This window comes from Salmo salar, chromosome ssa25 (assembly GCF_905237065.1).
Source record: "Salmo salar chromosome ssa25, Ssal_v3.1, whole genome shotgun sequence".
Taxonomy (NCBI): Eukaryota; Metazoa; Chordata; class Actinopteri; order Salmoniformes; family Salmonidae; genus Salmo; species Salmo salar.
This window is the reverse complement of record NC_059466.1, coordinates 15,078,206-15,221,279: the sequence shown is the minus strand read 5'-3', so window position 1 is coordinate 15,221,279 and position 143,074 is coordinate 15,078,206. Positions and strand designations below refer to the sequence as shown.

Here is a 143,074-nt window from a genome sequence, read left to right as displayed (position 1 = left end):
ATGCTTTTCCATGCCTTTCATTTAAACAGAGTGAAAGGACATTTCTACACTGCCATCAGTAACCCAATCTGAAAAGAAAGCAGTTATTTGAGGGGTTGAACTCACAGAGGGGGATAACTTCACATTCATCGCCTGCCCCTACACATTACATGCTGCAATCTTCAGTGTTGATTGTGCCTGTTGTGATTATAAACAGTCATTTATTATGTGCAACATGCAATTAATTAGGAGCAATCATAATATCTAATGAGAAAACCCCTAACGTGTACCAAGTCGAAACATGAATACTGAACAGATTCACCCTGAAGTGACTAAAGGTAACAGATTTTTTAGAACACTTGGTGTCATGTGTGAGAAGTTAGTAATAAAGTCCACTTGTCAAGGGATTAAGGTGTCTACTGGAGAGTTGAACTGAGAGGTCTGAGGAAACCGAGTGAATAGTGAAGCTGGTAGCTCTTCTCTCTTGGTGGTCAACCAATAATGTTAAAGCAGGTGAGCCCCCCCCCCCACCGTGCACAACAGAGTCATCAGCAATACCTTGAAGGTGGGGCCACCCTTGGTCAGCGCCGCTGTGACTCCTGACAATATGACAGATTAACGGCGACGAGTTGAGCCCTGCACTTTGGGCCGCCCACAATCTCAATTAGGTCTGTCTTAATGTACATTGAACAGCCACAATCGGAGGGGCCGTAGACGGGGTAAACACACTTGCAGGAAGCAGACTAGTGACAGGCTAATAAAGCACCATGATTGATTCGGCTTGCTCTGTGCCAGCTTGGTTTATTGTGTAGGAGGAGTGGGACCAGATTGTGTGGGTTTCCGTAGTAACTGATCTGGCTCCCAGTCGAAAGAGAGGCGTGGGGACAAGATGATGTTTATGTGTTGTACAGTAGGCTAATACAGGAATGTTTATATAAGCATGTGTAACGCACTTATATGTTGGGAGACAGACAGACAGTTCTCTTCAGTCCATGAATTTTTGTTATTACACCTTTTTTAGTGGTGGATGTTGTGAGCTTTTTGTGGGGAAAAACATTGCCGCTATGTCTCTAGGATTGTACTTTATTGTATGGCAGTTCCTTTTCATTTGCTTATGGATTCTTTAACATTTAATTTCCAGAGGGATGTATTTGTGAGAATACTACTGTGCCAGTTGTGGAGCTTTTCATTGTTGAGTCAATATCCTGGAATGTTCCTCATCCCTTTCTTTCTTTTTCTCATAACACGTGAGGGCGATGGCAGACCAGGACGTACATGAATGTGTGTTTCATGTGGTGGCCAATGCTTGGACTTTTATAGCCTTTTTCAAAATTGGCCTCATGCTGCCTTAATTAGGATTGTTGAAGAGTAGCTTTCCAGATGATTTCGTCATGGCCAAAACAACATGACTCGACCTCACTGAGAGAGTCATGTGTTATAAATAAATGCTGCCAGCTGTGGCTTTTTGCTTGCTCTCATATCTTGGGAAAGAAAGTTAATGCTTATTAATGGGGTCTATAAAAGCAACTCATTGAGCATTCCGGAACTTGCTGAGTTTGGCATCTGCTACTGACATTGTGCAGCTTCAGACCTCCACCAGACCACTTTTATTAGCTCTATGAACTGGGCTGTGGGTCAGCCCATTAAAGGCAGGAAGGGCTTGTTCACTACATTTTGAGAGAGCCTCATATATGACACCTGATCTGAGACCAGTACTTAGGAGACATTTGCAGGGATCTATGGTGAATATGTTTTCGTAAGGAAGCATTTGATAATGGAGGGTCCTTCAAAAGCTAATCCCAGTTTAAAACCATATAATTGAGCACAATAAATTCCGACCATATGCGCCTCTTAAAATCAGCTATGTTCTGAATGAGTGCCACTGCATGTTAAGAAAACCTCTGCTTATAAAGGAAAGCTCCAACTTGACTCGCTCACACTGAAAATGGCTCAAATGTGTATGTTCCTACTAACTACACCCTGATTGAATAAATACATTCAAGCCATGTTTGAGATCTATTTTGAGTACAGACTCTTTACAGTAATGCATGTTAACTACCCCCAAAAACTGCTAAGAAAGCGCATCTTTAAATGCAGCTTTCTTCAACCTGTACCACATATTGTCTGTCCATCAACACACTTCTCCATATGCCTGCAGTGTGCCTGCTCGAACCGTCTCCCTTCGTTCCGTCTGTTTGTGAAACTGCATGTGCAGAGCCTTTCTTAGATGTCATATGCAGATATGTTCAGGTACCACAAAGTGGTGAACAAAAAGGTTCAAGCACATTCCATTACGGTGGACAACTCCTGGCTTTTTAATCAGCTTCAGACGCCCGTTATTAAAGAGCCATAAGCGCTTTGATTGTAAATCTCAGTGACCTTGAAGACACCAGAGGAAGCGCACATCTGTAAACCAATCATCGCACGGCTGCCCCTGTCAGGCACGCTACCTCACATAAAGCCACTGACTGCCACTTGTGATGCTGAGCAGAACTCTTTTGATGGAGAGAGAAAGAGGGAGGAGAATGAGGGGAATGCTCGTTTTTAATCTTTATGAGAATATATCTATTGCTGTAGTTTTTTTCTTTACCTAAATTCTATTTGATATTGTTCAGAATATACTGTAGGTGATTACATAATTACAATTACATGCATGATTGCCCCACGACCTCTACATCTTTTACACTGCCGATCCACCCGCAACACTAAAAGTCTGCTCTGAAGAAAATCAAGCTAGGGGACTCCCGAGTGGCGCAGTGGTCTAAAGCACCGCATCTCAGTGCAAGAGGTGTCACTACAGTCCCTGGTTTGATTCCGGGCTGTATCACATCTGGCTGTGATTGGGTGGCACACAGTTGGCCGGGGTAGGCTGTCATTGTAAATAAGAATTTGTTCTTAGCTGACTTGCCAAGTTAAATTAAGGTTTTAAAAAAATAGTGATTTAATGAGAATTTGGAATGTTGAGCATTTTAATTCCCGCCACAATAGAATTTTGTATACATTAATCAATTGTAATGAAGTCTGTGGAAAACAGCAACCAAGTATTTTACAGCCACCCTTTTAGGGGCTCTAAGTGAGATTTGGTTGGAGGGCCCCCACCTCGTGGGCAAAACATTTTAGTGGCCCCCCTCTTGATGGCTGAGAGTTTGAAAGTTAATTTCCTGCAATTCTACACATTTTGCCATGGGATGAAGAGAAACATTTGTAAATTCATAACACATTTCATACAATTCTACAAATTTTTACCATGGAAGGAGAGAAGACCTTGCAGTTTTACAGCTAATATCCTGCAATTCTACACATGTGGCCATGGGGCGGAGAGAAACGTTTGCAGATTTATGAAATGTTGCACCTTTTGCCATGACTTATGCCATGCTAATATGATATCTGAGCTGCCGGGTGCTCTAAGCAACCGCTTATGCCCAGGGCCGGCCCTGAGCGACCCTTATGTCTCAATCTAATTTATATGGTGTGCAACTGAGGGCAGTGTGTGAAATTAAGACCTTTTGGTGCTTTTTATGTTTCACCTTTAAACACGTGTCCATGAAAAGTGGCTGTTTCTCTTGGCTCTGTCTTCAGCTTTGCCCATTTTATAGCTTCTCTGTTGATGTAGTTGGAGCAAATGCTTTCGGTGTCGAAATGTAGAACCTCCAAGCAGAATGAGGTTAAACCAGCCTTACCCTGCTCCCTCTCAGAACATATAGACACAGTACAAGAGGGTGCCTGCTTGTAGAGTTGTTACAGGCCTATAAAGTCAGGATCTATTAAGAATGATGATACTGCAAGCCTCAGCACTTCTTGCCTCACTCCAACGGCCCTGCTTACCAGCAGCACAAAGATCAGTGTTATTATGGATTTGTGGGAAAACATATATTTTGTGAATACTAATGTCCTTTAAATCCTTGCATTCTCTTTGAGAAAACGTGTCTATTGGATATTGTAGGATGATTTCCAGCTGTATCACTGAGCTGCCTGGCCCCTCCTACAGTGCCATGGATTATTGGACCAGCTGAAGGCCATCTAGGAAAAAACCTCCAAGTGATCAAGTAGATAGTAAACATGCCATTAAAGGTGAACATGAGTTTGATGGTACGGAAGATGACAGTAGCCAGTAAGGGTTTGTATTTAAACCACTGATAAACTCCAGTTCACTTTCTTCTTAGCCATGGCCTTGTCATAGATATCAGTGGGTCTATACAGTATATTTGTGCATCCAGAGCTAGAGATTAGCATGGAGCCATCACCAGCAGCGCTGCCTGCAGTCCTTCCTTCTTTGGCCTGCCTCCGCTGTCAGAGCGCCTCGCCTCCTCCCAGCTTGTCAGGAGCTCCGGCGAGGAGCTGTAAAAACCTTTTCCCCTCTCCTTAACAACTGCAAAACAACACGCACACACCCCTCGGCTGAGGTGCCCACATTTCTGAGACCTCTGACAGGACGTGCTGCAGGCACAAATTGTAATTCATAAAGGTTAAGGGGGTCAATGCCTTTTATTATGAGTCTGAGTGCATCCAGCTTGATGGGGCCGGCATGCAAATGGAATGTCTCTGAGTGTTATATGCAACACCACAGACAGGGAGAGCAGAGCGTGCATGCCTCAGTGAGCGAGGGAGGAGGCGGGAGTCAGGGGAGAGACTGGGCTGTGCTTTCTTCACCTTCCACAGCCGTGGACCCCCCCACCCACCCAGTACTGCAGTTCTGTTAATTAGACACTAAGACAGTGACCTCAGGTGGTTAACCACTTCTTTGATATGCTGTCTGTCTGGTTGTTGCAATTAATACATTGCTATATGCTCCTGCTTCAAAATACTATGATTTTGGCCGTAGAGCACACATAGTATGGTATGTATCATGTAGCCTATACATTGAAAATGATCTGCTAGCTAATAGGACTTTACAAAAAACAGACATAGTACCCTTATTGTATATTCATTCTGCTACCTTGTCAAGAAGAAACATACAGGTAACTACTAAAACAATGGAAACACTTGAGTAAATGTGGGATACAAAGTATATTGAACAAAAATATAAACGCAACATTTAAAGTGTAGGCCCCATGTTTCATGAGCTGAAATAAAAGATCCCAGAAATGTTCAATAAGCACAAAAAGATAATTTATGTCAAATGTTGTGCACAAATTTGTTTACATATCTGTTAGTGAGCATTTAATATTTGCCAAGATAATCAATCCACTTGACAGGTGTGGCATATCAAGAAGCTGATTAAACAGCATGATCATTTACACAGGTGCACCTTGTACGCGGGACAATAAAAGGCCACTCTAAAGTGTACAGTTTTGTCACACAACACAATGCCACAGATGTCTTAAGTTTTAAGGGAGCGTGCAATTGGAATGCAGACCGCAGAAATGTCCAACAGAGCTGTTGCCAGCGATTTGAATGTTAATTTCTCTACCATAAGCTCTACCAATGTTGTTTTAGAGAATTTGTGAGTACATCCAACCAGCATCACAACCACATGCCATGTGGTACCACAACTGCCCAGGACTGCCACATCCGGCTTCTTCACCTGCGGGATCGTCTGAGGAGGGGGAGGAGGAGTGTTGAGGAGTGTTTCTGTCTGTAATAAAGCCCTTTTGTGGGGAAAAACTAATTCTGATTGGCTGGACCTGGCTCCCCAGTGGGTGGGCATTGCTCCCAAGTGGGTGGGCCTATGCCCTCCCAGGCCCATCCATGGCTGTGCCCCTGCCCAGTCATGTGAAATACATAAATTAGGGCCTAATTAATTTATTTCAATTGACTGATTTCCTTCAATGAACTGTAACTCTGTAAAATCTTTGACATTTTAGCATGTTGCTTTTATATTTTTGTTCAGAATATATTGAAAGCAGGTGCTTCCACACAGGTGTGGTTCTTGAGTTAATTAAGCAATTAATGTCCCGTCATGCTGGGCAGGCCATTATTTTGGCTACCATGGCTATGCCCCCATAGGATGACAATGCCCCCATCCACAGGGCACTAGTGGTCACTGAGTGGTTAGATGAGCATGAAAACGATGTAATCCATATGCCATGGCCGTCTCAGTCACCAGATCTCAACCCAACTGAACGGTTGCCTGAGAAGGCAGTTTCCACCCCCACTGTTAACAAAACACTAAATTATGGAATTTATTGTGGAAGAATGGTGTCACATCCCTCCAATAGAGTTCCAGACACTGGTAGAATCTGTGCCAAGGGGCATTGAAGCTGATCAGGCTTGTGGTGGCCCAACTCCCTATTAAGACAGTTAATGTTGGTGTTTCCTTTATTTTGTCATTTACTTGTATATACCATATGTATCATTTAAGAATCAATTAAATACACTTGGAATATGGAAAATAAAATTCACTCAGTGGATATGGTCATGTCAAAAATAATGACTGCAAAACTGTGAGAAGAACAGTGGGCCTATGACGTTCCTGTAGTAAACCAAAGTCCTCGACCCTGCTGATAACAAAGGCGACGGTCACAGCCATCACATTAGCCTCAATTGCACCCTCTGCTGGACTTTAATCCCACTGACTACGCTCAGGAAAAGCACAGCGGACTGGCTATTTTGTGTAACCTGGGCCTAGTTTTTCAAAAGTTATCTAAATGTTGCCTATCGGATAGGATTAAATGCCTAAAAATAGAATGAATAGAGCAGGACTCCCCATTCAAGGCAATGATTAATCCATTCATTCTATTTATATATGTATTTAATCCTATCTGACAGGCGAAATCAAGAGAAAGTTTTATTTTTCCACTGGGCCCATAGGACATGGATTTTTTTATTAATATGTAACAATATGGTGCATGACACTGTGATAAATTCTGTAATAATGATGATGTAAAATCCCTATAAATAGAAATACTTGAAACTAGCTATAGACATAACATCTAACATGATATGATTATAATTGTTGGATGCAATTGATTGGAACAAAAAATGTACCTTATGTCCCATTACAGTTTCCATTATTCCACTACTTAAATTGTGTGTTAAATATACCAGTATGTATCTAAATGCAATTATAGAATTGTACCTTTGGTTGATCAAGATGCACTCCAACTCAGTGCTACTTACTGTACTCTGTATAAATACATGTATTCTTATTTAATCTGTGCTCTGCAGTGAGATGAAAAATGAAATGGATCCTTCAGTGACTGTTGATTCATTCATTTCCATAGGGCGTTGGAGGTTTATGTGCTACATTAGTAGGACTGATTCTACACTGTGCTCATGAGATCTAGAGGCTGTGACTTCAACCCCCTGTGCACCTGCAAAGATCATACCTGAGGAACCAGTGGGGGATTCCTCCCTTAGAGCAATCGTACGGCAGCAAAGAGGGGCTCGATCCCCATCCTCATTACCTTTACCTTCCAGCCCCAGCTGCTGGCGAGCCATTCATCAACATTACAAATCCTCCTGGTGTGCAGCTACACCTCCAAGCAGAGAGATGCCTAGACAGGGCTCTGGGACATCCCCTCTGGGTAGTGTTAAATTCACACCTCAACAGATGCACTGGAAAGAATAGGCCTAGATGAAATGTTGAAGGCACTGTCTACTCAATGAGTTGTATAACAGGGGAGAAATAGTATATGATTTTATATGTACATCAAAATATGTTTTTGATTTCATGATGAATTAATTACTTAATGAATTAATGGATGAATTAATGAATGAATACAATACATGCATTCCTGTATCACCTGGCCTATGAAGATGACGCTCAAGATGAGCAACTAGGCAGGCTATAATATGCACAACAACGTGTAGAATTGGTGCCAATTGGACTTGTTGCCTAATTCAGCATATACTGTAAAGCTAAATAAAAGTAGGCTTAAATAATCCAATCATTGATTGCCTAGTTCTGTCAATATCAACCATTCAATCATATTTTTGTCTAATGTTGATATTCTTTAAGCCAGACGTTCTGAAGAAAATAAGTTGATTCTTCCTCTGCTTGTTTGTGCTATTTCTTTAGAATGTATTGGTTTTGAGATAATATTGAAGACAATAGGCCTAACCTATTAAAAAGGGTATACATAAAAGTCCTACATACTGTACGTGTCATTCAGGGAGCTCTGATGGATTTCCATGGTCAATTATCTAGAAAAATCTTTGTCACTGAAAATTACTGTACAGGGGTTTTCATTCATGGTTTCTTTCGGTTTAATTCTAACGTTGAACTGGTTTAATAAAGTTATAGTGAAATGACCTTCCATTGTTCAAAAGCTTCATCCGGGAATCTATAAACACCGACATGCGCGTTCGCACTTCTCTACTGTGCTTCGACCTTCTGCAGTCGGTAAGAGGGATATGTTAGACATTGTCCATTGTAAATCCTGTTTCATCCTTCTTTAAAACAACACCTAGCACAATACAAGTGAGGGGTGCATGTTGTACGGATTATTGTGTGCATTGGACTGTCATTATTTTCAGCGTCGTGCATTTTAAAACCCATTGACCTTATATTTGTGTTGTCTTTGCAGAAAGACCCGGCTTCAATCAAATTTGACCGACCAGGTTAAAACAGACTAACTTGATAATGTACGCCTGTGCAAAGTTCGTCTCCACGCCGGCTCTGGTGAGTATTTTTATTTGTATGTTTTACTCAATCTGATTAAACCGATGTTTTATTACATCTGTACTCATATTCTCCATTGTATTCGTACGGGCCTGTTTTGAACTTGAATAGAGCTGCCTGACAAGGGTATTAGCTAGCTAATAAGCTAACGTTAGTTGCAATGAAATGCCATATCTCTCCAAGTTTTGCATGATATAAGTAGTTACTTTGATTAGGTGAGAGGCTCTTATTTTAGTTCCCTAACTAACGTTAGCGGTTTGTGCACTTCTGAGTCTAGACCCGGCCTAGGAGCTAGCTAGGTAGCCTGTTAGCTATAGCCTAGGTAGTTATGAATAAGGTCAACATGACACTTGGCTTTCTTCAGCACGCAAGTCTATCAGTAGCTACCTAACGCTAACTAGTGACATATTTTGTTGAGCTCTCGTATTCCCTATTGTGTGTGTTCGGGGATATTTGCCCAAGGTCATGTTTGGCCAGAAACATTGCAGGTTCAGGTGAAACCTAGCTACAACATGGTTAACAGGTTATAGCTAGTTTTACTAGTACGTTAACTGTTAAATGTATGACACTAGCTTGTGCTAAGTGCACTCAGCTGGTAAAAGGAGTGTTGTTTTTTTAGGCTTGTATCCAGTGGTGTTGAGGAAAGAATATTAAATTTATCCTGATTGAAAATGCATTTTGATGACTTAATGGGAATGCAGTTGTTGTAATTTGTTACTAGGTTATGCATGTCTTAGTACGGCTCTGACGTTTGACCACTTCAATGACAGTGGCTAGCTTTGTCAAGGTGCCTCCCACGGCCCATGGTGCACTTGTGCTGCCTTTGACAGAGGGGAAACATCCCTCGGGCCTCCACTTGTTGTACTTTGAACAGTTATGTTTGCACCTTAACATCTGTATTTTCTTTATTGCCTTCAAGATCACCTGTGTAGGCTCTCAGGCTAAATATTATTGCTTTTTTCACTGTTTTGTGCTTGTTCCTGGTGCAGGTCCGTGCTGGCTCCCGGGCTCTTTACAGACCCCTGTCTGCCTCTATGCTGTCCAGGCCTGAGGTCAATACAGAGGTGAAAAACATCTTCTTGTAGTGCAGGGCCTTATGCTCTTCCAAAGCTTGTCAATCCCTTTAATAGTTGTTGTTGGAGTTCTTTTCCCATCACTAAGGAGATGTTTGTTTTTCAGAGAAACGTAGCCCTCATGCCACAGAGCCCCTTCACCCAGGTAGCTCTCAGAGGCTTCCAGACCAGTGCTGTGAGCAGGGACATTGATACCGCTGCCAAATTCATTGGTGCTGGAGCCGCCACAGTCGGAGTGGCTGGGTCTGGTGCTGGAATTGGAACAGTGTTCGGCAGTCTCATCATTGGATATGCCAGGTAAGTCCACTGCTACAAGCTGAGTACTAGATCTGTGCTTGTCAATGTCAGCTTTTAGAAAAACTATGATTCAAACAGATTTAACATGAAATGGTCTGATAATGGTTTTGTCTTGTTCTGTTTTGCAGGAACCCATCATTGAAGCAGCAGCTCTTCTCCTACGCTATCCTGGGATTCGCCCTGTCTGAAGCCATGGGCCTATTCTGTTTGATGGTTGCTTTCTTAATCTTGTTTGCTATGTAAAAAAATCTGTCTATAGAAACTGTAATTACAGATGTGACTACATATTTTATCGTGGCTACCAAAATTGTTCCGTGTTGGTGTCATGGAAATGTACATTTTCAAGTCTGTCCAACACTCAAAATAACAAAAACATGTATTGTAAAAATGTAAGAAATTACATAATTAAAATGCATGTATTTGACTAGTTAACATATGGCAGTATGTTTTCTATGTAAGGAATCATGTTTCGCCACAATCAAGAAGACAACTAGCTTCTATTGAATATCAACATGGGATTATACAAAGGAACTGCTTAATGTAAATCAGTCTGGTGCATTTGCCATTTTCAGTGCATCATATGTTCGCTTCTGTGGGTCCACGTTGATGTTGGTTCAAGTGCAGGTCAATAGCATTCTGTAAGTAGGCAGCAAGTGGGCGCTTGCTCTTGTAAATGGCATTAAATAAATCTAGACCACAATTTGATTGTGCTAAATAGTGGTCAGTGGTCCAGATTATTTTGGACGTTCTCTGCATGAAAGTGTTTAGTCTGTCAAAAAGCCTGGAGATCATGACATGATTGCCCTAAACAACTATTACAGTTTGGTTCAAGCTAAGCTTGCATAAAGTTGGTTTATCCCTTAGTGATAGATTTTTAGAGCCTTTCAATGCGCCTAAGAACACTAGAGGTACATTGTCAAATTGGATGGGCCTGGAGGAAATTGGATCTGTAATGTATTTAACACGATGGTTACGTTCTCATAAAAATGCCATAAAAGATCACAAAGAAAATGTAAAAGGGATCTGCATGTATTTTCTGGAGATGGTCACCCTTCATACCCCAGCTCCCGGATGTCACATCCAGTTTAAGACACAGAAAACATTTAAAAACAGGATGGTACTACCTGAACTTGTACAGCAAGAATACACATTTTCAGTTTTTTTTATTTTTAGGTTTTACTATTTTGTGTGCTCTGAACAAGACCATGGTGTGTATACCTGCCTTCCAGTGGAGTTAATTTCTCCATCCTACAGATGGTAATACCATTCACTCGTCACCTGGCTTCCCCCACCCTTGGGGGTATGTAGGATGCTTCTTATCCCTTCTCTGTTCTGGTGGGCTCCACCTCCCACTGCTTTTGAGCAGCGTTGTAGTTTGTTCTACCAAAGAGAAGACCCTGCTCTCTTCACCTGTACTCCGTTATGGATTGTTCCCTTACTCAAGGACTTTATTCAAGATTGGATGCTGTAATATTCCGGACAATTTTGTCTGCTACTGTGCTTTTTTTTGTATTGGGGATGTGGCAATGTCCCAGCACATTTGTTGTATGCACCACATCTCTGTTGGCATTATAACAGCATCTCGTGACTAGCTTTGAAGGAAAATATATAATTTAAATAGTATATTGTAAATTGTATCGTGAACTGATTTCTCTGCACTTTTATATTGCTGGCGGTGGCAAAGACTACTTCTCTGTGGCTGTGGTGTGTAGGAAGTAAGTGACGTATACGGAAAATATGCTGCTCTCGCGAGACCTTTGTACAGACGTGGGATTTTGATATCAAGGGTTGAGCCCGTGGGTAAGTGTCTACAAACTGACAGTGATTGTACACGAAAATATCGCCCATGTAACGATTTCTTGGCATTCGTGGGGATGTAAGCTTGAATAAAAATTATTGGCCTGTGATAAATGCAGATCCTTTCTGTATTAGCAGTTATAAATAGAGCTAATATGGCGACGGTGATATGCTTGCAGATGCTACCCTGCCTAAATGGGCGGTGTGGATGGATAGGGCTTGGTAGCTTGATGATGGTGAGGGGCTGTGTAAACAAAACCACCCACATTGTTTTGTTAGCTCGTGCTGAATTTGTCAACATTTTAAATTGCAAGGTTTGTGTCTAATGTTGTGGCTAAATTGTTGCATTTCATCTGTTTGTCTTCAATATAAGGACAACGCTAGCTGAATAGTCTAGTCAGAAATGTTGTATTGTCAGTTTCATAATGGCTAGCTACTGCTGCTGTAGGTTACCCAACTAACGCTACCTAGCTAGCTAGTGATGCTGTAGCTATCTTGATAGTTAAATATACAGTTGTGTCATCTGTCATAATTCGAGTTTCCACTATTCATTTTGATAGATATTGCTGGTCATAGACAGAGGATATCTCTCACTCTTTCTTCTGACTCAGAGAAAGACCATGCATTTACAAGGGACAGTTGCCAACTTGCTATCAATAAGCTTTGTCCCCACACAAAGTCCTAAAGCAGATACAATATTTGACAGAGCCTTCTATATGGTGATGATCATTGATCTGGGACATTCTACTTACTACAGTGCAAATCATTACTTGTATTTTGCATTCCAGGGTATAAAAGGAATTCCTGAATATGAGTGATGACAAACCTTTCTTATGTACTGCTCCTGGGTGTGGTCAGGTATGTTTTTAAAGTCCATTTGGTTTGTCTTTGATGGTTATATATGAAAAGTGTTATCTGTAAATTATACATTTTCATCATTCCATAGCGATTTACAAACGAAGACCACTTGGCTGTCCACAAACACAAACATGAGATGACACTCAAGTTTGGTCCAGCAAGGGACAACAGTGTCATCGTTGCTGGTAAGCACTACAAGAGCCCACAATTAAATGACTAAATGTTAGTATTCATTCAAGTGGTATGAGAGAGAGAGAGAGACCCTGTCTTGTGTTGCAGACCAAACACCAACACCTACACGCTTTCTGAAGAACTGTGAGGAAGTGGGACTCTTCAATGAGCTTACCAGTCCATTTGAGCATGACTTCAAAAAAGCTGCTGAGGATGACCTCAAAAAGGTGAGTAGTTACTATTCAGTGATGCTATCAAAGCTAAGGCTCATTTGGTAGTACAGGTTGCTCCAGATCTGATCTGTTGATATTTGTTTCTGACATGCAGATGCCCTTGGATCTGTCACCTCTTGCCACACCAATGATCATACAAAATAAAATTGAGGACCACTCAGCTGTGGAGGCACATCGGGGCAGCCCTCTGCCCCATCCGGAATCTACAACAAGTGACGACAAAGTAAAGGATTTGGTATACTTCATACATTGATATCCTGGTGGATCAGTTGATATGTAGGGAAATTCTACATCTTTACTTTTGGACATGAACAACTATTGTCTCACCACTTGAACAGCCAGGGTTATATTCAACCCAAACAGTTTGATTTATTGTTGAAAAGGGTTCATTGAAGGTCGGACAATACCCTGATTGCTGAAAAAGCAATTGTATTTTCTACCATATAGACTAACTTTGCAGATGTGGTGTCATAATTGTGCTAATACAGTGTCCATGAACTCCAATGGATGGCTTATCAGAGATGTTGCTCAACAACATTGCAATAAGCTCAGAGTGAATTACCCTCAAATGACCACCCAATGTAACAGTTAAACTACTGTTTTGACTATTTTGCCATCTAAGGATAAGGTTTACCCTCATGCTCATTTGCAGCATCTTTTAATATTTTCATCATAGACTAAGAGCTCTTACTGGGATCACTGAAACACTGATTCCCTTCTGCAGTGCTTTGGTTGATAGTTTCACTGCTTCCCCAAAATAGTACACAGTAGTACCAGAACTGCAAAAAATTATTTGGATAAATAAATCCCTTTTATATTTTGTACATCAGATCCTTGTCTATTAGCAGTTATTAATCAATCCATCTTTTAATCTGTACTATAAGAATGACACACAACTAGGGCATTCATTCGTAGTTGAAATCTAGAGAAAGGTTGTCATTGAAGGTTTTAATGCAGCTAAGGTCTCGTATGGTGTTTTCAGGAGGTATCTTTGCAGCCGACCTCACTGCCAACCTCTACTATAGTCCATCCTGCATCCCTCCAAGTCCCAAATGTACTCCTAGCAACCTCAGACGCTAGTGTTGTTATACAGCAAGCTCTCCCATCGCCAACATCTAGCTCTGTAATTACCCAAGTCCCATCCTCTAATAGACCAATAGTGTAAGTAACTAAAACATGTTAATTATTTGATTTTTTTTGTATAACTTTTTTTTGGTGTGTTTTTGCTTAATTTGTTTTTTGTAATTATGTTTTGTGTCTTTTATAGTTTTGCATTTTGTGGTAAGATGGTTCATTGAAAAGTATGCTCTTTGGTTTGTTGTCAGTGACCAATACTGCTACCATATTGTATGAGTACAAATCCACAAAGTTCTGCTGTCCATTTTACGTTACCTTATGTTCCTTTGAGTGTCTGTTTTGTGTTTCTTTGTTGTAGTGTGAAGTGTATAACTTTCTTAAAGGAGAAATAATTTACGATGTAACATGACTAGATATTATTTTGCTGGTTGTTGTGTAACCCATAGTGTCTCCTCTCTCCCCTCCAGTCCAGTCTCTGGAACTTTTCCTGTACTCTTTCAGCTGCCTAATGGACAAACCATGCCCGTCGCAATCCCAGCAACCATCGCTTCTAGTGTACATATTCCAACCGCAATTCCTGTAAGTATCGCATGTCACGCTCAATGCTTTATGGAGTTCCAAGGTGTATTTTAAATGTATGGATTTAGTGTGCTGCACATTCGCTTAGGCCCATTTTAACTAGACCTAAATCCACGTTCCCGTGATTAGTTAATGCCATGTATTCAGCCCCTAGAACAGGCTCACTATTTACTACTTTGGCACTAGTGTCTTTGGCATACGTTGGACAGGCAGGGGATGATGGGGGAACTAATGGGCCTTAGAAGAGAGCAGCTGTATGTCACCTTGGCAAAGACAGTGAGTAGGCCAAACGGTTGTATGTTCCAGTCCAGGGTGCCTCACTGCCATTTGTCCTTGTACAATTTGAATCACCACACTTGACTTCTGGCAGACTGGATATGTTGCAATCAATTAATATGCCACCCCTGGATATTATGCTTCAGTGTCCGTTAAGGACATTAGCTAATCTAGCCATATCTTAGGCCCTATAGAAATCTCCCTGTCCCTAGTTCCCCCAGAGCGACGTGTGGCTGGTGACGATAGACAGACAGGGTCCCTGTCTTGTTCTCTCTGGCCCTGATTGTCTGTGTGGAACACTGAGCAGCAGATGATTATCTCCTGATGGCGGCGCAGCGGGGAAAAGACCTCCGTTCTCCCAGTCTGTGGGGAGCCACTGACGAGGAAAGGAAGAGATCCCACTGCTGGGTCTCCTCTCCCCTCCTCCCTTCATCCCCTTTCCTCTCCTCTCTCTCGTTTTCCATCCGTCTCGTTGTGCGGAGACGGTAGAGGAGACCCGGCTCTGGCCTTCCAGCTCGTCTCTCCCTCCATCCCTCTCCTGTGCTTAGCCCTTCTGTCCATATGCTTTCCACACAGGCAGGCAGGAGCTCATTAGCGTACATGGTGCATCTCCATGTGGCGCTGCCTCCACAAAATAACAGGCCATCCAGCCTAATGAGGCTGAGGTATGAGGAAAACTCTGAGCGTACGGCGCTGTGTGTGCGTATGTGTGTGTGTGTTTTGCACACATATTGGGAGGGGAGGGGGCTGCCTGCCTCTCACTGGGAGAGACTAATTCTCCTTGTGCTGGTCTCTGTGTGTGTCTGTGCTGTCAGCTTGTCAGACCCGTCACCGTAGTGCCTAACGTCCCTGGGATCCCTGGACCGCCCTCGCCTCAAGCCGTCCAATCAGAAGCTAAGCTGGTAATGTCTTTGTCTCATACACATCCCGTCAAGGGTTCTGTGCATATGTGCATGCCTGAAATTCCCCCAAACTATGTCAAATTGATCCACAAAGTAATTTTACATTTGGATTATGTACAATAGTAGTTCATGCCAATACTGTAGCTACTATGTCTGTACTGTAGTTCCTTACTTTAACCAGAAGAGGGAACTAGAAACAAGTGTTTTGCAATGATGTTAGCAGTTTGTATTTGATATAAATTGCCATTAAAGTTGAGTATGTGTTACAGATGCTAGTGAATGGTGTATGACCGTGACCTGGCTTAAAGAGATACTTTGGGATTTGGGCAATGACGCCCTTTATCTACTTCCCCAGAGTCTTGTGGATACCAGCATGTTAGTAGATACCCATAGACTTCCAGGCATTGCGCTAACGGTAGTTAGCATTGGCTCACAAAAAAACCTCTAACTTCCTTCAGACTAGACACAGAGACATGAAAAACGGTATCTATGAGTTCATCTGACTCAAAATACCCGAAGTATCCCTTTAATGCCTCAACCAGGGTGGATGAGCGGTGTCTCTAGCCTCTGGCCCTTTGTGTTAGTAGTGATGGTTGAAGGGCAGAGATATGGACCGTTGTTAGGTAGATCATTGGCACGGTGATGAAGCACGTATCACAGAACCTGTAAATGCTCACAGCACGCCGCACCTCTGAAAATTAACAGGTAAAGCTTTACAAGGAGGGCTGGGGGGGGGGGGACTTTAAGATGGGTGAGGGGTGGTTTATTGGGTTCGCGGGGCGCAGGGATGACAAACGCAGAGATAGCGTTGTGCTCAACACGCCGTCGCCGAGGCCAGCCGGAGGGGGGCTTCTGCCGAGAGCCAGCTGGGGGGCATCTTGGCATGGGCTCAGAGGCACATTAAGTCAGCCTCACCCTGCATGGAACCTTTTGTTCAGCAGAATCCTGGCTGACCTGCGAACCCCCCACCCCGGTGCCCCCCCCCTCCTTACCACCACCACACTCAGCTCATCAGCAAACACCTAATGAGCCCACGTCAAGAAAACAGCCCCCCGCCCAGCCAGCCCCCCACCCACCCTGCTCTCCGGGGGCGCGGAGACGGCGCTTTACAAGGACTGATGATGCTGCAAAGACCACAATAATGATAATTAACTTGCTGAATTTAGAAGATTATGCTGTTAATTAGTTGCAAAATAAAGATAAGTAATATAGCAGCAGATGGTTGAATAACACCCATGAGATGGAGGGTTATTACACTGATGAGGTTTCTGTGGCAGAAATGAAATATGAATCTGACTGGCTTCTCCCTCCTTCTATGGGCCATTCCAGGAGAATAATATCTTGTTTCTGCCAGAAGAGCTTCTGGAAGGGTATTACACGATAAACTAATTTGGTAGATAGATTGGTCTGGCAAAAGGTAGTTGTTAGAATAATGTGCTCCTCTGTTCTCCCATGTAAATGTATTCCCACTCACTTTGTTATGGGTTGAGATGGCTCATTCACCTTCAGCTTGTTTACTCACTGTTTGATGGTGGAGGATTTGGGCTTTAAATTACTGTCTGTCACCTTTATCGAGATGCAGGATGGGTGAAGTGTGTTGCGTAGATTTTCATGTAAAACATCAACAATTACAAATATGGATTTGGCATGCGATTAAATTCCCCAGTATGTCGTATGACTAGCTACATGTAGATTAGAAGGATGTAGTTGTATATCTATTTGTCTCTTTAACGCACTGTAGATGTCTGTGTTCCTGGTGACTTTGTTAGCTAGTTTTATGGCTTGTCTGACAGATGCCCAGGGACAGAGAAGGGGGTTGGGCGCTCTAGATGGGGGGGGGGGGGGGGGCACTATGGTGTGTTATAAACACACCCAAGAGGCAGAGCTTCCCCTGACAAGTTGACATCCCCAGCTCATCAGGGGAATAGGATATTGGCCGTGACAGCTATTAGATTTCCTATGTAACATTACTGGAGGAAGTCTTTGTTTTGATGTCTAATTTCCCATCATACAGAATATAGTGTTTTGGTTTCGTCTTTTGCAACTCCTTGTTTTGTTTTTTTGTATCTCAATGGTCTACTTCAAGACTATGTTCATGACTTTCAACTCAAAACGGAACATCCCTACATTGCAGAGAGGTGTTGTCTCGTGGCTCATGTGCTCTTGTGTTGTTTTCTTCCTCTAGAAGCTGAAGGCAGTACTAAGCCAGCAGCTCCCTCAGGTAACCAATGGAGATTCTGGTGATGTCCAGAGCAGTGCTGTGACCCACACTGCAGCCCCGGCCGTGGCCCCTTCCCCATCTCTGTCTCCTGGCCCTTCCCCGGCCCCGCCTGAGGAGCCCTGCCCCCAGACCCTCCAGCAGCCTGCCACCTCCACCACTGAGACGCCTGTGAGTACACTACCACAACTGGCCACCAGAGGGCGCTATGCTTAAATTAGGCTATTCCACAACTAGCCATTGAAGTACCTTTTTTTTAAGGGTATTAATATATTAATTTTGTATTACCCACTCAATAACTAGTGATTATGATGAACATTACATTAGCCATGCGATACATGTGAATAGCCTATGTGTTATAGAGCTTGATAGGTTGGTTCTGATGAATTTGTGCCGCGCATTCTGTTCTCCATGCCAGGCGTCTAAGGTGCACCCTGCCCAGCACACAGGGGGCCGGCGGCGCAGAGCCACCAGCGAGGACCCGGACGAGAAGAGGCGCAAGTTCCTGGAACGCAACCGAGCGGCGGCGTCCCGCTGCAGACAGAAGAGGAAGGTCTGGGTGTCTTCGCTGGAGAAGAAGGCTGAGGACCTCAACTCTATGAACGGACAACTACAGGTATATGCAGACCTTGGCTCAGTCTAACATATAGTAACTGCTTATTGCATCAGGTATGAGGGATTCTACTGTGTACGTGTGTGTGTGCATTTTCTTTTTCCCCTTGTGCGGTGATGAAGTCATTAAAGCCTATTACGAGGAGTTGCGGTGTGACAGCGGGCGGCGTGCGAGCCCCCCCATTCTCCGATACATCCCTGTCAATAAAGCTGTATCCTCCAGATGTCAGCCGCACACAAGCGTGTCCTCGCTTCTGTCTCAGCAGTTTACTGGATGGCCTCTAAAATCTCTCAGGGAAAGGTGTCTTTTTGAACCTTCATTTTGCAGAAAGCAATTAGGATCTGACGCTGACAAGTTCTCTACAGTTCATGTGACTGTTGTCTCTGTTGATAAGTGTGATCCGGGGTGCGGCACATCGGCGTTCCACACAATTAAATGAGATGTGCTGTTTTATTTGCTTGCTGTCTTCTTTGTCCATGGAGGAAAAGTAAGACATGGGGGGGGGGGAATTAAATGGAGGGGGGGGTTGTGATGAATTTCTGTTACAATATCTGATTGTCACCCTTGATGGTTATCGGTGTACGTGCTAAGCGTTAAATGAACGCAAGCAGATGAAGGTGGAGGAACGGAGAGGGGGATTGAGGAAGGATGGGGTCGCAGAGAGCACCACTGTTAACTATGAGGAACGGAAGAAGTCGCGGGGCGAAAATTGAATGTCACAGAATGAAAGTGTTCTTTTATATGAAGGCATTAATCAGCGGTGCGGTTTTAGTTCTAACTCCCGTGCTGACACATTGGCCCAGCTGATCAGCGGAGTGGGCCCTAATGATGCACGATTACTATAACATCATCCTTAACGGGCTTTTTTAATGAGGTGTCAGAACAGGCAGCAACCCACAGGGCTCCCGGCCTCCGAGTCAGGAAGGAAAGGACCATTTGCTCCCATTCTATTAAATCACAAACTTAGAAACAAGTTAAACTTCTTCAGGCCGCCATGCTTTATCCTACTGTATGACAACATGATGCATATTAATTGGATAAGGAATGCAGCCATTTATGGGTTTTTCCCGGGTTTAACATCCTGGTTGTAATAGTGCACCTCATCAGACCTGGGTGTTTAGCTGTTCCACCAATGCCGTAGTAACAATAACAAGCAGTCTGGTTGTGTAATCCATACTAGGCTAGATTCCTCCACATCATACCAACAAACCTGTGTCTTTATGGTATTCGGAATACGGTAGGTAGTTTAATCAAAGTAGTCGCTAAACACTGCCTGTTGGGGCCACCCAACATCTATCAATACCATAACATCTATTCCCTGTAGCCATGCTAAAATCTCTCTCTCTGTGGGCTGCACCTGCACTGGAGGGCTGATCCAAACCAGTGGTTCCCAAACTTTTTATAGTCCCGTACCCCTTCAAGCATTCAACCTCCAGCTGCGTAACCCCTCTAGCACCAGGGTCAGCGCACTCTCAAATGTTTTTTTTTTTTACCGTCATTGTAAGCCTGCCACACACACTATACGATACATTTATTAAACATAAGAGTGAGTGTAAGTTTTTGTCACAAACCCGGCTCGTGGGAGGTGACAAAGAGCTCTTATAAGAACAGGGAACATATTATAATAATAATAATAATCAACAGGGAATACCTGGAGGAAGAGGTGGAGAGGATGAGCGCCTTCACAAAGCCGCAGTGGGAACTAGGTTGTTTATCTGTAATGAGAGATGGCTGCGTAGTGAGCGTGGTGTGGTAGAGATGTGTAAGGGCTCTTACCAGCTGTTAAAATCTGTCTCACATTATGTGAATCCATAATCTGGATTCACATAAATTGGCCGCTTTTAGACAAATAGATTAAGCAGCCATAGTCCTTTTTTTTTTTTTTAAAGGAGAACAGAAAGAGTCTAAATCTGCCATAGGGTGTTCTGTGGGCCCCCGGCTGCTCTAATTCCAGTGAAAGTCACCTTCAGCGTAATGTGGCCTCTCTTTACTGCATGCAGAATCCCCAGCTCCCATGGGGACTGTAATGACACGGGAGTGTAAATCTCAGCAGAATCCACAAAGTTGTGCTGACAATCGGAAGAGCTCACCTCTGACAAATGTGTTGGTCGGGTGCCAGTAAAGAGCCGTAATTATAGCGCAAGGAGCAACATAATTGAAAAAGTGCATCATACTTTATTCACCTTGCCATCCATTATCCAGTTAGCTACCTTTCCCTGTGTCTGTTCTTCTTCATGGGATTGGTGGGGGTGGGAATGAGTATTTCTGCAGTAATGTAATGGTCATATAGGCCTCTCATACAGACAGACAAGGAGAGAGAAATGACTTGTGGTTATCCCTTTGTAAGGATAAAATAAAATCAGAATGGTTTTGGGTACTGAGAAAATAGTAGCTAAAGTCTCCTCACTGCCTGGCTGTTTTCAGAACTGTGGAATGTGTGTATCCTGGATGTTTTCAGAGCTGTGGAATGTGTGTATCCTGGCTGTTTTCAGAACTGGGGAATGTGTGTATCCTGGATGTTTTCAGAAATGGGGAATGTGTGTATCCTGGATGTTTTCAGAACTGGGGAATGTGTGTATCCTGGATGTTTTCAGAACTGGGGAATGTGTGTATCCTGGATGTTTTCAGAACTGGGGAATGTGTGTATCCTGGATGTTTTCAGAACTGGGGAATGTGTGTATCCTGGATGTTTTCAGAACTGGGGAATGTGTGTATCCTGGATGTTTTCAGAACTGGGGAATGTGTGTATCCTGGATGTTTTCAGAACTGGGGAATGTGTGTATCCTGGATGTTTTCAGAACTGGGGAATGTGTGTATCCTGGATGTTTTCAGAACTGTGGAATGTGTGTATCCTGGATGTTTTCAGAACTGGGGAATGTGTGTATCCTGGATGTTTTCAGAACTGGGGAATGTGTGTATCCTGGATGTTTTCAGAACTGGGGAATGTGTGTATCCTGGATGTTTTCAGAACTGGGGAATGTGTGTATCCTGGATGTTTTCAGAACTGGGGAATGTGTGTATCCTGGATGTTTTCAGAACTGGGGAATGTGTGTATCCTGGATGTTTTCAGAACTGGGGAATGTGTGTATCCTGGATGTTTTCAGAACTGGGGAATGTGTGTATCCTGGATGTTTTCAGAACTGGGGAATGTGTGTATCCTGGATTTTTTCAGAACTGTGGAATGTGTGTATCCTGGATTTTTTCAGAACTAGGGAATGTGTGTATCCTGGATGTTTTCAGAACTGGGGAATGTGTGTATGCTGGCTGTTGTGATGTGAACAAAGATTTATCCAGCACTTCACAGCCCCTCATCGAGACAGTCGTTGATGGCTGATGGTTTGACAGGTCATGCTCCTCATGGGATGGTGAAGGTTTAGCCTAAATATAGTATGTTTCAATCAGAGATGCATACAATGCATACAATACACATGGTTATCAGACTCGGGTATCTGTTTGAAAGTATGTGGCAGTCAGTCAAGTCGCCATTTTGTGTTTTGAGTGTGTGTTTTGTCTGTTTCCCTCCTCTCTGGCAGAGTGAAGTCACCCTGCTGAGAAATGAAGTGGCTCGGCTGAAGCAGCTTCTTCTGGCTCATAAAGATTGCCCTGTAACCGCCATGCAGAAGAAATCTGCCTATCACAGTGAGTTATGTTCCATTATCCTCAGCCCCAGGCCGCACTGCAAATGCATCCAAAACGAGCCCTGCTAACCTCTCGCCAGAGGGACACGTCTCGCTCATCGCCTAGCCCCGACATCTCCAGAGCTATGGACACATTAGGCCATTTTCTGTTTTTGGAAAAACTTCAGAGAAGTTTGTCTATTCATATGCCTTTTTTGTCTCCTGCAAGTCATCTGTTTTGAGCTGTCATTTCAAGTCATATTGTTTTAAATGTGCTTCACCTGTGCCATTATGGAAGCCTAAATGAAGAATAAAGGCATCAGTCTTTAGCTTTTTATTCTTTAATGATGCCTTTTGAAATGTGCAAATCTGTGCATAGTGTCTGCCTTATGCAGCCTCTTAGTTTCAATTTGCTGTTGTCAGTAGAACGGCTGTCTGGGAGGCGATGGTTGACTCACTTTGCCCAGAAGTGCCTGTTCCTCAGGTGCTCGTTGTAAAACTTAATGGCTGCCAGGTTTCGCCAGTCACTGTGTAAGCACTTTTGTAAGAACAGGCTATAGTTTTTAATTTCCACCATTTCAGCCCCCTTTGCCTCTCTAGATTTTTGTCAGCTCAGCTTTGTGCTCATAACTCACCATCTCTCTTTAGATGGGCCGATATGCAGAACGTGTACGCATAGCCACGTCTCGGCAGTGCTCAGGAGTCCGCCGCTGACTTGTATTGACAATGATTGCCTCCAAAATGAGTCCATTATAGCGGAGAGCTTGACAAGACTGCGGCGCTTTCTCGATGAGAGGTGCCGCGGTCACCGAGCGCCACTGTTCATTCCACATCCCTATTGTTAACCATAGCGCTGTCGCTGACACGCCTCATGCATTATAGGACTGATGACTCCCAGGCTATATTGGCCTGTCACCGACTGTGCTCATTTGGTTGTCTGGATTGTTTTGACTACCATTTGCAGATGAATTGGGTCATCTTTCTTACATATTGTTGAGGATTCTTCCCATCTTAGACCTCAGCGAAGGCTGATCGCTCGCAGCTAGTTGATACCATGGAGAAATATAGCCTCATCTTGTGATACCATCACTTTACGGAAGCATTCTGTTGTTGAAAGGTGAGGTTGAGTGAGATGATACAAGCCTCTACCGTACTATATTATAGGTCGTTATCAATAAAACGTTACGATAGCGTTCGAGTTGGCTGCTGGGGGCAAGGAGTCTCCCCAGCTCTGCTAAAACCGTTTTCAATGGATTGTTAAATACATTTTATAACTAACTATTTGATTTTTATATCGCCTCCTTGAAGAGCATAGTCAAAACTACACATTTCCGATTATTCCACATTTTAGCTCTATCATCAGAGTTTTACAGCAATCAGTAAACCATCAATTGATCAAGTATTTTCATATACTGTACGTGAGGGAAGCCAGATCCTAGCTATAAAGCAAACAACGTGTCATTTAGCTGGCGTCATCAGATATTAGGCTTTTGGAAAGAGCTTGACATCGTTCTGGGAAAGTTGTCAGTCGGACTACTGTCATCACCGCTATAGATGGCAAGCAAATCGAACAATAATTAGATGTAGCCATTTAGTTTATCCTCTGAAAGTGAACTTAACTAGCCATGTTGATGTGATATGTTATTAGCTAGCCATCCAATTTCACGTGGTCCATCAATCAATGTAGCCTATCATGTCTGTCAGCAGCAATCGTGATTAAACACTATTTAAAAACATTAAATAATGGGATAATGTTAGCTAACTTCACTGGGTGAGCCTACATTGAAGAAAAAAGTACATTAGGTCTACTTACCACAATGTTTAGCCAACTGTACAAAGTTTCTACCGGTAGCTGGCAAGGTAACATTAGCAGCTAACAGTAACGTTACATCGGCAATACGCCAGTAGTGGAAAAAGTACCCAATTGTCAGTAAAGATACCCTAATAAAATGACTCAAGTAAAAGTCAGTCACCCAGTAAAATATTACTTGAGTAAAAGTATTTGGTTTTAAATATACTTAAGTGTCAAAAGTCAATTTAATTGTTAAAATATACTTATCTATCAAAAGTATAAATTATTTGAAGTTCCTTACATTAAGCAAACTAGACTTTTTAAATACATTTTTACGGTTAGCCAGGGGCACACGTCAACATTCAGACATAATTTACAAAGAAGCATGTGTGTTTGCTGAGTCTGCCAGATCAGAAGCAGTAGGGATAACCAGGGATGTCTTCTTGATAAGTGTGTGAATGGACCAATTTCCTGTCCTCCTAAGCATTCAAAATGTAACGAGTACTTTTGGGTGTCAGGGAAAATGTATGGTACATTATTTTCTTTAGCAATGTAGTGAAGTAAAAGTTGTCAAAATATAAATAGTAAACTACAGATACGACTTAAGTAAAATTACTTTAAAGTACTACTTAAGTACTTTACACCACTGCAATGTGCCCTTCTGCTGCTTGACAGGCAGATCCCACGTACGATGGGAAATTAAGCTAAACCATTCATATTTGTCAGGTATAGTTCACTTTTAGTTTATATCACTCAGATATCCAAGTAATGGTGGCTACCCTCACGTATCTGAAATTACATGGTCAGTTGATGTTTACTGATCATGAAAAGCATGAGCTAAATGTGCACTATTGTTTTGTATGGAATAATCGAAAATGTGAAATTCTGACTACGCTTTTCAAGGGGCGATGATATTACAATCAAATAGTTAACATTTATTTATCAATCTCTTGAAAACGGCTCTGTTGTCAATGGTTTTAGCGGAGCTTCGGGTCTCCTTGCCCCCCAGCAGACAAATCGAACGCTTTGCACCTTATTGTGACGTTTTATTCATAACGACCCATACTGTCAATACTGTGACAACATAAGGCAGATCATGTAAGTATTCCATCATGGTGTTGCCTCAGCACAGAGGTCTTTTCAGCTACTCTGTGTTTTCTCCCAGTCCTTACAGTCCCCCCAATACCAGTGGTCCCCCAGGCCCCCAGCATCCTCCATCCCTGTCTGGTAACATGTTTCCTCATCCAGCCCAGGCACACTGCTACAGCAGGTGGGAGGATATTACCCAGCCTGCCCTACAAACAAGCCAGACCATGCTTCCTCTTGGCACACCGAGCTGTCCATCTGCTTATGGTGAAGGCTGCTCTGGGTAGCTAGTAAAGCTGCATATGATAATATATCAGCAGTCTACTCTCGCCTTCCGCTCCTGTGCTTAATGCCATTAGGAGTAATAATACACACTGGAATATGGAACAAAAAGGCTGATTTACAAGGGGATCGACCTTATGCAGGGAGAAATGGCAGAGCGATTTACGGTGCTTTGACATTCACCTGCACTAAATCATCTGATCAAAGCCTGATCAATACGAATGCGAAGGGAGCCCCCCACACACACAGGGCCTTTTAAATGCAATTTTATTGCAAACTCTTATTATAGAGTCTGTGTCTCACATTCTCAAATACCAAGCCCAATCGTTAATTACTTAGTGCCATTTCAACTGACTTCATATCATTAGCTATATTAATTATCATAGTGGTCCTCCTCATTCCTTTGAGTCGGAGCATGAGAGAGGATTTTTTTCCATCAGGATCCAATTAATTCAATGCAACTGCCTAACAGCTGGTGGCATTTCGACTCCAAGTCTTGCATACTCTCCAGTGTGAGCGTCATTAAAATCAGGTGCTGTAATCATCTGTCGCTGCAGTAGTTGGCAAGGTAGCAAAAAACAAATGAGAACGCAGTGAGGAGTGGGAAACACTGCCACATGCCCCAGAATGTAATGTCCCCTTATGATGTTGGTTTAAATTGACATTGTAACTGAACTTTAATTAAGAGCAGAAAAAACAGTAAGTAGTATTAACAAAATGTCCTAGGATATACATATTAGTCCTAAATAGATTGGCCAACAGAGGCTACTCCTGATCCTATTTTGGAATATGATCATAGTGCAATGAATATAGGCTGCATTTTGTTGAAGTGAGTCGTCTACTTTAACAAGCACCTTTGCGGCAATAATGTACTGTATAAAATAGGTGATGATCAAACCATAAAGCCGTAACAGGCTTTTTTTTTTTACTGTGTGTGTGTGTGTGTGTGTGTGTGTGTGTGTGTGTGTGTGTGTGTGTGTTTGCAGCATCTGAGAAGGAAGACAGCTGTGAGGAGATGTCAGTCCCAGGCAGCCCCCAGAACGAGGCCATCCAGCACAGCTCCGTTAGCACCTCCAACGGAGTCAGCTCCTCCTCCATGACCCCTGCTGCCTCCGCCCCTGCCACAGCAGACCAGAGCACAGAGGATGGCCAGGCACAGCGGGGCGCTGCCCTGTCCACCATCCAGACTCAGCCCTCAGGAAGCTGATCAGCCCCACCGCACCGCAGGCAGTGGCCCAGCCTCACTGCTGCCTCTGTAGGGGAAAGGAACTCTCACTCAGCTTCGGTTTGGACTATACTGTCTTTGCTCATTGTTTGGTTTCTGTTTCTTTCGATTTTCTTGGAATGCAATGTAATGGTTTGTTGGAAATTGGTAAAGATGCAAAAGAAGGCCCTTTACGAATGGTTTGAAGATTGAAATGATTGTCTTATTTCCACCTTGTTTTCTAGTCATTTGATTGATTTATTGACTGTGTACACATGTCCTTTTTGTTTTGGACCTCTGTGAACTTTGAAGTTGTAATGATTTGAATCAGTGCATTGTCAATGAGACCTTACCAAAGTGTGTTGTGGCTCACTTGGAATGTATTTGTTTTTTAATGGCCTTTTATATCTTTATTTTATGGTGAGAAGACGTAAGGAGCAGACACTTTAATTGTTTTGCCTTTTTCATTTTGCACATAACAGATGAAGGGTTTAACTTTTTTAGTGTTTTTGATTGTTCCAATAAGATGTACTGGCAGCTTTCTAAGGTAGATTTTAATACCTGTCTCATTACAAAACTTCAACGGTTAAATCAGATTTTAACTGACAACGTTTATGTGAGTGATTTAGTTTGGCTACGTCTGCCGGTAGCATGTGGTTTAAATGTTCAGAGTTGCCTGCACTTGTAAAATAGGAGCTTGGGTCGAATTCTATGTGCGTTCTTTGACCAACATTCCATTTGTAGTTTGATTGTTTCATGAACCAGTGATTGTAGGATTGCAGTACATCTTACATTACATAAACATGTTGACTCGACCATGTGCCATTCATTTTATGACACAGACTGATTTGTCATTAGAATTATGAGTGTTTCCATGTACATCATTTGTTGGTATAGGAGATCTGTTTCTTCTGAATAATGTTTCTGCTTACTAAGTGACTTGTCCATTGCTTTGATGTTTGACTCTGAACACTTGAGGAAATATTCAAGTTACTTAAGAATATGACCTTTTTAGGAAACAATGTAAATAACATCATTACTGATACATTGTGATTTTTTTCCAGATGTCATACTTTTTAAAATCATGTATTAGAGTCCTAATAAGTTTTATTTCTATTAAAGAAATAACTTGAGGAACCTTTACTGGCCTCCAACCTAAAACGAAGGCTCTGTTTGCCTTGCGTAGTACAGTAACTTTGAAAACACTAATAGAATCACATACTGCTGCGCCAGAAACTTAATGAGGAATCAATGATATATGTGTATGTTGATCTTATACTGCTTTTAAGGCTAGTGACATTTTAGCAAATAGTTGTAGTTTGCAAATCATACAATTATTTCGTATCAAATTGCCTTTTCTCTTTAAATGTATTGGCTTACTACTGTGTAGTTTAACGAGACACACCTGCATTTTGTTTCAGATATCATTTGTTCCTTTTTATTTAACAGGTTTTTTGTACTGTCACTTATGTGCTCTCAGCATGATTTCAATAATTCTCTGAGAGAATTAAACTGATATTTAATAATGTCTCAGTCAAGTAAGTAACATTGAACATGTTTCACCTTGAGTTATAACTAGCTGGTCTTAAGTTTATGAAAGGTTTTGTAAATTATTTTACCCCGGCTTAACTGCTTAAAAGGGGTGTGATATTGTGTTGACAGTAAACTTGTAACTTGTGAAAGTTATGTATAAAGTACAGTATCCTAAATAAGACGTAATAAATCTTATCTCTTTAAATCCATTTTTGCCTCCTGGATTTTTATTTTATTATCTGTTGAGGCAACCAAAGAGCTGGCATAAGAGGCAGAAAAGGGCATGTGGCTGAGGATGAAGGAAATTAGTAGGGGAATAAAGAGCTAACATCTAAAGGAAGGCCAGTTGTAAGGGTGTGGCAGGGAGTCTCTGCCACTGCTCCGCCACCAGAAAATGTACCGGCACAATGAGAAGAACATTGAGGAGTTTTGGCCCCTGGCCCGATGACCATGTAGCTCCTTGTCTACTGGCACCGTTGGAGATGTGACAGGCAGAGATGTCAAGCAGGTAACCATGGATATACACTATATATACAAAAGTATGTGGACACCCCTTCAAATGAGTGGATTCTGCTATTTCAGCCACATCTGTTGCTGACAGGTGTATAACATTGAGCACACAGCCACGCAATCTCCATAGACAAACATTGACAGTAGAATGGCCTTACTGAAGAGCTCAGTGACTTTCAACATGGCACCGTCATAGGATGCCACCTTGCCAACCAGTCAGTTTGTCAAATTTCTGCCCTGCTTATTTTTAAGTGGAAACGTCTAGGAGCAACAATGGCTCAGCTGTGAAGTGGTAGGCCACACAAGCTCACAGAACGGGACCACCGAGTGTTGAAGTGTGTAGCGCATAAAACGTGTCTGTCCTCGGTTGCAACACTCACTACCGAGTTCCAAACTGCCTCTGGAAGCAACGTCAGCACAAGAACTGTTAGTCGGGAGTTTCATGAAATGGGTTTCCATGGCCGAGCAACCTCACACAAGCCTAAGATCACCATGCGCAATGCCAAGCATCAGCTGGAGTGATGTAAAGTTCACCGCCATTGGACTCTAGAGCAGTGGAAACACGTTCTCTGGAGTGATGAATCACGCTTCACCATCTGGCAGTCCGGCCCTGGGTTTGGCGGATGCCAGAAGAGCACTACCTACCCTAATGCATAGTGCAAACTGTAAAGTTTGGTGGAGGAGGAATAATGATCTGAGGCTGTTTTTCATAATTCGGGCTAGGTTCCTTAGTTCCAGTGAAGTGAAATCTTAACACTACAGCATACAATGACATTCTAGACGATTCGGTGCTTCCAACTTTGTGGCAACAGTTTGGGGAAGGCCCTTTCCTGTTTCAGCATGACAATGTCCCCGTGCCCAAACAAGGTCCATACAGAAATGGTCTGTTGAGATCGCTGTGGAAGAACTTGACTGGCCTGCACAGAGCCCTGACCTCAACCCCATCGAACATCTTTGGGATGAATTGGAACGCAGACTGTGAGCCAGGCATAATCACCCAACATCAATGCCCAACCTCACTAATGCTCTTGTGGCTGAATGGAAGCAAGACCCCACAGCAATGTTCCAACATCTAGTGGAAAGTCTTCCCAGAAGAGTGGAAGCTTTTATTGCAGTAAAGGGGGACCAACTCCATATTAATGCCCATGATTTTGGAATGAGATGTTCAACCAGACGGTGTCCATATACTTTTGGTCATGTAGTGTATCTGCATAAAGCATGTGGGGTATAACCAGTTGTGCAGACTAGATAGTTGCTTCTTTCTGACTCAAAACATGCTTTGTTTGGACCATTTCACCATTTAATGATTTGTTTCTTTATTGTACTTAAAGATGGAATCCGACGCCGCTGGTCACCCTACCACCATTGTTCTTGTTGCCGAGCTGAGTAGCGTTGCGCAGCATGGTAAAGACATGTTGCAGTACATATTGCGCTCTTCTATCGCATGTGCAATGATGTCCGAGGGGAAAAACAGTGTCCGCTGCTGACTGAGACGAGTCTGTGCAAGTTTATTGTGGTGTCTTCTGCCACCTGGTGGATATTGTGCAATGAGTTTTGGTGTGGGTCAGTGAGCACAGAAAGACCTACAACAACCCCCCTCAAGACTCAGCAAACATTCAGTGAAAGATGAGTTTCAATGACAAATATAACAGATAATTCAATGCTTTGATAGATCAATTTGACATACAGTATGTAATAAACATATAATAATATGATCATGAAGGGTAATGGCCACCCGAGTACGGTAACATGTAGATAGATATATGTTTAGTGTGCAGATGGCAGCTCTATGGCATCAAGCTCGGATAAGTGCCAGTGTGGGAACTGTTCGTTTGAATGCCAGAGTTATGATAAGACATTGGAATCCCAGCACGCATAGCACAGGAGATACTTCTGTTCTGAGAGAACATCAGCAGAGTACTGCTTCAGTGTTTCCTCAGTGTGAAGGCTCTATATCCCAAAGAGAATTAGGACAACAATAATAACCAGGGTATTGGTAGCACTAAAGTACAATATTATAGTGTGAGGCTCAGGCCCTGATAACTCGTCAGCATCTGTGATGATACCAAGACAGAGATCACGCGAGGCTACATGGCAGACTCGCTCACGAGCGACACTGAGGGCTGTAGGTCACCGAGGTTACAAACTGTGCCCTGTTTGACATTGATGAACCTATTGAACTTAGCTGTTGTATCAAACTGGTCGTATATTACCCTAAAGTACGCATTTTGTCTGTCAGCTTTCGCCGACCTCCATTCAATGACAGCAGGGCTGAAGATGACTATCCGTGCTGAAATGTTGATGATCACCTGATTGTAGGTGCATGCATCATCGACTGTAATTTCCACAGGGGACACTTTGGTCGGAGTTGTGGTTTGCACTGATATTGATTGGATTGTTCTGTTTCTAAGGGGATTCCAGCTGCTGTTTGATTTGGCTATTACTGTAACTCTGAAACATCACGCTTGTTTGCATTTTTGATGATCACCACAGGAGTAGCAGTCTTGTGTGTCTGTATTTCCTCAATGTTTAGCTCTGACAGCCATGTGTTGCTGGCAAAGGCGATTGCTCCGGAATTGACATGGGGGAGTGCATCACTGCACATGCTGTTGTTGCTCTGGATCAATGCACTGCTTATGGCACCCAGGTACTGCCCTCTCGGAGGTTCAGGTTGAGAGCACCTCACAGAAACACTGAGACGTCTGTTGCTGCTCTTCTCAAGCCATCTTTTTAGGTAAAGTATTCTGCAGTCGCAGTCCCATGGGTTGTCATCCAGACTGAAATATGACAGCTGAAGGCGGCTTTCCAATGCCTTTGGACTTAAGTGCGAGAGTATGTTGCGGTTCAGTTTCAGAACCCTTAGATGTGTTAAACCCACAAAAGCAGAATCCTCAATCGTGGAGATTAAATTGTCACTGAGGTCAATCTCCCTGATGTGAGTACAGAGACTGAACACATGCTTCCCGATCTTCAAGATATGATTTCCATTCAGCCTCAGGGCTTCCAGTTTTGATAACTTGTTGAAAGCGCCTGGGTCAATCTCAGAAAGCATGTTATGCTCAAAGACAGTGCCTTTAATTCCCACCAGGGATTTGAAGTGTGTGTGTTTGATTTGCATGATGGAATTATCATTCAGCAGGAGAGCTGACAGTCATGAAAGAGGTTTAAAAACACTGCCTGGAAACCATGACAAATTGTTTCCAGAGAGATCCAGCTCATGTCAACGTCCAAGTCCTTTAAATATATTTCTCGACATTGACGCGATTTGATTATTTTCAAGGTATAAGGTCTCCAGCGATCTTAAACCAACAAAGAGCCCTCGATGCAGGACTGTAAGGGCATTGCCACTGATCCTCAGCCTTGTTAGATGAATTCATCCATCAACTGTACCCTGTTTAACATCACACTCTTGGTTGCCATGTAAATCCAAAGAGAGTAAACTTGTCACTCCTGAAAAGGTCTGTCTCTCAAGTGAAGAGATCTTGTTATTTTCCAGATTAAGCTCTGTCAGACCACTCAGAGAATAGAATGATCCACAGTGAATGGAAGATATTGAATTGGATCCCAGGTCCAAACTGGTCAGATTTGGGTAGTGTAGAAAAGCCTTAGGTTCAACTGTGTTGATGGAGTTCCTTGTCAAACTCAGACGTTTTGCAAATGAGTTCCAACCATGAACCAGTGGGATGATGGGAATTCCTCTATCTGAGCAAACTATTTCTTCATTGTGACATTTACAGAATGAAGGACACAGTGTAGATAATGCTGTGTGTAGGAAAAATGCCCAACCTTTAAAAAAATATATCCTCAACATTTTCAGGGTCCTTAGAAAAATCGTATGATGATACTCTGACGTTGTCCAAAGCCAATGAGAAAACTCCCTTTGCCCATCTCCTTAAAAACAGGGAAAGACAGTGAATAAGGCATTTCCTGTTGTTCATTCCTTCTATTTTTTGTGTCCCTCTAAACAAACATATGCCCCGAGATAAATACTGTACAAGGTATAATTATTTTAATTGTTATGCACAACCCATTTCCCCAATGTTCACGTTTTCCTACAAGCAACCTATTTCCCTGATTGAATGCTGAATGAAAACAAATGAAATACTACTATTCATGCACAGATACTAGTTGTCATGTCAGCAAACACACAATCTACATATTTTTGTTGACAGACATGTGGACTCTCGCTTGTTTTTCTTTGTGCTACATTATTATCAATAGGTGAGTTTAACATGGTGGAGGTGGACTGGTAGTGGATTGCAGAGAATAATCAGCCATGATGGGGAAAAAGGCTGTGTTGGACACCAAGCCTACTTATAAAAGTACAACTTATTGGACTTTTGGTAAAATTGTTACATTTTACGTCTATGTCTCTATAGGCCTATATCTCTATCCAAGGGGATTTTTGGTTCAGTGGCTGCTATAAAGCTTAATAGAGACCAATGAATCTTGAGGGCCTTACTCCATTATCACCTCCCCTGGCAGCATCTTGGGGTCTCCATGGTTACAGGGAGGGTCTGCGCCCCAAAGATGGAGGGGGGGGGGTACCATAATGACGTCATCATCCCCCACAGCCGATTATGGTCACCATACTACCATGTGACTGGAATAATTTGTCTGACACCTTTATTGTCTTCTCGTAAATAGCCTTTACAATTAGTAATTGTACAATTTAAAGCGTAGGTAGGTCATGCGATACGCCAAATCTTCGGTAAGTTGTTCAAGAAAATAACGTAGAAACGTAAAGATAGGATAGCTCCTGCAGCATGCACAAATATACAACTGTATCGTTCATAGCCTCATAGCCAACCCTGTAGGCTACATCCCTGCGAAAAGTGAGACGTTTTGATATCAAAACTTCCGCGAGAGATGATTGTAACAATATGGCTCAAAACAATGTAATAGATGTAAATGCCATTTTTTTTAAAGATTGTATGGTGTGATTGTACTACTATCCCTTTGGTTTAGTTTGAACAGTAGTGTATTTGCCAAGAAAGCAGTTCACCAGTGTATGCTTCCATTCAGTGTGCCTGACCAAAATATAGCCGTGCTATACATAGCCATACTACAGACAGGTTATGATGAATACAGAACTCTAGCGGTAAACGTTTCTGTAAGAATTGGTCAATTTTCTTCATAAATTTGACCATGCTTTCTCTGTGACTCTTGTTCTGCAGTAGTGTACTAGCTCCAGCAGAAGGCGCCATATCCGTACCTGAAAATCTGCACCCCAGAGCCTGACTGGCAGAGGTGAGTCGATGAACTTTCTTCCCGAGGACATGCTCAACTCAACTACTGCACTAGATAACTACAGGGGACATAAAACGTGTCAATAAGTCAGATGTGATATTTAGTTATTGTACTGCACAATTTTGGATGGATGTACCAACCTACTTATCAGTGCTGTGTTGTATTGAATTTGGTTATGTGTTTTAGGTTTATGCATCCAAAGCTCATATTGTCCTCAGCACAACAACAAGCCCTCACAGTGGCATCACAGCAGCTCAGATTTGGGCTCGCTTTGATTAGCGAGTGATCACAGAGGGTTGAATTGTAAATGTTAATATGTAGGTCACCGTCACACAACTCTGATGAATAACAATGACTCCCTTTTCCTCTGTGTGGCTATTTCATGTCTGTGACTGGCTAGCCTAGTTAGCTCTCAGCATGGTTTATTTGAGATGCGATTATAAAGTATATCAACAGAATCAACAAAACAGCACTAGCAAATCAATAAAAGATGCTCCATCGTCGTCGTCCCCCAAAATGCAGATTATTAATTCTGATTGTTGTATTAATTAAAAACCTTGAGGTAATGCTGATGCATTATTCATCTTGTAATGATGTGAATGTTAATTTGCTGGAGGCTGCGACCATGAGAGCGGAGAGCGTCCATGCCGACCATTTTCTTGTCAGGTTCTCGTTGTGTTAGGGGGAAGCATCTGCCTCAGACAGATGTGTCTGCTGTGGTGAGGATGGAGAGGAGCACTCACTCTTTCTGTCTGTCAGAAAGGCCACAACGCAGACAGAATGGCTTGGTTGTTTGTCAAAACCGCCGAAAGCAAGCGGGCTGCACAAAGTGTATATTCATGTGTGTACAGTGCATTGGGAAAGTATTCAGACCCCTGACTTTTCCACATTTTGTTACGTTACAGCCTTTTTCTAAAATTGATTAAATAGTTTATTTTCCGCATCAATCTACACACTTTACCCCATAATGACAAAGCAAAAATAGGTTTATTGAAATGTTTGCCAACATATATATATATATTTTTTTAAATATCAAATTTACATAAGTATTCAGACCCTTTATTCTGTGCTTTGTTGAAGCACCTTTGGCAGTGAACCTTCACCCCAGTCTGAAGTCCTGAGCGCACTGGGGCAGGTTTTCATCAAGGATCTCTCTGTACTTTGCTCCATTCATCTTTGCCTCGATCCTGACTAGTCTCCCAGTCCCTGCTGCTGAAAACATCCCCACAGCATGATGCTGCCACCACCATGCTTCACCGTAGGGATGGTGCCAAGTTTCCTCCAGATGTGACGCTTGGCATTCAGGCCAAAGAGTTCAATCTTGGTTTCATCAGACCAGATAATCTTGTTTCTCATGGTCTGAGAGTCTTTAGGTGCCTTTTGGCAAACTCCAAGCGGGCTATCATGTGCCTTTTACTGAGGAGTGACTTCCGTCTGGCCACTCTACCATAAAGGCCTGATTGCTGGAGTGCTGCAGAGATGGTTGTCTTCCTGGAAGGTTCTCCCATCTCCACAGAGGAACTCTGGATCTCTGTCAGAGTGACCATTGGGTTCTTGGTCACCTCCATGACCAAGGCCCTTCTCCCCCGATTGCTCAGTTTGGCCAGGCGGCCAGCTCAGGTAAGAGTCTTGGTGGTTCCAAACTTCTTCCATTAAAGAATGATGGAGGCCAATGTGTTCTTGGGGACCTTCAATGCTGCAGAAGTTTTTTGGTACCCTTCCCCAGATCTGTGACTCGACACAACCCTGTCTTGGAGCTGTACGGACAATTCCTTCGACCTCATGGCTTGGTTTTTGCTCTGACATGCACTGTCAACTGTGGGATCTTATATAGACAGGTGTGTGCCTTTCCAAATCATGTCCAATCAATTGAATTTACCACAGGTGGACTCCAATCAAGTTGTAGAAACATCTCAAGGATGATCAATGGAAACAGGATAGACCTGAGTTTCATTTTCGAGTCTCAGAGCAAAGGGTCTGAATACTTATGTAAATATGGTATTTCAGTTTTTTATGTTCAAATACATTTGAAAAAATGTCTAAAAACATGTTTTTGTTTTGTCATTATTGGATATTGTGTGTAGATTGCTGAGGAATTTATTTTATTTAATCAATTTTAAAATTAGGCTGTAACGTAACAAAATGTGAAAACCGTCAAGGGGTCTGAATACTTTCCGAAGGCACTGTAAATATACACACAAAGCACTGAAATATCTGTGGATATGTAGAAGTCAAGTAGAATTGGGGAAGTAAGGGCCCCAACCACAGAAATAAACAAGACCGATGTTAGTTTGGAAACAAAACCAAATCTCTCTGCCGTCTCTGTCTTTACCCCCTGAATAACTGAGAGGAATGTTAATATATTGCTGATCGGCTGACAGAGAGAAGACTGGTCCTGCTGTTCCCGTAATTCGACAGGTATTACGCCATGGCCCTATGTAGTCTACCTCAGCAGATTGGGCGCTCACTTAATTAGGCAAGGATTAAGGGCCAAACGGCCTCATTTATGTGAATTGTATCATAAATACAAGCTGCTAGCCTGCTTTTGGAGGGAGCATTAAGAGTAAGCATTAAGAATCTCGAGGCTTCTCCATTAAAAATACTTGCTCTAGGCTTCTGGCTCGAGGTTTCACACCAGAAAACCCTATTCCCCTAGGAGGTGTGTTGTTTTTGTGTGCACAGACTTGAACCCTTTTTAATCCAAAGAAACCAAGATGAAACGGCTTGATTTATATTTAATTCAGAATATGCTAATTCTCTATGCTAGTAGTGTCCCAGTCCAAACCTTCAGTACAAGACACAATACACCCCGATGATAACCTCCATTGTCATTTAGATTGGTTGCATATTATTCCCCCCCCCATCCAAAATCCATATATTATCACTGGTGCTGGTGAAGTGTATTTTCCTTCCATATTACATAAAGCCAGTACATATAGCCAGTAATTATTTTCAGTTCAGTTACTACTAGGACATAATATCAGACTGGAACTGCTTCTCCCTAATCTTGATCAGAGAGCGATTGGGCATGGCGTCTGGCTTTATCACCCAGAACCTGCATCTATTTAATAGAAATACCCTGAGTGTATCAGCTCAGCGCTACATGCCAGGCCAACCAGCAGTAGAGGCAATCCCCACTGGGCACGTACCCGGGCTGTGCTCTTCCCTGCAATCCATCCCCAGGGCATACTATCTCTGGCTGGAGCGTCTGCAGACATCACATACAGCTACTCAGCCTCCAACCACATTTGCATAGAGATCTATTCATAGCATAGGAGCAGCACGGTGGCACCTCTTGAGTTTTAATACTCAACCCCACCTGAGGTGATGTTATTAGTGGGTAATAACCGAATAGAAATGTTAAGGTCTGTTTGTATTGTTTCAATACACTACCTACCTACGTTGGCATCCCAAATAGGGACGGAAGCTTTTATCTGCCCTGAGGCCTTGTTTTGTCCAGACCCTTAAACACTTAGTAGAATCCATTATTAGAGGTAATTAGTGTTCTTAAGGTCCTCAGAACTTAATTATTTAGATTATGGTAGGAAAAATAGCGGCAGCCTTTTTATTAGCTTTTTTTTTCCCAGAGAATAAGCTATAGGCTATCATTTCCCTATCATACTCTGATTTAACCCCAGACAGAAAAGGATGACTTTGCTTCAGTTGAATTATAATTGTATTTTCCGAACTGCATTTATATACGATCTCGTAATTGAAAACTGTGATAACCCTCCGTACATTGAAGCGTTAATTAACCTTACCTTGCCTGAGTTCACATGCTCACAACAGGGAATCTGGAGTGAAATGCTGATGAGTGCAAAGCCATATTGAACGTTTCGATACTGTAGCAAAACCCATGAGAATCTTAGCATCGATTTCTTATCACATTGTAGCGGACAGAATTATTGAAGGATGAAGTTCCCACATTTCAATGGATTTAGTGGGGATAATGTCCTAGCCATGCAGTTTCAGGTTATTGTGTGTCAAGCCTCCCCATGGATATCTCCTCCTGGTTCTCGCCTACAATTAACCTTTATGGTGTTATTTCTCTATTTCTTCCCCACATATCACTGTAATTATTTTTCTCATCTCTATTCCCATATCTCATATTTTTCCTTTGAACATTCCTTGAATATTGTAAATGTATCCAGGACTAATTTTCATTGTTTGTATAGTATGACGTTGAGCTAGAAGATCTCTGATTATTGATACGTGTCCTGATTCTTGAAGACTGGGTTCTATTGATTCTTTCAAACGAATTCGCTCAAGCTATTTTGTTGAGGATAGGTCCTCTTTTAATACAGTTTCAGTTTGGTAATTTAATCCGTCACGTGTAAAATCCTTCAAGGTTGAAACTGTGAGGAGTCAACAAATCTCCTTTGGAGAAGTCTCTATTTTATTTGGTCAGTAGGACAGAGCCAAGTTAATAAAGGTTGCTTTATTTATTTCATTTGGTAGAGGAAATGCCCTGAAGTGTTCATTTGACATCATTTCCTACAGAAAACAAGGCTTTGATTGTGCGCTATATTAGAAGCCAACAACCACCAGCATGGCCGTGACATTGACATGCATTATGCTGATGGCCCTTCTCCTCCACCTCACGCCCTCCTGCTCCCTGCTCTGGCCATTGTTACCGATTGCTCCTATATCATTGCAGACACAGTTGCTTTGATTTATTGGCCCTGCAGCAGTCTTGATTCCCCTCATTAGCTTGTTCATTACCCTTTCGGTCATTTCATCGCGTGCCTTATTGTACGTCCAGGGCTCGTATCGAGCCCATGCCGGGAGTGCTTGTGTGTGGCCGCTGTGATAGACACCTCACCCTCACATTTGTGATCCGCTGGTTTTAATGACTTTGTAGATATAGAACTGCGTTATTTTGACAGTCACGCTGAAACTGACTGATAGAGAAAAGGATAGGTTTTTGTTCACTGATATATTACCCATATCTAATGAATAAAGATAGTGGTATCTTCAATATTTGGAGGCTGCTGTTGTAGGCTTCTGCAGGTTTGCCTTGTGGGCTGTTTGTGCAGCTCAGTTCCAACCCCCATCCATGATCCCATCAACCATAACCAGCTCAGTCAAACCCCCTCAATATTCATTTAGCTAATCGTTTGCAGTAGGGCCTAGTATGGACTTGGGGGAGGGGTTGTCTGTTGTGAATGCAAAGCAAGCAGCTTTCAAAACATCTTCAAATGACCGAATGCTTTGTTACTCTATCCCTGTTCTCTATTCACGGAGCTCACTGATTACCAACAGCGACACCCAGACAACCATCTCAAGGTTAAATGCAAGGTCCTGCCTGCTTTGTTTTCGTCATCCTAACACAATGGCCTTCATCTGAAATCCTTCTTTGTTCAGTTTACCTCGACAGTATTTCTTGTACAGGGCTTTTTCACAGTATTCTACTTTGTTCCTTCCTTCACTGGGTCCACCCTGTTGGCCAGCACCACGTTAATGGGTTCAGCTCATTTACATCAGAATGTTGTGTGGTCAGTAGCTCATAAGATCATTCAGTTGTCTTGATGCTCTCACGGATAGGAGGACGTCAGCGTAATCTAAAAGAAGACATAATCGTCTTTTGTCTATTTCTCTGGGTTGACTTTAGAACCGACCTTCATTCTGATCAGCAGAATAAGTTGAAGCTGTTCTGTTCAATGGTTTTTTTGTTTTGTTGTTGTCTAGTGTTGCGGAGGGCATCTATCTTATTTAGGCTAGATGGTAATTCGTCACACATCAACACAAGTTACACATCCCTCTTGACGTGTGAAATGATGTGGGCTTGACAAATACGCAGCTTTCTAAATGGAGGGGATGTTTAATATCAAGCCTTGTCTAAGGTTGTTATGCGGTGTGAGTCATATGAGTGAGTCAGTATGTGACTACATCATCCACCTCTCACTTCTATTTGTGGTGGTCATGTGTTGAAAATGCCAGCGGTTTTGGACAGACTGCTGGGTTATTTGCCCAAAAATTGTTTTGAAAATGTTTTTTTGCAGTTTTTAAGAAATTCTCCACTTTTTTTATTTGTACACTAGTCTCTTTAGTTGAGATTTCCATCAATCTGCCAAGTGGGTTTATTAAAAGCAGAATTAGCCTAATGTGGATTTTCTAAATGTGTTCAAGATGCACACAATTTGACAGAATTTGTTCTGTCTGGGTGAGCTGAGCTCTCGGTCCCAGACCCAATTTCTCCAACAATTAAGCAAAGGGTTGTGCTTGGAGGACTTAATGGGATTAGAGAAAGGGCTCTTTACCCAGGATTTAACTATACACATTTTAAGACCAGCGTTGACTTAATGAGGGCTCCTCTCATTGCACATGAAGGGAGCGGGACTTGTGTGTTCCTAAGACGACTCCAGGGACCGTGAGGTCACCGCTATTACTGCCTCTAGTAAAGTCAGGCCTTATGTTACTTCTGCTCCCAGGCGGTGTTATGGGGTTCACATTAGAAGCCATAGGCTCTTAGGCCTGAAGTATATCTCGCCCTGGTTCCTGGGTATTGAGGACCCAGACATTGGATACAATACTATTCAGTAAATTTAACCACATGGCGCTGCACTAATGGAGAGTGAGGACTTTTGATCCATGCTCTGATTTGGTCTCTAAAGTGGATAAACATGAGTTCAAGCTAGAGCGCGGCGATATGGGAAAAAATCCATATCGCGATACATTGACTGAATTATCACGATAACTATAAGTTGAACGATAAGTTTGTAACATTAAACATTTGGTATTTTGTAGCTCAGTTGGTAGAGCATGGTGCTTGTAATGCTAGGGTAGTGGGTTTGATTCCTGGACCACCCATACGTAAAGTTTATGCATGCAGGACTGTAATTCGTGTTGGGTAAAGTGTCTGCTAAATGGCGTATACAGTGCGTTCGGAAAGTATTCAGATCCCTTGACTTTCTCCCCAAAATGTTACGTTACAATCTTATTCTAAAATTGATTCAATTGTTTTTGTCCCTCATCAAAATACCCCATAATGACAAAGCAAAAACAGGTTTTTATACATTTTTGCAAATGTATTAAAAATAAAAAAACGTATATATTACATTTACGTAAGTATTCAGACCCTTTACTCAGTACTTTGTTGAAGCACCTTTGGCAGTGATTACAGCCTTGAGTCTTCTTGGGTTTGACGCTACAAGCTTGGCACACCACACCTGTATTTGGGGAGTTTCTCCCATTCTTCTCTGCAGATCCTCTCAAGCTCTGTCAGGTTGAATGGGGAGTGTCGCTGCACAGCTATTTTCAGGTCTCTCCAGAGATGTTCGATCGGGTTCAAGTCCGGTCTCTCCACTCAAGGATATTCAGAGACTTGTCCCCAAGCCCCTCCTGCATTGTCTTGGCTGTGTGATTAGGGTCGTTGTCCTGTTGGAAGGTGAACCTTTGCCCTAGTCTTTGCCCCAAACTTCTTCCATTGAAGAATGATGGAGGCCACTGTGTTCTTGGGGACCTTCAATGCTGTAGAAATGTTTTGGTACCCTTCCCCAGGCCTGTGCCTCAACATAATCCTGTCTCAGAGCTCTACAGACAATTCCTTCGACCTCATGGCTTGGTTTTTGCTCTGACATGCACTGTCAACTGTGGAATAAGGCTGTAACATAACAAAATGTGGAAAAAGGGAAGGGGTCTGAATAACTTCCGAATGCACTGTATAATTATTATTATTATTATTATTATATTAATCTGCACCACAGTTAAACATTTTTATATTACCATTAAAACTAATACTACTATTTTGAATGTTGTAACTATCAATTGTCCCATTAGCAATCACCCATATTCGCAAGATGATTTCATTTCAAACTTCACATTTCTCTAGTAGAGCCCTATAGGTTATTCATCGTAATGAACGACATCAGCAAATTGTCCACAATAAGTGTTCGGTTGGGTCGGTGTCACTCATTTTCAGTTTATCAGCTCAGCTCTAGTTCATGTGACTTTGTGTTAGTAGTTGAGTTAGAACAGGTTGGTTTACAGCATTTGCTTTGTAACTGCAGTTAGTGTACCATGGCCTATCAAATATGTACACAACACATAAGGGTCAACATTGGCTTTTTTACATTTCTTCCCCTTTTTCTCCCCAATTTCGTGATATCCAATTGGTAGTTACAGTCTTGTCCCATCTCTGCAACTTCCCTATGGACTCGTGAGAGGCGAAGGTCGGGAGCCAAGTGTCCTCCGAAACACGACCCTGCCAAGCCGCACTACTTCTTGACACACTGCTCACTTAACCCGGAAGCGTGTTGCACCAATGTGTCGGAGGAAACACCGTCCAGCTGGCGACCGGGTCAGCTTGCAGGCTCCCGGCCCGCCATAAGGAGCCGCTACAGCGAGATGGGACGAGGACCCAGCCTGGCATCGAACTCGGGTCTGTAGTGACGCCTCAAGCAATGTGATTCAGTGCATTAGACCGCTGCGCCACTCGGGAGAGTCAACGTTGGCTTTAGATCACAATATTGATCAGTTCTGAGAGAGAATGGCTGAGTGTATGGTCAGGGTAATATGATATAGGCCTACAGTATATGCTGCTGTCATAATCTCCAATGGATAGTGCTGCACTTTGCTTTTATTTGCTCTCAGCTACAGGACAGCACACACAGGGCTTCAGGAAGACAGCAAGTCATTTCTTCTCAGACCAGCCACTCTTTGGCAGTTTGAGTGCATTTGTCAAGAATGTGCTTCTCCTGGTTCCATGTGTAGGTGAATTCCTCACTTTCACTGCTATTGAGAGCTGTCCTCATGGCCCTCATCTTACATGTGCCCATCAACCTCATCTACTAGCAATTAGCCTCCACTTGGCTCCACAGGGAGGCTGTGCTGAAGAGCCACATAGCCTCCACTTGGCTCCACAGGGAGGCTGTGCTGAAGAGACATATAGCCTCCACTTGGCTCCACAGGGAGCCTGTGCTGAAGAGACACATAGCCTCCACTTGGCTCCACAGGGAGGCTGTGCTGAAGAGACATATAGCCTCCACTTGGCTCCACAGGGAGGCTGTGCTGAAGAGACACATAGTCTCCACTTGGCTCCACAGGGAGGCTGTGCTGAAGAGACATATAGCCTCCACTTGGCTCCACAGGGAGGCTGTGCTGAAGAGACACATAGCCTCCACTTGGCTCCACAGGGAGGCTGTGCTGAAGAGACACATAGTCTCCACTTGGCTCCACAGGGAGGCTGTGCTGAAGAGACATATAGCCTCCACTTGGCTCCACAGGGAGGCTGTGCTGAAGAGACACATAGCCTCCACTTGACTCCACAGGGAGGCTGTGCTGAAGAGACATATAGCCCCCACTTGGCTCAACAGGGAGGCTGTGCTGAAGAGACACATTTACATTTAACATTTGAGTCATTTAGCTGACGCTCTTATCCAGAGCACCTTACAGGAGCAATCAGGGTTAAGTGCCTTGCTAAAGGGCACATCAACAGATCTTTCACTGGAATTCGAACCAGTGACTTTTCGGTTACTGGCCCAACACGCTTAACCACTAGACATGTGCCCGCACTCAGAGAGTTCCCAGACCACTCAGAGAGTTCCCAGACCACTCAGAGAGCTCCCAGACCACTCAGAGAGTTCCCAGACCACTCAGAGAGCTCCCAGACCACAGAGAGTTCCCAGACCACTCAGAGAGTTCCAGACCACAGAGAGTTCCAGACCACTCAGAGAGTTCCAGACCACTCAGAGAGTTCCAGTCAGAGAGTTCCAGACCACTCAGAGAGCTCCCAGACCACTCAGAGAGCTCCCAGACCACTCAGAGAGCTCCCAGACCACTCAGAGAGCTCCCAGACCACTCAGAGAGCTCCCAGACCACTCAGAGAGTTCCCAGACCACTCAGAGAGCTCCCAGACCACAGAGAGTTCCCAGACCACTCAGAGAGTTCCCAGACCACTCAGAGAGTTCCCAGACCACTCAGAGAGTTCCAGACCACAGAGAGTTCCAGACCACAGAGAGTTCCAGACCACTCAGAGAGTTCCAGACCACTCAGAGAGTTCCAGACCACTCAGAGAGTTCCAGACCACTCAGAGAGTTCCAGACCACTCAGAGAGTTCCAGACCACTCAGAGAGTTCCAGACCACAGAGAGTTCCAGACCACAGAGAGTTCCAGACCACACAGAGAGTTCCAGACCACTCAGAGAGTTCCCAGACCACTCAGAGAGTTCCCAGACCACTCAGAGAGTTCCAGACCACTCAGAGAGTTCCAGACCACTCAGAGAGTTCCAGACCACAGAGAGTTCCAGACCACAGAGAGTTCCAGACCACTCAGAGAGTTCCCAGACCACTCAGAGAGTTCCCAGACCACTCAGAGAGTTCCCAGACCACTCAGAGAGTTCCAGACCACAGAGAGTTCCAGACCACTCAGAGAGTTCCAGACCACTCAGAGAGTTCCAGACCACTCAGAGAGTTCCCAGACCACTCAGAGAGTTCCAGACCACTCAGAGAGCTCCCATACCACTCAGAGAGCTCCCAGACCACTCAGAGAGCTCCCAGACCACTCAGAGAGCTCCCAGACCACTCAGAGAGTTCCAGACCACAGAGAGTTCCAGACCACAGAGAGTTCCCAGACCACTCAGAGAGTTCCAGACCACTCAGAGAGCTCCCAGACCACTCAGAGAGTTCCAGACCACTCAGAGAGTTCCAGACCACTCAGAGAGTTCCAGACCACTCAGAGAGTTCCAGACCACACAGAGAGTTCCCATACCACTCAGAGAGTTCCCATACCACACAGAGAGTTCCAGACCACTCAGAGAGTTCCAGACCACACAGAGAGTTCCAGACCACTCAGAGAGTTCCAGACCACTCAGAGAGTTCCAGACCACTCAGAGAGTTCCAGACCACTCAGAGAGTTCCAGACCACTCAGAGAGTTCCAGACCACACAGAGAGTTCCAGACCACACAGAGAGTTCCAGACCACACAGAGAGTTCCAGACCACACAGAGAGTTCCAGACCACTCAGAGAGTTCCAGACCACACAGAGAGTTCCAGACCACACAGAGAGTTCCAGACCACTCAGAGAGTTCCAGACCACTCAGAGAGTTCCAGACCACTCAGAGAGTTCCAGACCACTCAGAGAGCTCCCAGACCACTCAGAGAGTTCCAGACCACTCAGAGAGTTCCAGACCACAGAGAGTTCCAGACCACTCAGAGAGTTCCAGACCACAGAGAGTTCCAGACCACTCAGAGAGTTCCAGACCACTCAGAGAGTTCCAGACCACTCAGAGAGTTCCAGACCACTCAGAGAGTTCCAGACCACTCAGAGAGTTCCAGACCACAGAGAGTTCCAGACCACTCAGAGAGTTCCAGACCACTCAGAGAGTTCCAGACCACTCAGAGAGTTCCAGACCACTCAGAGAGTTCCAGACCACTCAGAGAGCTCCCAGACCACTCAGAGAGTTCCCAGACCACTCAGAGAGCTCCCAGACCACTCAGAGAGCTCCCAGACCACTCAGAGAGCTCCCAGACCACTCAGAGAGCTCCCAGACCACTCAGAGAGCTCCCAGACCACTCAGAGAGCTCCTAGACCACTCAGAGAGTTCCAGACCACAGAGAGTTCCAGACCACAGAGAGTTCCAGACCACTCAGAGAGTTCCAGACCACAGAGAGTTCCAGACCACTCAGAGAGTTCCAGACCACAGAGAGTTCCAGACCACTCAGAGAGTTCCAGACCACTCAGAGAGTTCCAGACCACTCAGAGAGTTCCAGACCACACAGAGAGCTCCCAGACCACACAGAGAGTTCCAGACCACTCAGAGAGTTCCCAGACCACTCAGAGAGTTCCAGACCACTCAGAGAGTTCCAGACCACTCAGAGAGTTCCAGACCACACAGAGAGCTCCCAGACCACTCAGAGAGTTCCAGACCACTCAGAGAGTTCCCAGACCACTCAGAGAGTTCCAGACCACTCAGAGAGTTCCCAGACCACTCAGAGAGCTCCCAGACCACTCAGAGAGCTCCCATACCACTCAGAGAGCTCCCAGACCACTCAGAGAGCTCCCAGACCACAGAGAGTTCCCAGACCACTCAGAGAGCTCCCATACCACTCAGAGAGCTCCCAGACCATCAGAGAGCTCCCAGACCACAGAGAGTTCCAGACCATCAGAGAGTTCCAGACCACTCAGAGAGTTCCAGACCACTCAGAGAGTTCCAGACCACTCAGAGAGTTCCAGACCACTCAGAGAGTTCCAGACCACACAGAGAGCTCCCAGACCACTCAGAGAGTTCCAGACCACTCAGAGAGTTCCCAGACCACTCAGAGAGTTCCAGACCACTCAGAGAGTTCCCAGACCACTCAGAGAGTTCCCAGACCACTCAGAGAGCTCCCAGACCACTCAGAGAGCTCCCAGACCACTCAGAGAGCTCCCAGACCACAGAGAGTTCCAGACCACTCAGAGAGCTCCCATACCACTCAGAGAGCTCCCAGACCACAGAGAGTTCCAGACCACAGAGAGTTCCAGACCACAGAGAGTTCCAGACCACTCAGAGAGTTCCAGACCACTCAGAGAGTTCCAGACCACTCAGAGAGTTCCAGACCACTCAGAGAGTTCCAGACCACACAGAGAGTTCCAGACCACTCAGAGAGTTCCCAGACCACTCAGAGAGTTCCCAGACCACTCAGAGAGCTCCCAGACCACTCAGAGAGCTCCCAGACCACTCAGAGATCTCCCAGATGGGAGGGAGCCAGTGAGAGAGGAGGCTGGCCTGGTGGAGAGGGCGAGATACTGTTTTATCAGGATGCATGTTTTCTGTATGTGCTCCACTTCATCCCTGGTTACTTAACGATAATGAATTAAGGAAAAGGCTAATTGCCCTTCAAATGTCCCTTTCCTGCTTATAACATTTTAACATCATACTTTTCAGTGTTGGTCCTTTATACATAAACCTGTCTGGTTGTTGGGTATATTGCAGATTGCTTTTGAATATTATCCGTATGCATCGAGTTGACTTTATTTTTATATACAGATGCTGACATGCAATAATACTTCTGTGTTCCTGCAGAGTTGGTTACGCCAAGCTTACCTGTTCTCCGAATAGCTCTTTTGTTTTAAGTGATGCCAATAAGATGACATATCTTGAAACACCCTCTTCAGCAAACTTCTCATGTCATCAAATGACTCTTAGGTTAGGCTGAAGGGGAAATTCATGACAAGAACAAGTAACGAGCAAACTAGACACTCTGTGGTGGTTTCTCTTCTTCTTCTGTCAGAAAGGGGTCATGTCATGTGTGTCTACCACTCAAAGATCTGAGGTCAGAAGATAATACGTTATTTATAGCATTTTCTATGTTGTGTAACTGTTGCTTTTATCGAAGGCTTCTACACTCTATAGGCCAGGTGCTGCAACTCCCTTTGTTTGTCATGTTAAGAAATCCAGATGGTGTCGCTGTCTTTGGTGAACTTGTCTTGATTACTGCACACATTTCAGAATCAGTGTTGTTCAGGATCAATTAGCCTAATCTTCTAGCAATTTGTTGCAGTGCTATCTAGTTCATTGTGGCTGGTTTTCAATTGTGTGCTTGGATTAGAAAAGACTAGTGTATCGCATGCATCTGCAGATGTATCTCTTGGCACACAGCAGTCACCATCATGGCAAGTATCAGTGTCAATATGGTAAATGAGCATTTAGGATTACATTCGGCACACTGCAAACTCCTAGGTTTATAAGGAAGAATTTATTGTAGATTAAACCGTAGTTTCACTGACAAGGGCAGTTAGTCCTTTCATATAGGCTAGTAAATTGACCAGTTGTCTTCCCTAATGTCTACATTGGTCCAACTCCAATCTGTGGTCAAGATTGTAATCTAGTGTGGATTGTTCCAACTCGTTAGCAGCCATGCAGCTGTTCACATTTACGTCTGGTGTCTGCCAATGTATAAATCAGGGAAACAAAGACGCAATAATCAATGTTTTAACAATCAGCCGTTACATTAAGTGAAATGATTCAACCATTTAGAGACATGGAAACATCCTCCTCGTGTCAGCAATATTTGCATTTAATGTTATTGGAGATGTTTAATAGCTAACTGGTGCCTATGTCATTATTCTTAGACATGGGGCTTTTGCAGCTGTGACTAGGCTGTAATTGAAGAACCGTATGCCTAACTGAGTACGAAAATATAGCCAAAAAGAAGGAGAAAAAGAATCTAGAATCTAATAATACAAGATTTCTGATGGTCAGAGGTACAATATTGTGATGGGATATTACAAGTCACAAGGGTAAATTCCTTTGGATGCTTTGTATGGAATTCTTTCTATAGGCCTTGTTGTGGTGCACAGATCATGTGAGGTGGTTCAAGGTGAGTATGAGAGGATAGGGATGTTCTGTTGAAGCTTCTGTGTAAATGAAATGGCCTCTCTGTGGGTTTGACCAGAAAGGTGGTATTTCTGGAGTCTAATATCTTAAAGCCCTTGTAATTAGAAATGAAAATCCTCAAATAAAGGTCTTTAGTCTCTGGCAGTTCTGTCAGGCCGGGGCTCTGGCTCTGTACACACCGATATTGTCACAAGGTTATTGGGAATATAGTCCATTGCAAACAGACCAAATGTCACCAGTATGTTCTGACTAGAAAAGCAATAACGGAGTTAGGTGAATGTCCATCTTAGTCTTGCTTACCACACTGACTAGATTTATGTTTTTCGCCACAGCACATAGAAGCCGAAGCCATGGTATTTCATAGTCTTCTAGGCACAATATAAAGGCAAGGCTCCAGGCTGGCCTCTCGTCATCAACTCTGACCCATGGTGGAATGTAAAGGGAGCTGGGTTGTATTGTTAGTCATGTGGGGTACGGATGTTCTGCTGTGTGGCTTCACACTGGGTTAAGCACAGCACCTTCGTTCCCCAGGACTGGGAGAAATTGGTATTAATTAGAGAGCCTTTCTCCTTGCCCATAAACTGGAACCATGTTTCAGGAAATTGGAAAAGTGAGAAAGCAGCATTGATTTTTATGGTCGGAATAAAAGAGTCCATTTGTTGAATCCATGTGCAGAATGAAACAAAACCTGCTATTGTTATTTTTCCCCATTAGGTATCAAATCAAATCAAAAGTTATTTGTCACATGGACCGAATACAAGAAGTTTAGACCTTACTGTGAAATGCTTACTTACAAGCCCTTAACCAACAATGCATTTCAAGAAATGGAGTTAAGAAAATACTTACTAAATAAACTAAAGTAAAAAATAAAATAAAAAGTAACACAATAAAATTGCATAACAGTAACGAGGCTATATACAGGGGGTACCGGTACCGAGTCAATGTGCAGGGGTACAGGTTAATCGGGGTAATTGGGGGGGGGCCCAATGTAAATAGTCTGGGTGGCCATTTGATTAATTGTTCAGCAGTCTTATGGCTTGGGGTAGAAGCTGTTAAGGAGCCTTTTGGACCTAGACTTGGCGCTTGCTGTGCGCTTGCCCGCTTGCCATGCGGTACCAGAGAGAACAGTCTATGACTTGCGTGACTGGAGTCTTTGACCATTTTTTGGGCCTTCCTCTGATACCGTCTAGTATATAGGTCCTGGATGGCGGGAAGCTTGGCCCCAGTGATGTACTGGGCTGTACTCACAACCCTCTGTAGCGCCTTACAGTCAGATGCCGAGCAGCTGTCATACCAGGCGGTGTCTGTCGCATTTATGGCGCATGTTGTAATCCTTATATACCTCTGAAGTATTTTAATATGTCATGTTCCTGTTATGTTAAAATGACAAGGCATTAAGTACAGTTGAAGTCGGAAGTTTACATACACTTAGGTTGGAGACATTAAAACTCGTTTTTCAACCACTCCACAAATTTCTTGTTAACCTCTCTAGGGTATGTGGGACGAAATCGTCCCACCTACTCAACAGCCAGTGGAATCCCGTGGCGCGATATTCAAATACCTTAGAAATGCTATTACTTCAATTTCTCAAACATATGACTATTTTACACCATTTTAAAGACAAGACTCTCGTTAATCTAACCACACTGTCCGATTTCAAAAAGGCTTTACAACGAAAGCAAAACATTAGATTATGTCAGCAGAGTACCCAGCCAGAAATAATCAGACACCCATTTTTCAAGCTAGCATATAATGTCACATAAACCCAAACCACAGCTAAATGCAGCACTAACCTTTGATGATCTTCATCAAATGACACTCCTAGGACATTATGTTATACAATACATGCATGTTTTGTTCAATCAAGTTCATATTTATATCAAAAAACAGCTTTTTACATTAGCATGTGACATTCAGAACTAGCATACCCACCGCAAACTTCCGGTGAATTTACTAAATTACTCACGATAAACGTTCACAAAAAACATAACAATTATTTTAAGAATTATAGATACAGAACTCCTTTATGCAATCGCTATGTCCGATTTTAAAATAGCTTTTTGGCAAAAGCACATTTTGCAATATTCTGAGTAGATAGCTCGCCATCACGGGCTAGCTATTTTGACACCCACCAAGTTTGGCACTCACCAAACTCAGATTTACTATAAGAAAAATTGGATTACCTTTGCTGTTCTTCATCAGAATGCACTCCCAGGACTTCTACTTCAATAACAAATGTTGGTTTGGTTCAAAATAATCCATAGTTATGTTCAAATATCCTCTGTTTTGTTCGTGCGTTCAAGACACTATCCGAAGGGTAACGAAGGGTGACGCGCCGGCGCGTATCGTGACAAAAAAATTCGAAATATTCCATTACCGTACTTCGAAGCATGTCAAACGCTGTTTAAAATCAATTTTTATGCGATTTTTCTCGTAAAAAAGCGATAATATTCCGACCGGGAAACCCTGTTTTCGTTCAAAGACTAAAAATCTAAAATGGACTCTTCTCATGCACGCGAGCACCAGTCTCATTGTTCTCTGATCAACCACTTACCAAATGCGCTACTGTTTTTCAGCCATGGCCTGCAAAGTCATCATTCAACGTTCTGCCGCCTTCTGAGAGCCTATGGGAGCTGTAGGAAGTGTCACGTTACAGCAGAGATCCTCAGTTTTCAATAAAGAGAGTGTAGAAGGCCAAGAAATGGTCAGAGAGGGCACTTCCTGTAAGGAATCTTCTCAGGTTTTTGCCTGCCATATGAGTTTTGTTATACTCACAGACACCATTCAAACAGTTTTATAAACTTTAGGGTGTTTTCTATCCAAATCAAACAATTATATGCATATTCTAGTTTCTGGGCAGTAGTAATAACCAGATTAAATCGGGTATGTTTTTTATCCGGCCGTGCAAATACTGCCCCCTACCCTAGAGAGGTTAACAAACTATAGTTTTGGCAAGTCGGTTAGGACATCTACTTTGTGCATGACACAAGTCATTTTTCCAACAATTGTTTACAGACAGATTATTTCACTTATAATTCACTGTATCACAATTCCAATGGGTCAGAAGTTTACATACACTAAGTTGACTGTGCCTTTAAACAGCTTGGAAAATTCCAGAAAATAATGTCATGGCTTTAGCAGCTTCTGATAGGCTAATTGACATCATTTGAGTCAATTGGAGGTGTACCTGTGGATGTATTTCAAGCCCTACCTTCAAACTCAGTGCCTCTTTGCTTGACATCATGGGAAAAGCAAAAGAAATCAGCCAAGACCTCAGAAAACTAATTGTAGACGTCCACAAGTCCGGTTCATCCTTGGAAGCAATTTCCAAACACTTGAAGGTACCATGTTCATCTATACAAACAATAGTACGCAAGTATAAACACCATGGGACCATGCAGCCCTCATACTGCTCAGGAAGGAGATGCGTTCTGTCTCCTAGAGATGAACGTACTTTGGTGCGAAAAGTGCAAATCAATCCCAGGACTACAGCAAAGGACCTTGTGAAGATGCTGGAGAAAACAGGTACAAAAGTATCTATATCCACTGTCATGATGTGGCCCTCTTTGGGTATAGCGAGTACCTTCCCCCTCTCCCTCCTTCTCCTACACCCAGGTTCTGTTATCTCAGGTCATAAATTCCTGGAGGAGACTCTCTCCCCCTGGCCAGGCAGTATAGAGAGAGAGAGTTTCACAGTAGAACAAAGGAACTTCTTCTATACCACAGAACTTGAGAACTGAACAATATCCATGTTTTGGAGAACGTGTAAACTTTCGGTGGAGTAGCCAGCTACGACCCGGTCCGTTTTGTTTCAGGCTGTAATATGAAACAAAACATCATGAAAAGACAATACAGCCACATTACCATAACTCTGTTTATACAGGAGCCTCTGTTATGAGGGTTGCGTCTAATTATTGTATAAAATGAATGAGTAAAGATGAAACTATTTGTGAAATTATGTAATGTGATTTTAAACCCTTAATGTGAGAGAATTGTATTACCTTTATAGTTTAACCTCTTGGGGCTAGGTGGGACGCTAGCGTGCCACCCGTGGTGCACTCCATCAACAGCAGGTGCATTTCAAGAGCGGCAAATTTGAATCCAAATAAATGTCAAAATTCAAATTTTTCAAAAATACAACTATTTTACACCATTTGAAAGATAAACATCTCCTTAATCTAACCACGTTTTACGATTTCAAAAAGGTTTTACGGCGAAAGCATAAATTTAGAGTATGTTAGGACAGTACATTTACAAGAGTTGTGTGTAATGTTTTGTCAAGTCAAAGACAGGGTCACCAAAACCATAAAACCAGCTAAAATGATGCACTAACCTTTTACAATCTCCATCAGATGACACTCCTAGGACATTATGTTAGACAATGCATGCATTTTTAGTTCTATCAAGTTCATATTTATATCCAAAAACAGCGTTTTACTATGGCATTGATGTTGAGGAAATCGTTTCCCTCCAATAACCGGCAGTCAAGTCAGCATCACAAATTAAATAATTAAAATTAGAAAACATTGGTAAAATATTATATTGTCATTTAAAGAATTATAGATTTACATCTCTTGAACGCAATCAACTTGCCAGATTTAAAAATAACCTTACTGGGAAATCACACTTTGCAATAATCTGAGCACTGCGCCCAGAAAAATACGCGTTGCGATACAGACTAGACGTCATGTTGGGGAGATCTAAAATCGAAAATACTATGTAAATAATCCATTACCTTTGATTCTCTTCATCAGATGTCACTTCCAGGTATCACAGGTCCATAACGAATGTAGTTTTGTTCAAAAAAGCTCATCATTTATGTCCAAAAATCTCCGTCTCGTTAGCACATGATGTAAGCCAGCCGGACTTCTCGTCATGAACGAGGGGAAAAAATATATTTCCGTTCGTTCAAACATGTCAAACGTTGTATAGCATAAATCATTAGGGCCTTTTTAACCAGAACATGAATAATATTCAAGGTGGACGAATGCATACTCTTTTATAACGTATTGGAACGAGGGTACCCAACATGAACTCGCGCGCCAGGTGTCTAATGGGACATCATCGTTCCATGGCTCTTGTTCGGTCAGATCTCCCTCCAGAAGACTCAAAACACTTTGTAAAGGCTGGTGACATCTAGTGGAAGCAATAGGAAGTGCCAAAATATTCCTAAGCCCCTGTGTTTTTCAATGGGATAGGTTTAAAGTCAATACAACACATCAGGTATCCACTTCCTGTCAGAAAATGTCTCAGGGTTTTGCCTGCCAAATGAGTTCTGTTATACTCACAGACACCATTCAAACAGTTTTAGAAACTTTAGAGTGTTTTCTATCCATATATAATAAGTATATGCATATTCTAGTTACTGGGTAGGATTAGTAACCAGATTAAATCGGGTACATTTTTTTTATCCAGACGTGCAAATGCTGCCCCCTAGACCCAACAGGTTAACTAAGTCATTGGCCTGCCCCCATGAACACAGACATGATCTGGCTCATGGGACAGCCCTTTTCTACTGTTCCGAATAAAAACCCCACCTGAAGAAACCCACTTGAGACCATGCATACCTCGGTCAGCTGAGGGAGCAAAGGTTGGAGTAGAGACCAGAAAAACCTCAGTATAAGCTAAGGTTGTAATGGTTGCTGAATTCTTAACCATACCACGTGGTTAAACTCTGAGACTATTGATCCGACAGAATAAGAGCAACTCTTTCGATACTAATTACTAGTCTGCAGCTAGAAATTATGTACCATTGAATGCGAAGACCGACAACCGCTGAAACATCTATTCTCGCCACTGGGATTCTCTGCCTCTAACCCTATTACAGGGGCTGAGTCACTGGCTTACTGGTGTTCTTCCATGCCATCCCTAGGAGGGGTGCGTCACTTGGGTGGGTTGTCACTGACGTGGTCTTCCTGTCTGGGTTGACACCCCCCCTTGGGTTGTGCTGTGGCGGAGATCTTTGTGGGCTATACTCGGCCTTGTCTCAGGATGGTAAGTTGGTGGTTGAAGATATCCCTCTAGTGGTGTGGGGGCTGTGCTTTGGCAAAGTGGGTGGGGTTATATCCTGCCTGTTTGGCCCTGTCTGGGGGTATCATCGGATGGGGCCACAGTGTCTCCTGACCCCTCCTGTCTCAGCCTCCAGTATTTATGCTGCAGTAGTTTATGTGTCGGGGGGCTAGGGTCAGTCTGTTATATCTGGAGTATTTCTCCTGTCTTATCCGGTGTCCTGTGTGAATTTAAGTATGCTCTCTCTAATTCTCTCTTTCTCTCTTTCTTTCTCTCTTTCGGAGGACCTGAGCCCTAGGACCATGCTTCAGGACTACCTGGCATGATGACTCCTTGCTGTCCCCAGTCCACCTGGCCGTGCTGCTGCTCTAGTTTCAACTGTCCTGCCTGCGGCTATGGAACCCTGACCTGTTCACCGGACGTGCTACCTGTCCCAGACCTGCTGTTTTCAACTCTCTAGAGACAGAAAGAGCGGTAGAGATACTCTCAATGATCGGCTATGAAAAGTCAACTGACATTTACTCTTGAGGTGCTGACTTGTTGCACCCTCGACAACTACTGTGATTATTATTATTTGACCATGCTGGTCATTTATGAACATTTGAACATCTTGGCCATGTTCTGTTATAATCTCCACCCGGCACAGCCAGAAGAGGACTGGCCACCCCTCATAGCCTGGTTCCTCTCTAGGTTTCTTCCTAGGTTTTCCTAGTTACCGTGCTTCTATACCTGCATTACTTGCTGTTTGGGGTTTTAGACTGGGTTTCTGTACAGCACTTTGAGATATCAGCTGATGTAAGAAGGGCTATATAAATACATTTGATTTGATATAAGAACAATTCTGAATGGGTCTCTGAAGTATCCATTCTAACCACGAGAGACTTTATGGGAGCACAGAGACACGGACGGATGAACTTTCCAACAGAAAGATGGACGATTCCAACAGAGATCACAACGACACACTGAGCGTAAATATGTATTGATTGCAATTATTCCCAAATGAGTGAGCGTTGCTGTGCAAAGGATTAGCATTTCAATCAATATAATTATCAACTGTGTAGTGACTCTTATAATTCTCGCCCTTCTCAGTCCACACCCACAACCCTTTGTCCACCAAGCCGTCAAATCAGCTTAGCCCACTAGGGATCATTTCCTTGTAACCATATCTACTGTTTGTTTGTTTATGCATTTCTGTGATTATATAGTTAGTTAGTAAATAAATGATTAAGACAATTGATGTATGGATGATTCATAGTAAAGGCTGGCTTCGTGCAGATAACCAACGATTTACGACTTCGGAATGAGACTAACGTGAGGTAAAGAATAATTCATTAATTAGAAGACTAATTGATCAGATATTAAAATATCTGAAGAGTTATATTAGGAAAATTATAACTTTGCAATCTGAAGATTTTCATTGGTGCCCCGACTTCCTAGTTAATTACATTTACATGATTAGTTTAATCACGTAATAATAATTACAGAGAATTGATTTGATAAAATAACAGTTCAATTTAATGATGCCAAAGACACGACGCCACAGTAAAACGAGTCCTATATCGACATAACCTGAAAAGCCCCTCAGCAAGGAAGAAGCCACTGCTCCAAAACCATCATAAAAAAGCCAGACTACGGTTTGCAACTGCACATGGGGACAAAGATTGTACTTTTTGGAGAAATGTCCTCTGGTCTGATGAAACAAAAATAGAACTGTTTGGCCATAATGACCATCGTTATGTTTGGAGGAAGAGGAGGGATGCTTGCAAGCTGAAGAACACCATCCCAACCGTGAAGCACGGGGGTGGCAGCATCATGTTGTGGGGGTGCTTTGCTGCAGGAGGGACTGGTGCAATTCACAAAATAGATGGTATCATAAGGATGGAAAATTATGTGGATATTTTGAAGCAACACCTCAAGACATCAGTCAGGAAGTTAAAGCTTGGTCGCAAATGGGTCTTCCAAATGGACAAGGACCCCAAGCATACTTCCAAAGTAGTGGCAAAATGGCTTAAGGACAACAAAGTCAAGGCATTGGAGTGGCCATCACAAAGCCCTGACCTCAATCCTATAGAAAATTTGTGGGTAGAACTGAAAAAGTGTTTGCGAGCAAGGAGGCCTACAAACCTGACTCAGTTACACCAGCTCTGTCAGGAGGAATGGGCCAAAATTCACCCAACTTATTGTGGGAGGCTTGTGGAAGGCTACCCGAAATGTTTGAACAAAGTTAAACAATTTAAAGGCAGTGCTACCAAATACTAATTGAGCATATGTAAACTTCTGACACACTGGGAATGTGATGAAAGAAATAAAAGCTGAAATAAATCATTCTCTCTTCTATTATTATGACATTTCACATTCTTTAAATAAAGTGGTGATCTTAACTGACCAAAGACAGGGAATTGATACTAGGATTAAATGTCAGGAATTGTGAAAAACTGAGTTTAAATGTATTTGGTTAAGGTGTATGTAAACTTCCGACTTCTACTTTATGTTCCTTAAGGGTTATCCATTTAGTTGTGCATAACAAGTTATTGTCTGAACTGTTACACAATAACAATAGTTTTGTTAGCTCGCATTATGCAGAATTGCAATGACTCCAGGCACTACTCCTTTAAATAATGCTGGGTCCAGATCACAAGACCGCTAGGACAAGCCAGGGTGTGTGTTAGTGGTTGTGTCATTGGGTTATTCATCCAGTGGAGACAAGGACAGTAAATGAGCCCTGGTTCCCAGTAAGACAGTTAAAGGAAAAACACATTTCTCTCACAATTGACTGTCAGCCAAGGAGGAGCAGGGCAACGGAATTACACAGCGGAGGGATTGTCCTTGTTTAACAGCCCAAGATGAGATTATGTCATAACTGACCATCGCAAATGGCTCTGAAAACAATTGAGAGACGAGAGTTGGGTCCAGGAAATGCCTTACTGCTGACTTGCTGCTACAACGAACTTGCCTCAGTGTGTGTTGTGTTGTGTAACCTTGCTATAGCTGCACAGAGCCTCCATGAACAACACCTATCTATTGACCACCATGGAAAAAATGAGTGTCTCAGTAAAATCCCCAAAACAATGCAGTCATAACATTTTGGCCTGATTTAGAAAATCCATTGAGATACAGCCATGGTCATTTGAAATGGTTGGCTACAGAACATGGGTGATGTTTCTGATTGGGTTGTATGAAGTTGTACTGTGTATTGCCCATACTTTCTCGATCGTCCAGTTGGTTGTAGTGCCCGACGGCTAGTTAGGTCAACCAGGGAATTCTCAAATACTTGTGTTTCTGGAAAATGTCTGCCTTTCCATTCCATCTCATTCTCACACACCAGTTTATTCCCTCCACCAGATTGTCCTATTCCTCCATGTTCAATACAGTCTGTTTTTCTGAAACATGTTGGTAGGTTTTTTTCCTTCTCCTTATGGTGTGTTAACGTAGCTGGTTGCCATTCTGCCTTGGATATGCTAACAAGCAGACAACATGGAGACATCATCATCCTTAGACATGAGATGGCCAGATGTCCACCAGCCGGTCTGTTATTTGTCAATCTGAATTATTTGATATTCCTGGCCTGGTGCCTGTTGGTTGGAACACTGCCTCAAGCCAAACAACACATACAGGTCTCCCTAGTAGTTTCATATGTATTCTCAACAGCAACGGATGCCACTGATAAACAACAATGGATGCCACTTCTTCGATGCTAGCTGCATGCTTGCGGTAGATTGCTTGTTTATTGCATATCAATGGTGATAATGGCACTTATATTTACTGTGCTTGATTCATCTTTGAATAAGTAATGATGCTTTGTTTTCCTCCTGGATTAGACTAGGGCTTTGCGAGTGTGAGGCATACTTGCGTTACAGAAATTCACTCGTGTTTCTGTTGCTGAGGATGTAATATCCGTTCCATGTATGAAGTTCACAGATTGAGTTATTCGAACATTATTAGCTCTGAAGCGTACATTAACTTTTTCCCCTCGCGGGACTGGCAGGCTTATTTCAGCAAACAAGATAAGCGCTGGTGTATGGCGGAAGTGGAGAAACACCAGTGCTGTTCCCATGGGAACCTTGTACTCCTGAACAGATGTTGTTACAGCCAACCAAACGTGATAAACCACAATATGGCCAGTACAGTACAGTACTCCACATATTTATATCCTGTACTGCACAGACAGAGTAGTCAGGCTGTTTTAAAAGGCAGTATTTTATTAATTTCATACATTTTTAAATCGTCTTTGTTTGAATATTATCTAGAGAATGTGAACTCAACGTACACTACCGTTCAAAAGATTGGGGTCACTTAGAAATGTCCTTGTTTTTTAAAGAAAAGCAATTTTTTTGTCCATTAAAATAACATCAAATTGATCAGAAATACAGTGAAGACATTGTTAATGTTGTAAATGACTATTGTAGCTGGAAACGGCGGATGTTTTATGGAATATCTACATAGGCGTAGAGAGGCCCATTAACAGCAACCATCACTCCTGTGTTCCAATGGCACGTTGTGTTAGCTAATCCAAGTTTATAATTTTAAAAGGCTAATTGATCATTAGAAAACCCTTTTGCAATTATGTTAGCACAGCTGAAAACTGTTGTTTTGATTAAAGAAGCAATAAAACTGGCCTTCTTTAGACTAGTTGAGTATCTGGAGTGTCATCATTTGTGGGTTCGATTACAGGCTCAAAATGACCAGAAACAAAAAACTTTCTTCTGAAACTCATCAGTCTATTCATGTTCTGAGAAATGAAGGCTATTCCATGCGAGAAATTGCCAAGAAACTGAAGATCTCGTACAACGCTGTGTACTACTCCCTTCACAGAACAGCGCAAACTGGCTCTAACCAGAATAGAAAGAGGAGTGGGAGGCCCTGGTGCACAACTGAGCAAGAGGAGAAGTACCTTAGAGTGTCTAGTTTGGGAAACAGACGCCTCACAAGTCCTCAACTGGCAGCTTCATTAAATAGTACCCGCAAAACACCAGTCTCAATGTCAACAGTGAAGAGGCGACTGAGAAAAAGAGAAAGAAAAGTCCATATCTCAGACTGGCCAATAAAACGAAAAGATTAAGATGGGCAAAATAACACAGACACTGGACAGAGTGTTATGGACAGACAAATCTAAGTTTTAGGTGTTCGGATCACAAAGAAAAAAAATGAAAAGATGCTGGAGGAGTGCTTGACGCCATCTGTCAAGCATGGGGGAGGCAATGTGATGGTCTGGGGGTGCTTTGTTGGTGGTAAAGTGAGAGATTTGTACAGGGTAAAAGGGATGAAGAAGGAAGGCTATCACTCCATTTTGCAACGCCATGCCATACCCTGTGGATGGTGCTTAATTAGAGCCAATTTCCACCTACAACAGGACAATACCCAAATCAAATCAAATTTAATTTTTCACATACACATGGTTAGCAGGTGTTAATGCGAGTGTAGCAAAATGCTTGTGCTTCTAGTTCCGACCATACAGTAATATCTAACGAGTAATCTAACAATTTCACAACAACTACCTTATGCACATACAGGTGTAAAGGAATGAATAAGAATATGTACATAAAAATATATGGATGAGCGATGGCCGAACGGCATAGGCAAGATGCAGTAGATGGTATAGAGTACAGTATATACATATGAGATGAGTAATGTAGGGTATGTAAACATTATATAAAGTGGCATTGTTTAAAGTGGCTAGTGATACATTTATTACATCCAATTTTGAATGATTAAAGTGGCTACAGATTTGAGTCAGTATGTTGGCAGCAGCCACTCAATGTTAGTGATGGCTGTTTAACAGTTTGATGGCCTTGAGATAGAAGCTGTTTTTCAGTCTCTCGGTCCCAGCTTTGATGCACCTGTACTGACCTCGCCTTCTGGATGGTAGCGGGGTGAGCAGGCAGTGGCTCGGGTGGTTGTTGTCCTTGATGATCTTTTTGCCTTCCAGTGACATCGGGTGGTGTAGGTGACCTGGAGGGCAGGTAGTTTACCCCCCAGTGATGCGTTGTGCAGACCTCACTACCCCCTGGAGAGCCTTATGGTCGTGGGCGGAGCAGTTGCCGTACCATGCGGTGATACAGCCCGACAGGATGCTCTCGATTGTGCATCTGTAAAAGTTTGTGAGTGTTTTTGGTGACAAGCCAAATTTCTTCAGCCTCCTGAGGTTGAAGAAATTAAGGCCTTCTGAGGCCTTCTTCACCACGCTGTCTGTGTGGGTGGACCATTTCAGTTTGTCCGTGATGTGTACGCTGAGGAACTTAACTTCCACCTTCTCCACTACTGTCCTGTCGATGTGGATAGGGGGCTGCTCCCTCTGCTGTTTCCTGAAGTCCACAATCATCTCCTTTGTTTTGTTGACATTGAGTGTGAGGTTATTTTCCTGAGACCACACTCCGAGGGCCCTCACCTCCTCCCTGTAGGCCTTCTCGTCGTTGTTGGTAATCAAGCCTACCACTGTAGTGTCGTCTGCAAACTTGATGATTGAGTTGGAGGCGTGCATGGCCACGCAGTCATGGGTGAACAGGGAGTACAGGAGAGGGCTGAGAACGCCACCCTTGTGGGGCCCCAGTGTTGAGGATCAGCGGGGTGGAGATGTTGTTTCCTACCCTCACCACCTGGGGGCGGCCCGTCAGGAAGTCCAGGACCCAGTTGCACAGGGCGGGGTCGAGACCCAGGGTCTCGAGCTTAATGACGAGTTTGGAGGGTGCTATGGTGTTAAATGCTGAGCTGTAGTCAATGAACAGCATTCTTACATAGGTATTCCTCTTGCCCAGATGGGTTAGGGCAGTGTGCAGTGTGATTGCGATTGCGTCGTCTGTGGACCTATTGGGGCGGTAAGCAAATTGGAGTGGGTCTAGGGTGTCAGGTAGGGTGGAGGTGATATGGTCCTTGATTAGTCTCTCAAAGCACTTCATGATGACGGAAGTGAGTGCTACCGGGCGATAGTCATGTAGCTCAGTTACCTTAGCTTTCTTGGGAACAGGAACAATGGTGGCCCTCTTGAAGCATGTGGGAACAGCAGACTGGTTTTTAGACTTCCGGCGCCAACAGAGATGGCCGCCTGACTTCGCGTTCCTAGGAAACTATGCAGTATTTAGTTTTTTTATGTATTATTTCTTACATTGTTACCCCAGGAAATCTTAAGTTTTATTACATACAGCCGGGAGGAACTATTGGATATAAGAGCAATGTCAACTTACCAACTTTACAACCAGGAATACGACTTTCCCGATGCAGATCCTCTGTTTGGTCCACCACCCAGGACAATGGATCGGATCCCAGCCGGCGACCCAAAACAACGGCGCCGCAGAAGGGGCAGACGGAGCGGTCTTCTGGTCAGGCTCCGGAGACGGGCACTTTGCGCACCGCTCCCAAGTATACTACTCGCCAATGTCCAGTCTCTTGACAACAAGGTAGACGAAATCCGAGCAAGAGTTGCCTTCCAGAGAGACAGAGATTGTAACGTTCTTTGTTTCACGGAAACATGGCTCACTCAAGATACGTTATCAGAGTCGGTACAGCCACCTGGTTTCTTCACGGATCGCGCCGACAGAAACAAACATCTCTCTGGTAAGAAGAAGGGCGAGGGTGTATGCCTTATGATTAACGAGACATGGTGTGATCATAACAACATACAGGAACTCAAATTCCTTTTGTTCACCTGACCTAGAATTCCTTACAATCAAATGCGGACTGCATTATCTACCAGGAGAAATCTCTTCGAATATAATCACTGTCGTGTATATCACCCCCCAAGCAGACACATCGACGGCCCTGAAAGAACTTCATTGGACTCTATGTAAACTGGAAACCACATATTCTGAGGCTGCATTTATTGTAGTTGGGGATTTTAACAAGGCTAATCTGAAAACAAGGCTCCCTAAATTTTATCAGCATATCGAATGCGCAACCTGGGCTGGCAAAACCCTGGATCATTGTTACTCTAACTTCCGCGATGCATACAAAGCCCTTCCCCGCCCTCCTTTCGGAAAATCTAACAACAACTCCATTTTGTTGCTCCCAGCCTATAGACATAAACTAAAACAGGAAACGCCCGTGCTCAGGTCTGCACAGCTTCAAACTATGCAAGAACTATTTAGGGAAGAAGCAGTCAGCTGGTATTCTGTCTATAATGGAGTGGCCAGCACAGTCCCCGGATCTCAACCCTATTGAGCTGTTGTGGGAGTAGCATGACTGTATGGTATGTAAGAAGTGCCCATCAAGCCAATCCAATGTTTGGGAGGTGCTTCAGGAAGCATGGGGTGAAATCTCTTCAGATTACCTCAACAAATTGACAACTAGAATGCCAAAGGTCTGCATGGCTGTAATTGCTGCAAATGGAGGATTTTTTGACGAAAGCAAAGTTTGAACGACACAATTATTATTTCAATTAAAAATCATTATTTATAACCTTGTCAACGTCTTGACTATATTTCCTATTCATTTTGCAACTCATTTCAAATATGTTTTCATGGAAAACAAGGACATTTCTTAGTGACCCCAATCTTTTGAACGGTAGTGTAATATATATACATTTTTTGTGATTATAGATCATATAGTGATGGGCAATTCCAGGGTAACGGAATTAGGCTTTGACTCAGATTTTTTACATTAAAATATATGCCAAACAAAAAACATTGATTTAAAAGTTTGACAAACCATACAACTCTATGCTCAAGGACTACTGAAATGTACACCGAAAAGTTCACAGAAACACATTTACTGGATGAAATGTGCAGATGCAAAGTTTGGTAACAGAATTACAGTAACATTTCCCTCCATTTTTTAAGCGAACACATTTTCCAAAAACTCTGCTCCTAATTCAGATTCAAAGATGTCTGCAGAAAGAATCGGGTGTCAGCTATGACATGACAAAAATCGATTTTGGTTATTGAACTACAGTAGGTGAAGTGAATTTAAATTCAGTAACAGAAAGGGGGATACCTAGTCAGTTGTCCAACTGAATGTATTCAACTGAAATGTGTCTTCCGCATTTAACCCAACCTCTCTGAATCAGAGAGGTGCAGGGGGCTGCCTTAATCAACATCCAATCTTCGGCGCCCAACGAACAGTGGGTTAACTGCCTTGCTCAGGCAAAGAATGACAGATTTTTACCTTATCAGCTCAGGGATTTGATCTAGCAACCTTCCGGTTACTGGCCCAACACTCTAACCACAAGGCTACCTGAAGCCCATCATGGGTCCCTGATCTGTACTACACAGAAATTAATAATGATGAATATGAATATCATTCTATTCATGGTGATGTATCCTGAATAGATACACAAAGGTAGAAATATGCAATATCCTTCTTTTGCATGTTTGGGTATTATTCTACACACTGGCTATTATTGTAATGCTCTCTGCCCCCAAACAAGACAACATTTGGTTGGTCCGAACTAGACCAAATCTGAAACAATCCTAGATGTCTATATTTCACAGCGCAGTACAGCACAGTAAAGCACATTAGAGTACAGCACAGTAGAGTAGAGTTCAGTACAGTAAAGTAGATATGTACAGTACAATACAATACAGTACATTATACTGTACGCTTGAGTGCTCTACTGTACTGAACTCTACTGTACAGTACAGTATAATACTTAATTGTACTGTTCTGTACTGCACTGTAGTGTTCTCTACTGTACTGTACCATGCTGTCAACTTGTTTTTTTATTTATTTTTAATTTCACCTTTATTTAACCAGGTAGGCTAGTTGAGAACAAGTTCTCATTTGCAACTGCGACCTGGCCAAGATAAAGCATAACAATTCGACACATACAACAACACAGAGTTACACATGGAATAAACAAAACATACAGTCAATAATACAGTAGAACAAAAGAAAACAAAAAGTCTATAAACAGTGAGTGCAAATGAGGTAAGTTAAGGCAATAAATAGGCCATGGTGGCGAAGTAATTACAATATAGCAATTAAACACTGGAATGGTAGATGTGCAGAAGATGAATGTGCAAGTAGAGATACTGGGGTGCAAAGGAGCAAGATAAATAAATAAATACAGTATGGGGATGAGGTAGATAGATAGATGGGTTGTGAAACATAGACGTCTTTGATTGATTCAGATTTGGTCCGGCCAGGGCGGACTGACCAAATTTAAACCAAGTTTCAACGTCCATGGACAACACAACGTCTGGTGTCGGTCGGTGCTTAGTGGGTGAGGATACTTGTTACAGTAAATGGAAAGAGGGTAGATGGTAGGTGTCAGTAAGAGCCAGGAGAAGTGACATTAATTGGAGAGAGAGAGAGAAGAAAGAGCGGGCAGAAGAGGGAGAGTGAGAGGGAGGAGTTGTCCAGACTGTTTTCACACTCTTGCTTTGAAGACCAGATGACAGAAAGAAAGAAAAAAACAGTTATGAGCTGAACATAACAGTATGTAAGTGGAAGGGAGGACAGTAGCAGGTGACCCAACTGTGACCAAACTGTTAGTGACTACTATGATTTCCCATTGTAGCAAAATTCAATTGCAGTAATTATGTTACAGATTTGTTTTACTTTACTTCAACATTATTGTGTTTTGATGTACTTCTAATACCGTTTAAGACTTTTTCTGGTAAGTATTGTTGTCACATGTGCTCCCTTTCCGGCCTTTAGGTCACCAGGCTGCTCGTTATGGTGCACACCTGTCACCATCGTTACGCACATTATGACACTCACCTCCTTGATTACCTGCCCTATATATGTCACTCCCTTTGGTTCCTTCCCCATGCGTCATTGTTTCTGTTTCATGTGTGTGCTGTTAGTGTTTCTTGTTTTGAATTAAGTTCCGTTTATTTTATTAAAACACTCACTCCCTGAACTTGCTTCCCGACTCTCAGCGCACATCGTTACAATTGTCTAAGACTCCTTTTCCATCTGTTCGACCAGAAATCAAAGCATTTGCTCATTCCTAATTTTTAGCATAGATAATGGTTGAAAAATGTATATATGCATTAATTTAAAAAAATAGATATACACTCTAAGCTTTCATTTTACATCCAATTTGATGTGCTCTTATGAACTTCACATGTTGGTTCTCATGGGTCCTTTTACATGGAAATGACTTGGTGCTCATGGGTCCTTTTACATGGAAATCCCCTGATTTATCCCGTCTCTTCCTAGCTTTGAGTTGGTGAGCTCTCTGATTCTTTACAATTAAATGCACATCTTGTCTCTATGTGAAAATGGCCATGCAGCCTACAGAAGCACTGTCAGCGCTAGCGCTTATGAAACATTCCTTGTAACTTTAATGCGCAGGGAGCTGCAGCTGTGAGGACTTCTCTCTGGTCATGCGGGGGAGTGTTACACAGGTAGCACGGTTGCATAACCACAGAACACAGAGAAATGGACAGAGTGGTCGCTACAAAGGAAGGTATTAATACTAGGCCTCTGTGTACTGTATGATCGGTGAACTTCTCAACCAACGCTCTCTGTAATCCCTCCCTGCTATCCTTCATCAGTTTCAGGAAGAGAAATCAAAAGGCAGAAGAGTTTATCTGATAACTGGGATTAGATAAGTGTAAATCTGTGGACAATGTATTTGATTGCTTTTTAGAGAGGATTAATGTTGCTAGTGTATGCTGATCGTCATCCGTTGTTCAGTCAGAGACAGAGCATCGTTGCCCTAATATTAGACATGGATAAAGATAGTAGACGTTTGACCAGAGAATGGTCAGTCTGAGTTTACATTTGCTGGTTATTTAACATATTTAATGAGATCGACAAGTCATTCTTATCAAGGTTGACTGGTACAGTTTCTCTAAAATAGCTAAATGAGCATGTTTTTCGAGTTGATGAAAATTCATCGTTTGTTCAGGAGAGAGATACTGTATTACCCTATACCCCACATACCAGTGTAGTGTGGATTAACACACAGTACAGTACCTATGCATCCCATAAACTGCGTGGATGTGTCCTTGTATAACCCTGCTGTGGGGACTCCACTGTGGATGGCAAAGTGGGATAGCAGCACACCATACATCACTGTCGAGGCAACAGCCAAAATCACAGCCAGGTAATGTATTTGTCTTGGAGAAATACGGTCTGAATGGTTTCTCTTTTTTGCTAGGCAAGCAAAAATTGTGAGATTTTCAGCAACAGTACCATTTCCCAGGGAAAGGTTGCCCAAGCCACAGCTGTAATGATATCAATACTGAACTGTAGTCTTCCCCTCTATGGAAGCTCTCAATGACGTGGGGGGGGGTGCGTAATGAGCAGGTACAGTAGGGATGGTTTCATTCTGTTGCCAGATTAGGCCATAGTTGATTCCAGCCATCACTGTTCCTAATGAAGACATTAGTTATGAAAAAATTGACAAGCCCCAATTTAGAGTGGTACTGGTCTGGGTACCAGTCTGTTTAGCTATCATTGCACTCATGTCATGATAAACACTCTTGCCATCTTTAATTTAACTTGGCAAGTCATTTAAGAACAAATTGTTATTTACAATGACAGCCTACCCCGGGCCAAACCCTAACCCAGACGACGCTGGGCCAATTGTGCACCGCCCTATGGGACTCCCAATCACGGCTGGTTGTGATACAGCCTGGAATCAAACCAGGGTCTGTTGTGACACATCTAGCACTGACATGCAGTGCCTTAGACCGCTGCGCCACTCAGAAGCCCAACATATGACATGGAGTACAAGGAGTTGAATGTTACCTAAACAGACTGTTCCCCCAGCCTGGTCTCATAGATTAGACGTAACATAGTAAATGTAAATCAGGGACACTCAAATTAGTATGATATGTTACGTTTGGTGTGGTTACCTAAGACATACATGTATGGTTACTTCAGGCAAAAATGAAAGTAAGGTCGTTGGTCCTGGTGGATGGGTGGGCATATAACACTAACGTCTAGCAACCCAAAGGTTACCAGTTCAAATCTCATCACAGACAACTTGAGCTAATTAGCAACTACTTAGCATGTTATCTCACCTTAACCCTTTAACCTAACTCCTGAACTTAAGCCTAAACTTAACCCCAACACCTAGCCTAGCTAATGTTGTCAACCTAGCCACATAGCTAGAATTCGTAACATATCATACGTTTAGCAAATTCATAACATATTGTACGTTTTACATATTGTATGTTTAGAAATTATAAACTATAATACAACTAGTAACATACTGTATTATATGAAAAATGGTGATGGACATCCACAAATGAATACATAACATACAAAACTTAACATATCATACTAAATGGAGTGTCTTAGATTTATGTACTAAATAATACGAAATTGTCATGTCCACTCCCACTCCCCCTCTCCAGCGATCAATGTCGCCGGTCTACTAACCACTGGTCCTGGCAACCCATCCTGACGCACACCTGGCAACCTTCATTACGCACACCTGCACTTCATTAGGCACACCTGGACTTTATCAACTCCCTGATTACTGCCCCTTTATATAGCACTCCGTTGTTATCATCAACCAGGCAATATTGTTTATGTTTCCATGTTTAGATGCACTTCTTGTTTTGGTTCGTTCAATGTTCTTCATCATTAAACTCACTAACTGCACTTGCTTCCTGACTCATTGCATCTACGTTACAGAATATTGCCCCCAGAATAGAAGCAGCAGCCAACCGAGACATCTCCCAGATTCTCGGTGAACAGGAAGACCTACTTCGCCAACACCACGATCAGCTGGCGCAACTGGGGATGATGATGGATGAGGTCCTCTGCGTTCTTCAATGTCTAGATCTTCCCCAAGGGGCGTCACTCCCAACGAGCGGAGGATCCTCTACCATGAGTCGACCAAGCAAGCCAATACCCCAGCCTATTCAGCAGTCTGCCTAAGTCAGCGATGCCCGTTTGTCCCTTTCAGACAAATATGACGGGACTCCATCCAAATGCCGTGGCTTCCTCTTCCAGTACTCCCTCTATTTTGCTCATCAAACGGGAGCCCTCACCTCCAAGTTTGCCATGGTTATTTCCCAGTTGACCGGGCAGCGTTGGAATGGGCTACGGCCGTCTGGGAGAAAGGAGAGGAGGTTCATGGCTCAGTTCAGAGGAGTCTTCAATCACCCACCGGAGGGCAGAGAGGGGCGTGAGTGCCTACTGGAACTTCGTCAGGAGGACCAGACCGCTGCGGAGTATGTCCTCACCTTTCGTACAGTGGCAGCATCCAGCCGATGGAATGAGCCGGCGCTCCACACCTTATTCAAAAGAGGTCCAGACGGAACTGGCATGCCGAGATGACACCCTCTCATTGGACACTCATCGCGATGGCCATCCGTCTGGATAACCTCCTTTGGGAGCGTCAGCACCCTCATCGCATCTCTCCCTCCTTCGTTGACCGATCTGAGTCAGTGCCTGAACCCATGGATGTAGTCGCCACATGCCTCTCCTGCGGCTGAGCGACGCCGTCGGAGACAACTGGGCTCTGTCCCTATTGTGGCCAGGAGGGACACCAGCTTCAACGGTGTCCGCTACGCTCTAACCCGAGAGTCACTAGAGCAGAGGGACGGTCCAGTGATCATCCGTCTCCTGGTGTAGGTGTGAGTATCCCATCATCTTCACTCTCCACCAAGCCTTCTTAGTACAGATTTCACTAGCTGGCTGTCCCTCATGTGTTGTTTCCATAGCTCTAGTGGACTCCGGAGCTGCGGGAAATTGTATTGACCAGGCCCTTGCCTCCTCCCTGAACATAACATCATACCCGCTCTCCTCTCCGTTTCCGGTTCAAGCACTGGATAACCGACCACTGGGATCGGTTGAGAGTCCTGTGGTTGCCCTCCAGGCCGACATCCCGGAAGTTTACCAGGATCTCCGTGAGGTTTTCTCCAAGACTTGCACCACCTGTCTCCCTCCTCATCGCCCCTGGGACTGTGCCATCGACCTGCTAACAGACTGCTCCTCCGCAGCCACATCTACCCCCTGTCGGTGTTTGAAACCAACAGGGTTTCATCCGCCCATCCACCTCCACTGCTTCGGCTGGTTTCTTCTTTGTGGCCAAGAAGGAGGGGGGTCTTCGTCCGTGTACTGACTAGAGAGGTCTCAATGCCATCACCACCAAGTACCGCTATCCCCTCCCGTTTGTGTTGGCCGCCATTGAACAGCTCCGCGGGACCCAGTTTTTTTACCAAGCTGGACCTGCAGAGTGCATACAATTTGATCCGCATCTAGGAGGGGGATGAATGGAAGACGGCCTTCAGTACGGTGTCTGGACACTACGAGTACTTGGTGATGCCTTATGGTTTAGCCAATGCTCCGTCGGTGTTCCAGGCATTTGTGAACGAGGTGTTTTGAGACATGCTTGGGCGCCAGGTGGTCGTGTATATCGACGACATCCTGATCTACTTGGCCACCTTGGAGGAGCACATCGTCCACGTCTGGGTAGTACTGACACGCATCCTGGAAAACCATCTGTACGTGAAAGCAGAGAAGTGCCAATTCCATCAGGTCGCCGTCTCCTTCTTGGGATATCGGATCAGCCCGCAGGGAGTGGTTATGGAGGAATGGAAGGTCGATGCGGTCAGGTCATGGCCAGTCTCAAACAACATAAAGGGACTACAACGGTTTTTGGGGTTTGCCAACTTTTACTGCTGATTCATCTGGAACTTCTGCTCCATCGCCTATCCTCTCACCTCTCTCCTCAAATGTTGCCGTGAAATCCTGCAGCTGATGAGGCCTTCCACCTGCTGAAGGGGCGTTTCACCTCTGCTCCATTGCTGAAACACCCAGACCCTACGCTGCCCTTCGTGGTGGAGGTGGATGCCTCAGAAGTGGGAGTGGGGGGCGTCCTGTAACAACGTCAAGGTAATCCACAAAAACTGTATCCATGTGCATACTACTCTAAAAAACTGTCCCCTGCAGAGAGGAACTATGACATTGGTGATTGGGAGGTCCTGGCGGTGAAGTTGACATTAGAGGAGTGAAGACAGTGGTTTGAGGGCACCACGGACCCGTTTCTCATCTTCACTGGCCATCGGAACTTGGAGTACATATGGACAGCGAGGCGACTGAACCCACGCCAAGCAAGGTGGGCCCTTTTCTTTACTAGAGTCAACTTCACCTTGTCATACCGCCCAGGTTCAAAGAACATCAAAGCCGATGCCCTGTCCCGACTACACGATTCAGGAGAGGTTCCTGTCCTGAGTGGTCCCATCATACCGCCCTCCCGAATCATTGCCCCCGTGTTCTGGGACATAGACATGGACATCCGCCAGGCTCTGGAGAGGGAACCCGCTCCGGCTACCTATCCTCCGGAGCGTACCTACGTTCCCACAGAGGTAAGGGATCGGCTTTTGACCTGGGCGCACATATAGCCTTGCCGCTGGACACCCAGGTATCACCCGCACCACTCAATCCATCTCCATTAAGTACTGGTGGCCCACCTTGGCACAGGACATCAGCCGCTATGGCAACTCCTGCTCAGTATGTGCCCAAACCAAGTCTCCCTGGAATGCACCAGCAGGGAAACTCCTTCCCTTCAGCGGCCTTGTACCCATCTATCGATAGATTTTGTCACTGATCTTCTCCTGTCTGATGGTTTCACAACTGTTATGGTTGTTGTGGACAGATTCTCAAAATCCTGCTGTTTTTCCCTCTCTCTGGTCTCCTTATCACTCTCCAGGTCGTTGAGGCACTGTTTCAGAAGGTGTTCCGGCACTATGGCCTTCTGGAGGATATCGTCTCTGACCGTGGTCCCCAATTAAAGTCACGTGTATGGAGAGCCTTTGTGGAGAAGCTGGGGGTCACAGTCATCCTCAAATCCAGATACAGGCTTAGGTCCAACGGGCAGGTGGAAAGGAACAACCAGGAGCTGGGGAGGTTCCTGAGGAGTCACTGTCAGGACCGGCAGAGGGAGTGGGCCCGGTTTCTTCCCTGGGTGGAGTACGCCCAGAACTCAATTTGTCACTCCTCCACTGGGTTGTCTCCCTTCTAGTGTGTCCTGTTGTACCAGCCGACCCTGGCTCTGTGGACCCCGAGCCAGACCGAAACCCCTGCGGTGGATGAGTGGTTCCGTCGTGAATGTAACATTTGGGACACTTCCCACGTGAGGCGCCAGAATGAGCAGGCGGACCGAAACCACAGTGAGTCACCCGTTTTTCATCCTGGTGATCGCGTCTGGCTCTCCACTAGGAACCTCCCGCTACGCCTGCCCTGCCGGAAGCTGAGCCCCCGGTTTGTGGGACAGACTGATATTCTGCAAAAGGTACAAGGATTGGACTGCTGAGGACTGGGGTAAAGTCATTTTCTCTGATGAATCCCCTTTCCGATTGTTTGGTGCATCTGGAAAAAAGCTTGTCCGGAGAAGACAAGGTGAATGCTTCCATCAGTCCTGTGTCATGCCAACAGTAAAGCATCCTGAGACCATTCATGTGTGGGGTTGCTTATCAGCCAAGGGAGTGGGCTAACTCACAATTTTGCCTAAGAACACAGCCATGAATAAAGAAGGGTACCAACACATCCTCCGAGAGCAACTTCTCCCAACCATCCAGGAACAGTTTGGTGACGAACAATGCATTTTCCAGCATGATGGAGCAACTTGCCATAAGGCAAAAGTGATAACTAAGTGGCTCGGGGAACAAAACATCGATATTTTGGGTCCATGGCCAGGAAACTCCCCAGACCTTAATCCCATTGAGAACTTGTGATCAATCCTCAAGAGGCGTGTGGACAAACAAAAACCCACAAATTCGGACAAACTCCAAGCATTGATTATTGTCACGCCCTGACCAGGTGAACTCGGGTATATTGGGTCAGGGTGTGTCATGTTAGGTATTTTTCATTGGTTTGTGTTTGGTTTACGTTTTAGCCTTGTGTAGGCTCTAGGTGGGTTATTTCTATGTTGGGTTCTGTCGATTCCCAATCAGAGACAGCTGTCGCTAATTGTCTCTGATTGGGATCACATTTAAGTTGCTGTTTTCCCCACGCTGTTGGTGGGGTGTTGTCTCTTTGTTTGAGCACGTAACGTATCTGCATTTTGCTTGATTTTTGTGTACATGTTTAATTCCAGTGTGTTGAATAAACATGTGTTCGCTCCCAGCTGCGTTTTGGTCCGCTTCCTCGTCACCAGGCGACGAACGTTACAATTATGCAAGAATGGGCTGCCATCAGTCAGGATGTGGCCCAGATGTTAATTGACAGCATGCCAGGGAGGATTGCAGAGGTCTTGAAAAAGAAGGGTCAACACTGCAAATATTGACTCTTTGCATCAACTTCATGTAATTGTCAATAAAAGCCTTTGACACTTATGAAATGCTTGTAATTATACTTCAGTATTCCATAGTAACATCTGACAAAAATATCTAAAGACACTGAGGCAGCAGACTTTGTGAAAATGTAATATTTGTGTCATTCTCAAAACTTTTGGTCACAACTGTACATTTGTATTAGTGCAACAGAAATTCCAAAAGAGTTTCAATACAACAGAAATTTATTTTCTATTTGCGTGAAATGTATTTCTATAAACTCCACACAAAATGCTTGTTGTTGGATGGTTGTACAGAAATCTTGTTTAGACCACATCAGAGACATAATCAGAGACATGGCAGGTGCATTGGGAGACAAATGAACCCAGATGCCCAGACTTGCCCAGATGGACATGTGTCTAGGTGGAGAAGCAAAAGCTATTAAGGTAACTGCTTTTGCATCCATCCTTTCTTCAAGAGGCCCAACTTGGGACATGTTTGAGAAACAAGTCCCGTCAATCAGTGTCAATTAGAGGAGCGTTCAAAGTAAGGCCACATCCTGGGTGTCAGATGTTCTCTCCATACTTAACAGCAGGCTACATAATTACTCGGCACAGCCTCCTAAAGAACCCGGGGTCTGTGAGTGTGGACGGCTGCATATGAAAGGGCTGCCTTTCATCCGCCTCTTACATGTAACTATCTACCTCCTGAAGTGAGAGGGTTCCACAGTGTGGAAGAGGAGCGCTCCATTGGAAGCCTCTGTTTCATGTCTTTCATGTCCAGCCTAAGTCTCTTTCAGTTATGCACACAGCAGTTATGCGATGCCATCATACCTGCAGTGATCTTCAAAGCCAGCTCGTCTCTAGCAGCTCTCATTTTGCCCCATCTCTCTGTGTTTGGGGATACACACACCGTCAATAAGCTCTTCCTTTATTGATTGCATGAAGAGTGAGTCTATGTGCACTCATACTGGGCTACTCCACCTCCAGTCTCTTTTAAGAGGTGTGAGGATGGCTTTCTAACAGCTGAGCCCAAATCAGCCTCTGGGATGGGGGAGTATAATCACATTTGACTCGCTGTGTGGATTGTAGCAGGTTTCAGATCATTCCCAACGTGGCGCTTTAATTGTGATCTGTATGTGATGCAGAATTTGCATACCATCCGTGCTGGCATCAGTAATAAAATAAATGAGCACAATTTCAGACCTCTTCCATTTCTCATTATAGTAATTAAGAAATATCATACAAGTCGTCTGTGATTTTTTCTTTTTTCTAAAAAATTTAAAACTAGACTACAGTATCTATGAATTTTGCTATTAGAGAAATGTACATTTGTTCAGTATAATTCTGTGATTAATGTTTCAATATTCAGCGCATTATTTTTCCGTAGCCGATATTGGAAAAATAAACGATATTGCTCTTCCACAGAATTTAGATGAAATAGTATTTCATGATTTCCTTCATAGACATATTACTTTAATCTGTTTATGTATTTGAAGCCAGGAAACAAAACAAAGCTCGAAGGTACCCCAAGGAGCTTGTAATTGTGTGGGATGAGCACATCTGGGATAATTCTGTCTGGGTTGTCTGCATGGTGACTGAAATATAGGCTTACAGGCAGACTATTGCAGTTGAAAAACATGGCCTTGCATCACCTCTCCCTATTCATAACGTTTCCAACTAAATTATTCATATTTTTGTGAATTCTATTTTGTGAAAATGCATGTGTTTTAAATGTTTCATGTGCTAAATTCATGTGGTTTAAACATGTATCGAAAAAGATTCTAGCTGAAAATATGAGATGTTTATTTGTTTTTCTGTGTATCATATTGGAGTATGGGGACAGATCTCTGTGGTCCCTGGAACAGGAAATGGTTGGTAACCAGATTTAGAAAATAACCCTTTCTCCAACAGCCCACCTCTGTCGCTGTGAGCAGTGGCAGCTCATTGATGATGCGTGACTCATTCATTGCTCATTATCAGCCCACGCACACTCTGACTCTTCCGACACAAGCTCTCCTGCTTTGGATCTGAGAGGGGGGTTGTAGAGGGCGGGGAAACGGCAACGATGAAGCATAAGCAGCCTCCTGCCTCACTGTGATTGGCCAGTGCGATCCATCTAATCTGTTGTGACTACTCCTCTTTCCCCTCACTCTGGTAATGCTGGCAGCATCCATCCACAGTACACACTGTGCTGTCTCAGTTCCAGAGAGAATATATCAGTTCTGCACAGGGAGGAGAGGATTAACACAACATCAGCTCATCTGCGTACACATTCAGGGAACAAATGAGCACCCAAGGCTTCTTCTCTTTTCTATCCAACTCCAACCATCACAGGACTTGAGACTCTCATCGTTGGAGCATCGTTCATCAAATTCTTACTGTGGTGAGAGGATTTAAAGGAGGGCACATTTTTTTGCGTATTGGATTTAGCGATTTGTGTGTGCTGTTTTTGTTCACTTAGTTGAGAATTGTCAAATTGGAACAATGCAATTAATATTACATAGTTTAAACTAGCTCTAAGCATCCAGTTTTTTCCAGGGGGCCTCTAACTTTTTGGACTGCGCTAGAAGGTTTGCTGTTTGTTCATCTGATTTGGCCAACCTGAGTGTCAGAATGCCATCCAGGGAGTCTTACGAGGTCGGGAAGGGAGAGAAGTCCCTGGTGCAGAAGGCCAAGCAGGAGGCCAACCAGCAGGACATACTGGCAGCTGCTCTGGGGATGAGGATCTCAGGACCCCAAAAACCTCCAGCCACAATCTGGCAGCCTCTCAAACTGTTTGCCTATTCACAGCTCACCTCGCTGGTCCGCAAAGCCACGCTGAAGGACAACAGCCTGCCTCACAAGTACGAAAAAGTCCACAACTTCAAGGTGAGACAGATCGCCACAGGAACAGTAGTTCTGTTGCACCTCTTCATGCCATTCCACTCTAAAATATGGCTTGTATTTCAGCATGTTGTAGACAGGCGGTGTTTTTTTGTAGTATGCTGCTGTGGTGGCAGTTGGCCACCAGAAGGTCTGTTTGGGGGGTTATGGGGCGAGAGAAAGCCTGAGAAAACAGGACTGTTTTGGATCTGTCCACTGTGTCTTTTTCAAAAGGAAATCTGTTGGGCGGTCTGTAGTCCACTGTTGTTGGTTCGGGCACCAGATGGGGAGATTAGGCGATGGAAGGGGGGGGGGCAGTGGAGGAGTGGTATCCCCATTAGGCTCCAGTCAGCAGACTTAGCCCCTGCTCTGCTCTGACTGTTTGGGTTAGTTAATGAAGTTGGGAGCTGGAGGAGAAACATTCCCTCAAAGCTTCTAGTACTGCTGACAGTTACAGGACTCCTGCTTCCCTCTTTCCTTATTTATTTATTACTCTGCCATGCAGTCCATGCTGAATGCGCCATTAAATAGTTTTAAGGCTCTGTCACACATATAACTGTTTCAAGATCCCTTCACAACAGGAAGCAGTCTGGGCTGGTATGGTTAGAGTGTAATAGTTATTGACAGAGCATTAAAATGAATAATCATCCTAAACCTTCTGTACAACCAAGATATCTCTTTGAAGTTATGATTACAAAATATGATTTAAAAAATGAACATTGGAGACAAATGTAACCAAATAGGCCAGACATAACAACCAGTGCTAAGTTTTACGGGTTAATTAAATGTTCTGTTTTTTTTCCACACACACACACACACACACACACACACACACACACACACACACACACACACACACACACACACACACACACACACACACCCACAAAAACATGTTTTATTGTCACATACACCAGATAGGTGCAGTGAAATGTGTTGTTTTACAGGGTCAGCCATAGTAGTACGGCACCGCTGGAGCAAATTATGCTTAAGTGCCTTGCTCAAGGGCACATCGACAGATTTTTCACCTTGTCGGCTCAGGTATTCCAACCAAATAGAATAAGGTTTTCTTTCCCTGTAAACCATGAATCACAAAAGAGATTCTAACAATCCTGCAAATAGTATAGAACTCACAGTTCATCCGACTTGATACCATCTTCTCCATTGTATACCGTGGCGGATTGTTTTACTGCTTATCGTCTCATGCTTTCCCTGCTCCCATAGTGAGTTTATACAGTGTATTGGTGATGGCGCTAGTATTCTCACCTCATATCAAAGAGGCCATTATTGCCTCCGTCGTGTAGGAAAACACCTCAGAGGGTGGCAGCACTGCCTCCTCCCCAGAGGTCTGGATCAGGCACTCCTGATTGGCTGAGCTGTTGTTATGTTGCCTGGCGGAGTGGGAGCTCCCTTCCCTGCGTGAGAATCCTTTAACCGTTGCCGTAGCACATTTCCATGACAACATGCCCCCTCACACTGCCACAGGGTCAACGGTGCCCACCCATCCTCCCCCGGTCTGCATCACCATCACATCACCCCCACCGCTATTCAGCCTGGACACTCATTAATGGTTAGCATGGACTAGGCATCCTGTCAGATTTGACTGGGCTCTAAACGCCCCTAATCTACAACACACACAGAGATAATCCCTTTATTTGACTAGTTTAAGACACCGGCATCGTGGTTTTCTCCAGGGCAACCTGGGGAAGGTGTGGTACCTGTGCAGTACATGACTCTAGCTTTTGACTGCCAGTTCTCTCGCTCTCTTTCTCGCTCTCTCTCTCTCTCTCGTTCTATCCTCCAGGTCCACACGTTCCGGGGACCTCACTGGTGTGAATACTGTGCTAACTTCATGTGGGGGCTGAAGGCTCAGGGAGTCAAGTGTGCAGGTACGTACTGTGCTATACTTAACAGTAGACAGCCACTATACAGCTGCTGCTCTTACTTAACAACACGCTGTTCTCTATTTATGAAATGGACTTTGATGTTCTCACCCCAGTATGTGGGTAACCTGGTTTTTAATGTGAGGGTTTGTAAGTATGTGTCACATTGCGTCCGTTAATCTAAAATCCCACCATGTGTTGGGAATAGATTAGAGGAGTTGTATAATAGAGTGAAATAAGAACTCAATATCAAGCATTTACTCAGTGTGATGTAATCCATACTCCCACTAATGTGAAAGGCATGCTTTAAGAGCAGATTGTGTGTTTCTGTACTAATGAATGAGAGGTCAAGTTGATGAGTTTGCTTATGGCTACTATTCCACTGTTCAAATGACAAGCTATAATGAAAATATTCCCATATTCTCACGTAATGTTCAAAGTAGTTGTTTTCCACTCAACGTCAGACTAATAGTGTACTTATATGCACTCTATATCCACTCTAGATCCTGTCATATTGATCAGTCCATTATCATAATGTACAGTGGCGTTCGGACTCAGACTGTCTCTCGCTCTCTCGCTCTCTCGCTCTCTCGTCCTCTCTCCCTTTTCTCTTCGCTCTCTCGCTCTCTCGTCCTCTCTCTCTTTTCTCTTCGCTCTCTCGCTCTCTCGTCCTCTCTCTCTTTTCTCTTCGCTCTCTCGCTCTCTCGTCCTCTCTCTCTCTCTCTCTCTCTCTCTCTCTCTCTCTCTCTCTCTCTGCGCTCCAGTTGCAGTAGAAGTGGGGGGTTGAGAATGCCTCTGTGGATTCATGCGGAAATACTCACTTGATGGTCTCTGAATAGATTCACAATGTTCTAACACGTGTTCGCCGAGGCCTATTTATCCAATCAGGGCTGATATTACTAGTTGAGTGATTTTGCTGCCTTGTGAACAATAACCAGTAGCTGATGTTTTGGTGCCATTTACAAGATGTACAGTATAGTCATGAGATTCCTTTGTTCCCATCTAAGTGTTTTAAAAGTGTTTTTTTGAATGTATTATAGTGATTTTATATAATTTTTAAATCACAGGATATTAGGTAACAAGCCATTTTATAATGCTAGGATAACGTAAAAATGTGGCATATTTGTGGCATCCCATGAATGTCGTATGTCAAAAATGGGATCATATTTCTGCAGTGAATGCATGCTTTGCCATTGTAAAGGTCTCTAAAATGGATTAACTAATTAGCTTGAGAGCAAAAGTTTTTGGAACACACCACCGTTACAAAAAAGAACATTTGTCAAATCGTATTTTGACATGTGAAATCGCACTTTCACATATGAAATACAGTATCTGTTTTCACATGTTGAGCTTAAACTTCCTTCATTTCACATGTTAACACCACCTTTTAACATGTGAGGAGAATGACATGTTTTCACCTTACATGTGAATTGCAGTTTCACATGAAATTGGATATGCAGTTTCACATGTGAAAAACAATCACATGTAAAAATCTAATTTGCAGTTTCATATGTGAATAACTTTCACGTGATGGTTTCACATGTAAGAAAACTTGATATTTACTCCAATGTTTGTATGCAAAGTAAATGTAAACAAACATGTTTAAAATGAAAATGTTGATATCATGGATGGTTATTCCATGCATTCTTAGCGTAATCTATGGATTTAAGAGTGGTTGCATTTCTCCAGACCCATCCCTCAGCTTTTTACCGATACTGTGGCGGGGAGTACACTTTGTTAATGTTTAAATTAAGGATTGCGGCTTTAAACACCTTCAATAGAGTAATAGTGTTATTATATGGTGTAATCCTCTATTAAGTGAGTTACTTTTGCGCCATTAATATCAAGCAAAACTTCTGAAGTCGAGAACAACATTCTTCGAATTGCCAACAAAAATAATGATATTGAAAGCAAACCCCAAAGTATTAATAGCAAAACCAAATATTGCAAGGAAATCCTTTTTAAATGCGAGGGTAAAAAAATAGTATTCAGTGATAATAAAAAAATAATAATGATAACGCAATTTAATATAACGCCTCCCTCTTTCCTGCAACTTATTTGTTGTTACCCTGGCCTTTGCTTTCAGTGCCTTTTTGAAGTTTTGGCACATTCATTCCAGCAACATAGCCCCCTGCATCCCACTTCTGGTTTGCCTCTGAAGCTAAGCAGCGTTGGTTCTGGTTGGTCCCTGGATGGGAGACCAGATGTAGCTGGAAGTGGTGAACATAATGATGTGAAAATAAATGTAATGTGGGGAGAAAACAAGTGAGAAATTCACGTGTCCGAAAACCACGTGTCTGATTTCACATGTACAAAATGTATGGGATTTTTTGATCATTGTTTTTTGATAAACAGAAGATCCCAGGTGTTGATAATTCCTCAGTAAGGTATTAACGTGGACTGATGTGTGTCTTTAATATATTATTGATGGGTCACAGTGAGCCACACATATGTCTGTGGAAGCTGAGCCATGAATAATTTATGCGCTGCCTTAGAAAGCAGATGACAATCGAATGAAAAGCGCCTATTTTTGGAGATTCTCTATAGAGTTTTTTGCCATTCCTTCAGACGAAACCCATGGCGACCAGAATCTAGGACAGTGAAGTCTTATGCGATGTTTGAATTTGCATTCCAAAAATGTGCTCCCCTTTTTCTTTCTGTATGTGTTTTTGGGCAAGTGCCAGGAAGCCAGACCCTGCCAGTGCTTATTGTGCCACATGTCCTCATAAGAGGACGCCCCCCAGTCTCATACCATCATGCCCGTGAAGAAAACAAAGCTCTGGGCTCTGAGCACTGGGAAGGAACTCCATTTCCACCCGCATTAAAAACCAGAGAGCTAGGTCACACAGCCCATTCTCTATTCATCCTCATTCTATGCAACTACGATGGCGCCAGAGGGGAGGGCTGCCGTCTTATCGGCTCTTAACCAACCATGCTATTTTGTTTGTTTTTCACGTTGTTCGTAACTTGTTTTGTACATAATGTTGCTGTTACCGTCTTTTATGACCAAAAATAGCTTCTAAACATCAGAACTGCGATTGCTCACCTCAAACTGGACGAAGAGTTCTTCTTCAATGAGTCGGAAGGGAGGGATATACTACAGACAGCCGACCAGGCCCAGATCCCTGTGATTCGCTGGAGAAGGAAACTGAGATTTAGTGAAAAAAGATCAGGGTGCCTTGCGAGGATCAGGCGACGAGTGGCTAACCTGCCCTTGCCTTCCGTCCTGCTAGCTGATGTTCAATCGCTGGAAAACAAATGGGACGAGCTGAAAGCACGTATATCCTACCAGCGGGACATTGAAAACTGTAATATCTTATGTTTCACCGAGTTGTGGCTGAACGACGAGATTAAGAACATACAGCTGGCGGGTTATACACTCCATCGGCAGGACAGAACAGCAGCCTCTGGTAAGACACGGGGCGGGGGCCTATGCATGTATGTGAACAACAGCTGGTGCACAATATCTAAGGAAATCTCGATGGTTTTGCTCGCCTGAGGTAGAGCATCTCATGATAAGCTGTAGGCCACACTATCTACCTAGAGAGTTTTCATCTGTATTTTACATAGCTGTCTACGTACCACCACAGACAGATGCTGGCACTAAAACCTCGCTCAATGAGCTGTATACCGCCATAAGCAAACAGGAAAACGCTCTTCCAGAGGCAGCGCGCCAAGTGGCCGAGGACTTTAATACAGGAAAACCTAAATCAGTTTTACCTAATTTCTATCAGCATGTTAAATGTGCAACCAGAGGAAAACAAATTCTCGACCAACGTTACTCCACACACAGAGACGCGTACAAAGCTGACTTTATCAATAAGTGCATCGATGACGTCGTCCCCACAGTGACTCGTACATACCCCAACCAGAAGCCATGGATTACAGGCAACATTCACACTGAGCTAAATCAGAGAGCTGCCGCTTTCAAGGAGCGGAACTCTAACCCGGAACCTTATAAGAAATCCCGCTATGCCCTTCGACGACCCATCAAACAGGCAAAGCGTCAATACAGGACTAAGATCGAGTCATGCAACACCAGCTCTGACGCTCGTCAGAAGTGGCAGGGCTTGCAAACTATTACAGACTACAAAGGGAAGCACAGCCGAGAGCTGCCCAGTGACACCAGCCTACCAGACGAGCTAAATTACTTCTATGCTCGCTTCGAGGCAAGTAACACTGAAACATGCATTAGAGCATCAGCTGTTTCGGACAACTGTACTATCACATTCTCTGCAGCCGATATGAGTAAGACCTTCAAACAGGTCAACATTCACAAGGCCGCAGGGCTAGACGGATTACCAAGAAGTGTACTCTGAGCATGCGCTGACCAACTGGCAAGTGTCTTCACTGACATTTTCAACCTCTCCCTGTCTGAGTCTGTAATACCAACATGTTTCAAGCAGACCACCATAGTCCCTGTGCCCAAGAACACTAAGGTAACCTGCCTAAATGACTACCGACCCGTAGCACTCACGTCTGTAGCTATGAAATGCTTTGAAAGGCTGGTCATGGCTCACATCAACACCATTATCCCAGAAACCATAGACCTACTCCAATTTGCGTACCGCACCAACAAATCCACAGATGATGCAATCTCTATTGCACTCCACACTGTAATTTCCCACATGGACAAAAGGAACACCTATGTGAGAATGCTATTCATTGACTACAGCTCAGCGTTCAACACCATAGTGCTCTCAAAGCTCAACACTAAGCTAAGGACCGTAGGGCTAAACACCTCTCTCTGCAACTGGATCCTAGACTTCCTGACGGGCCGTCCCCAGGTGGTAAGGGTAGGTAACGACACATCCGTCACTCTGATCCTCAACACGAGGGCCCCTCAGGGGTGCGTGCTCAGCCCCCTCCAGTACTCCCTGTTCACTCATGACTGCACGGCAAGGAACGACTCCAACACCATCATTAAGTTTGCTGATGACACAACAGTGATAGGCCTGATCACGGACAACGATGAGATAGCCTATAGGGAGGAGGTCAGAGACCTGGCCGTGTGGTGCAAGGACAACAACTTCTCCCTCAATGTGATCAAGACAAAGGAGATGATTGTGGACTACAGGAAAAGGAGGACCGAGCATGCCCCCATTCTCACCGACAGAGCTGTAGTGGAGCAGGTTGAGAGCTTGAGAGCTGGCATGGGTCCTCAGATCCTCAAAAGGTTTTACAGCTGTACCATCGAGAGCATCCTGACGGGTTGCATCACTGCCTGGTACGGCAACTGACCGCAAGGCACTACAGAGGTTAGTGTGTACGGCCCAGTACATCACCGGGGCCAAGCTTCCTGCCATCCAGGACCTCTATACCAGGCGGTGTCAGAGGAAGGCCCTAAAAATTGTCAAAGACTCCAGACACCCTGGCCATAGACTGTTCTCTCTGCTACCGCATGGCAAGCTGTACCGGAAGCGCCGAGTCTAGGTCCAAGAGGCTCTTAAATAGCTTCTACCCCCAAGCCATAAGACTCCTGAACAGGTAATCAAATGGTTACCCAGACTATTTGCATTGCCCCCCCCCCGGAATGCTACTGCTACTCTCAGTTATTATTTATGCATAGTCACTTTAATAACTCTACCTACATGTACATATTACCTCAATTACCTCGACACTGGTGCCCCCACACATTGACATTGACTCTGCACCGGTACCCCCCTGTATATAGCCTCGCTATTGTTATTTACTATTGTTTAAACACTACTCTTACTTTTTTTAAACATTTCTTTTATCTATTTTCTTAAAACTGCATTGTTGGTTAAGGGCTTGTAAGTAAGCATTTCACTGTAAGGTCTACACCTGTTGTATTCGGCGCATGTGACAAATAACATTTGATTTGATGATGGAAAACTACATATAATATTATATATGCTGCTGTCATTAGAGATGGTGTATTATGCTGCTGCCATTAGAGATGGTGTATTATGCTGCTGCCATTAGAGATAGTGTATTATGCTGTGGCATTAGAGATGGTGAGATAGAGAACCACTGGGGATCCCAGGCACTGTAAAGGTTAAACTACATGATAATGTGTTGATTGGCTACCAGCGGGACTGGCCCCGTACCTCTTTCCCCACCTCCAGTGTCCAACCCTTTTAGCCATATCAGAGCAGCGCTTATCCTCACTGGAGTGTCTTCTCCTCGCCATGGCAACAGAGCTGACAGTGGAGTAAAGCAGTGTCTTTCTGCAGGCTCCTAGGCTCCCTTGGGGCTCTCCCACCACATCAGTGTGTGTGTGTGTGTGTGCGAGCGTGCTCACATGCACAACACCAGTTCAGCAGCCCTGTGCCTGGTGAGAGGCTGCCCTCTATTACACTGCCTGTCTCATACCCTTAAGAGAATCATCTCTTAAAGGTAATTACATTTCTGCATCAATGCACATGAATAAAGCCTGGTGAAATGTCTCTGAGGGCCCATATTAATCAAAATATGTATAGTTATACCAGTAGATCATAGTCTTTTTGTGATTTTTAATTATTGATGTTTGAGGAGCAAAAATTATGACATATTTCCTCTGAATCTAGGTCTAATGTTTCCCGCCGCGGCAGGAATTTCTGCCTGCACGGCCATTGCGCGCGAGCCCAGATTCTGGAGGAGAATGGAGCATGCATGCCTGACTCTCCCTCCTCCAGGCCACGTTGTTTTCAGTGGCCTCTAATTCCTTCTAAGAGCCTCTATTACAAAGCGGAGCAGGAGTCGCTCTGCATCTGTTCTCTGTAGGCTGCTGTGCTGTGCTCAGTGTGCTGTGCTCCCTACAAGCTGAAACCTGCTCTGATTCTGAGGCAGGCAGTTGCACCTCAGGCCCCAATCACTAGTACTGAAGACCAAAGCAGCGTGGGATGCTCATTAATACTACATATTCACTGCTTAGAAGAGCAGAAATGAGGAGCGTGTTGGGCTACAAATTATTTTGGTGTGTAAAAATTACAAAACAAACCAAGCCACATAGGAAAATCAAGAATAAATTTGGTAGCTATAAATTTGGTAGCTATAAGATCAAACTTTGTGGAATTTGTTATGATTTATTTTTATGTATGAATGGCACACTGTCTGAATGAGTGATTGTTTGTGGACCTGTGTTCCACTCCAGTGCTCAAGGTGACTCCAATAACACCCCTGGCAGCTGACCAGTGAGTGAAGTCAACAGCTAGGACAGAATTCTCCAGTGGTCCAATGACATGCTGACGGCAAATATTGATCAAGAAGATGTAGGCCTTAGCAAGCAAAAACAAAACAAGCCAGTCAACTAAAATGAAATGAGCAATTTGGGGGATGCAGGTTAATCATTTTGGTACACTTCAATGCTCAATCAGGTCTATTATTTCTCTGGAAGATAGTATCATTGGAAGACAACCTCTTAGGTTGTCCACTCTGACTCTCCTCTTCCTCTTTTCATTCAGATTGTGGTTTGAACGTCCACAAGCAGTGCTCCACTATGGTACCCCACAACTGCGTGCCAGACCTGAAACACGTCAAGAAAGTATACAGCTGTGAGCTCACAACTCTGGTGAAAGCTCACAACACCAAGCGACCCATGGTAGTGGACATGTGCATACGGGAAATTGAATCAAGAGGTGAGCAGAAGATCAATGGCCATGGCTCTATTAAAATACTTGGAAATTACACCATTTCAGGAAATGTTATATTTTGAGAATTGTAACGGAATTGTAATGTAATGTAATGGACATGCACACAAACCCAATTCAGTGTAAGTAGTAGAAGGTGAAGGACTAATGATGGTAATGTTGGTCCTATCCATTAATATGACTTGGAGAGCTGATGGGAGGCCTGGTAATTGTACATGTGTAATGGAGAATAGTTTACTGTGTTGCTGCTGCTGCCTCAGTTGATTGCATTCCTGTTGAATCACTCAACGATGTAAAACCCTCATTTCTACCTCATTGTCTAGCCCGGTAATCTACGTCTGTAACTAATGCTATGTTTGATTTATGTCTTTATTATTTTGTCCAATGGTGCAGAAAACTATTTGCATCTGTCCATGTTATTCCCTGTGTGCTATTGTAGACATTCTTCATTTCTCATGCATATTGAAGAGCTGTTAATGACATTCTCTATGTTGCCCAAGGTGACCGCTGAAGGTGAATTTGCCTCTATTTATTTTGCTCTTGGATGCCCACTTCAGTCCTATGTTATGTTATGTAAATGCTGAATTTTTCATTAATCCCTCTCTATCCCTCTGTCATAGGTCTGAAGTCTGAAGGGCTCTACAGAATGTCTGGATTCAGCGATTCAGTCGAAGATGTCAAGTTGGCATTTGACAGAGGTATGTCTTCTTTGGACACCCTATCCTTCTGTTCGGGTGTTAACAAACCCCTCGGGTGCCTCTCACAGTAGCATGCTTGTCAGCTCTTAGCGCCTCCATGTGTACTCAATGTGATGGTTTACATTTAACTAATCTTTGAGTTAAATGTTGGCAATGCGATGTGTTTGCATATTTGTGATTAATGGGAAAGTGACACATTTGGGGAGGGATTAATCTCCATCTGGAGAGCATGGCTTGTCCTGACACGGTCCACTCACAAGATTTACAGACAGGGCCATGGGCCAGCTCTGGGGATGGCAAATTATTGGACTAGTCCAAAGGCCGTAGCTGACCGAAATGTAATCCACCGTAGGATTAAACCTCCAACTTAATTTATCTACTCCAGTTAAAGAGGTAGTTAGTCTGCCTCGTTCTCTGCCCAGTGCAGAATGAGTTTAGAAAATGGATTGGGGGGAACCCTGGGGCTATGGGCTAAACCTTAGCTAGACCAGTGTATGGGAGATCACCTATGACAAGAGTGTCATTCCAGCTCACAACACTGTGATATGTAGACCCTCAGAATTAGGCCATGGCCTGCTCTGGATACTGTGTAGGACTCAGGAACAGTCAGAGTAAAGCAGGCCAGGCTAATCAAAGCAGAGGACCAGCCTAGATTTCATCCCCCACAGTGACACAATCCCTTTAGTCCTCACCTCACACTACACCACAAGCACACTCAATTTCCTTGAGTCCAATCAGCAAGACAAATGTAATGCAATGTCTCATGCACATCCAGTTTTTACCCTCTTTTCAAACAAATGTGTTATGTCTCTTCACAGATGGTGAGAAGACAGACATCTCTGCAAACGCTTATGAAGATATCAACATCATCACGGGAGCACTTAAGCTGTACCTCAGGGATTTACCCATTCCTGTCATCTCATACGACGCCTACCCCAGGTTCATTGAGGTTGCAAGTGAGTTCAACAAAAACAGCTTTTTCCTCTTCTCTGCTGGTTAAAACAATGCATAATTGTTTCAGTCACGCACCAGCACCACGGAAAATGTACCATGAAAGAAGAACTACCATTGGTGTGCCTTTTCATATATGTGGTTGAATTATGTAAATCCCTCAACATTAAAGCCATGATCCGTTATGGAAGCATTCAGTGAACATTTATCCAGGTCTTCCTTTTTGCTCTGTGAGTGCTCAGAAATGATTCTGCAAAGTAGATCAGGATGTTTTTGAGTTTTCATTGTTGTGCTTTACTGAATTTCCACTATTTATGTATCATTATTAACAATCCTGGGCATTCAGTGGAGAATGTAATGTACTTTCATGCAGTCCACATAAAATGAGCATCAGCTGCTTCTCTCCCTTTGAAGTTCTTATGGTTCTGTTTTAGAAAATGACTCTTGTGTGGTAGTCAGTTATATCGACTTCAACAACACATCTTGAGTGCACTCTGATGTGAAGGGGAAAACCCTCATTCCATGTCATTTCGCTAAGCCATGACACCCACCATCTCAGATTGTTCTGAAATTCTTTCTGTAGTTAGAAACAGGTAGGATTCACATTCCTGAAACATTATTTTGTTGAAATTAAATGTTATCTCAGAGAAATTAAGCTAATTGATTGCACCAAAATTGGCAATTTTAATTTATAGAATTCAGATAATATTCAATAAATATAGTACCCAACATCCGATTTGTACCAAACTTTTTCCTACCAATGAGTAAGACACAGTGAATCCAAAAGAATAATCAAAAGCCACCCACGGACGCCCACACCCCACACCCCACGCCAACCCCACCCCAACAACCAGTATACAGTATCAGTTCTCTATGTTTGACAAGTAGTATAAAGCCGCGGCTTGGAGTATTGCTTCTCCATACTATGAAATGTATTCTCTGTGAATACAGAATGTTTTTTTCCCTTGTTCAGAGAAATTAGTAATTTAATTCACTTGCATTATTTACCATAAAGTAGTGTGAAAATACCAGGTTTTGACCACTAGATGCCACTGTACCTGCTATACCACCACACTATTTTATCCAAATACTTGTCTCATTTGTTTTATTCAATAGTTCACAACATTGCCTTTGCAACTTTGGGTAGAAAACCAATAGATTTGGCTCATGATTAAAATAAATTGTGTGGTCATCCTCACAATTCAAGCCGGTCCTCCATGAAAGCAAATCAGTTTGTTCTTCTTTTACGCTTTAACCTGTGTCCAGGAAATGACCCCTTCAAAAAAGGTCTGGATTAGTTACTGTTAGACCATTCCTGGTGAACAAGCAAACCATTAGGCTACAGCTGTTCTAATGGTTTCAATGTTATGGTCTCTAATGGTCTTCAATGGTAAAAGGCCCAAACACATACTGTATAGTGTTCTGCAATTGTAATGGAATTGGGTTGCGTTGGGTTTAATGGTAAATGTCACTAATCACAATACATATAGAGCCACAGCTTCAGATATACATTAAAATGGCCAATTTGGGTGCAATCAATTAGCTTAATTTTTCAGAGATCAAATTATATTTCAACAAAATAAGATTTCAGGAATGCTTATCTTATCTGTTTCTAACTACAGAAACAATTTCAGAACAATCTGAGATGGTGAGTTTGAAAATCGTCTTTCTTATGCTTTTTGAGGTGGAACAACCCACATGATAGTAAATCATTTCAGTGAGAACCATTGAGCATGGATATTTCTATGGGAGGTTTTGAGAGTATCTTGTGAGAGTCTGTTGACAGAGAGACTGCTCTGCTTTGACCCTGTGCTTATTTTTGCTTCTCAGAGCTGGAAGACCCAGAGAAGCAGCAAGAAGCCTTCCGTGAGGCTCTGGAACTGCTGCCTGCAGCACACAGTGAAACCCTGAGGTACCTCATGGTCCATTTAAAAAGGTGAGTTATTGACAACCTCTAGCTTCTCTACAAAACAATGTGTTACCCTGGTGATTTGTAAGAGCATGTTTGTTTATCTGAGACATATGGTTATAATTGAATGCTCAGATTGTTAATTGCCTCTCCTTGATGTGCCTCTTCTACAGGGTAACGTTGAATGAGAAGGACAACCTGATGAATGCCGAGAACCTGGGCATTGTTTTCGGGCCCACCCTCCTGCGTGCCCCAAACCTGGATGCCATGACGGCACTCAACAACATCCGTTACCAACGGCAGGTGGTGGAGTTCCTCATAAAAAATGAAGACATCCTCTTCTGAAAACAGACATCCATTCTGCTGAGATATGGAAGGAAAGAGCCACATTTTTTTGTAAAACAGCTTGATGCTGCCTAATCACTTTTTTTGTGCAAGGACTTGAATAGTAAGAAATCTTTGTATTGCATTTGTTATATATCCATTTCCACTTCTAGTGGATTAGTGCTGAACCACACTTTTTCTTCCCCTGTAACGGGTGTGGATGATGATGTACCTTAAACTTGCATGTCTGTCTCCCCATTTTTGTCGGGGCTTGTGTAGAACACTGATGGACCAGACTTGGCTGTGTCTTTATTTTGTATAGCTTTGTAGAAGTAACCCAGCATGTGGTAAAGTTTGTGAAACATTGTTACTCTGCTATTATTTGTCCTGTAGATTTACAGTATCTCCCACCCGGTTGCCTATTAGGCAATTGTTTTTGTGAAACATTTTATACCTGGATGTGAAATAGACTACTGAATCTTCTCTGAACCTTTGTAATGATCTTTGACTGATCCTGTCTTTTTTTGCCTGTTCAGCTGTTTTATATGCAAGTCTTCTTTAGGGGAAATTCAAAGCCTCTTTCAATCAGAAAACAAGTAATCAGTGTACCTTTAAATGTTCTGTTACATTTCCTGACAGTCAAAACTGTTTTGCATTCAAACTACTACATTTGTGCAGTTAATGTTTTTTTTTATTGTAATATTTGTTTACTTAATTTGCTCATGTACATTTTAATTTATTAAACCTTGCTTTCTGAAAATGCACTGGTATGCCCTGAGTCATCTCAATTGTTCCAGTAACAATGAAGCTATTGAATAAGCATTTAGTGCAGTGTATGTTCATTTTAGAATATGGCAAAATATGTCCAGACACCAGACATTGAGGTACATGGCATGCTATATTTGCGTGCACTTGCAAAATGACCTTGATAAAGGGGGCTGTTCCTCTCATTCTGCATATTGAATGAACAGGCAGTGCTATAGACGGCCCAGGGCCCACATGACCGTGTGCAGCGTCCCCTCAAACTATGCTTCAATCACAATGATTCGCTCTGAGATTAAAACAAACCCACAATACCTTTAGGCACGGCCTTCTCTCCATCCAGATTTTTAATTGCTGGATACATATGAAAACATTGTCACTTGGGGTTTATACATTTTAGGTTTAATTAACCCACAAGCAATTTCTTTCCACACATTTTCCAAAAGCCAGCGACGTCTTATCTTCCTTACTCGCGGCTCATTATAAGATCAAAGTGTACCCTTGCATTTGTGCTGCCAGTGAACTAAAGCTGTTGTTATTTTGGTTCGTGTGTTTTTCCTGATTGAGTTTCAAACACTTTCCACTGGGGGGTATACTATCAAATAGGATCAATGAGTTAGCCAGCTAACTTTAATAAGCAACCATAAAAAACGATTGATTTTCTGATTCATTAAGAAGGCTAAACAGTCAGGTCCATAATTACTGGCAACCTTGATAAAGATGAGCAAAAATGACTGTATAAAATAAATAATACAAATACTGAGCTATATTGTATGCAAAAAAAACTACATGAAATTAGAGCTCTTTGGCCATGCACACCGCTGGTGGGTTTGGCATTGAAAAATAGAAGCATATGAAGAAAAGTATCTCATACCTACAGTAAAATATGGTGTTGGATCTTTGATGTTATGGGGCCATTGTTAACGTCAACTTTACCAAGTAACAGGACATTTTTGCCAAAAACCTGGATGCCTCTGCCAGGAGGCTGACACTTGGCCGCAAGTGGATCTTCCAGCAAGACAATAACCCCAAGCACTAATCAAAATCCACAAATAAATGGTTAATTGACCACAAATCAACATTTTACAATGGCCCTCTCAGTCGCTGAGCTTGAACCCCATTGAAAACCTGTGGTTTGAATTGATGAGGGCAGTCCATAAGAGAAAATGAAGGATATCAAGGATCTGGAAATATTCTGTATAGAGGAATGGTCTAACATCCCTCCCAACGTGTTCTCCAAACTCATAAAGCATTTTAGAAAAAGGCTCAGTGTCGTTATCCTTGCAAGGGAAGGGTGCTAGAGTATTGAAAACAGGGGTGCCAATAATTTTGACACCTATCTATTTTAGCACATTATTTATTACTTGTTAAACAAATGTTATTTCACTGAGCAATTGTATTAGTATAAAATAATATCATTTCCCAAACAATTTTTGCATAGAATATTCCTCAGTATTTATATTATTTATTTTATAAAGTAATTTTTGCTCATCTTTATCAAGGGTGCCAATAATTATGGACCTGACTATATATGTGTTTTTGGTTGTTGAGTCAATTAGAGCGTGCCCATTTTAAGCTTAACTTTCTTTAAAATTAAAAGTTAATTCAAAAATATTTAGGCAAGTTAGCTGGATAATTCCTTGATCCTGCTTTGTAGTATACTCCTTAGGAGATCTCACTGGCCATGGTTTCCTGGTGGAGAACCACAGCCATCCTGAATGACAGCATGTGAAATCCCATGTGAAATCCGATGATGTGAAATCCCATTAAATGCTCTGCCATTGTTCTCGTAGTGGAAACACCACGCTTTTAGGTTGGATTATTAAAAACGATAAAATTGAACCTGCCCCAAGCTTTTCTGTGTTTAGCACCTCATGCTTTTTTATGCCCTCCCATTTTCTACTCAAATCTTTGTGGCTACTGTATTCATGCTTCAGTATGATTTATACCTGTTCAGGAATTCTTGACATCTTTATAGCTGGGGTTTATCATTTACATTAGGTTTGAATTAATGGTGAAATAATGCAGCTCTAGTTTTGGTTGATTGGTCAACAAAATTGTAATTTCTTGTAATTCTATTTAATTTCAGCTATTTATCATGCGTCTCTATTAGCTGCAGCCAGTAGTAGACCAAACCAAGAAACCCATGTAAGTGTTCAGACTACTGCTGTGATAATGTTATGACAGACCTATCTTCATGCAGATCAAATAGAATTTGATAAATATACCATGGGATGGCTGATTCATATTCACATTAATGAATCTAAATGTTTTAGTGCTTCTGATCCATGAGATAACTGTCTTCTCCCTGTTGATTGGATGAAGCTGTGTGACATTTTGCCCTGCATAGACTGACCTACATTTCCAAATGCTAAAATATGCTGAAATATTCCGTTCAGCCATGTGAAGTGAAAATGTATGTAATGCTTGTCCCAGATACGGTAGTCGTATATTGAGTTCTCAATGTGGACATTTACTATATTTTTCTATAGCCTATGTCACTATCATATTGTAGAAATTTGGGGACATTTTTAAATTGCATAGGCCAACGCTGAATAAAATTGCATCACCAAATACAAATATCCCATACTATACAGCCCTTGCGACCCTTCCCCCACCCATCATACCCATAAAACAAAATGTACATGAAACAATTGACCTACTGTAAAATACCCTTACAACATCAAAGAGCTCTTAGAATAGCTTTAATTGTAATTCATGTTAAATTATAGAATACATTGATTGTAAATATAATTTATCTTCAGAACATTAAACAATACACGTAAAACTAAACTGCTATTTTTGGGGTTAAATATTGTGTCAAAATATCCCAGTAACACACTCCATGGAAAGTGTAATCCACAGAATCTCGTAGGGAGTAGAAACAGGCAGCGGGAGATGCTCAACGCACTGCCATGATGAGCAGATGTTCCACACACACCACATTACTATTATTCAGATTAAGAGAGCGTTTTAATCACATGTAGAAAAGAGACTAAAAATAGGTCTGACTGAGAGAAACTCCCGCAGGGCTATATAAGGGCCGACTCCTGCTGAAAGAATGAACTGGTTCTCAACCGCAATGATAGGATGACACAGTCCCACTGCCTGACCACGGTGAGGTTGAATGAGCAGAGTCAATGGGTTTCTCCAGGGTCACATGGGTTGGGTCCAGGCAGGAGGTACTTAGAGGTTGTAGGATTCAGGTGGTCTATGATTGGTATGGGGAGGGTGGAGAGGGTAGAGAGACAGATCTCTCTTGATTCAGACATTGACAAAATTGCAATTTGCCACTAAATAAGATGAATGATGCGGCTGGTTGAGTGACTGGCTGATTGAACAGGTGGAGGCTGTAGGGAAATGGATTTGCCTGGTCCCATCATTGCCTTGGTGGGGAGGGGCAGGTGTACAGTGGAGATGGGGTGTTGGGGTGTGATGCTTGGCCATCTGGAAACTCATTGCAGTAGCTAGATGGGATAGATGTTGTGGATATGTTGGTCCAAAATGACCCTCAGAGGGAGACAAAACATATTTATAAGAGATCAAACAGGACAACTTGGGTGACAGTTTGATTACTGCATTTGACATGTAAAATCATTGTGTTTTTCTCAAACTACTCGTATAGGATTCCCAAATAATTATTCTGGAAAGGACATTATAATGTAACACAAGTTAACCAATGGGACCCGTATCAAATATACTGATAGCCTGATTGTCAATATATCACAACAAATGGCATGATTTGGGAAAGCATTTACTGTCTAATGATATGGGAAGTATGGCACTGTGAGATATTTCAGTGCCAGATTAGCCAGCCATGTAGAGCTTATAACATGTGAGGGATGACAAAGAATGTGACCCTCTCAAATGACAGCTATTGGTGGTGGCTCATAACATGTGGTGTCAGCGAACAACAATACTGTTCCCCGTTACAGAACATGAAGCAGCAAGTCAGCGTTGCCATTATTTTGACCACGTTTTAAAGTAGACAGAAATCAATGTTGTCACCTTACTAGCTGCTTACCCTCTATTCGAAGACTCAGGACATTGGACACCCCAGATTTGATGGGAAAATAACACAAAAATTAATCGCCTGCTCTTTGTTTCTCATCTTCTTATCGTTCTGGCAGGTAAGGAATATTCTAACCATGCCTGTTGGCTGACTGACTGTTCTTCTGTCGACTATAACATACCTTCTCCAGGATATTTTAGGTGGTAATCTATCCTAAACCAATATTTGAATATCTTACAAATCTAGTTCATTCATGGGATATCTACATCAGATAATTTCTCATTGATTCTTGGTAATGCTTTATCCTTTAGTTAACTATAAGATTTCAAATCTTACTTGAGGTATATCTTAGCTAAGCAAGTGACTGTTGGATATGCTGGAATAGTTTAAAAGGCATCCCGCATTAGGCTCTGTTGATTGACAGGGGCATGTGTGCTCTGTGTTTGACTCCACAAGTCGATTGTTTCGTGAAATACACTGTATATTTGTAGCCAATATCCATAGATTTACCGTTTTGAATGTCTCAAAACGTCTTTCAAGCTCTCGGGGTACGTTCTTGCGCAAAATAGGTTTCATTTCAAGGGCAGGCTGGAAAATGAAATGGGATACCGCTCCGGCATGGGTCAAATATGTAGCGGAAATAGTGGATGTCACGTCTGAAACATTATCTGTATTGACGGAGCTCTCATCTCTATCACCTCCAGCATCCCACGATGATAGTATACCACTGGTCTATAACAGTGTATGATTCTGTAAGGGCTGTCTTCAGGAATGGACCAAAATGCAGCAGAGTTAGTATTCATCCTTCAATTTAATTGGAAAGAACACTATACAAAACAAAAACAAGGAAACTGACAGCCAATAGTCCTGTCAGGTGCAACCACACTAAACAAGAAACAATTACCCACAAACCCCAGTGACAAACAACTCCTACATATGTGACTCCCAATCAGGAACAACGATTCCCAGCTGTTCCTGATCAGGAGTCACAAGACACACACCAGACTGCCACGTCCTGACCCCCAAACTACTACACCAGCTCCATCTGCTGGTCAGGACGTGACAGATTCAAAGTAATTAAGGAAGGAAGGAATGAGGGAAGGAAGGAAGGAAGCCCTTTAATAATAAATATACTATTTGCACTTACATTAACCACTGCCTATCATTCTTCTGATGCTGTAAACCCCAAACTGTACCATGCGAGCCATACACCAAGCTGTCTCTGTGTTCCTTGTAGGTTCTGCCTGGGGCTCTGATGATGAGACCCGTCTGGTGAAAACCCTATTTACTGGTTACAACAAGGTGGTGCGTCCTGTCGCTCACTTCAAGGACCCAGTGGTGGTTACAGTTGGCCTGCAGCTCATTCAACTCATCAGTGTGGTAAGAAAGATATCATACCATCCCATATCAATCAATATTTATCATGCAATTCACATCACTGTCAAACACTATGTAGAAACTAAAATCAATTATCTTTCTCTGCAGGATGAGGTCAACCAGATTGTTAACAGCAACGTTCGACTGAAACAGGTTTGTTTCTGCCATTTCCTGTATCAACATGGCAATATAAATATGAGATTAAAGTATTTTTCTTTCTGGCTATTTTGTAAGAGAGTAATGATAAGGAAGTTGTAAGTATGGGTAATTAATAGAAGGAATTCCAGAATTATTTCTGAAGATACAGTAAACAATCCCTTTAAACCGTTGATTTATATCAATTTTAAAGAAACTGTAACAAAACATTATCTGGAATAATTCCATGTTGAAATGATCCCTCTTTGTCAATTTCATCTGAATCAGACTTCATTTCAGGAACTTCAAATAGTCTTTCTGAAATGTTCTTTGTATGCTCTTTGTACCTTGTACTGTCATTTTCCAGCAATGGAAGGACGTGAACTTGCAATGGAATCCTGAGGATTATGGTGGAATCAAAAAGATAAGAGTGCCTTCCACTGACATTTGGCGCCCTGACCTCGTTCTCTATAACAAGTAAGATTCGGGACATATTTGCATTAAATGTCTTTATTTTTTACCATTCTCTCACTGTGATAAAATGTCACCAGACAGACAGACTGGATGTCATGATGTTTCCCATCTTTCCCTGTGCCTAGTGGGTAACAGCTCACATAGCATCGGGCTAAATCTGGCTTCTATATCACAGGTTCCCCCCACACCATATGCTGCGTCTGACACACTGCTGTTTCTCCCTGACAACCAGCTCCTATGCCACAGCAACCTGTACCAGTCTCAGCTCTGGTTGGTTGGCCTGTGTGGATGCTGTGATGGCAGGGCCATGCCAAGCCCCAGGCAGTGACGTCCCTCTGTGTTAACATTATCTCCCATGCTGATGCCCGTGTTTGTGTGTGCCCACAGTGCTGATGGTGACTTTGCCATCGTTCACGAGACCAAAGTGCTGCTGGAGCACACTGGCATGATCACGTGGAACCCCCCTGCCATCTTCAAGAGCTACTGTGAGATTATCGTGTTGCACTTCCCCTTCGACCTGCAGAATTGCAGCATGAAGCTGGGTACCTGGACCTATGATGGCAACTTGGTTGTCGTCAATCCCGTAATAATCACCATCACTATTTTGTCATATTTCTCTAATTGATCCCCTGTGTATCTCCTGTGATACAGCTGTGTATGCACATACAGCCCAGTGCTGATTTGACATATTGTTGTAAGTCCCATTACAAAACACCCCACGTCCTAAAACTTTCCAATAAGGTTGTGCCATTTCTGGTCAGTTGCTTCCTTAATACATTTTTATTACCTGTCTCCACCAGGACAGCGACCGTCCTGACCTGAGTAACTTCATGGAGAGTGGAGAGTGGGTGATGAAGGACTACCGCAGCTGGAAACACTGGGTGTACTATGCCTGCTGCCCAGACACGCCCTACCTGGACATCACCTACCACTTCCTGATGCTGCGGCTGCCCCTCTACTTCATCGTCAACGTCATCATCCCCTGCATGCTCTTCTCATTCCTCACTGGCCTCGTCTTCTATCTGCCCACTGACTCTGGTTGGTATTGCATCACTTCAATCATTTCAGTTCTAAATCCCTTTTATTTTTCAAGTGGCTGAAGATGAACTGAAATATATGTTGTCATCATAGCTGCGACATTGATCGTTTATGTAGTGGTTGTGAAGTACCTGTATCAGCTGGTACAACTACACGCTTGTCCTCCTAACTGACTCTGGGCGTCAGAAGTTCCTAGTAGTTACATTAGCTGTAACAGTGATGTGTCTCAGCTAGCATCTGGCCCTGTTCCCAGTGTTGAGGCCTGCCTCATTACCCAGAGACCCTGTGTGCTGCCATGTCTGTGAGCAGGCCTTTCCTTTCATGTATAATACATCTCTGGCTGCCTAACTCGGATAGGGCTGCGGCTACAGTATGATGCTGTGGAGGGTCTGAGATGCAAAATGGAAGTCCTCTTGGTTTACTGATTTGACTGAACAGCAAAAACAACACATAGTTCACATTCTACTGTAGAATCTTTGTGAATAAGTTGTGGACACACACCCCAGCAGACGTGTGAAGAATAGCAGGAAATTGGCTTCTGGTTGTGAAGGTGCTCAACTAAAAATAACACATACTAAGAATTGTATTGTCTGTGTGTCTGTGTGTCTGTTTGCTTACCTGAGGTTGTTTGTGTGTAAGCCTATGCGTAAGGAAGGGACAGATTAAATGATTCATTTCTTTACTCCTGCTTGTAGCTATGGTATAGGCAATATTGTTCAGGCTCCAACTCACTGTTCTTTTTTATAAGCAGAATTCCTACCCATCTAGTGGAGCACTGAATGAGAGGTTGGAGGAGGTCAGTGGAACCAAGCCTGTAAGAGTTGTGACAGAGACTACTCCTCCCTGTGGTCAGAACGAGTTAGTGCCCTAAAGGGTGTGACGCCACTGACAGCCTCTCGCTATCAGTCTCTCTCTGAAGCTGCAGTGTGCAGCGATGCAGAAGATCAATTATCATAATGATCACTTCACTCACTTCACACCCTCATGTAATTAATCTGAGAGAAGGGGACCAACCAGAGGGGGGATTAGCTCCCCAAGTCCTGAGACCAAATGACTATTTATTGATTTTTTTTTCTTTCAATTCAATTGTAAAGGGTGTCACAGTTGAGTTGCACTGGAGCAATGCTGTGACTGTAGTATTTGCTTTACCCATTCTTACCTCGTTATTAACTGCTCTGACATTGTTCAACAACAGTTAGATGTTATGAAGCTTAGTTGTCTTCCTATGAGCATGTGTTCAGTCTCTTCATGAGCCTGGGTTCTCCACTGAACTGTTGAAAGCTGTCTGCGTGCTGAATGAATGGCTGATTTAGTATGTGACAATTATAACTGTGAAAATGATAACCTTATGTCACAACGGAACATAGTTTGCATTCATCGCAAACTCCAACTGTGCCTTTCTTCATAGGTGAATGCTTCTGTATGTGTCTGCTTTTGCAGACTTGAGTGTTGTGAACATCTGTGTCCTCAGGTGAGAAGATGACTCTTAGTATCTCTGTCCTGCTGTCTCTGACTGTGTTCCTGCTGGTCATCGTGGAGCTCATCCCCTCCACATCCAGTGCTGTGCCGCTCATCGGGAAGTACATGCTCTTCACCATGGTTTTCGTCATTGCCTCCATCATCATCACTGTCATCGTCATCAACACCCACCACCGTTCCCCCAGCACTCACACCATGTCCCCCTGGGTTCGCAAGGTTGGAACAGCTGGCACATTTCTAACAATTCGTTTTTGAAAAAAAAAGAAAATACATATGAACGGTGTTAGAGTGTCTTAAGTTAAATGTAAGTCGCTCTGGATAAGAGCGTCTGCTAAATGACTAGAATGTAAATATTAAGTTTGAATAGCATGGTGCTTTGCTAAAAATAACATTTGGGTTCATTTGCATGGTAAATGACATGACACGGGATGACTTGCGCATTCCGATTTGTGAATCTTATGAGTGTGTGAGAGTTTAGAAATGTATCTATTTTTAAGCATACAGTATTCACAAATTGTTCATGAAACAACATGGCAGACACTGTGGTATCAAGTCTTTATAATAGTTCCAACAACAAAAAAGTGCCCTCCCCAGTACTGCCATCTAGTGACAGAATATAGATGACTGAAGTTGTTTACTGTATAACTATATAGTTGACTGTATTTTCTGATTTGACCATGATATTGTTAAATTGAGGAGCCAGATAAGTGTCTGAATTTGGCACATTGTAGGTATTTTACCTGTCTCAGTATAACTTCCTTTCTTATTTTTTCTTCACAGATTTTCATTGACACCATTCCCAACCTCATGTTTTTCTCAACAATGAAACGTCCTGCAAAGGAAAAACAGGATAAAAACATCTATGGTGCTGACTTTGACATCTCAGACATCTCAGGCAAACCCACCCCTACTGCAGTCACCTACCAGTCCCCCATCATCAAGAACCCAGATGTACGCAGTGCTATTGAGGGGGTGAAGTACATCGCTGAGACCATGAAATCTGATGAGGAGTCCAACAGTGTAAGACTCTGGAATTAATTTCCGTCCTTCCCACAGATTTCTCCTTAAATATATCCGTTTATGTGTTTCTAACTGTTCTCCTCTTTTCCCAGGCTGCTGAAGAGTGGAAGTTTGTAGCCATGGTGCTGGATCACATTCTGCTGTGTGTGTTCATGGCGGTGTGCATCATTGGCACACTGGGGGTGTTCGCAGGCCGTCTCATTGAGCTGAGCATGACGCCCTAGAGGTCTGCTGTGTGTCATGTATAGTGCCAGACGTTTTTATTTACCTGACCAGGAAAAACTCTGGGCCCAAGTGACTCTAAAAGTAAAATATTGCTGTGTGAAGACTTGCTTGCTGCTGTTTTTGACCCTCATGTTAACAGTATAAACATTAATTATCATTGGGTGGTTTGCAATTTGTCACACCCTGATCTGTTTCACCTGTCTTTGTGATTGTCTCCACCCCCCTCCAGGTGTCGCCCATCTTCCCCATTATCCCCTGTATATTTATACCTGTGTTCTCTGTTTGTCTGTTGCCAGTTTGTTTTGTCTTGTCTAGCTTACCAGCGGTTTTCCTTCTGCTCCTGTCGCTTGATTGTTCCTGTTTCCTAGTTTTCCCGGTGTTGACCATTCTGCCTACCCTGACCCTGCCTGCTGTCCTGTATCTTTGACCCCCCTATCTGGATTACTGACCTCTGCCTACCCTTGACCTGCCTTTTGCCTGCCCCTGTTCTATTAATAAACTGTTGTTACTTTGACTTTGCATCTGGGTCTTACCTGAAACATACAATTAGCTCAGTTTGCATGTTTATCCATATTTTCACTAATGTGTATTAATTATAGAGCAGTTGATCCACATTCTAATCAAGTTTATTGTAATCAAGGTATTTGTTCTAGGTCCTCAATGTATTTTATATGTTTTCATTCATTTATATGTTTTCATTCATTATTTATTCAAATAAAGTTTATACTTGACCCTGGTTGTCAATTTTCTATATCTGTCTACTAAGTTGGATATTGTGCATATTTTAGATAAAAGAAAATGCTTATTGACAAGTGAAAGAACAATCAATGCTATCAAAAATGCAATAGTATCTCAACAGTACTGCTGCATGTGAAACATTGTGGAACGTTGAGGTCTGAATACTTCAAACGAATGAATTGTGACCACGTGATAGGCCCCCCGGCCCCACATGTAGTCTAATGTGATTGGTGAAGTAGTTTGCTGTCAGAACAAGAAGGAAATTGCGGGGTGTTGTGACATAGAGAGATACCGGTAAGTTGTCTTGTCTTTTTTTTTTTTTACAGTCATTTTGTCGACTAGTCTAAATAGCACCCCGTATATTGGCATTTGGCAAACTAGCGTGTCATGTTGTCACCTATTTATAAATAGCGCACGTACTAACTGGCTAGAGTTCGGTGAATTGGCTAGCTAGCTAGGTCATTTAGTTAGCCAACCCTCTCGAACTCCATGCCTTGTTATCTGTAGGTACTGGTAGTTAGCTACGTTAGTTGTCTTTTTAAAGAATGGCGCTCTATTTTTCATCAAGCTAATAGCAATGCTAGACATGTTTTTGACCATACATTAATTAGCTCAGATTGCTGGGTGCATGCATGTTTATCCATATTTTCACTAACGTGTATTATAGAACAGTTGATTTACATTTTTTTTTGTGAGTGATACGTTGTATCTAACATTTTACATTGTAGCGATGTATCCTTCTGACAAAGTAGGTACTGTAAAAGACTACGAGTTTGTGCTCAACGTTGACGTTACATCTAGAAACCCCTGTAAATGGTGGTTATACCTTAGCTTCAGGACTCAACTTCGTGAGTCTGTTGGGACATTAATTGGGCTGAGAGGTTTACCTATGTAACTACCATGTATAAAGGGTTCAAATCGAAATCTAATCAAATGTTGTTTGTCACATGTGCCGAATACAACAGTGCTTACTAAGTTACGAGCCCTTTTCCAACGATGCAGTTTTAGAGACGCCAAATTGAAATGGTAGTTTTGACTGTTCTCCAAGTATTTTAGATTTTCAGTAACTGGTAGTGACACCAGCAACCCCATCAGCGTGGCCAGGCATGAGAGCTGATATCTGAGGATTTAAACCACCAGCGCCACAATGGAGGTACCTGCCATCAGTAACAACCTCAACCTTTCATATGGGGACTTGGATCCCTCTGACACCCCTCCCACCATGTCCATTGACAAGCTCTTCCCAGCACTCCTGGAGTGTTTTGGGATCATCTTGTGTGGCTACATTGCTGGTCGAGCAAACATCATCACATCCACACAGGCCAAAGGATTGGGGAACTTTGTGTCCAAGTTTGCCCTCCCAGCATTGCTCTTTAAGAACATGGTACTCTTGGACTTTGGGAATGTCATCTGGCCATTTTTGTGGAGTATTCTCATCGCCAAGGTGTCTGTGTTTTTCATTGTGTGTGTGATTACACTACTGGTTGCCAGTCCTGACACTCGCTTCAGCAAAGCTGGCCTATTCTCCATCTTTGCTACTCAAAGCAATGACTTTGCTTTGGGATACCCGATTGGTGAGTGTTGTATTAGTCTTTCCATCCTTTCACTTTCAGTCCTTTTAAAATCGATAGCCTCCTGGCAGAACCTCAGAACAAAGGAAATAGGTCTTTATGTCATACTTTAAAATCTTGTTTGTTTGTGACAAAAAGTTTAATTCACTCTGCTCTCCCCCCTAAAAGGGAACTTCCTGAACTGTACCTTTCTTCACAGTTGAGGCCTTGTACAAGAACACACACCCAGAGTATCTACAGTACATTTACCTGGTAGCACCGGTGTCCCTCATGCTTCTCAACCCCATTGGGTTTGCCTTCTGTGAGATCCAGAAGTGGAGGGATCAGAGAGACCGGCAGCAGAGCAAACTCCAGATAGTGGGTGTGGTCATCCTGCAGGTTCTGAAGAACCCCATGGTCTTCATGGTTGTTATTGGCATTATCTTCCACTTCATCCTGGCCCAGAAGATCCCTGCTTTCATGGAGCAGTTTGTGGACGGCCTGGCCAACTCTTTTGGAGGAGCAGCTCTGTTCTACTTGGGCCTCTCCATGGTGGGCCAGTTGGGGAAGCTCACCAGGTCCACGGTTGTAGCCCTTATCCTGCTCATCACAGCAAAACTGTGAGTGTTTACGGGGATTTATGATGGATTGTTTTGAGTTTAAGAATGTTAAGTTAGATTATTACACATGTAGGCTTCTATTATTTCATATTCATAATGGCCTACAGTTCATACACATTCATACTGTACTTAAAAACACAGTGTCAGGACATGAGATCACATCTCATTGTAATTAAGTGTTAGGTGTACTGTTATTGACTCAGAGCTAACTGTGGATTCGTATTGGTCTGCTACACCAGGCAACCTTGGCACATGACTACCATTTTGTTTTGTGTACTACAAACATTCTTGAATACTGGCACCCATCCACATTTCAGTATTTTTGACCTTCAAACCTTTTATTTATTCTCATGCAATCTTAAAGGGAGAATCTGCATTTCAAACGATAACAAAGCGGAAACCCCACCACTGTTTTGGTAAACGGCTGAGGGATGTCTAGACTGTCAAAAAATGGGCAGCCTAGAGAGAACGAGAGAAAATAAACAGTCCTAAATGAAAAGCTGCTCTCGGTGTTTTACTAGCATCGTGTTGCCTTGAAGTTAAACTGAGGCAACATTATAGGAGGAAGTAAGCCTCAAGTCCATGACAATGGAGTAGGCTAAAGCACAAACAGATCTGGGACCAGGCTACGAGCCAGACCCTTGAAAATATAGTCACTTTCTTTCTTACCTGATGATTCATTGTGAATGAATCAGGCATTTATCTTGTAACATTTCGCAACCGTAACATTACAATGAAACTTAACATGTATGATCTTCCGGAGGTTGGTGATGCCGTTGATCTGTCGCGAGACGGTGGAGCTGCTGGACGCTGACAACACCAGCTCTAATCTCGAACACTCCAGCCTCTCCAACTATGCCTTCCTCTATGGAGTCTTCCCTAGTGCCCCCAGTGTGGCCATCTATGCTGCTCACTATAACATGGAGCTCCAAGTTGTAAGTCATCTCCTCTCTTCTATATGGATAGAAGTGCATGTCATATGAAGACATGGACAGTGTCACATTATTTTCTTGTGTATTCTTTTCTAACAGGTTACCTCAGGGATGGTAATAAGCACATTCCTCTCAGCTCCCATAATGTATGTTTCTGCTTGGTTGCTGACAATACCATGGATGGACCCTAAGCCATTGATGGATTCTCTGCAGAATGTCAGCTTTAATGTCAGCATCATCAGCTTAGTTGCACTGGTGAGTTTCTCCCCCCCCGCCTCCCATCATTATCAAAGAAGAACTATCATTAACTGTAATCTTTACTTTTCAACTGGCTTTGTGCTGGTTATTTATTTTATTTCAGGCAGGGTGGTCGGACTTCAGGAAATTATAACCTACAAGCAGGTGTTGATTGTACTAAAGCTTCTTTTCACATTATCCCATTCATATTAGAGGTCGACCGATTATGATTTTTCACCGCCGATACCGATTATTGGAGGCCCAAAAACCAGATACCGATTAATTGGCCGATTTTGTTTGATGTATTTGTAATAATGACAATTACAACAATACTGAATGAACACTTATTTAAACTTAATACATCAATAAAATCAATTTAGCCTCAAATAAATAATGAAACATGTTCAATTTGGTTTAAATAATGCAAAAACAGTGTTGGAGAAGAAAGTAGAAGTGCAATATGTGCCATGTAAAAAAGCTAACGTTTAAGTTCCTTGCTCAGAACATGAGAACGTATGAAAGCTGGTGGTTCCTTTTAACATGAGTCTTCAATATTCCCATGTAAGAAGTTTTAGGTTGTAGTTATTATAGGAATTATAGGACTATTTCTCTCTCTATACGATTTGTATTTCATATACCTTTGACTATTGGATGTTCTTATAAGCACTTTAGCATTGCCAGTGTAACAGTATAGCTTCCGTCCCTCTCCTCGCTCCTATCTGGGCTCGAACCAGGAACACATCGACAACAGCCACCCTCGAAGCAGCGTTACCCATGTAGAGGAAGGGGAACAACTACTCCAAGTCTCAGAGCGAGTGACGTTTCAAACGCTATTAGCGCGCACCCGCTAACTAGCTAGCCATTTCACATCGGTTACACCAGCCTGATCTTGGGAGTTGACAGGCTTGAAGTCATAAACAGCGCAATGCATTGTGAAGGGCTGCTGGCAAAACGCATGAAAGTGCTGTATGAATGAATGCTTACGAGCCTGCTGGTGCCTACCATCGCTCAGTCAGACTGCTCTATCAAATCAAAGACTTAATTATAACATAATAACACACAGAAACACGACCCTTAGGTCATTAATATGGTCGAATCCGGAAACTATCATCTCGAAAACAAAATGTTTTTCCTGTCAGTGAAATACGGAACCGTTCCGTATTTTATCTAACGGGTGGCATCCCTAAGTCTAAATATTCCTGTTACATTGCACAACCTTCAATGTTATGTCATAATTACGTAAAATTCTGGCAAATTTGTTCGCAACTAGCCAGGTGGCCCAAACTGTTGCATATACCCTGACTCTGCGTGCAATGAACGCAAAAGGTGATACTGTGATACTGTTAGATGATACTGTCTAGACTAGGCTAAGTTGATTCGGTATTGAAAATGGAAACAATGATATTGAAAAGCTTAGAGCAGGAAGTCTATGAATAGTAGGGGTGGAGATATGACTTACAACCAGGCAGTTCAAAGTCATCACCAGGATGTCTCTGTCTGGTGCCAATGATATGATACGTGAGACTGACTTCCTCCTATAATGTTGCCTCAGTTTAACTTCAAGGCAACATGATGCTAGTAAAACACAGAGAGCAGCTTTTCATTTAGGACGGTTTATTTTCTCTTGTTCTCTCTAGGCTGCCCATTTTTTTGACAGTCTAGACATATGACCTTTCTTATAACCTGTGATGTAGTTTCACTGAATGTTACTGCTCTAGAATGCATGTGGTGTTTATTGGGATCTGAGATGATGAAATTGCCGTTGCAGTTTACATAAGTATGCTATCCGTTTCTGTATGGTATGTGTAGACAAGCATATCTGATGTTGAGATCTCTTATCTTTTTGTTACAGGCTTGGACAGTTACTGTCATGTTCCTGAGTAAGAAGTTTAAGAGACTACCTCACATGTTCACCGTCAACCTGTTCTTGGCACAGGCAAGGCTTGCCTTTTGAATATCTGTTAGTTTTCACAAAACACCCATCCCATATGCGTATTGTATCAGTATGTCCATCGAATAATGCTGTACATATCATATTGTCCATAGTACAAAGCCGTAATGGCAATATCACTGTCTAAATGTCGTTTTAGGATTGCTTGCTGCTGTCTATTGACGTTTTGCCTCTCCATGCGTCCAGATTCTAGCTTGTGTTAGCATGATCATGTGGAACTTTGTCGTGAGACAAGACCGCTTCATTGGACACGTGTTGACATTCACACTGTTGTACGGCTCACTGTACAGTACTTATGTATGGCCAGGTATGTCTGTCACACACACACACAACCGTCAACATTTATAATACCACCATTTTCTCTTATTGTATGCTTTTGTGTTGTATGTTAACATACTGTGATTCTTTTATTTTTATTTTTTATGTGAATGGTGCGGAGTCTAGCAATGATTCTCTCACCATAGAGTCCATGTTGCTTTGATTTAGGTCTGATAGCACTTTCCCTTGTGTTGATGAAGAGAGGTGGTGAGCTGAAGGTTGCGCCAGGCTTCCTGGTGATTGCAGGCTGGGGGTGAGTCAGGAGCTTTCCACTGAATAATTGAGTTATTGGAAACCAAGGGACCTTTTTTGTTGAATCTGCTGCTCAAACAGTTCGTATCTGATGTCAACAGAGTCCCAGCCCTTGTGGCAGCAGTGCTCCTCGTAACTGGGGAGAGGATGCCTGACACCATCGATTCGGCTTTCTTTTATGGAAGACCCCAGGTGAGACAGACTGGGGAAAGAAGACGGCACCTCTCAAAGAACATGACCTCATCATCCTGACCTTCTGTCTTTGTGTCTTCTGCAGATCATCTGCACCTCAGTTGTGCTTGCCTTCAGCATAGTGCTGGGCGGGTGCTCTTTGGTGGGCCTTCGTCGAGGCACGTGGGACTCAAAGTACCATGTCCTGGAGAGAGACTCTATGCTAGGCACTACTGAGGATCTGAGGCCCCAGACTGGCCCAGATACCCAAACTATCCCAGATATCCGTGACATGTTTGAGCCAGCCGGAACTGGAATCATCAACATAGGTATATGTTAGCTGGATTTATGTCATGTAAATAATACTAGTTAATCAAGTTTATAATGCTGATTACATTTTTTCTTATGGGGTATTGTGTGTAGATTGATGAGGAACAGTTTTATTTAATCAATTTTAGAATAAGGCTCTAACGTAACAAAATGTGGAAAAAGGAAGGTGTCTGAATACTTTCTGAATGCACTGTAAATACAAAAGTATGTGGACACCCCTTCAAATTAGAGGATTCGGCTATTTCATCCACACCCGTTGCTGACAGGTGTATAAAATCGAGCACACAGCCATGCAATCTCTATAGACAAACATTGGCAGTAGAATGGCCTTACTGAAGAGCTTGGTGACTTTCAACGTGGCATCGTCATAGGATGCCACCTTTCCAACAAGTCAGTTTGTCAAATTTCTGCCCTGCTAGAGTTTCCCCGGTCAACTATAAGTGCTGTTATTATGAAGTGGAAACGTCTAAGAGCAACAACGGCTCAGTGGCGAAGTGGTAGGCCACACAAGTTCACAGAACGGGACAGCTGACTGCTGAAGCACTTGGCGCGTAAAAATCATCTGTCCTCAGTTGCAACCCTCACTACCAAGTTCCAAAATGCCTCTGGAACTAACGTCAGCACAATAACTGTTTGTCGGGAGCTTCATGAAATGGGTTTCCGTGGCCAAGCTACCGCACACAAGTCTACGATCACAATGCGCAATGCCAATTGTCGGCTGGAGTAGTGTAAAGCTCGCCACCATTGGACTCTGGATCAGTGGAAATACTTTCTCTGGAGTGATTAATCACGCTTCACCATCTGGCAGTCCGACAGATGAATCTGGGTTTGCGGATACCAGGAGAACACTACCATAGTGCCAGCTTGAAAGTTTAGTGGAGGAATAATGGTATGGGGCTGTTTTTCATGGTTCGGGCTAGGCCCCTTAGTTCCAGTGAAGGGAAATCTTAATACTACAGCATACAATGACATTCTAGACGATTCTGTGCTTCCAACTTTGTGGCAACAGTTTGGGGATGGCACTTTCCTGTTTCAGCATGACAATGCACAAGTGCACAAAGCGAGGTCCATACAGAAATGATTTGTTGTGATCGGTGTGGAAGAACTTGACTGGCCTGCACAGGACCCTGACCTAAACCCCATCGAAGACCTTTGGGATGAATTGGAACAACGACTGCGAGCCAGGCCTAATCGCCCAACAGCAGTGCCTGACCTCACTAATGCTCTTGTGGCTGAATGGAAGCAAGTCCCCGCAGCTGTGGGGCAGTAGGTAGCCTAGTGGTTAGAGCGTTGGGCCAGTAAACGAAAGGTTGCTGGATCAAATCCCCGAGCTGACAAGGTACAAATCTGTCGTTCTGCCCCTGAACAAGGCAGTTAACCCACTGTTACCCGGTAGGCCGTCATTGTAAATAAGAATTTGTTCTTAACTGACTTGCCTAGTTAAATAAAGGTAAAATGTAAAAAAATCCAACATCTAGTTGAAAGCCTTCCCTGAAGAGTGGAGGCTGTTATAGTAGCAAAGGGGGGACCAACTCCATGATTTTGGAATGAGATGTTTGACGAGCAGGTGGCCACATACTTTTGGTAATGTCATCACCCTGTAGGTCACTAACAGTGTGTTTGCTCTGTGGTCTCCCTCAGGTCAGTGTGAGTCACCAGGCTGTCTACTGGCCCAGGAGGAGCAGCAGAAGCAGGTGGCAGACAGACAGGTGGCCCGCCATGTGCTCTTGTGCCTGCTACTGACCGTCAGCCTACTAGCTGTGAGTGACTGACTCACTATTACAGAATGACGCTGAGACTGTTACTAAACCCTATTGTACTGTACTTTACTGACCTCTTTCTTTACTGTACTGTAATGTGCTGTCCAATTTTGTGAAACAGAGAGGTCTTTGATTCAGATTTGGACTGACAAGATGTCAACAATTTTTTTTTATGTCCATGGACATCGAATGTCCGTCTGCTCAGTGGGTGAGGACGCTGGTTACAGTAAATGGAAAGCGAGGGGGCTCGTGGATGGGTGTCAGTAAGAGCCGAGAGAGGTGACATTAACCCAATGAGTCCCACCGCGATGCTGACACGATTTGGACTTCTAACCCCTTTTAAACATTGTGTGTTTGAACTACAGACTTCTTGGTTGTATTCATCCATTAAATCAGTGGGGGTTTTTTTTACGTTTTTTATTTAAAAAAATGTATATATAATTTATTTATTTTTTTACAAAAATGTCTGTCGAGTCCAAATGTTTTCAGATACAAATTTATTAAAAGCTATCTAGAAAAGCTGAGACTCTCAAATACGCACATGTTTTGCTCTGACACTCAAGCTACACCAGAGTCGTCAGAAGGTATGGGGTTCTTCTAGAAAATCCAAGGACAGTATCTATAATACTGTAATCAGCTCACATAGTTGCTGTCACAAACTCCAATCTCCACACAGTTGTCACTGACTAGTTTGATATTACTTTCCCACTAATTAAAAGGTAGATTTTTTTTTTAATGTATTTTATTTAACTAGCCAAGTCAGTTAACAAATTCTTATTTACAACGACGGCCTACCCCTGCCAAACCCTAACCTGGACAACGCTGGGCCAATTGTGCGCCGCCGTATGATACTCCCAATCACGGCCGGTTGTGATACAGCCTGGAATCGAACCAGGGTCTGTAGTGACGTCTCTAGCACTGAGATGCAGTGCTGTAGAGCGCTGCGCCACTCGGGAGCCCTTTATTGACGTGTTTATTTGAAGCTCATGAATACAACTGTTTGTCATTGTTTCGTGTTCTACTTGTCGTCCTGAAAATAGAATGGTTAATACTTAATTTTGAGGCTAAATATAAGGGCTGGACATGCAGATGCATTAAAGTCAGATAAATTAAAAGCCCCCCCAAAATTCTGGGGTCTCGGGACTGATAAGGTTAACTGGAGAGAAAAGAAAGGTAGACAAGGAGAAAGGCTGGGTGAGAGAGTGTTTTCATAATGATCAGTTGGACAGTATGCCAGGGGAAGGAAGGAAGGGAGGGTGGTAACAGGTGCCCCAACTGGGGTTTGTGACTACTCTCATTTCCCATTTTAGCTCATTTAATTGCACTCACTCTGTTACTGATTTCTTTCCGGTGATTCTATTTTGGATTTCCTAACAGAATGACAGTTTAAATCCCATAATAAATCATTAACAAAATTGTTATCAGTAAAAACACTATAATTGGTAGGTTTACCTTTTTCTTGTTACTTCAGTGAATTTTCATTATCCTCCCTCATGAGGGAGAGAAATTTGAATACATCTTAAAGATATGTGGTTTTTTTGATACAAAATGAGAAGACACTAGGCAATATTTCGTAAAGTTACAGAAGGCAAATCAATTCTGCAAAATGAAATGTAAATGTTGATATTAGTTGGTAAGGGTCTTAAAGGGATAGTTCACCCAAATTCCAAAATGACATTGGTTTCCTTACCCTGTACGCACTAAGCCATCTATGGACAAGCTATGAATTCAATCCATGCTTTGGTTTAGTTTCCCTGGCACTGTTTCCACATGCTAATGTTTTAGCATTTGTGGCACAAATCCATTCAAGTCATGGGAATGATATTAGCGTTTTTTTGCACATGTTCAAAACATCTATAAGTGACTTTAAGCTTCACAATAATTTTTAGATACTTTCGGGTGATTTGGACATAATGCGTGAAAAAAGCTAATATCGGTCCCATGACTTGAATGTGATTTGTGCCACGTGGAAACTGTACCAGGGCAACTAAACCAAAGCATGGATTGCTTTCATACCTTGTCCATAGACTGCTTACAGGGTAAGGAAACCAATGTGTACATTTGGGTGAACTATCCTGTTAACTTTAACATTTGTGTTTTGATGTTTTTATAATACCTTTTTAAGGTTTGACCAGAAATCAAAGCCTTAGCTTATTCCTAATTTTAGGATGAATGGTTGGAAAATGTATATGCCTTCATTTCTCAAAAATATCCTCTTAGCTTTCATTTGACACCAAATTTGATGTGCTCCTATGAACTTCACATGTTGGTGCTCATGGGTCCTTTTGCATGGAAATGGCCTTGTGCGACAGAGCCTGTATGTTGAGTTGTTTTACTACTGTCCTGTCCTTCAATTTTGAGCGTGTGTGACAATCCCTGTTTCAATCTCTCTCCCCTGTTTTTAGAACCTGTCCAGCTGCCTGTGGTGGCTTTTTAGTCGAGTTCCTGGGAGACTTTACTTAGAGCTGCAGTTCTTCTGTGCTGTGATCAACTATGGACAGGTACCGTACATGTTGGTCTCCATAGACACATTGGGATTTGGAGCAACTGTATTTACTCAATGGTGGTGGTGTTTACATATCTGTGTTTTGCTGTTCTCAGGGCTTCATCTCGTTCGGGCTTTTTGGCCTGGACAAACATTTGATAATACTGCCGTTTAAAAAGAAGTAAGAGGCTCACTGAAATGCATTTCATATAATTGAGTAGTGAGCTGGGTATTGAATAAGAAGCCTTGAATACATTTTTTTTGACCTGTGGCCAGGATATCCTGTCTGTGGCATAGAAGGAAGCCAGAGGAGCAGCCTCAACTGGTTGTATCTGATGACATCATGATGACCTGCACTCAATTCATCAGATACCACAAAGAGCAGTGTGTCCAGGACATTGTCCAGCAGAAGAGGTGAGGGGTCAATTAGTCACCTTACAGGGCTGCTCTGCTCGGGGATTCAATAGACCCTCTGCTTTTACTGTGCACCCACTGTGTATTTCCTAAAACGGCTCACAGTATATATGAAACCTCCCATATTATGCAGTAATTCACAACTTTGCTTATGATTTGACAGTCTGACACAGTTTGTGTAACAACTGCATTATACCCATTGATCATCCCTAATATGAATATATTTTTTGCATGAGTTTTGGTGCATGGGTTGTGTTGAGCACTTCTCTCTTGCGTTTGTTTCGGTGTGACATCCTAGCTACAGTTCCTATAGAAAGTATTCACACCCCTTTACTTTTCCCACATTTTGTTTTGTTACAGCCTGAATGTAAAATGGATAATATTGAGACTGTTGTTTTTTTTTGTCACTGGCCTACACCCAAGACCCCATAATGTCAAGGTTGAATTTTAGTAATACATTTATTTTTTATTAATTTAAAAAGATAATGTCTTGAGTCAGTAAGTATTCAACCCCTTTGTTATGGAAAGCCTAAATAAGTTCAGGAGTCAACATCTGCTTAACAAGTTACATGAGTTGCATGGACTAACTCTGTGTGCAATAATAGTGTTTAACATGATTTTTAAAGGACTTCCTCATCGCTGTACCCCACACATACAATTATTAAGGTCCCTGTCGAGCAGTGAATTTCAAACACAGGTTCAACCACAAAGACCAGGAAGGTTTTCCAATGCCCTGCAAAGAAGGGCACCTATTGGTAAAAGGGTAAAAAAAAAAAAAAAAGCAGACATTGAATATCCCTTTGAGCATGGTGAACTACAAAGATACAGGCGTCCTTCCTAACTCAGTTGCCGGAGAGGAAGAAAACCGCTCAGCAATTTTACCATGAGGCCAATGGTGACTTTAAAACAGTTAGAGTTTAATGGCTTTGACAGGAGAACTGAGGATGGATTAACAACATTTTAGTTACTCCACAATACTAACCTAATTGACAGTGACAGAATAAAAAATATTCAAAAACATGCATCCTGTTTGCAACAGGGCACTAAAGTAATACTGCAAAAAATGTGGCAAAGCAATTCACTTTTTGTCCTGAATACAAGTGTTATGTCTGGGACAAATACAAAACAACAGATTACTTAGTACCACTCTCCATATTTTCAAGCATAATGGTGGCTGCATCATGTTATGGATTTGCTTGTAATCATTAAGGACTCTGGATTTCTTTCAGGATAAAAAATAAACTGAATGGCACTAAGCACAGGCAAAATCCTAGAGGAAAACAAGTTTGTCTGCTTTCCACCAGACACTAGGAGATTAAATATACGCTGGAGTTACTTACCAAGAAGATGGTGAATGTGGCAGAGTTAGTTTTGACTTAAATCAGCTTGAAAATATATGGCAAGACATGCAAATGGTTGTCTCGGGGGTTTAATAGTTATCTAATCAAGATATAGTGTTTTATTTTGCATTCATTGTTTTACAAATTCCACTTTGACATTTGAGTATTTTGTGTCGATCTTGACAGAAAATGACAAAATCAATTCGAATCCCATTTTAATACAACAAAATGTGAAAAGGGGTGTGTGAATACTTTCTGAAGGCTTTCTTTAAAAAGAATACTTTCTTTTTATCTGCTCCCTCTCTCTCTCTCTCTCTCTCTCTCTCTCTCTCTCTCTCTCTCTCTCTCATATTCCACTTGGACCTGTCAGCTGTGGGGAGTGCCTAACTGGCCGGTTGGTGAATCCTTCCTCTGACACACAGGTGTGGGGAGAGGACAGTGGCGGACACTTTTCTTGGCAGTGAGCTGGTAGAGTGGCTGTTGCAGGTGGGTCTGTCACAGGACCGAGGAGAGGCGCTGCTCTACGGGGTCCGGCTGCATCAGGGTGGGGTGCTCCAGCACATCACCCAGGAGTATGGCTTCAAAGATGACAACCTGCACTACTGCTTCACAGCATAAGGTGGCCCCTGGGTAGGCCCAGTCTCTGTTTCCCAGAGGCACATGATGAAAAATAGATCAGCTATCTACCAGACCTGAATCCAGGTGGCTACATACATAGCACTAGCAGTATGGGTTGACTTTTTTTAATGCTTTTATTGTTTTGCACATGGAAATATGCATCAGTAGAAGCATTGAGCACTTGTTAGTTTTCTTTTAAACTGCCTATTTTCTTTGTGGGTTTTGTATGGCACTGTATGCATAACGAGATTTAACAGTTGTCAAAGAGGCTGAGGTAAAAATGACCGGCCCAAATTATGGATGTCAAATATCTTGCATTATCGTCTCAAGTTATACAGACCAGCTTGTATCCCCTTGATGACACTTTTATACCGTAAGGCTCAGATTGTTATTTATTTAGTTTGGATGGCAAGAATGGTATTTGTCAGGTATTGAAAATGCAAGTCTGTAATGGGCCTCTCGAGTGGCGCAGAGTTCTAATGCACTGCATCACAGTGCTAGAGGCGTCACTACAGACCCGGGTTCGATCCCGGGCTCTATCATAACCGGCCGTGATCGGGAGTCCCATAGGGCGGCGCACAATTGGCCCAGCGTCGTCCGGGTTAGGGGAGGGTTTGGCGGGGGGGCTTTACAAGTGGGCCGTTATTGTTAATAAGAATTTGTTCTTAACTGACTTGTCTAGTTAAATAAAAAATGTAAATGCATGTTGCTGTGTATTCTAAATAACCTTAATTTGGCCATAATTTATAACTTAAAATAGATATGGCAGCTAGATCTATTTTTAATATATTTGAATAATGAAGACAGAATGGTGTCAAATTTTATGAATGCAGAATTTTATTGTTTGAATTCTCCGTCCGTTCGTACATTATTAGTCACACGATATCTCGGATTTTGACGAAACTTGGATGAATGATGCATCTTGCCATAGAGACCCGGCATTTACAAAATTACACTAATTGGCCCAAGGGGGGCGCTATAGTAATCAACTGAGAACTTTGAACAAGCATATCTCCTGTCCCGTCATTTTGTACATGCAGTGCCTTCGGAAAGTATTCAGACCCCTTTATTTTTCCCACATTTTGTTAAGTTACAGCCTTATTCTAAAATGAATTAAATTGAACAATTTTCCTCAGCAATCTACACACAGTACCCCATAATGACTAAGGAAAAACTGTTTATTTTTTTACATTTTTGAAAATGTATTAAAATTACACAGAAATACCTTACTTGCATAAGTATTTAGACCCTTTGCTATCAGACTCGAAATTGAGCTCAGATGCATCCTGTTTCCATTGTTCTTCCTGGATGTTTCTACAACTTGATTGGAGTCCACCTGTGATAAATTAATTTGATTGGACATGATTTGGAAATACACACACCTGTCTATAAGGTCCCACAGTTGACAGTGCATGTCGGAGCCAAAACCAAGCCATGAGGTCGAAGGAATTGTCCATAGAGCTCCAAGACAGGATTGTGTCGAGGCACAGATCTGGGGAAGGGTACCAAAAAATGTATGCAGCATTGAAGGTCCCAAAGAACACAGTGGCCTCCATCATTCTTAAATGGAAGAAGTTTGGAACCACCAAGACTCTCCCTAGAGCTGGCCGTCCGGCCAAACTGAGCAATAGGGGGAGAAGGGCCTTGGTCAGGGAGGTGACCAAGAACCCGATGGTCACTCTGACAGAGCTCTAGAGTTCCTCTGTGGAGATGGGAGAACCTTCCAGAAGGACTTCCAGATGGAAGCCACTCCTCAGTAAAAGGCACATGACAGCCCGCTTGGAGATTGCCAAAAGGCACCTAAAGGACTCTCAGACCATGAGAAACCAGATTCTCTGGTCTGATGAAACCATGATTGAACTCTTTGGCCTGAATGCCAAGTGTCACGTCTGGAGGAAACCTGTCACCATCCCTACGGTGAAGCGTGGTGGCAGCATCATGCTGTGGGGAAGTTTTTCAGCGGCAGGGACTGGGCCACTAGTCAGGATTGAGGCAAAGATGAACGGAGCAAAGTACAGCGAGATCCTTGATGAAAACCTGCTCCATACCGCTCAGGACCTCAGACTGGGGTGAAGGTTCACCTTCCAACAGGACAATGACCCTAAGCACACAGCCAAGACAACTCAGGAGTGGCTTCGGGACAAGTCTCTGAATGTCCTTGAGTAGCCCAGCCAGAGCCCGGACTTGAACCCGATCGAACATCACTTGAGAAACCTGAAAATAGCTGTATTACAACGCTCCCCATCCAACCTGACAGAGCTTGAGAGGATCTGCAGAGAAGACTGGGAGAAACTCCCCAAATACAGGTGTGCCAAACTTGTAGTGTCATACCCAAAAATACTTTAGACTGTAATCCCTGCTATAGGTGCTTCAACAAAGTATTGAGTAAAGGGTCTGAATACTTATGTAAATTATATTTAAGGTTTTTATTTGTAATAAATTAGCAAACATTTCTAAACAGTTTTGTTTCTTTGTCATTATGGGGTATTGTCTGTAGATTGATTGAGGGGGAAATAACTATTTCATCAATTTTAGAATCCGGCTGTAACGTAACAAAATGTGGAAAAACTCAAGGGGTCTGAATACTTTCTGAAGGCACTGTTGTATATGCAGCCCCTCATGAGCAACACGTTTCCCATAAGAACCTAAACTCAGCAAAAAAAGAAAACGTCCTCTCACTGTCAACTGCGTTTATTTTCAGCAAACTTAACGTGTAAATATTTGTATGAACATAACAAGATTCAACAACGGAGACATAAAATGAACAAGTTCCACAGACATGTGACTAACAGAAATTGAATGTGTCCCTGAACAAAGGGGGGGGGTCAAAATCAAAAGTAAGTCTGTATCTGGTGTGGCCACCAGCTGCATTAAGTACTGCAGTGCATCTCCTCATGGACTGCACAAGATTTGCCAGTTCTTGCTGTGAGATGTTACCCCACTCTTCTACCATGGCACCTGCAAGTTCCCGGACATTTCTGGGTGGGAATGGCCCTAGCCCTCACCCTCTGATCCAACAGGTCCCAGACGTGCTCAATGGGATTGAGATCCGGGCTCTTCGCTGGCCGTGGCAGAACACTGACATGGCCAGGCTGGTGGCATTGTCATGCTGGAGGGTCATGTCAGGATGAGCCTGCAGGAAGGGTACCACATGAGGGAGGAGGATGTCTTCCCTGTAACGCACAGCGTTGAGATTGCCTGCAATGACAACAAGCTCAGTCCGATAAGGCTGTGACACACCGCACCAGACCATGACGGACCCTCCACCTCCAAATCGATCCCGCTCCAGAGCACAGGCCTCGGTGTAACACTCATTCCTTCGATGATAAACGCGAATCCGACCATCACCCCTGGTGAGACAAAACCGCGACTCGTCAGTGAAGAGCACTGTTTGCCAGTCCTGTCTGGTCCAGCGATGGTGGGTTTGCGCCCATAGGCAACGTTGTTGCCGGTGATGTCTGGTGAGGACCTGCCTTACAACAGGCCTACAAGCCCTCAGTCCAGCCTCTCTCAGCCTATTGCGGACAGTCTGAGCACTGATGGAGCGATTGTGCGTTCCTGGTGTAACTCGGGCAGTTGTTGCCATCCTGTACCTGTCCCGCAGGTGTGATGTTCGGATGTAACGATCCTGTGCATGTGTTACACGTGGTCTGCCACTACGAGGACGATCAGCTCTACGTTCTGTTTCCCTGTAGCGCTGTCTTAGGCGTCTCACAGAATGGACATTGCAATTTATTGCCCTGGCCACATCTGCAGTCCTCATGCCTCCTTGCAGCATGCCTAAAGCACGTTCACGCAAATGAGCAGGAACCCTGGGCATCTTTATTTTGGTGTTTTCATAGTCAGTAGAAAGGCCTCTTTAGTGTCCTAAGTTTTCATAACTGTGACCATAATTGCCTACCGTCTGTAAGCTGTTAGTGTCTTAACGACCGTTCCACAGGTGCATGTTCATTAATTGTTTATGGTTCATTGAACATGCATGGGAAACAGTGTTTAAACCCTTTACAATGAAGATCTGTGAAGTTATTTGGATTTTTACGAATTATCTTTGAAAGACATGGTCCTGAAAAATGGGACGTTTCTTTTTTTGCTGAGTTTATAAGCTCCGCCCATTCAATATTCATTATTTCTGCATCATTCATGGGGGACAACATGTTTACTGATGCCTTGTTAACTTATTTTAATGATTCTTGGCTAAAAATAAATATATTGGGTTTTTTAAATACACAACTATAATTCCAGTTTGTTTTGGTTTTAGGTTTGTTGGGAGAAAAAAAAGTACAATACCGACTGTGCCAGATGAAATGCAATATTCTTTATTATTGGAGTTATTTTGGAGTCATGTTACTTTTTCCTTAATGGGATTGTGCTTATAACTGTTGCCAGTAAGGTAATTGAGCCATGTATTCACCTTGTTTGGCATTATGAATGTTTGAATGATGATTTGTCTTTACATTTTTACATGTCACTTGACTAAAAGAGAATGTACGGTATCATGCACTTTGAAGCTAACTAATGCTGCATGTTCTTCTATGATTCCCATGCCTTTTTTTTTTTAAACAAATAAACTGCTGTATTGCACCTCTGGCTTATGTGGTTCCTTTTATACTGGGTTAAAACAGAACTGATGGATACATGTTGTGGTAAAGTGCGGGTGTGGCTCTTCCTGCCGGGCCTTTCGGGGTGGAACAGGATGCCTGAAGACCGAATGTGACAATGAAAAGATGTCCTCTCTTTTTACTTCAAATAAACCTATACAAATCACTCAGTAAACTGCTCAATGGTAAAACGAGGCCAAGCTCTTGCCTCCACTACTTATGCTTTGTTTACTCTGTATTATTTTGCATAGTGGGACATGCAGGAGTTGGTCTTGAAACAACCCCTGGCCATTTAGATAGACACCGACCGGTGTCATTTTAAGATCAGAGATGACTATTTTTTATGATCATGGCCTTATTTCTATTACAGCATATTGGAGGACTCATTCATATTCCATTCACCCAGCTAAATATAACATTGGTAGGTTTAGGTTATTACATGACACTCATTTTCCCAATACCCATCGTGAGGTTGCTACAACCTAGCTTAAGAATGAAAGTTTACAACGTAAGTGCACAGGTCTAGACAAAAAATGTGAGTAATCAAGGTGACAATGACACATTCAATACAGCCTTGCACACTCTTGCCTGCATCTCACTGATCTAGGGTTTAATCGTTAGTCCAACAGTTGCAAATGAGACTATATATTGGACGTACAGTTGAAGTCAGAAGTTTACATACATCTTAGCCAAATACATTAAACTCAGTTTTTCACAATTCCTGACATTTAATCCTAGTAAAAAATCCATCTTAGGTCAGTTAGGATCACCACTTTATTTTAAGAATTGAAATGTCAGAATAATAGTAGAGAGAATGATTTATTTCAACTTTTATTTCTTTCATCACATTCCCAGTGGGTCAGAAGTTTACATACGCTCAATTAGTATTTGGTAGCATTGCCTTAAAATTGTTTAACTTAGGTCAAACGTTTCGGGTAGCTTTCCACAATACGTTGGGTGGATTTTGGCCCATTCCTCCTGACAGAGCTGGTGTATCTGAGTCAGGTTTGTAGGCCTCCTTGCTTGCACACGCATTTTCAGTTCTACCCACAAATTTTCTATAGGATTGAGGTCAGAGCTTTGTGATGGCCACTCCAATACCTTGACTTTGTTGTCCTTAAGCCATTTTGCCACAACTTTGGAAGTATTCTTGGGGTCATTGTCCATTTGGAAGACCCATTTGTGACTTCCTGATGTCTTGAGATGTTGCTTTAATATATCCACATAATTTTCCATCCTCATGACGCCATCTATTTTGTGAAGTGCACCAGTCTCGCCTGCATCAAAGCACCCCCACAACATGATGCTGCCACCCCCGTGCTTCACGATTGGGATGGTGTTATTCGGCTTGCAAGCCTCCCCCTTTTTCCTCCAAACATAACTATGGTCATTGTGGCCAAACAATTCTATTTTTGTTTCATCAGACCAGAGGACATTTCTCCAAAAACTACGATCTTTGTCCCCATGTGCAGTTGCAAACCGTAGTCTGGCTTTTTAATGGCGGTTTTGGAGCAGTGACTTCTTCCTTGCTGAGCGGCCTTTCAGGTTATGTCAATATAGGACTTGTTTTACTGTGGATATAGATACTTTTGTACCTGTTTCCTCCAGCATCTTCACAAGGTCCTTTGCTGTTGTTCTGGGATTGATTTGCACTTTTCACACCAAAAAACGTTCATCTTGGAAAGACAGTACCGTGCAGTATCGAAGAGCCCTCACTGCTGCTCGATCATCCTATTTTTCCAACTTAATTGAGGAAAATAAGAACAATCCGAAATTTATTTTTGATACTGTCGCAAAGCTAACTAAAAAGCAGCATTCCCCAAGAGAGGATGGCTTTCACTTCAGCAGTAATAAATTCATGAACTTCTTTGAGGAAAAGATCATGATCATTAGAAAGCAAATGACGGACTCCTCTTTAAATCAGCGTATTCCTCCAAAGCTCCGTTGTCCTGAGTCTGCACAACTCTGCCAGGACCTAGGATCAAGGGAGACACTAAAGTGTTTTAGTACTATATCTCTTGACACAATGATGAAAATAATCATGGCCTCTAAGCCTTTAAGCTGCATACTGGACCCAATTCCAACTAAACTACTGAAAGAGCTGCTTCCTGTGCTTGGCCCTCCTATGTTGAACATAATAAACAGCTCTCTATCCACCAGATGTGTACCAAACTCACTAAAAGTGGCAGTAATAAAGCCTCTCTTGAAAAAGCCAAACCTTGACCCAGAAAATATAAAAAACTATCGGCCTATATCGAATCTTCCATTCCTCTCAAACATTTTACAAAAAGCTGTTGTGCAGCAACTCACTGCCTTCCTGAAGACAAACAATGTATACAAAACGCTTCAGTCTGGTTTTAGACCCCATCATAGCACTGAGACTGCACTTGTGAAGATGGTAAATTACCTTTTAATGATGTCAGACTGAGGCTCTGCATCTGTCCTCGTGCTCCTAGATCTTAGTGCTGCTTTTGATACCATCGATCACCACATTCTTTTGGAGAGATTGGAAACCCAAATTGGTCTACACGGACAAGTTCTGGCCTGGTTTAGATCTTATCTGTCGGAAAGATATCAGATTGTCTCTGTGAATGGTTTGTCCTCTGACAAATCAACTGTAAATTTCGGTGTTCCTCAAGGTTCCGTTTTAGGACCACTATTGTTTTCACTATATATTTTACCTCTTGGGGATGTCATTCGAAAACATAATGTTAAATTTCATTGCTATGCGGATGACACACAGCTGTACATTTCAATGAAACATGGTGAAGCTCCAAAATTGCCCTCGCTAGAAGCCTGTGTTTCAGACATAAGGAAGTGGATGGCTGCAAACGTTCTACTTTTAAACTCGGACAAAACAGAGATGCTTGTTCTAGGTCCCAAGAAACATAGAGATCTTCTATTAAATCTGACAATTAATCTTGATGGTTGTACAGTCGTCTCAAATAAAACTGTGAAGGACCTCGGCGTTACTCTGGACCCTGATCTCTCTTTTGAAGAACATATCAAGACTGTTTCAAGGGTAGCTTTTTCCATCTACATAACATTGCAAAAATCTGAATCTTTCTGTCCACAAATGATGCAGAAAAATTAATCCATGCTTTTGTAACTTCTAGGTTGGACTACTGCAATGCTCTACTTTCCGGCAACCCGGATAAAGCACTAAATAGACTTCAGTTAGTGCTAAATACGGCTGCTAGAATCCTGACTAGAACCAAAAAATGTGATCATATTACTCCAGGGTTAGCCTCCCTACACTGGCTTCCTGTTAAGGCAAGGGCTGATTTCAAGGTTTTACTGCTAACCTACAAAGCATTTGGTCCTGCCATACATACCTACACGTACGCTACGGTCACAAAACGCAGGCCTCCTAATTGTCCCTATAATTTCTAAGCAAACAGCTGGAGGCAGGGCTTTCTCCTATAGAGCTCCATTTTTATGGAATGGTCTGCCTACCCATGTGAGAGATGCAGACTTGGTCTCAACCTTTAAGTCTTTACTGAAGACTCATCTCTTCAGTGGGTCCTATGATTGAGTGTAGTCTGGCCCAGGAGTGTGAAGGTGAACGGAAAGGCTCTGGAGCAACGAACCGCCCTTGCTGTCTCTGCCTGGCCGGTTCCCCTCTCTCCACTGAGATTCTCTGCCTCTAACCCTATTACAGGGGCTGAGTCACTTATTGGTGTTCTTCCATGCCGTCCCTAGGAGGGGTGCATCACTTGAGTGGGTTGAGTCACTGACGTGGTCTTCCTGTCTGGGTTGGCGCCCCCCCTTGGGTTGTGCCGTGGCGGAGATCTTTGTGGGCTATACTCGGCCTTGTCTCAGGATGGTAAGTTGGTGCTTGAAGTTTTCCCTCTAGTGGTGTGGGGGCTGTGCTTTGGCAAAGTGGGTGGGGTTTTATCCTTCCTGTTTGACCCTATCCAGGGGTATCGTCAGATGGGGCCACAGTGTCTCCTGACCCCTCCTGTCTCAGCCTCCAGTATTTATGCTGCAGTAGTTTATGTGTCGGGGGGCTACGGTCAGTCTGTTATATCTGGAGTATTTCTCTTGTCTTATCCGGTGTCCTGTGTGAATTTAAGTATGCTCTCTCTAATTCTCTCTTTCTTTCTTTCTTTCTTTCTTTCTTTCTTTCTTTCTTTCTTTCTTTCTTTCTTTCTTTCTTTCTTTCTTTCTTTCTCTCTCTCTGAGGACCTGAGCCCAAGGACCATGCCTCAGGACTACCTGACATGATGACTCCTTGCTGTCCCCAGTCCACCTGGCCGTGCTGCTGCTCCAGTTTCAACTGTTCTGCCTGCGGCTATGGAACCCTGACCTGTTCCAGACCTGCTGTTTTCAACTCTCTAGAGACAGCAGGAGCGGTAGAGATCCTCTCAATGATCGGCTATGAAAAGCCAACTGACATTTACTCTTGAGGTGCTGACTTGTTGCACCCTTGACAACTGTGATTATTATTATTTGACCATGCTGGTCATTTATGAACATTTGAACATCTTGGCCATGTTCTGTTATAATCTCTACCCGGCACAGCCAGAAGAGGACTGGCCACCCCTCATAGCCTGGTTCCTTTCTAGGTTTCTTCCTAGGTTTTGGCCTTTCTAGGGAGTTTTTCCTAGCCACCGTGCTTCTACACCTGCATTGCTTGCTGTTTGGGGTTTTAGGCTGGGTTTCTGTACAGCACTTTGAGATATCAGCTGATGTAAGAAGGGCTATATAAATAAATTTGATTTGATTTGATCTATAGGAGACAGAATACTTCTCCTTCCTGAACGGTATGACGGCTGCGTGGTCCAATGGTGTTTGTACTTGCACACTATTATTTGTACAGATGAACGTGGTACCTTTAGGCGTTTGGAAATTGCTCCCAAGGATGAACCAGACTTGTGGAGGTCTACAATTGTTTTTCTGAGGTCTTGGCTGATTTCTTTTGATTTTTCCATGATGTCAAGCAAAGAGGCACTGAGTTTGAAGGTAGGCCTTGAAATACATCCACAGGTACACCTCCGATAGGCTAATTGACATAATTTGAGTCAATCAGAAGCTTCTAAAGCCATGACATTTTCTGGAATTTTCCAAGCTGTTTAAAGGCACAGTCAACTTCTGACCCACTGGAATTGTGATTCAGTGAGTTATAAGTGAAATAATCTGTCTGTAAACAATTGTTGGAAAAATTACTTGTGTCTTGCACAAAGTAGATGTCCTAACCGACTTTCCAAAACTATAGTTTGTTAATAACAAGAAATTTGTGGAGAGATTGAAAAACTAGTTTTAATGACTCCAACCTAAGTGTATGTAAACTTCCGACTTCAACTGTATACAGTTATGTTTATCCCCTTCCGTTTAACAAACGTTTTTCAGTGGAATGAATACACCCCTGATCACATGCAAACACAGTTCACTGTTATAGCAGCCACATACAATCAGCATAATTCCTTCTCGCGTCTATGCGCTCTCTTCCTCCCACCTTTTCCCTTGCTTGTGGACTTCCGTGCACAACACATCAGCTGTCTGTGACCAGGCGAAAAAACCTTTCCAAGGCAAACCTTCATACCATAACCACTACACACAGCCTACATTGTAGTCACTATATTAGCTAACGTCATAGTCAACATTGCTACTAGAACTAATGCGTTAGACGACCCGCTACAATCATGCAGTACATACAGTATACTGTCAGCAAGCAGTTTAGCAGTTACACCACTTAAACTTACCTTGAGTTGGAAAAGTTCCAGTGTTGGATAGCCATAGCCAGCTAGCTAACATAGCATCCCTCTCTGTTTGCGTAGGCTAAACTAGCTAGCTGCAGTCGCTGGCTAAGTAAGTGAAAGTGGGAAAAATACAATGAAATATAGCTATCTATCTCTCGTTCTCTCTCTTGCTTTCATCTTCATTTTTTAAGAAATGAATTTGTTCAAAACTGTTCAACTATTGTCTTTCTCTTTGAATCAACTATTCACCAGATGTTATGCACTGCAGTGATATCTATCTGTAGTTTATGCTTTCGGTACTAAATTAATTCTCTGATCCTTTGATGGGGTGACATGTCACTTTATGCTGTAAGAGCTCTGATAGGTTGCAGGACGTCCTCCGGAGGTTTTCATAATTACTGTGTAAATCCATGGAAGGGGGTGAGAACCATGAGCCTGCTAGATTTTTGTATTGAAGTCAATATACCCAGAGGACAGAAACTAGCTGTCCTCTGGCTACACCATGGTGCTACCCCACTGAGTGCTGTTGAAACTACTGTAGACCTTCTTTGCAAAACAGTCTTTTAATCAATTATTTGGTGACGTGAATATATTTTGTATAGTTTTATCTTAATGTTTCACTATTTTTATTTTTATGAAATTCACTGAGGAGATTGGTCCTCCCCTTCCTCGTCAGAGGAGCCTCCACTGCTGTAAACACTCATTTCTTACTGGATTGAGTTAGAAAACAGGTGACCAATCGAAGTAGGGTCTTCAATACCAGTTGTTAACAGTTTCTCTATCTCAGCCATCATCTTTTTCTAACTCTCTCATATTCTGCATGATCTTCTTTCCTTTATCCTAAAAATAATACGAATCCAAAATTAAGCCAAATATTCGCTTAAACTTTAAAGAGTTAAGATGTACTGTATAGATTTGGAAAGGTTTTGTACCATGGTGATATCAATGATGCAGCCACCACCCCCACCTGATGTTTGACAAACAGTGGATGTTTGTGATGTGGCTTGCTCTGGAAGCGAGGTATCTTCTTCGCAGTGTCATCAGGACCATAACCTAGAGTGCTATTCTGCTTCAACTGTTTAATGTCTTTCACAAAGACAAAAGGTTTGAAAACCGACCTGTTGGGTGAGAAAGGATCCTTAATTTACATACATTTGCATAAACTTGAGATGGAACAATAACATGGCTAGGTAGGGTGTGTGAGCGGTGGCCAGCTCCATACTGTACCTCTCAGGGTCAGGAGTTCCAGTGATGTAGTGCACCCCCGGCAGGTTGGGGTCTGTTAGTACGACAGACACCATGCTTCCTGTTGTCATAAAAATCCCCTCCATGTTGATGCCACTCTCCTTGTCCCTCAGGATATCCATCATCGTCTCAGCAGTGATACGTCCTAAATACTCAGATTCATTGTCAATAGTTCGCAAGCTATATGGATTCAATGCTGTTTCAAATTATCCCATCAAACTCAATTCTTCTACACTTGACTCAAACAACTAAACCTAAAGACGTACATAATCTTCATATTTAACCATCTAACCTTTGCTTCTCTCCAGTAGGTTCCGCACTTCACAGTAACGGCTGCCAGAGGTCTCTATTCTGGCTGTAGTCATGAAAGAGTACGTCTCAGCGAAACTGAACAGGGCCTTCCCATCCCACCAGCCTTGGCTCTTGGCATACTCCCAGGGTGTTCCTTGTCTATCTTGGTTGTTATTGAGTACTGATAGGAGATATTACCATACAGAGGATACAACATATTATCAACAAAAAAACTGTTATTGCTCAGTCTGCAAGTTTTCAAGTTGGGCAAACTCAAACCCAGATAGCTAATTAATTTCCACTCTCTCTGCTGCCCAGTACTTCCCAGACGTCTCAATCATCCAGGCCTCAGTATTGTCTGAGATGAGGAAGCTATTGTGGTAGGCAAAGCCAGACTGGTCCTCCATGCAATTTCTCCAGCAGCTCTGCCTTCTCAGCAGTCTCAGCTCTCTCCAGACCAAGTGTGCAAGACATACCCATCACATCGATGAGTCCTCATTCTTTGCAACCTTGTCCCCATTATTTGCTTCATAGTGCAATGCATTTTTATTTTACAAGCAATAATTAACAAATACCGGAGCAATACTTAGTTGAAGAATAACAAACTACAGACAGGAACATATACTGCACAGTATTTTTGTTATTTTGGCTCTGTACTCCAGCACCTTGAAGTGATAATGATGAAGAGGTCACATTTACATTTTAGTAATTTAGCATATGCTCTTATCCAGAGAGAGTGCATACATTTTCATAGTTTTTTTCTATACTGGTCCCCCCCATGGGCATCGAACCTTGGCGTTGCAAGTGCCATGCTCTACCAACTGATTCACACGGGACAGGTTAAAGTGCAGACTGGCAGCTTTAATTTGAGGATATTTTCATCCATATCGGGTGAACTGTTTAGCAATTACAGCACTTTTTGTACATAGTCACCCCATTTTAGGGGACCAAAAGTATTGGGACAAATTCACTTACATGTGTATTACAGTGGTCAAAAGTGTAGTATTTGGTCTAATAGCACGCAACAACTACATCAAGCTTGTGACTACTAATTTGTTGGCTGCATTTGCTGTTTGTTTTGGTTGTGTTTCAGATTATTTTGTGCCCAATCGAAATGAATGGTTAATAATGTATTGTGGCATTTTGAAGTCGCTTTTATTGTAAATAAGAATAGAATATGTTTCTAAACACTGCTACATTCATGTGAATGTAACCATGATTACTGATCATCCTGAATTAATCGTGAATGATGATGAGTAAGAAAGTTAGATGCAGAAATACCATACCCCCCCAAAAGAAACGCTAACATTGCGTTATTGTTTCATGTGTAACTCTGTGTTGTTATATGTGTCGAACTGCTTTGCTTTATCTTGGCCAGGTCGCAGCTGTAAATGAGAACTTGTTCTCAACTGGCCTACCTGGTTAAAAAAAAGGTGAAATAAATAAATATATATATTGTAATGGTAAAGAGGTTACCGTGTCCTGAGGGTATGATATTTGTCTGTAACTTTCTCACTCCTCATTATTCACAATTCATTCAGGATTATTCATAATCATGGCAGAATCCACATAAAAGTAGACGTGTTTAGAAACATATTCTATTTTTGTTTAAAAATAAAAGTGACAATACATTATTTACCATTACTTTCTATTGGGCACAAAATAATCTGAAACACAACCCAAAAAACAGCAACTGCATCCAACAAATTTGTAGTCACAAGCTTGATGTAGTTTTTGGTGCTATGAATATGGGACCAAATACTACATTTTTGTCTACTTTAATACAGATGTAAGTGAATTTGCCCCAATACTTTTGGTCCCCTAAAATGGGGGGACTATGCACAAAAAGTGTTGTGATTTCTAAACGGTTCACCCGATATGTATGAAAATATCCTCAAATTAAATCTGACAGTCTGTACTTTATCCTCATAGTCATTGTATCATTTCAAATCCAAAGTGCTTAAGTACAGAGCCAAAAAAACAAGAAAAAACACTATCCCAATACTTTTGGAGCTCAGATGGCAGATAACGTTATTCGCTTGTCAAAATCCAGCAGCCAAGTACCGGATCACAAATTGTAGACGACAATATCGTTTTTACTTTCAGTTTATTTAGTTATTTACCAGATTTCACTAGTGCGCAATTTATGAACGTTGTGAACACTTCAGTGTTGTTGGTGGTACGTCAGAGGTCACGCACAGAGCTGACCCGGAAGAAGATTTGAACCACATTGTTTTGTTTTTCTCAGCGCGGGCAAGCCAACATTTGGCTTTTAATCACCTAACTAATTATTCTTCAACCATTGGGAAGTAATTTGCTAATTGTAAGTGCAAGAAAGATTGTCCATCCTGCATCGAAGTCAAATATAAAAAAAAAAATGTAACGTTCGGTGGCTAAATATTTGTTCTAGCCTTCCTCACTAGTAAGTAACCTATAGTAAGTAGTTTAGCTACCTAACAGTTGGTTGTAGATATTCTAATGATCTGTGGCTACAGAACATGTTCCAGATACATTTGATCTCCATTGTTCCATCTATGCCTTTACATATGACTTTTTATTCGCCTCTCATTATTTCCCCACTGAAAGATATTGTAGCGAACGGGTGCAAACTCGGGTCGCAGGAGTAAAAGGCAAACATCCAACGCTTCGCGCCATTTAAACTGGGTTAACCCACTTCTTGGGAATTGTAATGTATATTATAAACTGGTTGGTTCGAGCCCTGAATGCTGATTGCCTGACAGCCGTGGAATATCAGACCGTATACCACGGGTATGACAAAACACTTATTTGTAATGCTCTAATTACGTTGGTAAACAGTTTTATAATTGCAATAAGGCACCTCTGGGGTTTGTGATATATGGCCAATATACCACGGCTAAGGGCTGTGTCCAGGCAGTGGCGGTTCTAGACCATTTCAACTGGGGTTGCCAAGCTGGGGCCAGTTGTACTGTTAGAGGGGCCAGTTACATTAGATGTTATTGTTGTCATATCGTTTTCTTCACGGCATTACAGGCAAAAGACCATGTTCCTCGTTGCCACTGTCTAATAACGGATGTAAAAAAAGAATGATAGCAAAAATTTGTTATGTAAAAATTATTTCATACTCCACATTTAGGGGGGCCACAAGGGGGTCCAAAATTGTTGTCACAGGGGCACTGCCCCTGGGAGATGATTGTGTGAAGAATGGTCTCAACTTCATGTATGAAGTTCCATCTGGGGCAGACAAAGGTAACTACATCCATGTTGGTTCTGCATCTTTACCACTCCTTCCACCCACACTCTGCAGTCTACTGAGAAGAGGAGACCAAGGAGGTACAATGTTTAATAAGAGTCCCTCTCTTGTTCACAGTTGCATACTTGTCTCTCAAAGCAAGCATTGCGAGTTTGGTAAATGTTGTAGATTGAAAGGCATGTGTTAGTTTATTATTGTTCAAAATGTTACATTTCTATATTATTTTACAGGAAGGAGAATCAGAATACAAGTTTGAGTGGCAAAAGACGTCCCCTCGAGAAGTAAGTAGCTAATTGTGTTGATCAACATAAATATTCAGATGACTTGAGTCCTCCTATTAGAGGTTACCTTTGCATTTGGTGATACTTTCGCTTTCATCTTTTTAGGTATGCCAAGGATGACATGGCTATTAGGGATCAACCATATGGAATTCAGGTGAATATATGAAACTTCTGTGTATATTGTGCAGTTTTCCCATTTGTGTTGAATTAACTTATGACATACCTATTCATGACAATCTACTGTTACGTGTGACTACCCTCATTGCTAGGCTAAATATTGTCCTATTAACAAAATACTTGTGTTGCATTTGACACTTGGTGGTGCTAAAGTCAAAGGATGATATCTAACTCGGGATAACGATGTGTTTATTTACATTATGGCAGGTGTCTGTGTAGTGTATATATGCTTTGCTTGTCGTCGTCGCAGTTGGGTTGTATGGGAGGTGTTATAAGTGATGGAATGAATGGATTTAAGCCCAGTCTAATGACCTGTGATTCTCAGGTGCGCAATGTGAGATGCATCATGTGTCACAAATAGGGCCATGTGAATACAGACAGTGCCCTCTCTTCGGCCTGTCTGGGATCAATGCCAGCGCTGCGCCCACAGAGGAAGCGGGTACAAATAACAATCTGACCTACCTGGATGAATAGAGGAAACAAGTTGACTGGTAATTCCAAATAATATTTCGCAGATGTAGCTAATGGTTTATTTTAAACTAAATGTTATCAAGTTTTTTTTCTTCTTCATATTTTCATTCTCAACAATAAAATCCTGACTTTGAAATCATTTGAATAAAGAACTTTATGGTGCAGCTATTGCAGACAAATTGCAACAATAATGTGTCTCAATAGAATGGGCATTCAGTATTACATTGGATATTTGTGGTAACTCGATAGTTGTAGCAGTAGTTGCCATCACTCCTGGTGTCCTGTAGAACTTCCAGAGTGGAGCTGGTTCTGACTCCTACAATCAGGAAGTGAAGTAGTAAAGTAATGTTTACAGAGGGAGAGTCCTGCGCATGGAGTTGATGGTGGAGGGCGATAATGGAGCCCCTCCTGTGCTGGGAGAAAAATGCATTTATTGTGTATTCTGATTCCCCTAACCACTGCTTTGGGAGAATGATATTGTATGATTTGCTCAGCCTGAAGACGAGTGAGTTGATTTGGTGTCCCTTTCTGTTAACAAAGCCGGCCCTGAATTCCCCACTGTGGAAGCAGTGGCGGATGTGGACAGACGTCAATGGGACTTTGAGGCTGTGATTTGTGTTAACAGGTCCGTCGATGCACCCCTCCGAGTTAATGGCAGAGATGCGAAACAGTGGGTTTGCCCTGAAGAAATATGTCCTTGGAAGAAATTCTACTGTTTGTGATCCATCGCAGGTAATCTTCTGTTCTTCCCCACATGAAGAAAAAGACCAACAATATCCATGGCAGATCCCCGGTCTAAATGTGATTGCTGCAAAATGGCCAATTATCAGAGTAAACCACCGAGCTCTTCCAGTCGCTGCAAGTTTAGTCAATTGGGCAGATGTGATGAGACTAACTGCTAAAATTATAGGAGTGTTGCAACACCAGATGTAGCAATATATAGTTTAACCCCCACCCCAAATAATCTCCCCTCAAACAGAAATCAGCAGAGATTATTCTGCTCTTACTTGCTTCGCTTCTAACCATTTGTGACATCTCTTCTTCATGAGGTTTTATTCATGTTTTGTTAGCGTTTGATGCATGCTTTTTAACATTTTCATTGTTTGATTTATTAGGAATTGTTTTTATGCTATAGGAGTATGTTGTCGATGAAGAAGAGGAGGATCCTGAGGTTGAATTCCTGAAGTCGTTGACCACTAAACAGGAAGAGAAGCTCCTCAGGTAGGAGAGCACCACCATTCATACGTTTAGTTGTTTTGAATATAATATGCTTATTGTAAAATAAGACAAAAAGATAAACAGGAACAACTAATATAACAATTTGTTTTCATTTTAAAGGAAACTTGATCGTCTACAAAAGAAGACGAGTGAAGGAATCAGAAGAAGAACCGTGATAGTAGTGACAGCTCTAGTGGAAGTAGCAGCGGTGACTCAGGCTGACAGCTCTAGTGGAAGTAGCAGCAGTGACTCAGGCTGACAGCTCTAGTGGAAGTAGCAGCAGTGACTCAGGCTGACAGCTCTAGTGGAAGTAGCAGCAGTGACTCAGGCTGACAGCTCTAGTGGAAGTAGCAGCAGTGACTCAGGCTGACAGCTCTAGTGGAAGTAGCAGCAGTGACTCAGGCTGACAGCTCTAGTGGAAGTAGCAGCGGTGACTCAGGCTGACAGCTCTAGTGGAAGTAGCAGCAGTGACTCAGGCTGACAGCTCTAGTGGAAGTAGCAGCAGTGACTCAGGCTGACAGCTCTAGTGGAAGTAGCATCGGTGACTCAGGCTGACAGCTCTAGTGGAAGTAGCAGCAGTGACTCAGGCTGACAGCTCTAGTGGAAGTAGCATCGGTGACTCAGGCTGACAGCTCTAGTGGAAGTAGCAGCAGTGACTCAGGCTGACAGCTCTAGTGGAAGTAGCAGCAGTGACTCAGGCTGACAGCTCTAGTGGAAGTAGCAGCAGTGACTCAGGCTAACAGCTCTAGTGGAAGTAGCAGCAGTGACTCAGGCTGACAGCTCTAGTGGAAGTAGCATCGGTGACTCAGGCTGACAGCTCTAGTGGAAGTAGCAGCAGTGACTCAGGCTGACAGCTCTAGTGGAAGTAGCATCGGTGACTCAGGCTGACAGCTCTAGTGGAAGTAGCAGCGGTGACTCAGGCTGACAGCTCTAGTGGAAGTAGCAGCGGTGACTCAGGCTGACAGCTCTAGTGGAAGTAGCATCGGTGACTCAGGCTGACAGCTCTAGTGGAAGTAGCAGCGGTGACTCAGGCTGACAGCTCTAGTGGAAGTAGCATCGGTGACTCAGGCTGACAGCTCTAGTGGAAGTAGCAGCAGTGACTCGGGCTGACAGCTCTAGTGGAAGTAGCAGCAGTGACTCGGGCTGACAGCTCTAGTGGAAGTAGCAGCAGTGACTCGGGCTGACAGCTCTAGTGGAAGTAGCAGCAGTGACTCAGGCTGACAGCTCTAGTGGAAGTAGCAGCAGTGACTCAGGCTGACAGCTCTAGTGGAAGTAGCAGCAGTGACTCAGGCTGACAGCTCTAGTGGAAGTAGCATCGGTGACTCAGGCTGACAGCTCTAGTGGAAGTAGCAGCGGTGACTCAGGCTGACAGCTCTAGTGGAAGTAGCAGCGGTGACTCAGGCTGACAGCTCTAGTGGAAGTAGCAGCGGTGACTCAGGCTGACAGCTCTAGTGGAAGTAGCAGCGGTGACTCAGGCTGACAGCTCTAGTGGAAGTAGCAGCGGTGACTCAGGCTGACAGCTCTAGTGGAAGTAGCAGCGGTGACTCAGGCTGACAGCTCTAGTGGAAGTAGCAGCGGTGACTCAGGCTGACAGCTCTAGTGGAAGTAGCAGCGGTGACTCAGGCTGACAGCTCTAGTGGAAGTAGCAGCGGTGACTCAGGCTGACAGCTCTAGTGGAAGTAGCAGCGGTGACTCAGGCTGACAGCTCTAGTGGAAGTAGCAGCGGTGACTCAGGCTGACAGCTCTAGTGGAAGTAGCAGCGGTGACTCAGGCTGACAGCTCTAGTGGAAGTAGCAGCGGTGACTCAGGCTGACAGCTCTAGTGGAAGTAGCAGCGGTGACTCAGGCTGACAGCTCTAGTGGAAGTAGCAGCGGTGACTCAGGCTGACAGCTCTAGTGGAAGTAGCAGCGGTGACTCAGGCTGACAGCTCTAGTGGAAGTAGCAGCGGTGACTCAGGCTGACAGCTCTAGTGGAAGTAGCAGCGGTGACTCAGGCTGACAGCTCTAGTGGAAGTAGCAGCGGTGACTCAGGCTGACAGCTCTAGTGGAAGTAGCAGCGGTGACTCAGGCTGACAGCTCTAGTGGAAGTAGCAGCGGTGACTCAGGCTGACAGCTCTAGTGAAAGTAGCAGCTGTGACTCAGGCTGACAGCTCTAGTGGAAGTAGCAGCGGTGACTCAGGCTGACAGCTCTAGTGGAAGTAGCAGCGGTGACTCAGGCTGACAGCTCTAGTGGAAGTAGCATCGGTGACTCAGGCTGACAGCTCTAGTGGAAGTAGCATCGGTGACTCAGGCTGACAGCTCTAGTGGAAGTAGCAGCAGTGACTCAGGCTGACAGCTCTAGTGGAAGTAGCAGCAGTGACTCAGGCTGACAGCTCTAGTGGAAGTAGCAGCAGTGACTCAGGCTGACAGCTCTAGTGGAAGTAGCAGCTGTGACTCAGGCTGACAGCTCTAGTGGAAGTAGCAGCGGTGACTCAGGCTGACAGCTCTAGTGGAAGTAGCAGCGGTGACTCAGGCTGACAGCTCTAGTGGAAGTAGCAGCGGTGACTCAGGCTGACAGCTCTAGTGGAAGTAGCAGCGGTGACTCAGGCTGACAGCTCTAGTGGAAGTAGCAGCGGTGACTCAGGCTGACAGCTCTAGTGGAAGTAGCAGCGGTGACTCAGGCTGACAGCTCTAGTGGAAGTAGCAGCGGTGACTCAGGCTGACAGCTCTAGTGAAAGTAGCAGCGGTGACTCAGGCTGACAGCTCTAGTGGAAGTAGCAGCGGTGACTCAGGCTGACAGCTCTAGTGGAAGTAGCAGCGGTGACTCAGGCTGACAGCTCTAGTGGAAGTAGCAGCGGTGACTCAGGCTGACAGCTCTAGTGGAAGTAGCAGCGGTGACTCAGGCTGACAGCTCTAGTGAAAGTAGCAGCTGTGACTCAGGCTGACAGCTCTAGTGGAAGTAGCAGCGGTGACTCAGGCTGACAGCTCTAGTGGAAGTAGCAGCGGTGACTCAGGCTGACAGCTCTAGTGGAAGTAGCATCGGTGACTCAGGCTGACAGCTCTAGTGGAAGTAGCATCGGTGACTCAGGCTGACAGCTCTAGTGGAAGTAGCAGCGGTGACTCAGGCTGACAGCTCTAGTGGAAGTAGCAGCAGTGACTCAGGCTGACAGCTCTAGTGGAAGTAGCAGCAGTGACTCAGGCTGACAGCTCTAGTGGAAGTAGCAGCTGTGACTCAGGCTGACAGCTCTAGTGGAAGTAGCAGCGGTGACTCAGGCTGACAGCTCTAGTGGAAGTAGCAGCGGTGACTCAGGCTGACAGCTCTAGTGGAAGTAGCAGCGGTGACTCAGGCTGACAGCTCTAGTGGAAGTAGCAGCGGTGACTCAGGCTGACAGCTCTAGTGGAAGTAGCAGCGGTGACTCAGGCTGACAGCTCTAGTGGAAGTAGCAGCGGTGACTCAGGCTGACAGCTCTAGTGAAAGTAGCAGCGGTGACTCAGGCTGACAGCTCTAGTGGAAGTAGCAGCGGTGACTCAGGCTGACAGCTCTAGTGGAAGTAGCAGCGGTGACTCAGGCTGACAGCTCTAGTGGAAGTAGCAGCGGTGACTCAGGCTGACAGCTCTAGTGGAAGTAGCATCGGTGACTCAGGCTGACAGCTCTAGTGGAAGTAGCATCGGTGACTCAGGCTGACAGCTCTAGTGGAAGTAGCAGCGGTGACTCAGGCTGACAGCTCTAGTGGAAGTAGCAGCGGTGACTCAGGCTGACAGCTCTAGTGGAAGTAGCAGCGGTGACTCAGGCTGACAGCTCTAGTGGAAGTAGCAGCGGTGACTCAGGCTGACAGCTCTAGTGGAAGTAGCAGCGGTGACTCAGGCTGACAGCTCTAGTGGAAGTAGCAGCGGTGACTCAGGCTGACAGCTTTAGTGGAAGTAGCAGCAGTGACTCAGGCTGACAGCTCTAGTGGAAGTAGCAGCAGTGACTCAGGCTGACAGCTCTAGTGGAAGTAGCAGCAGTGACTCAGGCTGACAGCTCTAGTGGAAGTAGCAGCAGTGACTCAGGCTGACAGCTCTAGTGGAAGTAGCAGCAGTGACTCAGGCTGACAGCTCTAGTGGAAGTAGCAGCAGTGACTCAGGCTGACAGCTCTAGTGGAAGTAGCAGCAGTGACTCAGGCTGACAGCTCTAGTGGAAGTAGCAGCAGTGACTCAGGCTGACAGCTCTAGTGGAAGTAGCAGCAGTGACTCAGGCTGACAGCTCTAGTGGAAGTCGCAGCAGTGACTCAGGCTGACAGCTCTAGTGGAAGTCGCAGCAGTGACTCAGGCTGACAGCTCTAGTGGAAGTCGCAGCAGTGACTCAGGCTGACAGCTCTAGTGGAAGTAGCAGCTGTGACTCAGATTGACAGCTCTAGTGACAGTAGCAGCAGTGACTCAGATTGACAGCTCTAGTGACAGTAGCAGCAGTGACTTGACTGACAGCTCTAGTGACAGTAGCAGCAGTGACTTGACTGACAGCTCCAGTGAAAGTAGCAGCAGTGACTTGACTGACAGCTCCAGTGACAGTAGCAGCAGTGACTTGACTGACAGCTCCAGTGACAGTAGCAGCAGTGACTTGACTGACAGCTCCAGTGAAAGTAGCAGCAGTGACTTGACTGACAGCTCCAGTGACAGTAGCAGCAGCAGTGACTTGACTGACAGCTCCAGTGAAAGTAGCAGCAGCAGTGACTTGACTGACAGCTCCAGTGAAAGTAGCAGCAGCAGTGACTTGACTGACAGCTCCAGTGAAAGTAGCAGCAGCAGTGACTTGACTGACAGCTCTAGTGACAGTAGCAGCAGTGACTTGACTGACAGCTCCAGTGAAAGTAGCAGCAGTGACTTGACTGACAGCTCCAGTGACAGTAGCAGCAGTGACTTGACTGACAGCTCCAGTGAAAGTAGCAGCAGCAGTGACTTGACTGACAGCTCCAGTGACAGTAGCAGCAGTGACTTGACTGACAGCTCTAGTGACAGTAGCAGCAGTGACTTGACTGACAGCTCTAGTGACAGTAGCAGCAGTGACTTGACTGACAGCTCCAGTGAAAGTAGCAGCAGCAGTGACTTGACTGACAGCTCCAGTGAAAGTAGCAGCAGCAGTGACTTGACTGACAGCTCCAGTGACAGTAGCAGCAGTGACTTGACTGACAGCTCCAGTGAAAGTAGCAGCAGCAGTGACTTGACTGACAGCTCCAGTGAAAGTAGCAGCAGCAGTGACTTGACTGACAGCTCCAGTGACAGTAGCAGCAGTGACTTGACTGACAGCTCCAGTGAAAGTAGCAGCAGCAGTGACTACGAGTCAGAAGAGAAAGAAGAAGGGCAAGAGAAAGGACTCCTGTCGTGATGACAACACTGAGAGTGATGGATGAGTAAGACCAGGCCCAACCTCCAGACAGAAACAGCACAAAGATGATACCAGAGAGGAGAAAGAAACAGTAGAGATGAGACATGACAGCGGGGAGAGGCGGAGAACCAGCAGCAGCTCCCAGCCTGGCCCAGACAGAAGCAGGAGAGAGATATATAAAGACAAGGTTCACAGTTGAGGCAAACAGTAGAAGAGAGATGGATAGAAGGAGGAGCAGAGATGGAGCAAAGAATAAAGGCGCTGCAAAGGGAGGAGTAGGATCCTAGATTGAGGGAGGGAGAGAGAGGGGAGGCTAAGGGAGGAGCAGAGGGAGGGAGAAAAGAGCCAGAGGGAGAGCTGAGAGAAAGCACTGAACTGTGAGAGTAGACAATCTTACAAAGTGGGCCATTGAAACCATTTTATTTTGCTGATGCAAACATTTTTGACACGAAATTGTGATGTTTTGAAGGTTTTATGATGCTATTGTTAATATGTACATTTTTCTTGATGGGCCCACTTATTAAACAAATGCATAGAAACCAAAGTTTTAGTAACACCATGTTTTGGTGTTACATGCTAGTTGGCTGCTACAAAAGAAAGAGTGCAGGGGCGTATTCATTATGCCGATTCTGTTGCAAAATGTTGAGCAGAAGTAAATGGAATGAAACGGGGAGGGGCCTACCTGAATTTGAACTGTTCAAAATGTTCCATTTTGCTACTGTTAGGACTAGTGATTACACCCCTGCTCCTCAAATAATTATTATGTTCATCCACTAGAGGGCAGCAGAAGACCTCAAATAACTTGAACCACAGAAATATTTTGCATTCGTCAGATTATTGAACAAATGCATGTCTTGCATGCGCTATTATTCATGGTTGTCACTTTAGTCCAGAGAACCCTCTTCAGAGAATACTATTTAAAAAAAATTATTGTACCTCGAACTTTAAATATAGTAAACTGTGCTCACATGGATTTGACCGTACTTCATTACATGTGTTACAAGTCTAGCCTAATTATGTAGGCTTGTTTGAAAGTGGTCTTCTGGAAGTGGCCTAAGCGGGAGCATGGTTGACTGATGACAATCAATCTGTGATTGTTCATTATGCGACGCATAAGATTAGGCCTGCGTGAGTGATTAGTGTGGAGTCATCAAGTTTGTTTCAAATATTTCATACTGAATACTTAATTCTGAATCGAGATCAATGCGTGGAACTTTACTCTTTCTGCAAAACCCAGTGCATGATTTACGCAACATTGCGCGCCTATCTGCCTTTAGAGATTACTTGTTGCATTACTTGCATGACATTATCATCATGATGGACAAAACAGAAGAAACATCGGGGTTCATTTGACATATTGAACTGTGTAACCTACGAGTTCCTATTTGTTTTGGAGCCATATATTTTTTATTGAAAAGCAATAACAACTACTGCGACGATATGATTTGTTAAGAATTCCTGATCAGGAAAATCGAGAATTTCTTGCATGTTTTATTTTATTTCAGTCGCTTCAGATTTGTATGTTCTGTATAGACCGACCATTTAACCTTTTGCAATGATGCCGCGAGGTGTGCACCTAAATACTGTAGACTTATGCCAATTGGTTTGATTAATAGTAGTTTTATCATTATCACAATACAAGTATTTTGTGTGACCTTCCATAGTGAAATGATGGACTGTTTATTTTTATCCTGGAGACAAGAGGAGAGTGGCCCGAGGCCTTGAGCAATGGGATGTTTCCCGTGTCCAGTAAAGTCGCACTGGTTCTCTTTGATCTATCTTTATTGTGGCTTGAAAACAAAGATGACTCCTGCCTAATGCTCAGCGAGAGGGCATTCCATGGAAAAGTAACAAAGCGATAAATGCAGCACTTTACTGTCCGCAACCCCAAGCGTCTCTCTTCCCGAAGCATTTTGGCGCACTTAACTCGTGTTGAATTTAACGCCCTAATACTTATTTCCGTCGTTATAAAAATGATCGAATTTCAAATTCACTAAAGTGTAATGAAAATATATTTGCCCACAAGAAAACTAATTTAATTAGTGTGCCTATGCGGCAAAATAACAAAAAAAAAATAAAATAATTTCTGAAGGAAAAAAAAAAAGAACATAGTCACTGCAAAATAAACCGCCATTTTATTAAAAAAATAAACATACACTTTAACTGAAGGTTGTATTAATTTATCGTGACACTTCGGTTATATTATAATAGCCTATTGAATAGGCCTGTTTTATTTTGCCTGTAGGCTTCATTTAAAAGTTCACATTTATATTAAATGCAAAATATAGTCTATAATATGTTGTCTTTTCTAAGCTGTTTATTCTTACTCGAATTTGTGGTTATAGAAAAATTTACATTTTATTTTTTATCGTTATTTTCGTGATCTCAAAGCCAGCCACACAAAAGGAAATGAAAATAATTTTCCTCTTTTGCCTTCTGGTCAATTTAACTTCCTCTTCAGAAAGAGGTTATCTAGATGAGATGCCGGTCCCTAACATATTCCCAGGCCTGGGCTCACGCTGTAATTATTCCCCGGGTTTTTCTTTGAGATCGGACGCTGCACTGGGTAAGCACAAAGAAGTCAGAGAGCATCCTTGAACCCTTTCAATACGGGTCCACTGATATTCAAATAACATGCAGGAACCATTTGACTGCGCCGCGACAAGAGCATTTCAAATTCATCATTTGCATATGGCTTTTTACCCCTTTTCCTTTTCAAAAGTTTAGAAACAGTTCCCATAACATCAAATCAAGTGTAGAGTTTCAAGGAAAGCTTAGAGATGCTTTATCCTTATTCTTGGACTGCCATCTTTCCGTTTGACATGCAAATTGAAGCAGTTAATTTGGACAATTAAAATAAATATTCAGAGGGCCTTTGTCATCAAAACCCCCTGGAAGCCCCCAGATAAAGTAAAGCTGAACAAATGATGTCTCGGAGATTAATTAGATATTTGATAAGACACGAATCCCTAATCGCAAATACAAGACACATGGGGTTGCGATGTGCTCCAAGTCATAATTAATACCATTTAACAAGATTTTCATTTGGGCATGAAATGTCTTTTCCGGGGCATTAACTATTGATTTATTCCTCAGAGAGAATGCACGTCAATGTGCGATTGCCTATATCAGCAATGTATGATTGATTTTATGTAAAGGAACACTCTTGCCTATCTACATTTTACGTTTGGCAATCGTTCATTTTTACCATTTATACCATCACATAAAATACCTTGGTTCATAATTTATTTTCATTTCGCATAATGAAAACAAGTATGGGACCCAATATAGTGAAAAATTCCCATCACACGACTACTGCCTCAGATTTGAGATCGTTTTAATTATGACAAAATGAAAGTCTTATACGTGTGACTTTATACAAGTAAACATTTATATATTTTTTTTTAGCAAAGAAATGAAATGGTTAACTGAATTTAAAAAGCTGTGTACATACATATCCACAAAGTGCGTTGAAAGTAAACTCCCTGAATTTCAGGATCCCAAACACGAATAAAACAATCATAATTCACATTTACATGAAAATAACACATTGTTTGTTGTCAATATGTACAATATGATGGCGACTCACATGGGCCAACCAAGTTCATTTGGGTTAGCTCGCCCCTTTTTAAGCACTGATCGTAAAAAGTACTCCGCTGATAATTTTTAAGTTGACAGCTTTATAGTTATGTCATTTTCACATAATATAGAATAATTCTGCTTTTCGTTTGATGGTGAATAACGAGTTGAACATATTCAATCAATATGGTGTTAAGTTTGAATTATTTTTTGTTTTCAAATGCTTTGCGTAAAATCGTATTTTCCTCCAATACTGTCTCTCAAACGCAGACCCGTTTTTAATACATGTACCAGTTTTGATAACCTACTGGTGATTTGCTTTATAAAGTTAGTTTCAAGGTCATTCAAATAACAGCCATTCAGTGCTCATCATGAGGAGATGGATCCTTGATTCTGGGGTTTACCCCGTCTAAAATGAGTTCTGGGGACTCGGACCTGGGGGTCTCCAGGTTACTGGTGTCGGTGTCACTGTCGCTTCCCTTTTTGCCTTCACCACCACCGGCAGTGTGGGTTTTAATGTGCTTGCTCAAATGGTCGCTCCTCATAAAGCGCTTGTTGCATACTGGGCAAGCAAACCTTTTCTCACCGGTGTGGGTACGGAGGTGTCTCTGAAGTTCATCTGATCTTGTAAATCTTTTGCCACAAAAAAGCCAATTGCAGACAAATGGCCGCTCGCCAGTATGCCATCTCAAATGGGCTTTAAGGTGAGAGGTTTTGCCATACACCTTACCGCAGCCTGGAATGTGACAGCTATGAAGTCCTTTCCTCCGGAGGCTGGCCCCTGCAGGCCCCAGCCGCTCAGCCTCCTGACAGTTCGGACAGTCGCACGTGGCTCTGCCGGAGTACCTCCTGGATGACCTTGAGGAACCAGAACTGGAACCTGAAATCATAGCGTTGGCGGCAGAGGCGTCCGTGTATGTTGGAATGACTGTTTTGAATCCCTCTTGTGTTAACAGGTGTTGGCTAGTTGATAGAAGATGAGATGCCGTGGGACTTATACCGGTTGAGCTGAATGCCGAGTGTGTCAACGTGGAGAAGTCAGGGTTATAGCCACTGAGTTGAGAGTGTATGGCTTGGGGGGTCCCGGAGTGCAGGGAGGTCTGCAGCGAGCTTGCAGGGTTTTGGACCTCGAGCCATGAGCCAGGGTTGGTATGAACGTCCCACCACGCGGACGCCCCATTAGTAACATCGCCCGAGATGGTTGAATGGAAACCAGACTTGTACCACGACTCATACGGATGTGCCATCCCTACCCTCGGGTACAAGGTTTCTGCTGATGTGTGGACTTTGGAAATGAAGGCTGATTGCCCAGACTCTTGAGACGAAATGCTCGCTGAGTTGGAAAACAGACTGCTGTACTCTGTGGAAAACGCAGAGGTGGTCGGGGAAGTGGAGGCTAAGCAGAACGCGCTGTTGCCTGTGCCAGTAGTTGATGTAAGTCCGGTCGATCCGCGGCTTGTTGCTACAGTGAATCCAGGGAGACTGGATCCCAAGTTGCAACTAGAAGATGATCTTTTCCAAGGATGAAATCCGCCTTTTGAAAAAGCACTGGAATCAGGTAGAGTGGTAAGGGGACTGGTATTGCCAATTTTGTTACAAGTAGCAGCCAGCATAGCTAGAGGCGTAGTTCCAAATCGTGGTTCTTCCTGCAAAGAGATAAATCACTGTACTTTAGAACATTGCAAGCAACATTTACCATTTTCTTTCTGTAAATAAGATGCATGTATTTGCTATAAGTATAATTTGCGTCTGCCTATGTGGTCGTCCAACCGTTCGGTTGTTGTGCTTGTTTGGATAGCAATTAGTGCATAGGCTACACAATTATTTACCGTATTGGATTCAAACATACATTTAGTGAAAATGTTCATTCATAAAGAATATATCGAAATGTGAACTAAATATCCACTGAACCAAATAAACAGACACAACCATGGAGAAAATAGAGTAATGTCACTCAGTGGAGAGTTTACTGCAGGTCTCGAAAGTTTGCTCATGTGGGTAGCCTATTATGAAAGTTGGCAAAAGCAAAAATTATTTTGATTGAGGAAAATTACAACATCTAAACAAGCACTTTCAATACCTACAGTAACAACATTGCTCAACGATAAGAGAACAATGACCGCAAAGTAGCCTATACAATTTAGTAAGCGTGAATGTATAAAGCCTACTTCACACATGAAAACCAATATTTTATCGGCTTACCCCAAGTATAGACGTAGCCATATCCAGGGTCTTTGCTATGTTGAATTGGTCACAATTCTGCAATAGTGTACTTTTCCAATTCGACTCAGACACTTTGCTTTTCCGTAGTCACACGATTTCTCTCTTGGCTCGGAGCTCCTACACTACCTAGTTGTAGAGAGCGCGTTCTTTGAAGTACAGCTGGCAAGAGCAAGCAGCCAATCTTAGCGCTGGATTCTTGGCAAGAAGACGTCGTCAGCCAATGAGAGATTCGACCAAGGACAGAAACGCTAAAGCTTCATGTCAATCAATAACTCTTGTGCGGATTTGACTGTCAAGCAAGAAACGATTTGGTATTTTTATACATGTTATGTATTCTCCCATCAAGGCTCAATGTGCTCTTTATTGTAGAATCGAGATCATTTTGGTTTAAGATAGTTCTCTGCAAGAAGGTAAGAATTTGATATGATTTATTTAGAGGTATTTTGTTTCTGTTGCATTTCATAAAGCTTTCTGACCAATTGTCTTTTTTTTTCAACTGCAGGTTCTTGGTTTCTCGAGGCCTATATAGACATAATTGTAAAATATCATGTTCTGACGCCTCTTCTTTTATCCCTCGTGGAGTCCCAAATTGTTTTATGTTTCATGTCATGACATTAGGGGATTGGTGATTATTGAAAAATATATATATCTTTACGAATTGCGGTGCCTTCATATTTGTCAAAACTAAAGATGTCATGCACTTTCAGGAATGGAAACGTCTTCATAGGCGCAGGGCATGTGCTTGCTTACACCATCCATGAAGTTAAGCAGAAGTTCGCATACACTCACCAGGGGGCCAGAAGTGCAATAAGCCGACCCATTATCAATAAATAATGGCTGACTAAAGTGAAGACGCTTGCAATACAAGGTATGTCATACAACAGGTGAATTATCTTAAAAGTTTCCATAGGCTCAAGCGGTGTTGCCATGTGTGCGTTTAAGAGGCTATTGGGGACTTGTTTTTAATCTCTGTGTGTGTGTGTGTGCGCGCGTGTGTGCGTGGAGTGCGCTCGCGCCCGTCCCCCTGCCTGTCTGTGCCAATTTACGCGCGTGTGTTGAGGCTGTACAGTGGGGATTTTTGGTTAATTAAAAAGTGACATTAACTCGATGAGTGGTTGGTGTTCTAAGTGCTACAGCCTGTAAACTAAAAATATTAGAAAAATATTGCAGTCATAATAATCACGAGATGTTGTTTCCCTCGTGTCAGCCTGCCGAATGCATTTCATTCAACGATGCAAGCTGATTTAATATGGCACAATAAAACCATACAGCATTCCACACTAAAGATTTAGGCTAACTGAATATAACGTTTGGAGATACAATTGAACCATTGAAAAAACATGTGGAGCGCATCAACGTTTACCTTTTTATTCGCCAAATTACTATATATTTTTTCTTCCTCTGGAATTTATACATTTTTTAAAGATCACAATGCAATATATGTGAAGGTGTATCACAGCTTGTTAAAACATTTAGGGTTAATGACATAATGTAACAATGGCCTGCTTTGGTGTGACTCATCATCCCTTAAAAAGTTAAAGCAATTCTCCAGAGAAAGGCTTCGCCGAAAGATGTGTATTACAGTATTCAAAACGGGCGAATAATGCACCATTATTGAGCTTGAATGCTGCCAGTCAACCAAGCGCAATTTGTTCAAAGGCTTTCTCTGCTTTAAATCCCCACCTTTTGAGCGGTGAATATAAAACAATTGAATCAAATCCAACGAACGGAGCCAAGAAAAGTGCTTAATTTTTGCAATCATTGCAATTTTAGTGGTGTGCTATTAGCACTATTAAATGTCGATTCTGCATTAACAAATTTGATTGCAATGCCAAAGTGTTTCGAACAGCGTGAGTGTGTGAGCGTGTAATTATTATTTTATATTTTTATTTTATTTTTTAAAAACTGCAGT

General features: G+C 43.1%; 6 protein-coding genes, 2 long non-coding RNA genes and 1 pseudogene across 19 annotated transcripts; 7 read left to right on the top strand and 2 right to left on the bottom strand.

Moving 5' to 3' along the window:
- Positions 1–8,192: 8,192 nt before the first annotated feature.
- Positions 8,193–10,915, top strand: atp5g3 (ATP synthase, H+ transporting, mitochondrial F0 complex, subunit c-3). 2 transcript variants are annotated; one of them, XM_014172926.2, is made up of 5 exons: positions 8,193–8,263; positions 8,448–8,542; positions 9,532–9,606; positions 9,722–9,912; positions 10,041–10,627. In XM_014172926.2, the coding sequence occupies exons 2-5, from the start codon at positions 8,504–8,506 to the stop codon at positions 10,153–10,155; spliced, it is 420 nt and encodes a 139-aa protein (XP_014028401.1). In that variant the 5' UTR covers positions 8,193–8,263; positions 8,448–8,503; the 3' UTR covers positions 10,156–10,627. The 2 variants fall into 2 exon arrangements, with proteins under 2 accessions (XP_014028401.1, NP_001133183.1); NM_001139711.1 differs by lacking the exon at positions 8,193–8,263 and adding an exon at positions 8,280–8,341 and having other exon boundaries at positions 10,041–10,915.
- An 8-nt stretch (positions 10,916–10,923) lies between these two features.
- atf2 (activating transcription factor 2) lies at positions 10,924–28,359 on the top strand. 4 transcript variants are annotated; one of them, XM_014173311.2, is made up of 12 exons: positions 10,924–11,712; positions 12,498–12,567; positions 12,656–12,752; positions 12,847–12,965; positions 13,066–13,194; positions 13,954–14,132; positions 14,516–14,627; positions 15,719–15,805; positions 17,991–18,194; positions 18,442–18,639; positions 22,170–22,275; positions 26,400–28,359. In XM_014173311.2, the coding sequence occupies exons 2-12, from the start codon at positions 12,520–12,522 to the stop codon at positions 26,618–26,620; spliced, it is 1,500 nt and encodes a 499-aa protein (XP_014028786.1). In that variant the 5' UTR covers positions 10,924–11,712; positions 12,498–12,519; the 3' UTR covers positions 26,621–28,359. The 4 variants fall into 4 exon arrangements, with proteins under 4 accessions (XP_014028786.1, XP_014028781.1, XP_014028783.1 ...); XM_014173306.2 differs by having other exon boundaries at positions 13,066–13,206; XM_014173308.2 differs by having other exon boundaries at positions 10,924–11,788; positions 13,066–13,206.
- A 4,889-nt stretch (positions 28,360–33,248) lies between these two features.
- On the top strand, positions 33,249–54,621 carry LOC106586245 (uncharacterized). The gene is made up of 3 exons (XR_001324159.2): positions 33,249–33,371; positions 33,838–33,910; positions 54,518–54,621. It is a non-coding gene; the product is annotated as an uncharacterized lncRNA (long non-coding RNA).
- Positions 54,622–74,478: 19,857 nt separating this feature from the next.
- LOC106586243 (N-chimaerin) lies at positions 74,479–89,331 on the top strand. 2 transcript variants are annotated; one of them, XM_014173305.2, is made up of 8 exons: positions 74,479–74,731; positions 74,887–75,216; positions 77,015–77,099; positions 84,500–84,673; positions 85,306–85,383; positions 86,202–86,339; positions 88,165–88,270; positions 88,417–89,331. In XM_014173305.2, the coding sequence occupies exons 2-8, from the start codon at positions 74,962–74,964 to the stop codon at positions 88,586–88,588; spliced, it is 1,008 nt and encodes a 335-aa protein (XP_014028780.2). In that variant the 5' UTR covers positions 74,479–74,731; positions 74,887–74,961; the 3' UTR covers positions 88,589–89,331. The 2 variants fall into 2 exon arrangements, with proteins under 2 accessions (XP_014028780.2, XP_014028779.2); XM_014173304.2 differs by having other exon boundaries at positions 74,479–75,216.
- Positions 89,332–93,222: 3,891 nt separating this feature from the next.
- Positions 93,223–99,820, top strand: LOC106586082 (acetylcholine receptor subunit alpha). Its single transcript, XM_014172944.2, has 9 exons — positions 93,223–93,459; positions 94,579–94,721; positions 94,827–94,871; positions 95,221–95,330; positions 95,715–95,910; positions 96,128–96,365; positions 97,837–98,060; positions 98,625–98,864; positions 98,957–99,820. Exons 5-9 carry the CDS (start codon positions 95,773–95,775, stop codon positions 99,086–99,088), a joined length of 972 nt encoding a protein of 323 aa, XP_014028419.2. The 5' UTR covers positions 93,223–93,459; positions 94,579–94,721; positions 94,827–94,871; positions 95,221–95,330; positions 95,715–95,772; the 3' UTR covers positions 99,089–99,820.
- Positions 99,821–100,035: 215 nt separating this feature from the next.
- LOC106586242 (integral membrane protein GPR155) lies at positions 100,036–113,509 on the top strand. Of its 2 annotated transcripts, XM_014173301.2 has the most exons (15): positions 100,036–100,121; positions 100,876–101,401; positions 101,598–101,997; positions 102,761–102,932; positions 103,029–103,184; positions 105,019–105,102; positions 105,304–105,424; positions 105,604–105,688; positions 105,789–105,879; positions 105,965–106,187; positions 107,830–107,948; positions 110,354–110,449; positions 110,550–110,614; positions 110,710–110,847; positions 112,610–113,509. In XM_014173301.2, the coding sequence occupies exons 2-15, from the start codon at positions 100,975–100,977 to the stop codon at positions 112,803–112,805; spliced, it is 2,373 nt and encodes a 790-aa protein (XP_014028776.1). In that variant the 5' UTR covers positions 100,036–100,121; positions 100,876–100,974; the 3' UTR covers positions 112,806–113,509. The 2 variants fall into 2 exon arrangements, with proteins under 2 accessions (XP_014028776.1, XP_014028778.1); XM_014173303.2 differs by lacking the exon at positions 100,036–100,121 and having other exon boundaries at positions 100,131–101,401; positions 112,558–113,509.
- Positions 113,510–123,409: 9,900 nt separating this feature from the next.
- Positions 123,410–125,121, bottom strand: LOC106586081 (secernin-3-like; annotated as a pseudogene).
- A 1,727-nt stretch (positions 125,122–126,848) lies between these two features.
- LOC106586241 (uncharacterized) lies at positions 126,849–131,333 on the top strand. 6 transcript variants are annotated; one of them, XR_006761939.1, is made up of 8 exons: positions 126,849–126,964; positions 127,757–127,869; positions 128,104–128,154; positions 128,260–128,308; positions 128,657–128,822; positions 129,428–129,534; positions 129,938–130,023; positions 130,141–131,333. It is a non-coding gene; the product is annotated as an uncharacterized lncRNA (long non-coding RNA). The 6 variants fall into 6 exon arrangements; XR_001324152.2 differs by having other exon boundaries at positions 127,757–127,953; XR_001324153.2 differs by having other exon boundaries at positions 126,849–127,063.
- A 4,430-nt stretch (positions 131,334–135,763) lies between these two features.
- On the bottom strand, positions 135,764–141,369 carry LOC106586239 (transcription factor Sp9). Its single transcript, XM_014173300.2, has 2 exons — positions 141,142–141,369; positions 135,764–140,585 (listed from the first exon to the last, which is right to left on the bottom strand). Exons 1-2 carry the CDS (start codon positions 141,160–141,162, stop codon positions 139,299–139,301), a joined length of 1,308 nt encoding a protein of 435 aa, XP_014028775.1. The 5' UTR covers positions 141,163–141,369; the 3' UTR covers positions 135,764–139,298.
- Positions 141,370–143,074: the final 1,705 nt, after the last annotated feature.

What these genes read in the sequence shown, in the direction of transcription:
- LOC106586243 (XM_014173305.2), top strand. Translation starts at nt 74,962, where the DNA reads ATGCCATCCAGGGAGTCTTACGAGGTCGGGAAGGGAGAGAAGTCCCTG. An exon ending in CAAGTTGGCATTTGACAGAG is followed by an intron (nt 85,384 to 86,201) that starts GTATGTCTTCTT and finishes GTCTCTTCACAG; the next exon opens with ATGGTGAGAAGACAGACATC. An exon ending in CAGGTTCATTGAGGTTGCAA is followed by an intron (nt 86,340 to 88,164) that starts GTGAGTTCAACA and finishes TTTGCTTCTCAG; the next exon opens with AGCTGGAAGACCCAGAGAAG.
- LOC106586082 (XM_014172944.2), top strand. Translation starts at nt 95,773, where the DNA reads ATGATCACGTGGAACCCCCCTGCCATCTTCAAGAGCTACTGTGAGATT. An exon ending in CTATCTGCCCACTGACTCTG is followed by an intron (nt 96,366 to 97,836) that starts GTTGGTATTGCA and finishes CTGTGTCCTCAG; the next exon opens with GTGAGAAGATGACTCTTAGT. An exon ending in TGTCCCCCTGGGTTCGCAAG is followed by an intron (nt 98,061 to 98,624) that starts GTTGGAACAGCT and finishes TTTTCTTCACAG; the next exon opens with ATTTTCATTGACACCATTCC.
- LOC106586239 (XM_014173300.2), bottom strand. Translation starts at nt 141,162, where the DNA reads ATGGCTACGTCTATACTTGGG. An exon ending in TGGCTACGTCTATACTTGGG is followed by an intron (nt 140,586 to 141,141) that starts GTAAGCCGATAA and finishes ATCTCTTTGCAG; the next exon opens with GAAGAACCACGATTTGGAAC.
- atp5g3 (NM_001139711.1), top strand. Translation starts at nt 8,504, where the DNA reads ATGTACGCCTGTGCAAAGTTCGTCTCCACGCCGGCTCTG. An exon ending in TCGTCTCCACGCCGGCTCTG is followed by an intron (nt 8,543 to 9,531) that starts GTGAGTATTTTT and finishes TTCCTGGTGCAG; the next exon opens with GTCCGTGCTGGCTCCCGGGC. An exon ending in CTCATCATTGGATATGCCAG is followed by an intron (nt 9,913 to 10,040) that starts GTAAGTCCACTG and finishes TCTGTTTTGCAG; the next exon opens with GAACCCATCATTGAAGCAGC.
- atf2 (XM_014173306.2), top strand. Translation starts at nt 12,520, where the DNA reads ATGAGTGATGACAAACCTTTCTTATGTACTGCTCCTGGGTGTGGTCAG. An exon ending in CTGAGGATGACCTCAAAAAG is followed by an intron (nt 12,966 to 13,065) that starts GTGAGTAGTTAC and finishes TCTGACATGCAG; the next exon opens with ATGCCCTTGGATCTGTCACC. An exon ending in TCCAATCAGAAGCTAAGCTG is followed by an intron (nt 15,806 to 17,990) that starts GTAATGTCTTTG and finishes TTCTTCCTCTAG; the next exon opens with AAGCTGAAGGCAGTACTAAG.
- LOC106586242 (XM_014173301.2), top strand. Translation starts at nt 100,975, where the DNA reads ATGGAGGTACCTGCCATCAGTAACAACCTCAACCTTTCATATGGGGAC. An exon ending in TGCTTTGGGATACCCGATTG is followed by an intron (nt 101,402 to 101,597) that starts GTGAGTGTTGTA and finishes CTTTCTTCACAG; the next exon opens with TTGAGGCCTTGTACAAGAAC. An exon ending in TGACCGTCAGCCTACTAGCT is followed by an intron (nt 107,949 to 110,353) that starts GTGAGTGACTGA and finishes CCCTGTTTTTAG; the next exon opens with AACCTGTCCAGCTGCCTGTG.